The 144,179-nt window shown below is 45.4% G+C and overlaps 2 protein-coding genes across 2 annotated transcripts; one reads left to right on the top strand and one right to left on the bottom strand.

The window, feature by feature from the left end:
• Positions 1-42,510: 42,510 nt before the first annotated feature.
• On the bottom strand, positions 42,511-98,400 carry LOC148220104 (endogenous retrovirus group K member 8 Gag polyprotein-like). Its single transcript, XM_088155783.1, has 2 exons — positions 98,394-98,400; positions 42,511-43,697 (listed from the first exon to the last, which is right to left on the bottom strand). The coding sequence occupies exons 1-2, from the start codon at positions 98,398-98,400 to the stop codon at positions 42,511-42,513; spliced, it is 1,194 nt and encodes a 397-aa protein (XP_088011909.1).
• A 3,986-nt stretch (positions 98,401-102,386) lies between these two features.
• Positions 102,387-104,771, top strand: LOC148220103 (endogenous retrovirus group K member 10 Gag polyprotein-like). Its single transcript, XM_088155782.1, has 2 exons — positions 102,387-102,462; positions 103,585-104,771. Exons 1-2 carry the CDS (start codon positions 102,387-102,389, stop codon positions 104,769-104,771), a joined length of 1,263 nt encoding a protein of 420 aa, XP_088011908.1.
• Positions 104,772-144,179: the final 39,408 nt, after the last annotated feature.

Genomic DNA, 144,179 nt, shown 5'->3' with positions numbered 1-144,179 from the left:
CCAGGACTGACTCTGAGAGTGAAGCTTTGTTTTGTCTTGTTATCAGCCGGCTCACCTCCCCCATGGTCTATGTTTAGGAGAGGTTTTAGCTCGGCTTGCTTGCTTGCTTGCTTGCTTGTTGCCTGCTTGCTTGCATGCTTGCTTGCCTGCATGCTTGCCTGCTTGCTCGCTTCTGCCTCTTTTTCTTTCCTTCACTTTGCCCTTGCTTTTTGCTTATTAGTTAGTTCAGCTAGGCAGTCCAACTTTTTCCCTGGACTGTTTTCTCTTCCACCCCGTTCCCTCCCTCTCCTGGATACCATCTGAACCTGTTCTGGACGGGGACCTGGGAAACCCCAAGAAACACCGGGAGTCTACAGTTTGTCACCTGCAGCAGTCATCCCCAGCACCAGAGACTGATAACTGAGCGACCACTCGCCGGAGAGACTGAACTTGTCATCCCTTCAGAACGGTGAAAGAGTTTTTTTGTCAGCTGGTGTTGTCTTTTTCCCTGTGCTGGGGAGTGTCTTGCTTGTTAAATAAACAGGTTTTTTCTCCCACTCTTCTCTGAGGAAATTCTTCCCGAACCCGGTGGTGCGGGGGAGGAGTCGTGGGGTTTGCTGTCTGGGGGCTCCTTCTAGAGGTTTTCCCCCAAATTTGCCCAAAACCAGGACACTACCTAACTTACATCTTGGTCATGGAAACTACTTCTACTCTTAGCAAAAATCTTAACTTTTTAAAAACATGATTCAGAGCCCTGGGTGCTTCATATACAAACTAAACGGAAAAAACCTTTCTATTCCTTCTCAGCAAAAAGACTTCCTATATCTACTTCTTTTGGACAAAAGTGCCTTCACTTTCAAACTTATTCTCTTGCTCACTTACCTGCATAATGCTTAGTCCCTGTTCTGCATGCTCATTTTCTTCACTTTTATAAGGAATCCTCTCCTCATCTTCTTCTTCCTCTGCTTCTTCCATTTCCTGTGCCTAGATCACCTGTTTCTCTGTTAGATTTGTTTCTCCAGCTGATTTTTGACAACTGTCCCTATCCTGTGGCACCGCACGCTCGAGAGAGGTGATTGTCCTGCTCTGCTCTGGGCTGGGACTGCGCTCTCTTCAAGCCCTGGGGGAAATTTTGGATGCCACAACGTCAGAAAGACCTCAGGCAATTGGAGAAATGTCCAAAGGAGGGACATAGAGACCATGAAGGTGTTACCGTATGGACTAGAAATCCTGAATATTAGAATATAAAGTGTATAAACCATAATAGTAGTAGTAATGCTAAGGCTTGAAGACTGCAGTTCCCAGAGTAGGCCCTGGGAAACTAACTTAGGAATGTGCTGTGCTGAGAGCATGCAGAACCGTTATTGATAAGGTTAAAGTATAAACATAAATAAAGTACTGGTGGTGGGCAGTGGCGTAAGAGAGAGATTGAGGGGGAGAACACTATAGTCCTAAGGCAGTGGCGCCAGAGAGAGATTGAGGAGGAGAACACTATAGTCCTAAGATAAGCAACCATGTAAGATTTATGACGCAAAATGCTATCTTCAAGGTGAATGTACCTATAGAAGAATGTGTACTTCTGCACATAAACCATTTGTAAAAAGGGTATAAAAAACCCTCTAAAAAGGGAACCAGTGGGATCCTGACTTGGGACGCGAGTCCGCAGGTCCCCGGGCCCTGAATAAAGCACCGCATAAACTGACACTCTGTTAGTTTGTGTTTTACTTGGGGTTTCGGGCAGCAGTTTTGGCGACCGCGGCAGGACTCCGGAGGCGGCAGGGGCGGTTCGCGAGCTGATCTACTCCACGCCGGCACCAGGTGATTTCTGGGGAGACATCAACCCGTGCCCGACCCAGCGCCTGACGGACGACTGTGAGGTAAGCCCGCAAGGTGCTTTATTCTTTATTGAAAGGGAAAGCCCGCCGATTAAGACGGGACAGTGATCCCGCACCGGGGGCAAAGGACGTCTTAAAGGTTGTGGAAAAGGAAGCCTAGGCGCTGGTCGTCAGACACAACAGTGATTGCGCAGATCCAGCACTTGCCACTCGCGGCGACGAGAAAGGCAAGAATTGTGGTAAAGGGTGTGTGAGTGTGGAAATAATAGTAAAGTGTGTGAGTGTGAGTGTTATGATGCCTTTTAAAACCTTTAAAGTTCTGGCTAGTTCGGGGATGGAAATTCCGAATGATTCACCCTTGGGCTGTTTGTTGCAACATTGGAAGGTGGGGAAATTTGGTGAAGAACTGAGTAAAAAGAAATTGATTGATTTTTGTAATCATGTGTGGCCCCAATACGAACCTGAGGGTATGCAATGGCCCCGAAATGGTACTCTAAATCCTGATATTATAACTCCTCTTATGCATTTCTTACAAAATAATGAGAAATGGGAAGAAATCCCGTATCTTGATTTGTTTTATTATTTGAAAAATAAGCCAGAATGGCAGAAGGAGTGTGGCATTATGGTCTTAAAAACAGCAACAGATGGTTGTGCGGGCTGCAAAGGGTGGCAAAAAGGGAAGGAGTATTCTGTTAAGTTGTCAGACCCTGAGGAGGATGTTTCTCTGTTGGTAGCACCTAGTGCACCCCCCCCGGAAGAGAGTGAACCGAGTGAGTCGGACGAAGAGGTGAATGAGGAAGAAAAGGGGGGGGGGATTTAGAGAAAGGAAAAGTCGTTGATAAGCCGCGTACTCCTCTATGTGAAAGGACCCGTAGCGGGCGGGAGAAGAAGGGAAAAAGGGGTGCACAATTGATGGCTCCGTTGCGGGAAGCGGTTGGACACCACGAGGAACGAGTAATGGTGAAAGTTCCTTTTTCTCCTAATGATTTGTTAATTTGGAAGCAGTCTGTGGGGGCTTATCGGGAGGATCCTGAACGGGCGGCAAGGGTAGTGAAAATGGTGATTAAAACACAGAATCCAGACTGGAATGATTTACAGGTCTTACTGGATACAATAATGGACTCTACTGAGAAAGAGATGGTGTTTAAAGCTATGAGGGAAAAGGCACGAGAAATGATTAGGTTGCAAATAGCAGACGGTACATTAAATGATTTGGTGCCGCGGGAGGATCCAGAGTGGAATGTTAATTCAACAGGGGGTTACCATAGACTTAAGGCTTATCAAGAATTGTTGATAGAAGGAATACGGAGCGGGATACCTAAGACGTTAAACTGGTCCAAGCTGTATTCAGTAAGGCAGGAGAAAAATGACTCCCCGTCAGCTTTCTTAGAAAGGCTTAAGGAAACTGCTCGAAAATATACCAGTTTAGAAATTGAAGGGGAATCAGGGAAATTGCAGCTAGCTTTAATTTTTATGGGACAATCCCAAGAGGATATTCGGAAAAAGTTGCAGAAATTAGAAGGGGAAGATACACGGAATTTGGATAAACTTTTAGAAGTTGCGTGGAAGGTATATAATAATAGGGAAAAAGAGACTGCTAAGAAACAACAAGCTAGTATGTTGGCAGTACTACAGCAGATAACGGGGAATGGAATGTGGGGAGGTGGCCGGGGGCGCGGACGGGGGCGAGGACGGGGGCGAGGAATGGCTAGGGGAGGAATTTCGATGGGTGGAAGGGGATTCCCAAACCAATTACAAATGGGACAAGGAAAAATGAGATTGGGATTGGATCAGTGTGCCTTGTGCAAGAACAGAGGACACTGGAAAAACGAATGTCCACTTAATCAAGGTATGGGATTCGGGCTGAATAGCGGGGAGGGGTTGATAAATAATTCAAGTGCAGTTCAGGGAGGGCCACAAGGTGTCGCCCAAGCCTTTATGATGGGAAGCTACCAGACAAAGCTGACTAGATCGGGATCTGAAGGTAGTTTTAGAAGTAGACGGGGAACCATTGGAATTTAGAGTAGATACGGGGGCTACATATTCTGCAATTAACACCAAATTAGGACGTCTAAGTGATTCTACCATTCGGGTGGTAGGGGTTACAGGACAGGTGGAAGAAAGGGCATTTTTACGTCCGTTGGATATAAAGTTTGGGGGGAAAGAATTTGATCATCAATTTTTATACATGCCAAATAGCCCAGAATCATTAATGGGGAGGGATTTGTTATCAATGTTAGAGGCAAAAATAATCTTTGAAAAAGGAAGAGTAAAATTAGAAATTCCAGAAGATAATATAGCCAAATTATTTACAGTGAAAGAAGTAGAGGCAACAGAAATCCCCACAGAAATAGAACAGGCTGTGGTACCATGGGTATGGGAAACAGGGATTCCTGGAAAATCAAAAGCAGCACAACCGGTAGTTGTGGAATTGAAGGAAGGAGCACAACCCGTATGGATAAGGCAGTACCCTCTGAAACTAGAGGCTCGGAAAGGAGTAGCACCCTTAATAGATCAGTTTGTTAGTTTAGGGATATTACAGGAATGTGAATCAGAATTCAATACCCCCATATTTCCGGTAAAGAAGTCCAATGGTAAGTACAGGTTAGTTCAAGATCTGAGGGCAATTAATAATATAACAAAGGATATTCATCCAGTAGTAGCAAATCCATATACATTGCTAACAGCTGTCTCGGAGAAATTTAAATGGTTCACAGTAATTGACTTGAAAGATGCATTCTTCTGTATCCCTTTGGCATTTGAAAGTAGGAAAATTTTTGCTTTCGAATGGGAAAACCCTGCTACAGGACGGAAAAGACAGCTCACCTGGACACGTTTACCACAAGGATTCAAGAATTCTCCAACCATCTTCGGAAACCAACTAGCCCGGGAACTGGAAGAATGGAGACTAACCCAGGTAAAGGAGTCACCTTCCTCATTTATTCTTCTACAATACGTAGATGATATTTTTCTAGCCTCAACAGAAGAAGACATCTGTCGAAGACTCAGCATTGAACTCCTCAACATGCTCGGACAAGCTGGATACCGAGTGTCAAAAGAAAAGGCCCAGCTGGTAAGAACACAAGTCATTTATTTGGGATGCGAGATATCACAAGGAGTTCGGAAATTAGGGGTGAACCAGATCCAGGCAATATGTGCTATACCGACACCTCGAAATCCACAAGAGTTAAGGTCCTTTTTAGGAATGGCAGGGTGGTGCCGGTTGTGGATTCCAGAATTTGGACTAAAAGCAAAACCTCTGTATGAGGCAGTCAAGAATCCTGAATTTAAATGGAATAAAATACAAGAAAAGGCATTTCAGAACTTGAAGCAAGCTCTAAAAGAGGCACCTGCATTAGGGTTGCCAGATCTCACAAAACCCTTTCAACTATATGTAAATGAGAGGCAAAGACTGGGGATTGGGGTGCTGACACAAAAATTGGGAACATGGAAGCGCCCGGTGGGGTACTTCTCAAAACAACTGGATCCAGTAAGCGCTGGATGGCCTGGCTGCCTTAGAGCTGTTGCTGCAACAGTGCTTCTGATACAAGAAGCTAGAAAACTAACTATGGGGCAGAAAATGGAAGTGTTTGTCCCACATATGGTAATAGCAGTTTTGGAACAAAAAGGGGGGCATTGGCTCTCCTCTAGCCGTATGCTGCAATACCAGGCAATCCTTAGAGAACATGATGATGTTGAAATGAAGGTAACTAACCATCTCAATCCAGCCGAATTTCTTAGAGCCACCCAAGAAGAAGGCAACCTGGTACACGACTGTGTGGAGACCATCGAACAGGTATACGCTACCCACAAGGATCTAAAGGATGAGCCCTTAGACGAACCTGAATGGGAGCTGTATACCGATGGATCTAGTTTCGTGGAAAATGGAACCAGGTACGCCGGGTATGCAGTGGTAACTCTAAGACAGGTTATAGAAGCCAGAGCCTTGGCTCCCGGAACATCAGCACAAAAAGCTGAAATCCAAGCCCTCATCCGAGCCTTGGAATTGAGTCAAGGGAAAAGAGTAAATATTTGGACTGATTCTAAATATGCATTTGGGGTAATACATGTACATGGGGCATTATGGAAGGAGAGAGGACTATTAAATTCACAGGGTTCGTCAATTAAACACCGAGAACAAATTGTGCAACTACTGGAAGCAGTACATAAGCCCCAGGCGGTAGCAGTAATGCATGTAAAAGGACACCAGCAGGGAGAAGAAAGAGCATTCCAGGGAAATCGTCTGGCTGACAGAGCAGCCAGACAGGCTGCTCGCGAGGTATGGACCCAAATGGCGTTGCTACCAGCACGTACCAACCCTGCGGAAGCTTTTATGGACGAAGTACCAGTATACCTACCAGAAGACGAAAAATTAGCACGGCTAGTACAAGCTAAGAAGAATGCAGCCGGATGGTATGTAACTGCCGTAGGACAAGTGATATTGCCAACAAAAATAATGAAAATGATATTAGAAATTGAACATAACAAATGCCATTGGGGAGCAGAAACTTTAGTGCAATTTCTAAAACAAGAAATAATCTCCAATCAGATATTAACAATGGCCAAAAGGATCAATGCAATGTATCCAGTTTGTATTAAGAACAACCCAATGACACGTAGGCAAGTGCAAATGGGAAAATTGCAAATAGGCCCACAGCCAGGAGATTATTGGCAGATAGATTTTTCAGAATTACCAAAAGCACAGGGGTATAAGTATGTTTTAGTCTATGTATGTACCTTCTCAGGCTGGCCAGAGGCATTCCCATGTAGAACAAACCAAGCAAAAGAAGTGATTAAAACTTTACTTCGAGAGATCATCCCTAGGTTTGGAATCCCTCTAGGGATGTCCTCAGATAGGGGACCTCATTTTGTGGCAGGAATAGTGCAAGAAGTGGCTAAGGTACTTGGGATAACATGGAATCTCCATACACCTTGGAGACCTCAGTCTAGTGGACAAGTAGAAAAGATGAATCAGACACTAAAAGGCCAAATTAAGAAAATCTGCCAAGAAGCAAAGATACAATGGCCTCAAGCATTACCTTTAGTTCTGTTAAGGGTCAGGATCAAACCTAGAGACAAGGTAGGAGTAAGTCCGTATGAAATTTTATACGGCAAACCCTATCATGCTGCAACTTACAGAGGGGACCCGAATGTGGTGGGAGATCAGGTACTGGTAAATTACATTTTGTCTCTCAATAAGACTCTTACAGCACTACAGGGGGCGTTGCAGTGGAATCGACCTTTGCCTCTGGAGAATCCCGTCCACGATATACAGCCTGGAGACCAAGTCTACATAAAAAACTGGAATGTGGAACCACTAAAAGAAACATGGGACGGTCCCCGACAAGTGATTATGACTACATACACAGCCGTAAAGGTCCAAGGGATCGACAATTGGATACACTACACCCGAATCAAGAAAGTCCCGTCACGATGGGAAGTCCAACCTTTAACCGACACAAAACTGGTATTCAGGGCAAGGCCTTGATTGCGATGTTAATGTTGAGCATTGCTCGTATCGGAGATGCCTTTGTTAAAGTTACTGGTCCTAAACCAACAGTGATTGTACCACAAGGGGCAAATGTAAATCTAACCTGCTTGTTTTCTGATGACCAGGGAGCTGGATTCGATGAAGTAAAGACGAAATGGAAATTGATCACTACAAATAAGGTATTTTCAGAAGGGATTGTGACAATTTGGGATATGAAACAGCAGAAAGGTAATACTACCCTAATGATCTCACACTTGCAAAAAGCTCAGGTTGGTCAATTTTCATGCATGGTATGGATCAGGGAAAGCTTCGATTATGGGAACTTAGATGTAAAAATTTTGGCGGAGGGTTTTAAGACAGAAGGGCATTCTTATCCAATACAAGTAACACCCACAAGTATGAGAATTGACATGTGGGATGGTCCTTCATTGAGAATCAATTGCACTCTCAAATTAGGGAATCTTTGCAGGATGAGAGAAACTAGAACGGTCCAACAAGCAAAAGAAATGGAAAATGTGAAACAGGAATTGGGGCAAGAGAATTTGGTAGTGGGATTAATTAGGGATTTTGGGAAAATGCAAAATGTAACAGCGATAACAGCGTGTTTGCCCTTGCCAAAGGCAGCAAGTGACCCTATACCGTGGGGAATCATCCCATTAGGAGAAATGCCCCCAAAAATAGTAAATGGAACGAGGAAATGCCACAGAGAGCTACGAAATCGCACTAGAATAGTAGAAGAGGTTTATACCTATGGAAGACGATGGTCAACCCCAGGGCAAAGATCGGAATGTTTAAAATTACCAAATTCTGTATTCACTGAAATAGGTCAATACAAAAATGTTGGGTGGTGCACATTTGAAGTAAATCAGAAAAGGAGAAAACCTGTAGTAGATTATTATCATGAGATAGTGTGTCAAGAAGGGAAAGAAGAGTGGGAGCAATGGAAAGCAATTTGGGGTCCTAGCCTACTGGAACCCTATAGTTATATCGGATCAATACACTGGTGTATCGAGTGGTCAAGAAAACAGGAACATCCAGGGGCCCTCGAAGCTGAAACAGTGCACCACAACAGACTAGCCCAAATATCAGGTTGGAACTGTTGTAAAGTCATAACCTGTGATACCCCAGAATCCCAAATTGGATTAGTACCCGTCCGGGTGTTGTTGAAATGGGGATGTGAATGTCAGAGATACAACCATACAATAACGGGAGAATTAAAAGGAGCTCGGAAAGATTGTCAATCAACCACAGTACGAAGTCCCGGAAATTCAGTCTGGGTAATGGGACATGGCCAATGGACTACACATTTACCGATAGGTGGTCCGATTACTCAAATAACGTTAGGGATACCAACCTTATGTCCATTTTGGAAACAGTCCAAATTAACCAAGGAAGACCAAGAGAAAAGGACGAAAAGAGGATTAAGCCCTGAGACAGTCGAAGCAGTAAATCTAGAGAATAAATGGCACGAGCCAGGGGAAAGTGTAAAATTCGGTTGGATGCTTGAATCTTTATTTGCACCTGTATCTACATATAGAAACCGGGAAATGTTATATAAATTACTAGAGAAGACAGAAAGATTGGCAGCAGTAACAAAAAAGGGATTTATAGATCTTAATCTACAATTACAAGCCACAACCAGGATGACAATCCAGAATAGAATGGCATTAGATCTGCTCTTATTAAAGGAACACGGACTTTGTGGATATTTACAAGGAAGGGATGATCACTGTTGTGTACATATCCCAAATGTCACGAAGGAAGTAGAAAAGGATATAGGTCAATTGGAGCGAATTGAACTAAACATACATGAAGTACAAAAGGATGCAGAACATAATTGGGTTGGAGCTTTATTCAGTTCTTTGGGAATCCAGGTCTCTGGTTGGTTACCCTCAATTATTCAAAATAGAATAATGATTGTAATAATCATTGTAGTAATTGTGATTATGTATAGATGTCTTTTAGGAATAATTGCTAAAGAAGGAACACACACACGGCAAATCATGAAGGCCCTGACTCGAAAAGAAGTGATTCAACCAACTTCCTGAAACAACCCTCCACCATCATATCTAGAAACTATCACTTGGAAGAATTGAGCATCCTTGCAGAAGACTCTGAAGAATGCTCAAAAGGGGGGAGTTGTTACCGTATGGACTAGAAATCCTGAATATTAGAATATAAAGTGTATAAACCATAATAGTAGTAGTAATGTTAAGGCTTGAAGACTGCAGTTCCCAGAGTAGGCCCTGGGAAACTAACTTAGGAATGTGCTGTGCTGAGAGCATGCAGAACCGTTAGTGATAAGGTTAAAGTATAAACATAAATAAAGTACTGGTGGTGGGCAGTGGCGTAAGAGAGAGATTGAGGGGGAGAACTCTATAGTCCTAAGGCAGTGGCGCCAGAGAGAGATTGAGGAGGAGAACACTATAGACCTAAGATAAGCAACCATGTAAGATTTATGACGCAAAATGCTATCTTCAAGGTGAATGTACCTATAGAAGAATGAGTACTTCTGCACATAAACCATTTGTAAAAAGGGTATAAAAAACCCTCTAAAAAGGGAACCAGTGGGATCCTGACTTGGGACACGAGTCCACAGGTCCCCGGGCCCTGAATAAAGCACCGCATAAACTGACACTCTGTTAGTTTGTGTTTTACTTGGGGTTTCGGGCAGCAAAGGGGCTGGAGGGGAAGCCATACAAAGAGTGGCTGAGGGCATTTGGTTCAGCTGCAGAGAGGACACTGAGCTCACACCTCACTTGGGACCTCTCAGCTCCTCTCAAGGGCAGCACAGGGACAGCTTTGCTCCCTGATCTCTGCGACCAGGGACAGGAGCCAAGGGAATGCCAGGAGCTGTGTCAGGGGACGATTAGGCTGGCTATCAGGGAAAGGCTTTTTTCCTCAGAGGCTGGTCAGGCACTGAATAGGTTCTCCAGGCAATGGGCACAGCCCCAAGGCTGCCAGAGATCAAGGAGCGTTTGGCCAATGCTCTCAGGGATGCAGAGGGTGGGACTGTTGAAGTGTCTGTGCAGGGCCAGGAGTTGGACTTTGACGATCCCCAGGGGTCCCTTCCGACTCAGGAAACTCTTACCATTTTCCCCTCTTTCCTCTTCTTGCACAATGCTCTCAGCTTACCGTTCCACCGTATGTTCCACTTCCGAAACCTCTGCTACTTCTTTCCAGTTCAAGCACAGTTCTACTGGTTACAATCTAAAGATATACCGATTGAAAAACAACCAAAAAGAAACACCTGTTTGGAATGTCGTGGTCGTATTTGGATCTCGACCTATGAAGTCGATTGTGCCTTGCAAGTTCTAAAAGCAAAACAACACCAAAAAACACCCACCACACCATTTTAACATAGGGATTTGCTTTCTTCTAAGAAATCCATATCCCTTCTCAAAATGGATCTCTTTCAGTAAGAGGTCATCTTGAATAGATCACTTACTATCTAAAGAACCTGGAACACTCAAATCCGTAATGATAAGCCTGTTACCTTGTCGTTTTCTGTTCCAAAGGCAAATGAATTTGCTCAATTGCCGTTTGTAACAAGGACAGAGTTCAAAGTGGGGCTCTGAGAAATGTTTTGGTTTCCCTCTCAATCTGTATCAAAAGCACTTTCTTCAATGGCTGAAACAATACTTGATATAGTCTGAATTTTAAAGGTCATGAAAATTTTCTCAAAAGTGAAAAATTAATATAGCAGTCAGGTTTTAAAACAACGGGAATTTTTGTTTTACCTGTTTGAAGATTTCCTTCACACTAAAATGCTGGCTGATGGATACCTAGAAGAAATCAATTCCCACAAAATGCTTCCGGGTACGCCATTACGTCATCCATTACAATTTGCTTCAGTGTCCCGTTCCTGTCCAATTGAAGGTCCCTGTTTAAGAGACTCAAGTACGGAAAGAAATAAAATTAAATATGACTACAGTGCCTTTAAATCTAAATCGAACTTCCCGATCAAACTCGTAATACCTTTAGGCTAAATGTTGCCATTGATCTATTTCTACTGAACACAATCACGTCCTGGCTTGTTAGAGATTAGTTCATTACAAAGAAAGAAATGCACAGAAGTTAAAATATTTCCAAAGAAGCATTTGACATCCATCCTTTTGGATGGGGAACCATTCCAACACTGCTTACATAAGAGGTCAAATTACTGTCTTCCATGTTAGTTCTGCACTCGGCTCAGCGGAGCCTTTCTGTTTTCTTTGCCTTTGACTTGGACATAAAGCTGAGTCTTGATTCAAGAAAAATCAATATTCACACTTGTTTTCATTTACAGGGACATTGGCTTGGTCTCCTAAACAAAGAGAATGATGGGGAATTTATGTAGGTGTTCAGATAGGTAACATTACCTTTCCGCAATCTGGCATTGTATTTTCACTTGGTCTGTTACCTCCAGCTTTGTTTTAACAGCTCAAATTATTAGGAAGAATATCAAACCTCCAGCTCTAACCACAGTCCCACTGCGAAGTCTGTGAAGGTATGTGCATCTGCCCCTCAGGTCCATACTGCTCTTCTAATGTGCCTCTGATCGAGCAGGTAGGAAAGACTGTTGCATTTCCTAGATGAATTGTAAATGGTACATTCCGTGAACTCTGCTATGCCCTGTAGCTTGGTCCCTCTCCCCTCCTGGCCATACAGGGCTGGCTGGGATCCAGTTTCTCCCCGCCACCCTTTGCAGACCCTAGAAAAGTTCTGTGCCCCCTGACCTCTGTCTCTTTTTCCCTCTTTTTCTCTTGCTCCCTCTTTTCCTCGCTACTCACGAGAAATAAACCCTCTAACTTCATCAGGGAAAAGAGCCTCTTTTGTTATCTCATTTACGTCCATGAGGCAAGGGCCCCGCGAGCCATCACCCTAACACCTGAGCTAGACCGGAGGAAAGGCGAAGAACCCCATTTTAGGGCCGAGAAAATGCCTCAGTTGGCACCCAACGTGAATGGTCTCTACAGAGCACCCCACTTTCGGCTGTGACTCCTATTTTTGGGATTCAAGAAGCCTTGGAGCTGATCAACTAGCTTAAAATTTTTTTAGCTGCATTTTGTGCAGTTCGAAGACTTTTAAGCATGAATCGGGAGCCTGTCAGAAGCCCAGGCAGGTCGGTTCTGGACGTAGACCCACTACAGTTACTCAGATGCCTCTGCCTGCAAGAAAAAAAAAGGTGGGTGGAAGCCTCCTTTCGCGGCAGGTGAGTTCCTGGAGCTCCGCGTGGGGGTCTCACTGGTGGCATTTTGCTGGCGTGGCGCCGTTCTCAAGGTGAGACACGGCACGGGCGTGTGCGTGCCCTGCGCGACGGCTCGGTGTGCCCGCGACCACGTGGTGTGGCGTGCGGACTGGTGGGGGCTGGACGCAATCACCCAGGCGCGGCAGCAGGCAGGAAGCTTTGATCGATTTCAAAGCGGTGGCACGGAGGTTTTTTTGGGGTTTTTTGCGGTTTTTGTGGGTTTTTGCTGGGGGGTCGGTCCCTATAGCGGCGCAGGCTAAATTAACGAAATCAACATCGGGTCGGCATCCAGTAAAGCCTGAAAACCATAGTGTACCTGGCACGGTTTAACAACTAACTCTCTTCCTGTGTTTTCAACAGTAGTGGGGTAGATATAGTGGCAAATTGCTAAACATCATGGGCTTACAGCAATCTGCCTTACAAAAGAGTATAAGAAATCAACTCAGGGAGATATTAAGTTCAGGAAATGTTTTAATATCTAAGAAAAAGTTAGCCCGTTTTGCCAGCTGGCTGTCTGTTGAAAAATCTGACCTTGAATTGCAAAATATAAATTCGATTTCATTTTGGGATGGAATAGGGGATTTATTAACTTTAAAAGTGGAAAATGGAGATAAAACAGCTTCTGTATTCCTCCCGAATTTTTTACAAATTCGGAAACTTTTAATTCAGACAGACAACAACAGACAGCAGCAGCAAAACGGTTCAGACTCACCTTCCCTTTCCCCAAAACCCTATAACCCGTACCTGGAGGGGACCCACGGGCCTCCCTGGGGGGTGCAGGGCTCCCAGCACTGCTGTGGCTGCTCTGAGTCCCTGGGTCCTCCCCAGTGCCCCAGTTCTGATAATTTTTCGAAAATTGTCGGCACTCCTTCCTTGTTCCCTTCCCCTCTGGGCAACGGCCAGGTGGTTACAGAAGAAGGTGTCGGGGTCCCAGATAGCTCTGGCCATGCGATACAGCCCGTAGGGGGGGTCCCATATGGTGGCAGCCACGTGTCTCCTCCTTCATCCCACAACCCCCTTCACCCTCCGGTCCCTGCCCCTAAGCCTGTCCCCTCCCATAACCCATCCCCGCCCTCGGCTCCACTGTCCCCTCCCCCCTCCAAGACCCAGCCCTACACGGCACCCAGCGACCCCGCCCACAGGTGTTGCAACCCTGGATGCCACCACCCCTCCCCCGCTCCGGTTTCACATTCCTTCCCTCCAAGCTGCTGCGGGGTGGGGGAGGGCAGTGGAGCCCCTGCTGAGTTCAGTGCCGGTGGGGGTGGGGGTGGGGAGGGATCAGCTCACAGCCCCTGCGGGACGGATGTTGTCCCCGTGGTGGGGGGGGGGGGTGGGCAGCCCTGAAAGTCAACACCAGGGAAAAGAGTATATACCATCAGTTGCTCCTGTAGTTTATCTTGGTAAGAGGAATGGTAGAAGACGTTATCAACCTTTGTCCTATCAAGAAAAAAAAGGAAATTTATAAAGTACAGCGAGAATTTAGTAGAAATAGTGAAATCTTTAAAGGCATGATGAGAGCCACCTTTACCTCAAACGAAGTGGTTCCATATGATATCAAAGAGCTTTTCCGATGTCTGTTAACTCCTTCAGAATACGATCTATGGGAAAGCCTGTGGAAAAGATCTTTGAAAGTGCTTTTACTAGAGCTTTTAAAAAGCTCAGATGATACAAAAGACACTGATAATAAGTGAGAAATAATAAATATGTCTGCGCCAAAATCTGAAATATGAACTTTATTGCATTCTGTCTTTCATGGAATCATACAACAGTCTGTGATTAACGATCATCTAGTCCTACTTCCTTGCCAGGTAGATCTTACATTCGATCAAATTGTTCTAGACTAGCCAAACTGATAAGGAGCACTCTCAATGATGGGGCATCCACAACTTCTCTGGAACACCCGTTTGAGTGTCTCACCAGCTTCATTGTAGAAAAGTTTATCCTTTTAGCCAATCTAAACCTAGTCTCAGTTTGAAAGCATGGCCCCTTGTCCTGTCTCTGCAAACCTTCCTAAAAAGTCTTTCTCCATTTGTCTTATACCCTCTTTAAATTTTCAATGGCCACCATACTGTCTCTCCAGAAACCTCTCTTCTCCAGGCTAAAAGATCCTACTTTTCACAAGAACCAGGTCATAAACTGAGATGGAAGACATCTCAGGAGATCAGATCATCCAACAGCTCAGCGTAAGAATAGCTCTGAAGTCAGATCAACTAGCTTAGGGCTGTGTCTGTTTGAATTTTGAAAATTACCAGGAATTGAAATGCTTCAAGGAAGAGAACTCTGGGTGGCTCCAGAAACAGCCTGATAAACTCGAGCAAACTCGAAACCTCAGAAACTACCACTGCTTTCTCTCCCTCAGCCCAAGCAGTCACAAAGAAGAAGTGTTCCCAGCAGGCTGGGATAGCACACATATACACTACATATACATGACAGGCATCGCCAGCAGCCACATCCTGCTCCTTTCTGTGGCTGGCAAGAGTGAGACTGGATGTTTACATGTGAGCAAACTGGGTCCCTCCAGCAGCTCAGACACTCAGCCTGCCCAGTGACCCCACTGAATTCCAGTATTTGCACTGTCCCAAGGCCACAGCACTACTCCGCTTGCTGGCACAGACCATCACACGCCTCCTAAATCAGTCAGGACTCCCCTCGTCCCACAGCCAGCACCCCACTTGCTCTCCCCCAGGCCACTGCCATTGTTCACCAACTTCTCCACTTTGATCTTTGCTGGTGGTCTCAACACTGGCACACCCAGATGTTCTGCAGCTGTTGTCTCCGGGTGGAAAGGACTTGTAAAGCCATATTTCCTAACAGGACTTCCACAACCTTTCAAAGCAACCTTTTCTGGGGTATGAACAATCTTATTCAAACGTCAACATTTCTTTTCCCATATGTGAAATCAGAATGTCCTTCTTCCGGGCATGCCCAAAACAAGGCACAAACCAGATGGTGCCTTCTGTTTCACATGCTGACTTGTTTGTAAACAATGCTAGGAGAATACCTGTTTTGATCCAAGCTAATCTCTGGCCCTCATAGTGCTTTCGCTAGTTAGTTTTGCTTTGCTATTTACTTGATGTCCCATTGAATTCTTGAATCATAAACAGACTGTCTGTATAGCAGCATAGCAGTGATGAATAAATGCAAGAGAAGGAGCAAGGCGATTGTTTGCTGGACTCTTCCTAGAAACTGAGAAGTCTGTTACTTAATGCTGACCACAGCAGATGGAGGAAGCATCCTACATGATGTCAAAGCAATCAAACTGTAATCACTTTTATGATTACAGTCAAGGCACTGCTTTTGCCACCATAAGTGGAGTGCAGGTAATCTTAAAAGACGACACTGTTACTGTTGTCCATGCTCACTGAGAAAATAATGCTTTTACAGCACAGCACACACCGCCTTCAAAAAAGCCCACAAAAACACAAATGAAAGGATTTGGAACCCAAGGGAATCTCAGATGGTGGCATCAGCGCACTTTGGATTCTTTCCAAATTCTCAATTCCTTTTTCTTCCGAGCCAAATATCCCACCTAATCTGAGATGTAATTTATGGATTTCCAACACATGTAGATACCTTGGAATTAGATTGCCACTATGCAAAAACACAGAAAGAAGCAGTTAATTTCAGACTGAAACCAAGGGTGTTTGGAACAGCAATATTTGGACGTAACTATTCTTAATAAAACCAAATCTTTTAGGCCTTACCCATGTATTTTTGGAGGTGGAAAAAGTTTTACACCCAAAAGTCCCCAGGGAGCTCTCACTCAGTACAATATGCCTGGAGAGGCGCTCTCGCCCGTCATTCAAGGAACGCTTTGTCACAGCAGAGGCACCCAGAGCACAAGACGGTTGACGAAAAGGGGCAGTGTAGAACTCTCTGTCTGTCTCTGTCTCTACTCAGTGTAGAACGTCTCTGCCCTGGCACATTTTCGTGTGCAATATGTCCCTCTAGGACTTTGGTCCTTGCGAAGTTTTATGTACTGTGAGCGCTGCTATTTGCAGCTGAGAAGGACAGTGGAGCTAGCAGCGAATTCGGAGAGCGCTGAGCACGTAGTCAAGTAGAGAGAAGTGCCCCTGCAATGCCGTGCTAATAGCAGCTTCCTCGCGGCGGGGGCGAGTTCCTGCCACAAGACCTTCTCGTCCTGGCAACAGATCTCTGTGAAGGCGAAAAGCTTTCGTTTTCCATTCGAACTGCGAGAGAGGCAGACTGTTGCACGGAGCTCTGAGAACAAAGGTGCACGCAATAAGCAGACCTGGGCAGAAGCAGCGTTCTCGAGTGCTAGGCTGCCGGCACACTGCTGCCTGCGTGGAGCCGCTTCAGAGGCTTCTGGCCGCCGGGGAGTGAAAGCGGCGCCAGGCATGGATGAGGGCGGTGAACGAAGCAGCACAAGTACCGTGCTTGTGTGCAGCACGTTACAGGCTACTAGGAGAGGAAGGTGGCTGCCTCTCGCTTGCCTTCCCAAGTGCCCTTAGCAGTCGGAAGGAGCAAGCTGAAGCACTGCTGCTTGTGCTGCTCCTTGGCTCCACTTGCAGCAGGCTGTGGACACATTGGTGGTCACTTCTAGGCTCCGAGTCGCAGAGAGCACCACGGTAAATGTCGCCGAGAAGGGAAATACAGACTGCAAGGAGGAGCTGCACATGGCTTACATGCAATAAGTTGAAGGTGAACCTAGGCACTGCCTCTTCAATCTGGCCCCCTAAGTTCTGGCAGCCACTTTTGCAAGGTAGCAAAGGGAGCTGCGAGTATGTAGAATGGAGGGCAGCGAGACGACGTGAGTTATGCGCCCTTTCAGGGCTGCTGACAGGGGGCTACTTTAAGAACGCCTTCTTCTTCCTCGCGTCCTTCTCGCTTCGCTCTAGCTGCATGGAGTACACCACAGAGGAGTGAGGAACGGCACTGCGCCAGCTTTTCCCTTGGCTTGCAACGGCTGTGTACTACTTTTCGAAGCAGCAGGAGCACTGAGAAGTGAAAGCGATTATGAAGGAGCTCTTTGGCTGCTCATGTTCTCTTCGCTGCACTGTCCTCGCAAGCCCGGTGCCCTTTGTCTTCCTTCTTTGCCTTCATTAGCATTTAAAGCAGATTTGAAGCCCTTGAAGACTGGTGGGGTGAACTTCAAAAACTGTGTGATGGGTTGGGAGAAAATTTCACCTGCTGCCACTTCCTCACAGTAAGTACCATTATTGAAGTAGCCCCAGAAACACACACTTAGAGTGCGATAGCTCTGTATCCATGTGGCCATCTTCCAGAGAAAATGAAAAATCCATGAATTCCTCAACTGATCAACCCACAAAATGAACCGGATAATAGCCACAGTAACCTTGGTTATGAGACTCATGTTTAAAAAAGGCCTTGCAAATGGGAGAGATACAGCAGTGACCACATGGAAGCCAATCCAGGGTAAGCTGGACAGCATGGTGTCACCTACCACAACCTTGGGTAATTTAAGAACTGTTATCCCCTTTTCTAACCCTCTCTCAATGCCCTCAGGCAATGCCTCACGTTCCGGGCACCAAAATCTGTCTTGGTTTGAAAGTCAGGTATGGTCTAAGGAAAAGCAAGAGCCCCTTTCCTGCGATGCAGAGTGCAACGCCCCTCCCTTTTAATTATTTCAGGTCCAAATCAGGGGCCTTCAGGCAGGAGATGTGGGGATAAGAACAACAGTTCTTTACTGATATCTAACAAGGCAGAAAACAACAACAGCTATAAAAATTGACAACAGAACCAAACAGTATGACTCAGTTCCAGTCCCTTTTGGCCGCAGGCCGTCTCCCTGTGCTCAGTTACCAGTGCTGTGGGAGCAGGGCTGGTCCCGCGCAGTTGAAGAGGGCTGGAGTGACAGCGACAGCGGCCCACGGGTGAGAGGGATGGGGAAAGTGACTCCCCCCTCACGGTGTCGGTCGTGGTGGTCGGTAGAGTCTCCGGAGGTAGTAGGGTGAGGTGGGAGAGCAGCAGAGCGATGTCCAACGGCAGGGAGCATGGATCTCAGCGCTGGGGTGGCAGGGGAGATGCCAGATCGGAGCACGGGGCGTCCCCTCCCTCCACGAGCCAAACGAGAGAGAGTTTTCCAGCCCGCTCCCGACCCAGTCCCGACTTCCCTTTTTCCCGTTTCACCCCCCCCTCTCTCCACTCACCTCCCTGCGAGAGAACATTACCTCAGGATGCAGCCACTTAGCATAACAAGGGGAGAAATTCCACAGAAAGAAAAGGGAAGCATTCAACCCCCAACAATGGAGTACACCACAGCGAAGGTGTGAGGAAGGGCACTGGCGTGCAACGGCTGTGAGCTACTTTTCCAAGCAGCAAGAGCACTGAGAAGTGAAAGCGATTGTGAAGGGGCTCTTTGACTGCTCATGTGCTCTTTGCTGCACGGCACTGGGAAGCGGCTTCGTCCTTTGCCTTCTGCCGTCCGGACAGAGCTGAACTCCAGCGCTCAGTTTCAGCTCTGCCCAACAGCTTGTCCTCAGTTCTGCACGCATGCACGCCCTGTTGCCTTGGCTCCGAGTGCAAAGTCCCTAGCGAGCTCTCACTCAGTGCAATGCACCCAGAAAGACGCTCTCGCTCGTGTTTCAAGGAGCGATTCCTAACAGCAGAAGCAGCAGAAGCACAAACTGGATGACGAGAAGGGACAATGTAGAACACGTTGTTGTTTTTTATGATGTTTTTGATACTTGCTGTACTGAAGAGACAACCTGGTGTTTTGTAACTAAGGAGTGCCTCCCAAGTAGTTTGGTCTCTTCACCTGCACAGGGAAGTGAAGGGGGGCACACAGCGAAAACTGTTTCGCTGTGTATGGTAACTTAAGCAATAGACCTCCCTGTTGTGGTTTTTACTTATCCCTTCACAAAATGACTGAGAATTCCACCGTAGCAGTTAAAGCTGCATTTTATGCTCTATTAGCTAAGTATAGCGCCAGACCGTCCCAAGGTGGGGAGGAATGGGCGAACAGTAATTGGTTTAATCTAGAGAATGTGACTGATAGAATATATTCTTTACAACATGAATCAAAGTTCAAACTGGACAAAAATAAAACCATACTCTGGTCAGTTTTGGGAGCTTGTCTTACGGCAGCCATAGAAACTCGCTCTAAGTGAGTTAGTGAAGAAAGTACAATTATAGATTCTTTGCAAAATCTTGTTCAAATTCTGCAAAAACAATTAGATCAAGAAAGGAATGAGAACTGTTTGTTGCGAGATGAAAATCATTTGCTACAGGCTGCCCTAAGAGAAGAAAGTACCAAAAAAGTAAAGCAGAATGAAACACACGCAAAAACAGAAGAGAAGGAGATTGTTCACATTAATCAAATTTATCTCCAAAAGGAGTTAACTATAATGAAAAATCTTGGGGAACACTGCTGTCCGAAGTTGAGACCTATGATTAAAACACAATATACTTATCTTGATCCTGATGATTTTGAACTAAACATTTCTACAAAGAAATCCCATATTCTGCCACTGAATTAGCAAAAGTGACAAAGGAATATGGGCGACTCCCTCATGAAACAGAGACTGAATATGTATTTCGAGTGTCTCTTACTGGGGGAGATGAGATTAAATTATCAGAAAGTGAAGCTAGTGGGTATTGGGGACATGGGGTCTTCTTAACAACCGGAGATAAGAGCTACCCATGGTCCTTGACCCAATGTGCAGCTTTTTGGGCCGGGGGGCTTAACCCCCTGGAAAGGGGAGACCCTATAGCTTTAGTTGGTACTCCCGACCAACTTCTGGAAAACATTCACAAAGCTGCTTGCCTGCAAATGATACATGAGAGAAAACTGACTACCACCTATGAATCACCTATGCAATTGCCTGTAATGCCTGAAATCATGACCCCTTTAATTCGTGGTCTCCCAGAAACACTCAAATCTACCGCAATTCTCCTTCAAAAAACTATCGCATCCATGACACCTGTAGAAAGATTAGATGGATTTCTTGGAAACTCACGTGAGCGATCTGGTTCCGTGGACTCTTTCCCTCCCCATGAATCCCCCTCTAGACGGACTCCAGAATCTCCTGACAATAACCGTAAAGTTTGGACATGGAGCGAAGTTGCAGAGGAATTGTTGAATTACAGCAGGAAATATGGACCCATAAAAGTCCCAGAGGATAAAGTGGAGAAAACTAAAGGTGTTAGACACATTGTTTCTCCTAGTGATAAGCCAGAAAAGGGGAAATTGAATACTCCCCGTCAGTACTGGTGGTCGTTGGGGTTAAAGAAACAAATTCCTAAAGATGTTATGGATGGCTTACCACTTGACAAGTTGATAAAAATTGTTGTGAATTGGCATTGCCCTAAGATCCTTACATCAAACTCTCCTACTGTCCAGCCTAGTGCACCTCCTCCTCCACCGGTTGTGGTCAGTGAGTCAAACTTAACCCCTCCACAGATTCTGGGCAGTGAGCCAAATCAATCTCCTCCACAGGTTCTGAGAGCTGAGTCAGAGTTTCCTCCTTCTCAGTTTTTGGGAATGGAACTGAAACGGCTTCAGAAGCAGGGAAACTAGAAACCCCGTATCTTGTGGGTGGGCAGAGGCATGGCAGGGGGGAACTGGTTATTTATTAGAACGCTCACCAGAAATCCTAACACTGGGGACCTCCTGATAACAGCAATGGTTGGCCCTAAAAGGTCACCTGTTACCTTTGTGGTTGACACTGGAGCCCAAATTTCTGCACTAACAAGAAAAGCTGTTCTGAAATGTGGAGTTGTTCCAACAAGGAGACAATGCTTTGTTCTCAATGCCTTGGGGACCACAGAAGCTATGGATATAGCTCTGATAAAAATCTTACTACCTGGAGAGGAGAATTTGTTACTTATCAAAATTGTAATTGGAGATATTCCAAATGATTTATTGGGAATGGATGTCCTTGCTGGAAGATAGTGGGAAGATGAGGAGGGTTGTCTCTGGTCCTTTGGCACACCACGTTTTAATATTAATCTGCTTCAATCCACACCTTCCTTACCTTTCAGTAAAATTACTAATGTGAAACAATACCCACTTCCCACTGGTGCCAAAGAAGGAATCAAGCCAGTTATTCAGGACCTGAGAGATCAGGGAGTGATAATTGACACTCATTCTCCCTTTAACTCTCCAGTTTGGCCAGTCCGTAAACCTAACGGAAAGGGGAGGCTGACAGTAGATTTTCGCAGACTAAATGCAAACACAGATCCTCTCACAGCAGCTGTCCCAAATTTAGCTGAACTTATAACTTCAATTCAGGAGAAGACTCATACAATCATGGCAACTATAGATGTCAAAGACATGTTCTTTATGATACCTATACAGCCAGAGGACATGGACTGTTTTGCCTTCACGTGGGAAGGACAGCAATACACCTTCACTAGGCTTCCTCAAGGGTACAAACACTCCCCTACTCTAGCCCACCATGCTTTAGCACAGGAATTAGAAAAGATACCCAAACCTGACAATGTAGCTGTCTATCAATACATTGATGATATTCTGGTGGGGGGAGATGAAATAGAAGTAGTGGGGGATAGCCAACGGAAAATAATCTCTCATCTGGAAAGCCTTGACTTACAAATTGCCCCGAGAAAATTCAGAAACCTTCTCAGGAGGCGAAGTTTTTGGGGATTTGGTGGAAAGGAGGTATGACATGCATTCCACCTGATACCCTAACCTCCCTAGATCAAATTAAAATGCCTGGATCCAGGAAAGAGCTTCAACAAGCTCTGGGATTATTAGTGTTTTGGAGAAAACACATCCCTGATTTTTCAATTATTGCTAGACCTCTTTATGACTTGCTGAGGAAAAAGGTAAAATGGGATTGGACTCCTTCTCAGGAGGAAGCATTACAACTGCTGATTTTTGAAGCAACTGCACATCAAGCTCTAGGCCCTATTCATCCCACAGATCCTTTCCAGGTAGAATGGGGATTTGCCACCTTGGGGTTGTCAGTGCACATATGGCAACGAGGCCCAGAAGGCCCTACAAGGCCTGTTGGTTTTTTTTTCTCGTGGTTTTAAAGATGCTGAAAAAAGATACACTACCTGGGAAAAGGGGCTTTTTGTTGTCAGCATAGCTCTCATAGAAGTGGAGAAAATTACACGTCAGCAACCAATTGTATTAAGAGGCCCTTTTAAAGTTATTAAAACAGTCACCAGCGGGACCCCTCCCCCTGACGGGGTGGCCCAGAGATCCTCAGTTAGGAAGTGGTATGCCCAGATAGAACATTACTGTAACATCTTCTCTGTAACAGAAGGAGCTGTAAAAAATCTGGCTATACAAGAAACTGAGAACTTGGCTAGAAGCCACGATAAACCTGCCTCAGTAATTAAAGTGGCCCCTCCTTTCTCCCCTGAACAATCAGTGAATTCTTGGTTTACTGATGCTTCTGCTAGGCGAGAAGGAAAGGTGTGGAAATACAGGGCAGTAGCTCTCCATACTTCATCTGGTGAACGAATTATTACTGAGGGAGAAGGCAGTGCTCAGGTTGGTGAGCTGATTGCTGTATGGAGTGTTTTCAAGCATGAGGTACATAATACCTCTCTTGTTTGTATTTACACTGACTCCTATGCTGTGTTTAAAGGATGTACAGAGTGGCTTCCTTTCTGGCAGCAAAATGATTGGGAAGTTAACAGGATCCCAGTATGGCATAAGGAAAAATGGCAAGAAATTCTAGATATAGCCAATCAAGGAAACTCTGCTGTGGGGTGGGTGGCTTCTCATCAGACAGATGGAAATTTAGCTGGTGAGTGGAATAATGCTGCTGATGAGTTAGCAAGACTAAGTCCCCTGAAAAAGGAACAAATTACAGAGGATTGGGAGCACCTGCTAGAATGGCTGCATATAAAAAGACAACATACAGGTGCGAAAGATTTGTACAAAGAAGCACTTGCTCGTGGCTGGCCTGTCACCAGGGAAATATGTAAAACATGCATATCGGCTTGTGAACAATGCCGCAGACGACTAGAAAGGCATCCTTTGGAAGATGACCCTTTGCACTTAAGGAAAGGTAAAGGCTTATGGGACGCGTGGCAGGTAGATTATATCGGTCCCTTTAAGAAGTCTGGTGGTAAACATTTCGTGCTGGTAGGAGTGGAAATAATATCAGGGTTAGCTCAAGCTGAAGCCTTTAACAGAGCTACAGGAGAAAACACTGTTAAGGCATTACAAGAATGGTTTGGAACTTTTCCAAAGCCACAGGAGATTCAATCTGATAATGGGTCTTACTTTACTGCTAAAGTAGTACAGGAATGGGCAAGGGAGGAAGGAATAAAGTGGACTTTTCACACCCCCTATTACCCTCAAGCCAACGGGATTGTAGAAAGGACAAATGGTCTTCTGAAGCAATTCCTAAAACCACATGAGGGAAGTTGGGATCTTCGATTATGGCAAGCTGTAAAAGGTATAAATGATAGATGGGGGGTAAACGGGTGTCCCAAAATAACTGCTTTTTGTCCAAAAGCCCCAAGCATCATTCCTGCACTACAGGGACGTAATGATCCTAAAAATCCAGTCCATTACCCTGGGCAACCTGTTTTAGTAAACCTCCCTACTGTAGGAGAAGTACCACTGGTACTAAAAACTCCTCTGAATAAATATGCATGGGTAGCCACCAATGCTCTGGGAAAGGAGCATTGGATAAGTACCCGTTGGATTGTTCCATCATTTTGACCTCCTGCCTCTTGGTGGCAGACTCTGTTGTGTTTACTTTTCACAGAAGAACGCCCAGGGACATGGGAACTGGACAAACCATGATCACCTTTTTGATACTTCTCTGTATCCTACCACAACACCATGGCCAAAACTCGGCCGAGTGGCCGTGGTCTGAAGCTTCCATCAGATATACCAGTGCTTTAGGACCCTACCCCAGAGATCGTCACCCAAGCCTTGCGACCGTAGTACTGCACGATTCTGAGGTATACCGTTCAAGTGACTGGGGTTGGGACAAAAAGGACTGGGCTAGGGCACTTATAGGAACAATTGGTGAAGAAATCAAGGTAGGATGCAGAAAAGTGGAGAAATCCCTTCATGAGAAAGCCACTACCATTGCAATCGCCGGGAATTACTTAAAATCAGATATAACTAGTAGCTTGCACCCTAACATCACGGCGAGTCTCTGCCCCACGACAGTATGGACATGTAAAAAGCAAGTCCCCCTAATACTGTGCTGTGGCCAAAGGAAGGTTGGTAACTATACCTTGGACCCTGACGCCAACAACGTCAAAGTTACAAAGCTTTGTGCAGATGAACTTACTGACTGTTGGCATAACTTTAACCAGACCAGCCTATGTAACATGCTCCTGGCAGAATAACACAACAGATGAGTCCAGCTTGAAAGGTCTGACCTATAGGTTCAAAATAAATGCCATAGAAAAACCCACACTGACCGCAGTAGTTGCATACCATGGTGTAAGCACCCCCTTAGTGTTGGATGACAAAAACAAGGTTTTCCCTCTTTTCGTGGTGACGCAAGGTGATGACGTCGCAGTAACTTGTAAATTAGTGGCTGGATCCCTCACCGAACCTGCATACAGTTATGGCATAGGACCCCATGGCCGGACTTTATATTGTAGAACCCAAAATCAAGACTGTTGGCTAAATTTAACTGCTATACAATTTTCCTATAAAGTCATGTGTAGAAAAAACAATACAAAATACTGGGGGGAACTTGCTGTTAATGTTGTAACACCTACCACCTAACCACCGGTTGTGTTGAGCCCTACGATTTTTCAATTTAGGCCATACGTAATTAGAAAAACTGGCCAACAACAAATATTGTTTTATCCGGCATGGTCTCTCAAACAAATCAAATTGCTGATGCAAAATAATGTCTCAGAAGTTCAGCCAGCTTGTTCACCCTTTCTACAGACTTCTTTTGAGGGATGGACAACCTGGTTGCGGAAACGGAATCCTTCCAAAATACGAATGGCAAGAGACATAACCGGTGTTGTGGGAACAGGATTGGGAATTTTGAATAGCATCGATTCAGAAGTACTAATGAATAAATTGGCTACCACAGCTGGAGATGTAACCAAATTACAATGGCCCCTGCAAACAACCTTAACAGCTTTGGGGACTCAACAGTGGTTGTTATCAAACATATTACCAAGTTGGGAAAAGGTAAATGTAAATGACCACAAATTGATAATCGATGCACTTGGTGCTACACAAAATAACATCTCTTTGGCTCTCAGTTGTATCCAGGCCCAGTTGTGGATGCAGTCGGTTGCTGCTTTAATTATAAGAGAAGGTGAGGAAGGCACTTTTCCCACTGAAATTCGAAAGATAGTCTGGGACAGTGCCACTGATTTTGAAAAAGAATTCCAGTCCTGGTGGAACTTAGTAAATTTTACCTATGATCCCAGCACAAACACAGCCACAGCCTTTGTACTGACTATACGTAATGCTTCAGTGCATTCAATATTCCCCATCATTGCATTAGGGTTGAACCATGACGGAGCTATTCTCTATCCTTTCGAGCATAGGGAATGGGCCCGTCAAATTGGTGGGAGGTGGCAAACTGTCAATTTGGAAACATGCATTGTCCGGGAACAACAAGGGTTTATCTGTGAAAGTAATGCAACTAGAGCTCAAGATATCTGCTTGGACACAGAACAGAACGTTTGCAATTTTGAAATTCACCTAAACGAGATTCCTGAAACAGTACTGGTATATGTAGGCAATGGATGTGCATGCTTTAGAACTGCTTGTGATAGTGTTTTCATAGAAAATTTGGTAGTGAATACTAAGAATCATTCAAACTTTTGTGTCTGTAACTTTACTAGGATTTCAGGATGTGATTTTTCCTATGTAGCCCCAGTTACTTCTCACCATCTTTTGCAGTCAAATTACACACTGATCCACCATCTGTTGCCCACTCCAATTGGAATGAACCTGTCTCTGGTGAAGCAATTGTTGCTCCACCAAGATTTGATCGAAATTTTGGAGAAGATCAAGAAAAACGGACAGAAAACTCTAATAGCTGTTCATCACAATGTGGAAAAAATACATCGTGTTTTGGAAAGGGTAAAGACAGATGCTGAACACAGGTGGTGGGATACTCTATTTGGGTGGTCACCTACTGCTACAGGTGTCCTGAACAAATTGTGACATCCCACCATTGTTCTCTTGATTTTGGTTTTAATTGGTTTTGTTTTATCAGCAATCCTATACATTATGAGTTGGAGAATAATGAAACGGTTAGCACAATTAGCATCTGTGACTAATGTATCCAGATCGGTTACTGTTGGCATCCCTAGGGTTATTGACACAAGATTTTAAATAGGATAAAATATGATTTTTAACTAGAATTGATTATCTTCAAATTGCAATTAAAATTGTTTAATCAAAATTTTGCTTTAAAATTTTGATTTATTTCTAATCAAAAAATTGAAAAATTAAAGAATTGAACAAATTGTTTAAGATTGTTAGTAATCAAAAATTGAATATAATTGATCTGTTTTGTTTTCCTTTTTTCTCCTTTTCCTTATCCTGTCCCTTATCTTTTTCCTACTTTCCTGTCTCTGTTTTCCAGGATATGCTACCAACTTGGACGAGTCCTGAAGACACCACAACTGAAGACTCCACCACGACTGTACAAAGGGGTGCTCTTGACGACGATCGTGAGTCACGGGGTTGTGTAAGGGTCGGTCCGAAGTTCCCCTCGATTTTGCCTCCCGACCGTCGCAAGGAGACCTCGAGGACCCCCACCCAGGCTGACTCTGAACAATGGTTTCCTGGCCCGGCCAAGGTGGATGCCCGTGACTGTGTGCTGTTGTATTGTGTTCACTGGACTGTGCTGTCATGGCACCAACCAGAGTTTCTGTTGTACCACCAACTGAGGAGTGCTTGACCGCACCTGTCTCCTGCAGCACCACACAATGGTCCATAAATCTTCCCACCTCTTGGCCAGAGGCCACTCTCTTTGGAGAAGGACTATAAAAGAGCGACTCTCTGAGAAAGACCCTTTGAGATCTCCCCACGGATGAAGACTCGTCTATCAGATGACCCGTGAGGACGCCCGTCTCGTCTGTTGGAAGCTATTTTCCCATCCCTTTCTTTCCTTCCCCTCTCCCTATACTTTGTTTCCTATACCTCTCCCCCTTACCGTAACTGACTTGTCGGCATTTGATGAAATGCATTGCTGTTGTTGAATATACTGATTTTCTGCTGTTGAATAAACTGATTTTTTCCCCTGCACTTTACCTGTTTGCACCTTTAAGATCAAAAGAACCATCATGACCCCTGCTCTGTATTAAGAGTGGATCGTGAAAGCGGCGCCAGGCGTGGGGGAGGGCCGTGAACGAAGCCACACAAGTACCGTGCTTGTGTGCACCACGTTACAGGCTACTAGGAGAGGAAGGTGGCTGCCTCTCGCTTGCCTTCCCAAGTGCCCTTAGCAGTCGGAAGGAGCAAGCTGACGCGCTGCTGCTTGTGTTGCTCCTTGGTTCCACTTGCAGCCCGCTGTGGAAACATTGGCGGTCACTTCGAGGCACCAAGTTGCAGAGAGCACAACGGGAAATGCCGCGGAGAAGGGAAATACACAGTGCAGTGAGGAGCTGGACGTGGCTTACGCGCAATAAGTAGAAGGTGAACCTAGGCACTGCCTCTTCAATCTGGCCCCCTCTACTCTGGAAGCAACTTTTGCAAGGTTGCAAAGGGAGCTGCGAGTATGTAGAATGGAGGGAAGCGAGATGCCATGCGTTATGCGCCCTTTCAGGGCTGCTTGACAGAGGGCTACTTTAAGAACGCCTTCTTCTTCCTCGCATCCTTCTCACTTCGCTCTAGCTGCATGGAGTACACCACAGGAAAGGTGTGAGGAAGGGCACTTTCCCAGCTTTTGCCATGGCGTGCAAAGGCTGTGTGCTACTTTTCCAAGCAGCAAGAGCACTGGGAAATGAAAGCGGCTGTGAAGGAGCTCTTTGAGTGTTCGTGTCCCCTTCGCTGCAGGGCGCTCACAAGCCCGGTGCTCTGTGGCTTCGTTCTTCGCCTCTGCCTTCCAGAAAGGTCTGAACTCCAGCGGTCAGTTTCAGTTCTGCCCAAGAGCTTGTCCTCAGTTCTGCTGGAAAGCACGCCCTGTTGCCTTGGCTCCGAGTGCAAAGTCCCTAGCGAGCTCTCACTCAGTGCAATGCACCCAGAAAGATGCTCTTGCTCGTCTTTCAAGGAGCGATTTCTACAAGCAGAAGCAGCAGAAGCACAAACTGGATGACGATTAGGGATGATGTAGTACACGTCACTCTCCTAGCACATTTTGCTGTGCGATATGTCCCTCCAGGTCCTCAGTTCATGAGAAGCTCTATGTACTGTGAACGCTGCTACTTGCAGCTGAGAAGAACCGTGGAGCTAGCAGCGAATATGGGGAGCACTGAGCACGTATTAAAGGAGCGAGAAGCGCCCCTGCAATGCGGTGCTAATAGCAGCTTCCTCGCGGTGGGTGCAAGATCCGAACAAAAGACCTCGTCCTGGCAACAGATCTCTGTGAAGGGTGTAGGCAAATAGCTTTCGTTTTCCATTCGAACTGTGAGAAAGGCAGAATGTTGCACGGAGCTCTGAGAACAAAGCTGCACGCCCTAGGCGTTGGTATGACAGCGGCAGGAGTGGCCTCCGAGCTGCATCACCTGAGGGCCCCATGGGGGGCAGGGACAGAGCCGGGAGTGACCCCAAGCGACACCGGAAGCGATATCCGTAGGGCCCAGAAGACCAGCAGTGGCGTCGAGTTTCACGGGTAGGAGGCTGCTAAGCTGCTTTGAAAGCTGGTGCTCCTCTGCTCTAGGACAGACTGGGACAGCTGAGGGTGTCCAATGTGGAGAACAGAAGGCTCCAGGGAGACATTCGAGCCCCTTGCAGTGCCTGCTGGGGCTCCAAGATAGCTGGGGAGGGACTTTGCAAAAGGATCTGGACTCTCAGGACAAGGGGGAATAGCTCCAAACTGCCAGAGGGCTGGGGTAGATGGGATATTGCAAAAGAATTCTTCCTTGTGTGGGTGCTGAGGCCTGGCACATGTTGCTCAAAGAGGCTGTGTGGGAGCCCCATGGCAGGAAGTGTCCAGGGCCAGGCTGGAGTGGACATGTAGCAACGTGGACTAGTGGAAAAGTGTCCCTGCCCATGTCAGGATGTGGGAAGAAGAGAATCTATCATCTCTAAGGTTGCTTCCAGTCCAAACCATTCTGGGATTCTGGGATTCATGGAAGGCCCTTTTCCAAGTGAAGTGTTGTATCTCTTGGCTCCCAGCTTGTAGTTGCCAGTTCTTCTGGAAGCAGGCCTGGCGAAGCTGCTGTGATGAGCCATGGGTTCTCAATAGGACGATTGTGATATATTTGCAGAGAGGAAGGCTGCAGACAGATCTTCAAGGCCCTGGTAAAACAAGCAAAGGATTGAATAAAAGCCAAAGGTTGGTTGTGTTAGTCAGTTTGCTGGCTGTTGAAATGGCCCCAGGTAATTTTCAACATTTCTAATTTGGATTTGTTTGAGTAGAAATTGAATGTGTTACCTCCAGCATAGGCTCTCCAATGCATCTCCATGTGCTCCCATCTCTTTGTTGTATATCAGGTTCTATTAACTGAAGACAGAATCATAACACAGTAGTAAAACATTTAGAGGTGTAGTTAGCCAGCTTCAGGAGTTTTCAACTCTGCTGTTGACTTTTCTGGTAACTGTAAGCAAGGCAACACAATCCAGTTACTCCACTTTTCCTCTCTGAGGAAAAGATGATTTTTTTTTGTTTTCTCATTTTGAAAATAGCCTCGAATGAAGAGAGTTATGCATGTGGCATGTAGGATTCATTATTTTACCTTTCTCTTCTGCTGTCTTTCGCCTACTAGGTTTTTTTTAAAATTTTTTTTGTGGCTGTTCTCCATTCAGTAGGTTTGAAAGAATTCTAATTGTTGAGATGATGGTTCTTTGAAGGCTCACTTAGCCCACCTTTTGGGTGAAGGAAAGAAGAAGACAAGGTCCTCTAAGAAGAGCAAAAAGCATACTTTAAAGAGACATGCAGAGATGTCTGCTGATGCCATGCAATTACCGTGTAATCAGCAGAAATGTGTTGGAAAAACACCCATCAGTGACTTCAGAAGAAAGCCACACTCAAGACAGGTAAAGAACAGAAGCATAAAACCCCAAAGGTATGAAATGGACAGATTTTCATTGGGAATGAGCAACTCCTGAATTCTTGGTTCTAGAACTAGGGGCTTGTAATAAATAGACTGTCTCCTTGCCAAATGTAAATTTGGTGTAATGAACTGCTCACTGCCCGTTGAAGCGCAGGGCTACTAGACTAATATTTGTCATGGCAGGCATATTGTATGGCTTTCTGGTTAAAAACAAATTGGTTTTGCTCTTAGCAATCTAGATATGTACCCAGTCTGACACCTATTTTTTAGGCTATATTTCCAAGTAAATGGCTTCCGTGATGATGCAGTAAGTTTATGTCATGAACAGGAATGAAGTGATTGCATGCATCCTTTTTTACCCTAAGCCAGCTCCTGAATAATGAGACAGAGACTCTCAGTGATGCCAAGGAGTGCCCAAGCTTTTGGGAAAAGCCCTGGGCAGACAAAGCCTATTTCTGCATTTCTTGCTAGCGTCTCCTTCAAAGTTCATGGGTTTGTTCATCTTTTTGAGCTGTTCTAGATGTCTTTGTAGTTTACATGCACTAAATGCAGCAGGTATTGCTTTCATGCCGTCCTAATAGATTTGAAGTTGCCATCTACTGAGGCTTCAATGTCTCGGAAGAAGCAACGTCGATTCTTTGAATTCTATTCTTGAATGTGAGAATGATTCTTATGTAGTTAAGGAATTAATTAAATGGAATTCACTTGAATGGAAAAATTGTCTTGTTCATGTAGATTTTAACTTGGGAAATTGATATTTGAGTTCTACTTTTCATTGTTGTTGCTTTTCTGTATTCTTTGATTGCACAGATAGCAGATGTACTGACCAAGTATTCTGTGAAACTGGAGGAAATGTCCTTCTTCTTGGCAGCTGATGTTCACAAGCTCATTAACCCTGAGGCCAAGGTAAATGTTTTACCTGGGGCAAGATAGCAGTCTGAATATTCCTAGAATGTCTTTCTTTCCCCAAATGAAATTCATTTTTTCTGCCTATCAATCACTCAAATATAGAAGAAATTTCTACTTGGCAGGGTATTGGTTATCATTTGTGTTCTTTTCTCCCCTCATTTTCTGTAGAAGAGACAATGTTTTGTTTGTTTTTACATGTCGTATGCTGCTTCTACTTCTGCTTTTATTTTTTAATACACAGAATGTAAAGAGAGCACTGCTGGATAATGAGAGGGCAACTGCCAAACTACTCTTGAATCGAATGAAATCAGAGCTTGAGAAAGAAAAATGTCATCAAGTGAAATGGCAATCGGGAGTCAAGGACTGGAAGCACATGCAAAAGAAGCGAGTAGTTCAGAGTTTCAGGTCAAAAATTTGGCAGTCTTCTTTTGCACAATGAGCAACACAAAGTGGCTAGTGTTCACTTTTGGTTTCTATCAAAGTAATACTTGATCATTTTTTCTTTCTACGTGATATCACGTATGATATCACATATATCATGTGATTCCATTCTACATATCTACTTTCCATCCTGCAGAGAATTTATGGCAAGTGAAGAAATACAGAATCCCCCAACTGTGAATATGGAAATGGAAAAGCTGATAAAGGAGCAGATGATACTCAGTGAACAGAGACTGAAGGTTTGGCAATATATCGGGTATGGCAAAAGAGGGTATAGCATAAAGGAAAACAATTGTTGCTGGAGTTAATGAAGGACTTGGCTACAAAATGCACTTTGCTTCCTGTCATTGTGTGATTGCTAAATGCAGCAATAAGGCAGGGACTACATCTATTTCTGTACGGCTCTTTTGAATGGAGAAAATGCATTCTTGATTTTCAGTGCCCCAGCTACACTTAATATGTGGAGATCAGGCTCTAAAAATGGAGGACAGCAGAAGTAAGTCTTGAAACATAGTAGAAATGGGCAAAGATGGGTGGAGAGCTAGAAGTTGGTGCTTTTGTCAAGGCATTTTTTCTCCATGGCGTGGGATTTTATTTGCGTAATAAATTAAGAGAGGAGTCTGGATAGAAATATAACGTTGCTACGTTTGAATATCCATCCTGAACACAAGACACATTGGTGTGGGTGCAATGCATTCCGATCTTTACAGGGAGGTTTTTTACGGTGGATGTAGGAACAAGGTAGATGACAGTTAGTTCCTTATCGGGCAGTAAACAGTTGGCCTTAAACAACAACAATCTCAGGTTTATTATCATTGCCAAGATGGCTGTAAATAAAAGAAAGCCCAGTAGTATGGATATTCGGATTCATAATTTTATCTTTGAAGTACTGACTGGTTTGTATTTTAGGATACCTGACTCTTGTTTCCTACTTTGATAGCACCTTGTTGCCTCCAACACGTGCCAAATCTGATGGAAACGAATGGTGCAGAACTCTGGAGAATTGAAACAAAAGTCTAGGTAGGTCGGGAAATCCTAGGAACATTCTGGAATTCAAGCAATATTTTCTTTTCTCCCGGGCAACGATGAGGCAGACAGTTGCTTTGAGAGTGCATGTTTGCTCTATTCTTTGTTCCGTGTGTTCCCACATACCTTCTCAGTTGCTTGGAGGTGGCAGCAAGAGCCAAAGAAGCTGCCTGTGGCATGGCTTTCCTTTGGCCAGTACAAACACCTGTGCATGGTGAGATCTAGCAGGAACTGGCTTGGTTAGAATGAATCTGGGGGAAATCAAAAGTTAATTTTGACATGGATCCCTTCTCAATCATACAAAAATACTCCTTTTTAACTCTTGGAGAAGAAGAGGGGAAGTATGAGAAGAAGAGGGGAAGTATTGGAGATACTTCCTTTCTCTGTGTCCTTGCAGCATGCCTTCCCTCTCTGTGTCTGCCTTCTCTTGCTCCAGAGAACATCCTGTTGGTATGTTTTTAGCCTGTATGGTAGCAAAGAAGTTGGTAGCGATTGTAAGCAACTTGCTACTTTGAAGCATTATGATAAAGAGCTGTGTATGAAAATGTCTTGATTTCTTTGGCTGGTAGTGTCTGGTGTCTGTAGGCAAAGGTCTGTAGGCACTGCTGGGATCTGTTCCGTGTGCTGGGATTCAGCACATGGCCTCTGTCATGTTTCCATGTCACACTGCACTATGAAAGATGGGAATTTTGACTGTGGTCTGTTCCATAGCATTCAGACAGCCCTAATGTGGAGTGCGTGGAGAAAATGAGCATCCAGTATGAGCTGGTCGAGGGCAAAAGTCAGGAGGAAGGGCAGATGTTCAAGTTGAGTGCCACAGCTTTTGGCTGTGATAGCCGTGGTCCAATGTGTCATTCGAGTAAAATGCGTCTGAGGATGCAAGTGGAATTCCTTTTTAAACTCCACCTTACTCTGTTCAAAAAGTAAGCCATCCCTTTGGTTTCACAGTAGTAGTTGGTATTTGTACTTGAAATATGGAAAAGCCTTAACAAATGCCGGTAATGGAGTGCTGTCCTACGTGAATGTGGAAGATGCAAGGAGCCTCAGCGCTTGTGCTAAATCTGTCTTATCTTGGGAAAGAAATTCCACCTCTGCCTCACTTTCTCCCTTTGTGTCCAACCAGATGGTATTGTTTACTAATCTAATATGGCATGTAGGAGGCTGAATCTATATCTGTCCATGACAAGAAAAGAAACACTACGTTTAGCCAGGCTCTCTGAAAGCCACGCAGTATTTCTTCTGTGCATGTCAATAATTTATTCTTCTTTTCCTTCAGATGACCCTGTTGGATATGAACATTTGCACAGCAGAAGATGCTGAAGTTGTGCACTCCAACATGCTTCAGATGACTGAGAAACTAAAAAGTAGGTTTGAAGAAGAAATGGAGCACATGGATGTACATTTCTTTTATTTGATGACATATGTTTCCATCACTCCTTGGGATTAGTCGTTTCTTCCTGTGCTCCCACCTGCAATGCCTTCTGCGTGGTAGGCTATTGATGTCACCTTAAAACGAGGTCCATAGTGTCACAAAACACTCCAAAGAAACAGTTTGGTGTGGAGGAGTTTCATGTGGAAGTGTTCATAATTCTTGTGTTTATTATTTGTAATATAAATAGATTGTATTTTTATGAACATTTCTATATGAAATACATATGATAGCGATGAATGACGTATGGTCCAGTCTGCTTAAGATCAGACTTTAGGAATAGCTGGAAATGATCTCCCAAATGTCTTCCAATCTTTTCTATTCATAAAAAAAGTCGGGCAGTTGGTTCTAAAGGGATAAATTATAGAATGTGATTTGGTGCTTTATGGTGCCAGAATAAACAGAAGTTTTGGTAATCCGCATTCTTAGCAGTTTACTTGGAGAATGATTATTATTACTCTCCAGATCGAAGATGCCATGTTGGATACCAGTCATAAAATTCCAGGCAGCCTTTTACCATGTTACATATTCTCTTACTCATTCATTTCACCTTCCAGCAGTTTAGAAAGAACTTGTTCACTTGAATGTTTTTCTTTGGAGTTATTTTAAGGAGACATCTAAATGGCCATAATGCAGGTAGAAACATTAAAACAAGGGTGTGCTATAAAGACAGGACTTCTTAATGCAAAGAGCCCTCTGAAATTCAAAATACCTGCTATAAAATTAAAAATGTAATCTTTGACTTTTAGATGGGAATTTCTACTCTTCAGTTTCATTCTGTCAGGTGCATTTTTGCTAACTGCTTGATTCACGCTGAATGGACAGTCCTGTCTTATTCTTGGTATGGCAACAGTGATAGAGATCACTGCTGCTTTCTGTAGAAAGTGGCTGCAAGTTGCTATTAGGAGATCTTGTGCAGGTCTAGAGTCTGATTGGATGTGAGGTTCTCATTGTTTCAACAAGCAACTTGGGGTGGCAGTGTCAGAGGTGTTCATTATCTAGGAAGATTTTCATAGGCGATGAGTTTTGCTGAGGTAGCTTTCTCTTCTGGGTGTAGAATATATGTGCATAATTAACTTCCTTGAATCCTAAATAGTGGGGGAGATTTTTGTATCTACGAAACCATTTTTACTAGCTTTTTAATGTGGCCTTAGATGATGAAAGTGATCTGGATACAATTTTAGATAAAAGGAAAATGATGAGCTGTGAGGAAGAGCTGAAGGAGTATTTGGAGAACACCCTTTCTTCTTGAGATCAAATTAGAACAAGGTATGAATTTTGTATCGTCAACTTAAAAGGTAGAGCATCTTTGAACATTGCTTGTACTACTTAGGCCTTGTTTTAATGCTGTTGTGTGAAGGTATGGAAAAAGAGTGCTTTTCACTTCATGTAAGAATATAGAATAATGTCCCTAGTGAACAAGGTTAAGGCAAATAATGCCCACGGTTTAGGAATGGGACAAAGGAAGACTGCTATCATTCAAAACCCATAGCACATCAGTATTACTGTGCATACCATCACATCCATGCCTTATTCAGAAGGTAAAAGGAGTAGTGCAGATTCTTGGATCACCAGAATCAGAAGTTGGTCTGCACCATCATCTCTTCACTCATAGATTTGATCTCATTCAAAGTTCTAGGAACTCCGACGTTTAAGATAGCCAAGCACTTGCAACTTTAAAAATCATCTAAAAATTGGTACAATACCGCTCTCCTTCCTGAAGATCTTAGCAGCAGCTCTGAAGCCATAGCGGAAGCAGCACTGTTCACACACCCAGGAGGTCTTTCATGCCTGCTCGATCTGAGGCACATTAGAAGAGCAGTATGGACCTGAGGGGCAGATGCACATACCTTCACACACCTCGCAGTGGCACTGTGGTTAGAGCTGGAGGTTTGATACTCTTCCTAATAATTTGAGCCGTTAAAACAAAGCCAGAGGTAACAGGCCAAGTGAAAATACAATGCCAGGTTGCGGAAAGAGAATGTTACCTATCTGAACACCTACATAAATTCCCCATCATTCTCTTTGTTTCGGAGACCAAGCCAATGTCCGTGTAAATGAAAACAAGTGTGAGTATTGATTTTTCTTGAATCAAGACTCAGCTTTATGTCCAAGTCAAAGGCAATAAACCAGAAAGGCTCCGCTGAGCACAGTGCACAACTAACATGGAAGACAGTAATTCGACCTCTTATGTTAGCAGTGTTTGCTGGGGTCTTCATGCTGGAGAACAGGAATCAATAACACGCACTCAATATGAATGCAAAGAGCAGAGTCTTTATTTTTAACAAAGAGATGATTTTTATACGTTTTCAGTGGTTACTTAGAGTTTGTTACAAAGAGTACGATTGGTTACACAAAAGACGTATATATGTTAATAGTAATTCTATTGGTTCATCTAAGATCTATCTTTCTACAGTCTAGTTATTGCGTAAGATACTCTTTGAAGTGGACATGGTATGTCAACTAAACAGGATCTTGCTTCCCCAGATGTCTTTTCCTTTGTTCTTGCTTATCTCAACGTTAAAATTTATGATTTTGTTTTTCTCCTATAGTCACGCCAAGGACACGGTAACCTTGAACAGACCTTTAACATAACTAAGGTAGTTTTCTATAGACAGGCTGCAGAGCCAGAGCTCCTACTAGGCCGCCAACATCTCCCCCTTTCTTTTCAAAAATAGCATTGGCCATACGTCGAATTTGAAAGGAATAACACTGGATGATGCAAGGTCCCATCCATAACACAGTTACTACAATTAGTACAATAATAATTCCTATCTTAAGGATATCTTTTACCCATGCAGAAATCTCAAAAGACATTAACCCGTCATCAAGGGGGTTGTGATTGACAGTAATCTTCTTAGCGTGATCTTGAAGCCATTCTAGCTGCTGATGGATTGAATCACTATGATCGGACAAGTTAAAACAACACATTCCTTCAAAATCTTCACAGTCTTTACTTTGGGCCAACAAAAGGTAATCAATAGCTGCTCTGTTTTGAAGAATAGCTTGTCGGAGACTACTCATATCTTGAGCCATTTGGGACAGAACTTGTGTAGTGACATTGGCCTGTTTAGCTGTCCAGCACGCTAGGTATTCCTTGCCAGGCTCTATCTCCACAGATTAAATATAGACCTTGAGGTAGGGAAAGGGGCTTAGAAATGTCTAAGTGAATATGACCTGAACCCCACCCATAGGGGGATGATCCACAATGTTCACTACTATTGTAAAACTTACGAGGGGTTAGCCAGACTTGTTTTTTAGATTCGTTAATGTTCCAACTAGTCTGCCCAAAATACACACATCCGGAGTGATTTGCTTTTTGGCTGTCTAGTAAATTTAACTCTTGAGGATCCCATGGCAGGGTTGTATTTAGAGATTTGAATATTTTTGCCAGGCAGTGACTGTTGTTTTTACTTCTGAGCAATTGATAGGGGGGGCTATAGTGATTTCTTGTGGTTGTACCAGTGACCCAATGAGGCAAGTTTTAAATGGGTCAGTGGCTGCACTAAGATGTAAACAAAAATTTGTGTTACCAGTTTTGCTGGCCCAAGCGATCCAGAAGTTCTCTTGAGGGAGGTTGATTGATTGCGAAAAGCACTGGGTAAGAGTCAAACATAGTGTTAGTAGCTTAATTAGCATCATTATTGCTATGGATTTTGCAGGCAACAGTATATTGGCTAGATATAATAATAGTACACCAAGCAGTCTCAACTAGCTTTGTATAATTTAAAATATACCACGCATACAATGCTAAATTCCTTTCTTCTATTGATTCAAATAGGCTTATAGCTTCACTAACAGTTAAGTCAGGCAGTTTTAACCACTTTCTAAGTGATTCTAAAGGTCTTACTGATTGGCGTTCCTGACATTCATTACATCCCAAAAAGCAAGTATAAATATCACTGGAGTTATACTCCCTTTTACAATTTCCACATAAGAAAGTTCCTAATTTCCATACTACACAACCGCAACGAGGAAATAATACTTCTTGTATTCTAGACCTAAGATATTTCTGTACTAGTCTACGCAAATCAATCACATCTGGAAAGTCTGGGATATTAGGGTGTGTTCTTATTGGTTCCTTGAGAATAATGATTAGGATCGGGATGATCTTGCACTCTATTCGTCCACCGTTGAATTTGGCTCCGTGTCTTCTCCAGTTTCCTCAATCTTTGATATCCAAGGCTTGACCCACTTGGCTGGGATCCAATTAGGTTTAGCACCTGTTAATACACAAGCATAACCCCGTCCCCATGTCAATAATTGGTGGGGACCAGTCCATTGTTGTGATTGGGGTTCCCATACAGATACTTGTATCTTATGAACAGTCAAAGATTCATCCTTGCAAAAATGCAGTGTAATGGGCAACATTTGGGTTTTTAGCTCAGGGTGTTCCATCCACATTTTCCAATTGTGGACATACAATGTTTTTGCTACGATTTCTTGTGGAGAGAGGGTGATATTCCCCTCCCTTTGTAAAGCAGAGAAAAGGCGTTTAAGGTCTTGATGTTTGCGTTCTACAATAGCTTGCCCAGTACTATTGTGAGGTACTCCTGTGACATGGGTAATGTTCCATCTACGTAGGAACTCACGTGAAGTAGAACTAACATAATTAGGACCGTTATCTGTTTTTATTTGTTGTGGGACACCAAGCACTGCAAAAGCTTCTAACCAGTGTCTGCAGGTTGCCTTACTTTTGGCGTTTATCATAGGCGTTGCCCATACTAGTCTGCTACAGGTATCAACAGTGACATGTACATGTTTAAAGCGTCCAAATGATGGCACGATTGTGACATCTGATTGAAACAATGTTCTAGGGTGGAGACCACGAGGGTTCACTCCTTGTAACTGGATTGGGGGTAGTTTTGCACAATCAGGACAACATGCTATGATACCTCGTGCCTCTTGTTTTGTTAGATGGAATTCCTTCTGTAGGCTTAATGCTGACTGGTGAAAAAAGGCATGAGAGGCAACGGCAAGGTCAAAATTACTGAGTCCAATGGCTGGTGAGGATACGATTTGGTCAATTTTGGCGTTTCCTTCTGATAAAAACCCTGGTAGATTGAGATGGCTGTGGATATGTGTTGAGAAAAAGGCATGGTGCCTGATATTAATTACATTTACTAGAAGAACGAGTTCATGATAAATTAAGGAGTTTGAGATTCGACCTATTAATGCGTCCTCAATTCTTTCCAAGATAGAGGCAACATACAAGGAATCGCTAACGAGATTAATTTCTTGAAAGTCAAAGTGTTGAAAAGCTAACGTTACAGCCTTGAGTTCAAGTAATTGTACTGATCCTTCCGGATGTTGGTAAACTACGACATCCCAGTTGCCATTTTTCCATATTGCATATCCGAACCTTTTGGTCCTTCCACTGGCATCAGTAAAAACAGTGATCGCATTGGGAATTGGCTTAGAGTTTCGCAATGTTTGACCTTTTAGTGGGAGGTTAGTGGAAAACAAGGCATGTGACAGATAATGATTATCAAGTTCTAAGCCAATAGTGGCTGTAGCAAATGTATACAATAGTGATTGCCATTCAGTGCAAAGAGACAAATTATTTACGGGCACATAAAGAGAAGATGCATCAACTCCAAAAACAGTACGCACTCGTTGGCGTGCTTTCAGAATTAAGGATCCTAAATGATCAATATGTCTTGTAACAGAGGAAGTGGGGCTACATGCTAAAAACACCCATTCCAATAAGAAGAAAGTCTTGAATGATTCCTGCCCAATTATAGCAATTTGTTCAGCAGGGTAGTTAATGATATAAAGGTTTATTGGTATGGTAGGATCAAACCTAAAAGCAGTTGTACAATGCAACTTTTTAGCAATTATTTGTAGTGCTTGTTTCCCTTCTTGGGTTAATTCCCTTTTTGATGTGTTATGTTGTTTAATGTTAATTTTCCTTCTGTGTTGATGGTTCATCCAAGTTTCTTTCCCCTAAGTTAGGTGCATAATGGTTTTTCCCTTTCCCGCCCTTGTCCTAGTCAGTCATCCTAAACTCCTCCCCTTTATCTGGAACCTTCCCTGTCCTTCACCCTAAACCCTGCCCCACGGGATGTCAATCCTTTGTAGCCCCTCCCTTTGTTCTAGAAGTTTCTGTGTCAAGCATTCCCTCTTGTATTCATGATTGGTTATATTGTATGTATCCCCACCCTCGGTTTACCTTATTGGCTCAATGTACCCCTTTCCCCACCCTCTGTACCTCCCCCCGTTAACCGTTATTGGCCAGAGTTTTGTGCCTTCCCCTTGCTCCTCCCCCGTACTTAGGCCTGTGTAGAACCCATTCTAACTGCCTTTTGCGGTTCCCCCTCCTAACCTCCGGACTTGTTACCTTTTCCTTCAATAAATCCCTTCCCCCAGAACCGTAAAAGGTCTCTCCTGCGACTCTTTATCCCTCCCTGACGACTCGCCCAGGCGTAGCTGTTGCTACACCCCTTCTGCGGCTCCCAGAGTGGTGCCGGGGAGGGGCCACTCACCGACGTAGGCTTCCCGGAGCTAGCCGGTAGCCCAGGTGAGGTGGGCAGCGGGTGGAAGAAACGTCACCTTTTATCATTAATGTCCTTTGAACCTTGTAACAATTTTCTTAAAGGATCTAAGTCTTGATTTGAAATACCTGCCCATGCACGTATGCTTTGAATGTCTCCTAGAAGCTTTTGCACATCATTGACTGTTTCAATATTTGCATGTAAAGTTACCTTTTGAGGCACAAAGTGAGCTTGTGTTATTTTAAAGCCCAAGTAAGACCAAGGGTCGGAGAATTGCACCTTTTTTTCTGCCACTTTCAATCCCCACTTTTCTAATTCTAGCAATAATTCCTTTTGTTTTAAGTGGGGTAATGGAAATTCACTTGCGACTAAAATGTCATCCATATAATGATATGTTAGAAAATTTGGATTATTAAGTCTCCATTGATGTAAGGCTTGGTCTACAAACCATTGACAAATTGTAGGACTATTTTTCATACCTTGAGGGAGTACCACCCACTCATATCTTTTCATAGGTGCACTGTGATTAATGGAGGGCACACTAAATGCAAATCGTTTGGTATCTTCAGGGTGCAACAGAATGCTAAAAAAGCAATCTTTGATATCAATAATAAACAGGTGATAGTTTTTTGGTAAACCAGCTGGCCATGGCAAACCTGGTTGCAGAATTCCTAGAGTGCATTTGATTATTGACTGCCCTTAAGTCATGTAAAAATCTCCATTTTCCCGACTTTTTTTGTATAACAAAAACGGGGGTATTCCAGGGACTCATAGAAGGTTGTAAATGACCAAAGGCTAATTGTTCTTGTACTAATGAATGGAGATGCTCTAATTTATCTTTAGTGATGGGCCACTGAGCCACCCATACTGGTTGGTCAGATTTCCATGTTAGTTGTATAGTGGGTCGAGCACCTATCGGCTCAGTGGCCGCCCCTGAAAATGTTGGTTGGTTAAAATGACATTCCATTGACTAAGCGTGTCTCTACCAAGGATCCAAAGAGGAGTGTCTAGTACATAAGGTTTTACTACAGCCTTGTTTCCCTCTTTATCAGTAATTTCTACGAATTCCTAACTTTGTAAAGTACGGGTGGTTCCAGCAACTCCTAAGATTTGCTCATTTAAGAGTGTAGTGGGCCACTGCTGAGGCCAAGCAATTAGTGGTATTATGGTGACGTATGACCCAGTGTCTAGCATCATTGAATGTTCAAGCATTTCGGAATCATCGATATTATCAGAATACAATTTTACGGTTACTTGCCGGGTCGGTCTATCACTAGTCATGACTTGAGCAAAGGCAATTAAGGGTCCAGTACTACCAAAACCACCAGATCTTTGTGAATTAGTAGCTGTTGGAACCTGGGGAAGAAAAGGAACAAGTTGAGCAATTACACTACCTTGTGGAATGAACATTGGTGGGGAAAAGACTTTCACTACTATTCTGATAATACCACTATAATCAGCATCAATTACACCAGGTAAAACGAAAATGCTGTCTAAAGTGGCCGACAAGCTCCCTAGCAATAATGCGGCCATACCGTCACCTAGTGGACCTTTGGTAGTACTATCGATGACGGTAACAGAATCATCAAAAATAGTCACGGAGTCTCTAGTTACCAAATAGACTCTAGCGCTCCTTTTTGTGGCGGGGAGCATGTTGTAGAGACAGCCATGGCTACTGAGGGGTTCTTTTTGTTCTCCGCCCCCCCCTTGCAGCTCATCTCGTTTCCCGCCAACGGTGTCCCATCCTTTTTAAATTTGGATCGGCATTCATTTGCCTTGTGGCCAAACTTTTCACATCGTCGGCAAGTGCCGACAAATGATGTAGATGTGAGGTTCGTACTGTTATTTTGTTGTTGTTTTGCCAAACTTGAAGGACAATGCTTTCTAATATGTCCGGTATGACCGCAATTATAGCATGTATTGGGAGGGCCTTTGTCCCCGTTCCCTTGCTTGTGTGCTTGAGTAATGGCTGCAGCTAAAGCAGCAGCATGAATTCGAGCTTTGTCCTTTTCAATTTCTAAAGGGGCTCGTGAACATTGTTCAATCATTTGTATTATTGTCATACGAGCTGGTAATGCTGCTAATAATCGCTTGCAGGTGGCATTTGCATTTTGCATAGCTATTTCTTTTACTAAAGTATCTTTCATATCAGGAGGGACATCTGGTGCTACCTCTACTCCTTCTTTAATCCTGTCCACAAAAGACAAAAAGGATTCATCTTCCTTTTGCTGAATATGTAAATAAGGTTGTCGAGGCTTACCTACTTGGGGCAAGTTGTTAAAAGCTTCTAAAGCAGCAGATTTGCTTTGAGCTAAAATGCGAGCCCCTAACATTGCCTGTCTTTGTGGATCGATGAATTGACCATTTCCCATAAGCATATCTAGCGTGGCAAAGCGTAGAGGATCACCTTGCGGCAAATTGACATTATCTAATTGTTTAAGCTCCAATCTTTGTTGCCACTTTGCTAAAAATAACATATAACTAGTAGGTCCTAGTATAAGCTCAAACATAGCCTTAAGGTCGGCAGGGACGAGTTCTTGATATTTTAGCAATGCTTCTACTTGCCACCTTACCAAGCGATTATCAACACCGTAGTCCATTACAGATTTTTGAACCCTTGCTATCATTTGCCAGTCTAAGGGCTGCCAAGCATTATTACCACCAGTTCCTCGCACCACCGGAGCTGAGACAAACTGAAAATCTCCCGTCAACTCAGCATTTGTTACCACTCCTTTCCACCTCTTATTCATGTCAAAAGAAGGGTCTTTGGGGATGGAAGTTTTGTCAGGACCTTTCCCTGAGCCTCCCGAACTCCCTGAGCCTCCCGAGCCTCCCGAGCCTCCCGAGCCTCCCTCCCTTCCTTTGTTCCACCAACGCTGAAAAGAGTCATTAAAGGTAGTTAACAATCCCGTCCCTTCCTTTTCTGTAGAATGAGAAACATTTGTGTTTTCAATTTCGGAAAGCATTATTGGGGGTAAACCTTTAGATGTTAGAAATTGATTTGCAGTAGGCATATCCCACTCCCCCGCCTTAACCAAATTGATAATGTTCTGTCGGCGTTGAGATGTAGAAGTATTCGGTGCAGAAAAAGAATTTTCCTCTAAAGTTTTGAGGCTGGAGAGAATGGCGTTATGGGCCTTTTTATATGCTTCCCGAATCGTTTTACTTTTCGAACCCTTATCAAGCCGCTTCATTTCACCTAACAGTTCAAGCATGGTTTCGGTCTGCTTTTGCAGTGTGGACTGTAAATCGTCCGTGTCCATTCCTGTTTCTTCGGGAAGAGGCACAGTCGCTGGGTCGAAAGTGGGAGGTGAGGGCAGATGTAACACGGGGTCAGTATTAGTGGGATTAGCGGGCGCTACGCTCATTGTTACTGGGGGTGCCGTAGGTACCGAGGGCGCAGAGGGTGCCGTAGGTTCCGGGGGTGCAAAGGAAGGCACATTATGATCATCGGTAGGGTCCCAGGGTGGTATTAAATCATCATAGGGGCCATGGGCCGCAGGGGCTGACACGTACGCGGGTGGGACAGTAGCAGACTCTTGGGTGAGTTTACCAGCTACGGCAGTGACCATGGTCTGTGCTGTGAGTTCCAGCTCAATTTCAGCACCCATTTGTTCAATTAACATGCGCAGCTGCCAGTACGTAGGAGCTAAGGATTTTACCTCCTTATTCCCAGCTTGTATAGCTTCCCACAAATCTGCCCCGACTTCTTGCCAAGTAGTCTCTTTAAAAACATCGGTAGAGTCTTTTAAAAAAACACGATGTTTAGCCCAATACAGTAAATTCACGAGCAAAGACCGATCAACAGTCTCTCCTTACTTTTGGGCAAGTTTCATTAAGGCATCAACAGTAGCCTTCTCGATAGCTGATACCGTGTTTCCTATCCTGCAAATTTTTTACAGCCGTCTAAGGCTCCAACTCACTGGTCGACAGTGGCCACTCGTGCCTCTCTCGGAAGTCAGGTCACAACCGCTGCGGGAAGTCAACGTTCCCATAGGTGGCACGCACAGAGACCCTCCACATAAAAGTCCGACTGTTAAGCAGTCTGGCCCCTTCGGATCATCACGTCGGGGTCACCAAGATGCTGGGGTTTTCATGCTGGAGAACAGGAATCAATAACACGCACTCAATACGAATGCAAAGATCAGAGTCTTTATTTTTAACAAAGAGATGATTTTTATACGTTTTCAGTGGTTACTTAGAGTTTGTTACAAAGAGTACGATTGGTTACACAAAAGACGTATATATGTTAATAGTAATTCTATTGGTTCATCTAAGATCTATCTTTCTACAGTCTAGTTATTGCGTAAGATACTCTTTGAAGTGGACATGGTATGTCAACTAAACAGGATCTTGCTTCCCCAGATGTCTTTTCCTTTGTTCTTGCTTATCTCAACGTTAAAATTTATGATTTTGTTTTTCTCCTATAGTCACGCCAAGGACACGGTAACCTTGAACAGACCTTTAACATAACTAAGGTAGTTTTCTATAGACAGGCTGCAGAGCCAGAGCTCCTACTAGGCCGCCAACAGTGTTGGAATGGTTCCCCAACCAAAAGGAAGGATGTCAAATGCTTCTTTGGAAATATTTTAACTTCTGTGCATTTCTTTCTTTGTAATGAATTAACCTGTAACAAGCCAGGATGTGATTGTGTTCAGTAGAAACAGATCAATGGCAACATTTAGCCTAAAGGTTTTATGAGATTGATCAGGAAGTTCGATTTGGATTTAAAGGCACTGTAGTCATATTTAATTTTATTTCCCTCCCAACTTGAGTCTCTTAAACAGGGACCTTCAATTGGACAGGAACGGGACACTGAAGCAAATTGTAATGGATGACGTAATGGCTTACCCGGAAGCATTTTGTGGGAATTGATTTCTGCTAGGTATCCATCAGCCAGGATTTTAGTGTGAAGGAAATCTTCAAAAAGGTAAAACAAAAATTCCTGTTGGTTTAAAACCTGACTGCTATATTAATATTCCACTTTTGAGAAAATTTTCATGACCTTTAAAATTCAGACTATATCAAGTATTGTTTCAGCCATTGAAGAAAGTGCTTTTGATACAGATAGGAGAGGGAAACCAAAACATTTCTCAGAGCCATACTTTGAACTCTGTCCTTGTTACAAACGGCACTTGAGCAAATTCATTTGCCTTTGGGACAGAAAACGACAAGGTAACAGGCTTATCATTACGGATTTGAGTGTTCCAGGTTCTTTAGATAGTAAGTGATCTATTCAAGATGATCTCTTACTGAAATAGATCCATTTTGAGAAGGGCTATGGATTTCTTAGAAGAAAGCAAATCCCTATGTTAAAACGGTGTGGTGGTTGTTTTTTGTTGTTGTTTAGCTTTTAGAACTTGCAAGGCACAATGGACTTCATAGTTCGAGATCCAAATAAGACCACGACATTCCAAACAGGTGTTTATTTTTGGTTGTTTTTCAATCTGTATATCTTTGGATTGTAACCAGTAGAACTGTGCTTGAACTGGAAAGAAGTAGCGGAGGTTTCAGAAGCGGAACATACGGTGGAACAGTAAGCTAAGAGCATTGTGCAAGGAGAGGAAAGAGGGGAAAATGGTAAGAGTTTCCTGAGTCGGAAGGGACCCCTAGGGATCGTCAAAGTCCAACTCCTGGCCCTGCACAGACACTCCAACAGTCCCACCCTCTGCATCCCTGAGAGCATTGGCCAAACGCTCCTGGATCTCTGGCAGCCTTGGGGCTGTGCCCATTGCCTGGAGAACCTATTCAGTGCCTGACCAGCCTCTGAGGGAAAAAACCTTTCCCTGATAGCCAGCCTAATCGTCCCCTGACACAGCTCCTGGCATTCCCTTGGCTCCTGTCCCTTGTCGCAGAGAGCAGAGAGTAAAGCTGTCCCTGTGCTGCCCTTGAGAGGAGCTGAGAGGTGCCAAGTGAGGTGTGATCTCAGTGTCCTCTCTGCAGCTGAACCAAATGCCCTCAGCCACTCTTTGTATGGCTTCCCCTCCAGCCCCTCCATGGTCTCTATGTCCTTCCTTTGGACATTTCTCCAATAGCCTGAGGTCTTTCTGAAGTTGTGGCATCTAAAATTGCCCCCAGGGCTTGAAGAGAGCGCAGTCCCAGCCCACAGCAGAGCAGGACAATCACCTCTCTTGAGCGAGTGGTGCCACAAGATAGGGACAGTTGTCAAAAATCAGCTGGAGAAACAAATCTAACAGTGAAACAGGTGATCTAGGCACAGGAAATGGAAGAAGCAGGGGAAGAAGAAGATGAGGAGAGGATTCCTTGTAAAAGTGAAGAAAATGAGCATGCAGAACAGGGACTAAGCATTATGCAGGTAAGTGAGCAAGAGAATAAGTTTGAAAGTGAGGGCCTTTTTGTCAAAAAGAAGGAGGAATAGGAATTCTTTTTGCTGAGAATGAATAGAAAGGTTTTTTCTGTTTAGTTTGTATATGAAGCACCCAGGGCTCTAGATCCTTTTGTAGGAAAATGGAGTGTGTAAAGGTGCCGGTCGTTATGGAGGGAATTTAAAGGTTTTTAGGGTCCCAGGTGAATTTTGGGTAGAATTCTGGGGATTTGGGGGTTCCCAGGTGAATTGGGTGGGGGGGGGGGGGGGTTGGGGAGATCCAGGTGAGTTTTGAGGGGTCCCAAGTTGATTTTGGGGAAGAATTTGTGGAATTTTGGGGAAGAATTTGTGGAATTTTGGGGGATCCCAGGGAGCGAGGTTTGGGGTTGTGTTGGTTTGAAAGTAAAACCAGTGCGAGACTCCAAGTCAATAATACAATTTTATCGGAGAAAAGAGAAAAAATAAAATACATGCAGTAATATAAAAGAAAAACCACCAACAAAGTCAGAAATACAACCTGACACCCTGTCAATCAGGGTGTTGGTAGCAGTCCGTATAAATGGTGGCTGCAGTCCTCCTGGATGACAGATGTGGTTCAGTTGAAGCAGTGCTCCTGTAGAAGGTGCAGTTTTCCTCCGAAGATCCAGCGATGATGTGGAAAAAGGTCCGAGTTTCCTCGGGGATCCAGTGGAAAGGACTGTCTTGGTGTTCCAAATCTCAGTTTTTATCTAGGTAGGAAATGTTTGGCTCCTCCCCCTGGCTGGAGCATCTCCCAATGGGATGATGTAATCTTATCAGTCACACAATAGGACTTAATGGCCCATTAACAGAATATGTCTTCTGGAGGAAGGATGGGTTGTGAAAAGATAACGATGACCATCCCCCTGATCTTATCAGATGGCACATCAGTAGGGGATATCTCCCACAGAGATAAGGATCACCACCCCTCCCACATTTTAACAGATGGTGATAGAATACACATTTTTGCATTGTACCCCAGGACATAATCCACCCCTTATTCTATTACCTTCTACATCATACTCAAACCAATACCCTGTTACAGATATATGATACAAATTGAAACCTTACATATAGTTCTCACTAAAAATTAGGTCTCCTTGCTGTACACAAAGGGTTTCCCCATCTTTCTGCATTACCCACCAAGTGCAACCAGGTCCTTGAGCAAAAACAATCCCACAGATCGGTTTGCCTTTGCCTGTGGTGGGATTAATCCAAACAGTCTTTCCTAAAATACCTTTCATGTGTGCCACAGGGACCTTGTCCCCATCCACTGTGTGCAGGGGTTCAGAGTGGGCAGGACCGGCTCGACTGATGGACCCTCGGGTGTTAACCATCCAGGTGGCTTTGGCCAAGTTCATTTCCCAATTTCTGAAGGTTCCACCACCTGGTGCTTTCAAAGTAGTCTTAAGGAGTCCATTAGACCGTTCAACTTTCCCGGCCGCTGGCGCGTGGTAAGGGATATGATATATCCATTCAATACCATGTTCTTTGGCCCAGGTGTTGATAAGACAGTTCTTGAAATGGGTTCCGTTGTATGATTCAATTCTCTCAGGGGTACCATGCCTCCAAAGGACTTGTTTTTCTAGGCCCAAGATGGTGTTCCAGGCAGTGGCATGAGGCACAGGGTAGGTTTCCAACCATCCTGTAGTTGCTTCCACCATGGTCAGTACGTTGCGCTCGCCCTGGTGGGTTTGGGGAAGGGTGATGTAGTCAATTTGCCAGGCTTCCCCATACCTGTACTTTGACCATCATCCACCGTGCCACAGAGGCTTCACCCGCTTGGCCTGTTTGATTGCGGCACAGGTCTCGCAGTCGTGGATGATTTGTGAGATGCTGTCCATGGTAAGGTCCACCCCTCGGTCACGGGCCCATCGGTATGTTGCATCTCTCCCCTGATCACCAGAGGCATCATGGGCCCAACGAGCTAGGAATGCTTCTCCCTTGTGCTGCCAGTCTAGATACACCTGTGATACTTTCACTTTGGCAGCTCGGTCCACCTGCTCTTTGTTGTGATGTTCTTCATTAGCCCGGCTTTTGGGTGCATGTGCATCCACGTGTTGAACCTTTATGGTCAATTTCTCTACTCGGGCAGCAATGTCCTGCCAAATCTCAGCTGCCCAGATGGGTTTCCCTCTGCTTTGCCAGTTGGCCTTTTTCCAGCAATCCAGCCATCCCCACAGAGCATTAGCTACCATCCATGAGTCAGTGTAGAGATAAAGCCTTGGCCACTTCTCTCGTTCAGCAATATCCAAAGCCAACTGGACAGCTTTTAGCTCTGCGACCTGACTCGATCCACCTTGACCCTCGGTAGCTTGTGCAACTTGTCGTGTGGGGCTCCATACTGTAGCTTTCCATTTCCGGTTAGTGCCTACAATTCGGCAGGAACCATCAGTGAAGAGGGCATATCGTCTTTCAGTCTCCGGTAGCTCATTATATGGTGGGGCTTCCTCAGCACGTGCCACTTGCTCCTCTTCTTCTTCAGAAGATAATCCAAAACTCTCACCTTCAGGCCAGTTTGTAATTATTTCCAGAATCCCAGGGCGATATGGATTCCCAATACATCAGCATAGGATATCTCCCACAGAGATATGGATCACCACCCCTCCCACATTTTAAGAGATGATGATAGAATACACATTTTTGCATTGTACCCCAGGACTGGGGTGAATTTGTAGAATGTGGGGAGTCCCAGTTGAATTGTAGGGGGAATTTGTGGAATTTTAGTGATCTCAGTGGAATTTTGGGAGGAATTTGGTGAAATTTAGGGTATACATGAGAATTTTAGGGTTCTCAGGGAATTTTGGTGATTTTTGGGAGTCCCAGCTGGGTCTTGTAGTGAATTTGGTGTATGTGGGGGTATCTGGGTGGGTTTTGAGGGGGATTGGAGACATTTTGGGGTGAATTTGGGAGGTGTTGGGGGGACTGGGTCTTGGGGGTGATTTGAGGGATTTGGGGAGTTGCAGGTGGGATTTTGGGGAGAAGCCCTGGGATTTGGTGGTCCCCCGTGAATTTTGGGGTGAATTTGTGGAATTTTGGGAGTTGAAAGGTGAGTGCTCAGCATCCGAGGGGGGACTTCGGGGTGAATTTTGGGGACTTTGTGTTTCCCAGGTGAATTTCTGAGGTGAAAAGATTCAAAAAGGGTTTTTTGAAAACAAGTTAAAGCCAGAAGGTTATTGAAAATTAATAGATGTGATGCAAGAAGGTAATATGCAGACAATACACAGGGAGACAAATCATGGGAAAAATACCGTGGTGACACATGAGTGTGTGAGGACGGGATCAGTATAGCTAAGGCTCAGTTGAAGTTGAATTTGGAAAAGCATGCCAAAAATAAGAATAATAAAGGCACCTACGGGTATTTCAGTGGGAAAAGGGAGATGAAAAGAAACCTATCACACCTACCCTATTCCCCCCCACCCCCATAAGCCAGACAGGACTAGTGACATCAGACAAGGAGAAGGCTGAGGTACTCAACAAGTGTTGGTCTCAATTTTTACTGCCAGTAACCATTTCCACATGTCTCAGGTTATTGGACTGGTGGACTTGATTCTAAGCCATAGTAGCAGGTCAGCTTTCAGACCACTTGAGGAACCTGAGCATGCAAGACCATGGGACCCACCCAGAGGCATGTCAGGGCCCTGAGAGAACTGGCAGCTGTAGTTGCTAAGGTGCTTCCTCCATCATATTTGAGAAATCAAGGCAACCAGCTGAAGCCTCCAGACACTGTGTTGTATTGACTCCAATACTCTTGGTCTTTTTTATAAATCTTAGAGCTCTGAGTCAATTTCTGCAGAGGATTCCCAATGCAGTTTCAAAAATGGAATCTTTCTTATTGGTCCTCATGTTGATCTTGGATATTTCCATTTTCTGCACACCTATATTTTCGAAACATTTGTAATGACTGAAAAGAAAGCTGAGACGAGGCATTATGCTCTTTCCAGTGATATAAATGGACCAGTGTTCTTTTCAGACAAATATATTTTTGCTGTGTCTAAGCACATGTGCATACCTGTGTTTGATTTATGTGTCCAGGTTTTGGCAATGGGGCAGCCACAGGGCCGTCCTGTGACAATGGCCGAGGTGCTGCCCTGTCCCGCTTTCTTCCATCTGGCTCCACTTCAGGATGTCCTCCCTGCTGAGAGAAGAGGTTGGGACAGCACCTTTGGAAATGTGACTTTCTGGGTTTTTTTGTTTTGTTTTGTTTTGTTATTTTTAAAATTACTAAAAACCTTCACCCTGATTTTTTGATGTGTTGGTTTTGTGGTTTTTTTTCAGTTTTTGGTGGGGTTTTTTGTGGGCTTTTTTTGGGCTTTTTTTGTCCCTTTGGGGATAATTGTTTGGGGTTTTTTGTGTGTTGGTTTGGTCTGCTTTTTTTGTTTCTTTGTTTGTTTTTTTATTACGGTTTTGTAGAGTTTTTTAAGGAAAGCGACTGGAAAACTGAATAGTCCTCCACTATAGTCTCCTGGATTCACCAGAGACTCTTCCTAGGCATCTCCCTGATCCTTTTTGCAATGAGTGTCTACTTATGGTTTGAAAGACAGGTGTGGTCTAAGGAAAGGCAAGAGCCCCCTTCCTGAGATGCAGAATGCAACCCCCTCCCTTTTAATTATTTTAGGTTCAAATCAGAGGCCTTCAGGCAGGAGATGTGGGGATAAGGGTAACAGTTCTTCGCTTATGTATAACAAGGCAGGAAAACAACAACAGATATAAAAATTGACAACAGAACAGAACAGTATAGCTCATCTCCAGTCCCTTTTGGCCTCAGGCCGTCTCCCTGCGCTCAGTTACCAGTTCTGTAGGCAGGACAGGTCCCGCGCAGTCTGAGAGGGCTGGAGTGATGCTGGCGGCCCAGGAGTGAGCGGGATGGGAAAGTGACTCCCGGTCACGGTGTAGGTCGTGGTGCTCAGCAGAGTGTCCGGTGGTAGTAGGCTGAGGTGGGAGAGCACCAGAGCGATGTCCAACGGCAGGGAGTGTGGATCTCAGTGCTGGGATGGCAGGGGAGATGCCAGACCGGAGCCCGGGCTGTCCTCCCACTCCAGTAGCCAAGCGAGAGAGAGCGTCCCCTGTTCCAGATCCCCTGTCCCACCTTTCATTTTCCGGTTTCCCCCCCTCCTCCCTCCACCCACCATTACCTTAAGGTGTAGCCACTTAGCATAACAATGGGAGAAATTCCACAGAAAGAAAAAGGAAGCATTCAACCCCCAACATTATCCACCCCTGAATTTCTCCCATAGTAATATGCTATATCAAATTAAACCGTTGCATTATATATACATACATGCAGTTAGAGACATAGGCACAGTACTATAGGTATTTCACCCTAAAACAACGTCTCCTTGGGGATGCATCGGGTCTCCCCACTATTTCCATCACCCACCAGGTGCAACCTGGTCCCTGAGCAAATACAACTCCACGGATGGGATTGTCTTTGCTGGAGGCAGGATTCACCCAAACAGTTTTTCCTAGCATACCTCTCATGTGTACCACTGGAACCTTATCTCCATCTCATATTCCCAAGGGCTCAGATTGGGCAAGGCCTGCTCGATTAGTGGAACCTCGGGTGCTCACTAACCATGTGGCCTTTTGTAGATTAATCTCCCAGTTCTTCAAAGTTCCCCCACCCAGTGCTTTCAAGGTGGTTTTAAGCAGGCCATTGAACCTTTCAACTTTCCATGCAGCTGGTGCATGGTAGGGGATATGGTACAACCACTCAATGCCGTGTTCTCTAGCCCAGGTGTGTATAAGGCTGTTCTTGAAATGAGTCCCATTGTCTGACTCAATTCTCTCAGGGGTACCATGCCACACAAGAACTTGTTTTTTACAGGCCCAAGATGGTGTTCCGAGCAGTGGCATGAGGCACAGGGTAGGTCTCTAACCATCCAGTGGTGGCTTCCACCATGGTCAGTACATAGCGCTTGCCCTGGGGAGTTTGAGGCAGTTTGATGTAGTCAATCTGCCAGGCCTCTCCATACTTATATTTGGCCCATCGCCCCCCATACCAGAGGGGCTTCACCCGCTTGGCCTGCTTGATGGCAGCGCACGTCTCACACTCATGGATAACTTGAGAAATACTGTCCATGGTTAGATCCACCCCTCGGTCTCATGCCCACTTATAGGTGGCATCTCTGCCCTGATGACCTGAGGCATCATGGGCCCATCGAGCCAGGAACAACTCTCCCTTGTGCTGCCAATCTAAATCTATCTTCGACACCTCTATCTGTGCAGCCTGATCTACCTGCTCATTGTGTCGGTGTTCCTCATTAGCCCGACTCTTGGGGACATGGGCATCTACGTGACGGACTTTCACAGGCAGCTTCTCTACCCGGGTGGCAATGTCTTTCCATTCATCGGCAGCCCAGATTGGCTTTCCCATACGTTGCCAGTTAGCCTTTTTCCACCTTTCCAGCCAACCCCACAGAGCATTGGCTACCATCCATGAATCAGTGTAAAGGTAGAGTTTTGGCCACTTCTTTCTTTCAGCAATGTCCAGGGCCAGCTGAACAGCTTTGAGTTCAGCAAGTTGACTCGATCCACCTTCTCCTTCGGTAGCTTGTGCGACCTGTCGTGTGGGGCTCCATACGGCTGCTTTCCACTTCAGGTTCATCCCCACAATGCGTCAGGAACCATCAGTGAAAAGAGCATAGCATGTTTCCTCTGCTGGCAGTTGGTTATATGGTGGGGCTTCTTCAGCCCGGGTCACTTGTTCCTGTTCCTCTTTGTCGCCAAGACCAAAGTCTTCCCCTTCCGGCCAGTTGGCAATTATCTCCAAAATCCCAGGGCGATTCGGGTTTCCAATGTGGGCGCGTTGTGTGATGAGGGAAATCCATTTGCTCCATGTGGAGTCAGTGGCATGGTGGGTTGAGGGAACCTTTCCTTTAAACATCCACCCCAGCACGGGCAGTCGGGGTGCCAGGAGGAGTTGTGTTTCCGTGCCAACCACCTCTGAGGCGGCTTGAACCCCTTCATAGGCGGCCAAGATCTCCCTCTCCGTTTGAGTATAGTTGGCCTCGGACCCTCTGTAGCTTCGACTCCAGAATCCCAGTGGTCGGCCTCCCGTCTCACCAGGCACCTTCTGCCACAGGCTCCAGGACAGACCATGGTTCCCGGATGCAGAGTAGAGAACGTTCTTCACATCTGGTCCCGTCCTGACTGGGCCAAGGGCTACTGCATGAGTGATGTCCTGCTTGATCTGGGCAAAGGCTTGCTGCTGCTCAGGGCCCCAGTGGAAATCGTTCTTCTTGCGGGTGACCAGGTAAAGAGGGCCCACAATCTGGCTGTACTCAGCAATGTGCATTCTCCAAACGCCTATGGCACCTACGAAGGCTTGTGTTTCCTTCTTGCTGGTTGGTGGAGACATTGCAGTGATCTTATTGATGACCTCACTGTGAATCTGGCGCCGTCCATCTTGCCAGTTTACTCCCAGGAACTGGATCTATTGGGCAGGCTTTTTGACTTTGTTGTTTTGAATGGCGAAGCCGGCTCCCAGCAGAATCTCAATGATCTTTTCTCCTTTCTGAAATACCTCCATTTCCCTGTCCCCCCACAGAATGATGTCATCAATGTTTTGCAGATGTTCTGGAGATCCACCCCTCTCCAGTGTAGCCTGGATCAATCCATGACAGATGGTGGGGCTGTGTTTCCATCCCCGGGGCAGTCGGTTCCATGTGTATTGCACACCCCTCCAGGTGAAAGCAAACTGAGGCCTGCACTCTACTGCCAGAGGAATGGAGAAAAATGCACTGGAGATGTCAATGGTGTTGTACCACTTTGCTGCCTTGGACTCAAGCTCATACTGGAGTTCCAGCATGTCCGGCACAGCAGCGCTCAGTGGTGGAGTCATTTCATTCAATGCACGATAGTCCACGGTTAATCTCCATTCTCCTTCAGATTTACGCACAAGCCTGATGGGGCTGTTGAAGGGTGAGTGGGTTTTAATGACCACCCCTTGGCTCTCCAGCTCACTGATCATCTTGTGGATGGGGATCACGGCATCTCGATTCGTCCGGTACTGCCGGCGGTGCACTGTTGAGGTAGCAATTGGCACCTGTTGCTCTTTCACCCTGAGGAGTCCCACTGCAGATGGGTTTTCTGATAGCCCAGGCAGGGTGTTGAACTTCTTAATGTCCTCTGCTGCCACAGCAGCTATTCCAAAAGCCCACCTGAGTCCCTTTGTGTCTTTGTAATAGCCACTCCTGAGGAAGTCTATGCCTAGGATACATGGTGCCTCTGGGCCAGTCATAACTGGGTGTTTCTGCCACTCTTTCCCAGTCAGGCTCACCTCAGCCTCCAGCAAAGTCAATTCCTGAGATCCCCCCGTAACCCCGGCAATTGAAACAGGTTCCTTCCCGACATGTCCCGATGGTATTAATGCACACTGTGAACCAGTGTCAACCAATGCACTGTGTTCCTGTGGCTCTGATGTGCCAGGCCATGGGATCCACACCGTCCAAAAGATCCCGTTTTCCCGTGCCTCTCCCTGGCTAGAGGCAGGGCCCCTCTAGCCCTGGTTATTATTTCTCTCCTGGGCATACATACTGGAGGTTCCTTCAAGGGGATCTGACAGATCATCTTCCCTCCTGTAATACCCTGCACCTTGGTCATGGGAGGCTGAGGCTACCTTCACTTTAGTGGAGTTCCCTCTGTTAGTGTTCCCCTCCCTGAGTTGGCGCACCCGTGCTGCCAGGACAGAAGTGGGTTTCCCATCCCACCTTCTCATGTCTTCCCCGTGGTCACGTAGAAAAAACCACAGGTCAGCACGTGGGGTGTACCCTCTCTCCCTAGCTGGGGGGCGTTGGGCTCTACTTTTGGGGTCCATGACTCGCACTGGTGCTGCATTGATCTTCCTCACCTCTTCCCTTATCTCCTTCATCTCCTCCTTAAACTCCTCTCTGAGGTCCTTAACCACAGCAGAGACATGAGCCTGCATTGGGCCAGCCATCATACTCTGAAAATTCCTGAGCCTGTTGGCAAGAGAACCCACTGTCACTTGGTTGGTATCAGCATTAATCATTGCAATAAAGGGGGTATATTGAGATGGGCCCAGGTTTGCCAGATTCCACAACCTCTGCCCTGTGCACCTGACCTTGTCAGGGTCATTGTCATGCTGTCCATCCCTCCCAAAGAGCACCTCCAGTACTGCCACTTGTCTCAGCTGTTGGATCCCTTCCTCAAGGGTATTCCAAGGCGTTCTCTGGTGGTGCTCCTGCATTCTTTCCCTGTGGACAAATCTCTCTCTCACTCATTAAAAGTCACTCCCAGAGGGAAAGGAGACCTGTCTCCCTTCCAAATACTTGGTCCACACCTGAGTCCTGGGTCAAGGCTCCCAAATTCCTTGCCTCAGTACCATCCAGTTGCACACCTGTGCCCACAAGGTCCCAGACCCGCAGGAACCAGATTGTAAAAGGCTCACGGCCCCATCGTACAATGTCTTTTCGCAGGTTACGGAGACTCTTGTATGACAGGGACTCAGTGATGATCTCAACTTCTGGCTCCCCTGCTGGTTGTGAGGGGCCCCCTTCCTGACCCTTATTATCTGGGTGCCTTGTTTTCATCTTAGACTTCCTAGTTTCCACAGGGGCAACTGCTGCTGCTGAGTGCCCTTGCAGTTCAGCTGGAACCTGGACAGATGTAACAGCTGTGGGTCCCACTGCTGCACCATCAGAGTCTCCCTCTTTAAGGCAGGGGGAGGGTTTCTCACCAGCTGGAGAGAGGTACTCCTTCAGCATATGGCCCATCTCATGTATCTCCTTCACTAGCAACCCCACGCATTCTGGGTGGTTCCTTTCCGAGGTGGGCTGTGGGGCAGGGTCAAACGCTGGGGTAATATCCCTAGTCTCTGGGACAGGATCAGGCTCTGGTGTAACCTTCCTAGTCTCTGGGACAGGATCAGGCTCTGGGGTAACATCACTAATCCCTGGGGTAGGTATCAGGGTTGTTATCCAAGTCAATCTCCCCTTATCTCTGAATGTTAGATAGGTTTAACAGGGATATAAGCAACACTAGCCACAGTATAATGTCATTAGCATTTAAAGCGGATTGGAACCCCTTGAAGACTGGTGGGGTGAACTTTAAAAACCATGTGATGGGTTGGGGAAAAATTTCACCTGCTGCCACTTCCTGACAGTAAGTACCATTATTGAAGTAGCCCCAGAAACACACACTTAGAGTGTGATAGCTCTGAATCCATGTGGCCATCTTCCAGAGAAAATTAGAAATCCATGAATTCCTCAACTGATCAACCCACAAAATGAACCGGATAATACCCACTGTAACCTAGGTTATGACACTCATGTTTAAAAAAGGCCTTGCAAATGGGAGAGATATAGCAGTGACCACATGGAGGCCAATCCAGGGTATGCTGGACAGCAGGGTGTCACCTACCACAAGCTTGGGTAATTCAAGAACTGTTATCCCCTTTTCTACCCCTCTCGCAATGCCCTCAGGCAATGCCTCACGTTCCGGGCGCCAAAATCTGTCTTGGTTTGAAAGACAGGTATCTGCTAAGGAAAGGCAAGAGCCCCTTTCCTGCGATACAGAGTGCAACCCTGTCCCTGTTAATCATTTTAGGTCCAAGTCAGAAGCGTTTAGGCAGGAGGTGTGGGGATAAGGGTAACAGTTCTTTACTGATATACAACAAGGCAGAAAAAAAAAAAACAGGTGTAAAAATTGTAAACAGAACAGAACCGTGTAGCTCATCTCCAGTCCCTTTTGGCCTCAGGCCGTCTCCCTGTGCTCAGTTACCAATGCTGTGGGGGCAGGGCAGGTCCCGCGCAGTTGAAGAGGGCTGGGTGATGGCGGCAGTCCAGGTGTGAGAGGGATGGGAAACTGACTCCCCCCTCATGGTGTCGGTCGTGGTGCTCAGCAGAGTGTCCGGAGGTAGTAGGGAGAGGTGGGAGAGCAGCAGAGCGATGTCCAATGGCAGGGAGTGTGGATCTCAGTGCTGGGGATGGCAGGGGAGATGCCAGATCGGTGCCCAGGCTGTCCTCCCACTCCACTAGCCAAGCAAGAGAGAGCCCCCTGCTCCAGCCCCCCTTCCACCTTTCCTTTTCCGGTTCCCCCCGTCCCTCCCCCTCCAGCCACCCCCCTACGAGAGAACATTATGTCTTTTTAAGGTGTAGCCGCAATTACTTAGCATAACAATGGGAGAAGATTCCACAGAAAGAAAAAGGAAACAATTCAACCTCCAACATATGTCTGCGCCAAAATCTGAAATATGAACTTTATTGCATTCGGTCTTTCACGGAATCATACAACAGTCTGTGATTAAAGAACATCTAGTCCAACTTCCTTGCCAGGTAGATCTTACAGTCGATCAAATTGCTCTAGACTAGCCAAACTGATAAGGAGCACTCTCAATGATGGGGCATCCACAACTTCTCTGGAACACCCGTTTGAGTGTCTCACCAGCTTCATTGTAGAAAAGTTTTTCCTTTCAGCCAATCTAAACCTAGTCTCAGTTTGAAAGCATGGCCCCTTGTCCTGTCTCTGCAAACCTTCCTAAAAAGTCTTTCTCCATTTGTATTATACCCTCTTTACATATTCAAAGGCCACAATACTGTCTCTCCAGAAACCTCTCTTCTCCAGGCTAAAAGATCCTACTTTTCACAAGAACCAGTTCATAAACTGAGATGGAAGACATCTCAGGAGATCAGATCATCCAACAGCTCAGCGTAAGAATAGCTCTGAAGTCAGATCAACTAGCTTAGGGCTGTGTCTGTTTGAATTTTGAAAATTACCAGGAATTGAAATGCTTCAAGGAAGAGAACTCTGGGTGGCTCCAGAAACAGCCTGAGAAACTCGAGCAAACTCGAAACCTCAGAAACTACCACTGCTTTCTCTCCCTCAGCCCAAGCAGTCACAAAGAAGAAGTGTTCCCAGCAGGTTGGGATAGCACACATATACACTACATATACATGACAGGCATCGCCAGCAGGCACATCCTGCTCCTTTCTGTGCCTGGCAGGAGTGAGACTGGATGTTTACATGTGGGCAAACTGGGTCCCTCCAGCAGCTCAGACACTCAGCCTGCCCAGTGACCCCACTGAATTCCAGTATTCGCAGTGTCCCAAGGCCACAGCACTACTCCGCTTGCTGGCACAGACCATCACACGCCTCCTAAATCAGTCAGGACACCCCTCGTCCCACAGCCAGCACCCCACTTGCTCTCCCCCAGGCCACTGCCATTGTTCACCAACTTCTCCACTTTGATCTTTGCTGGTGCTCTCAACACTGGCACACCCAGATGTTCTGCAGCTGTTGTCTCCTGGTGGAAAGGACTTGTAAAGCCATGTTTCCTAACAGGACTTCCACAACCTTTCAAAGCAACCTTTTCTGGGGTATGAACAATCTCATACAAATGTCAGCATTTCTTTTCCCATATGTGAAATCAGAATTTCCTTCTTCCGGGCATGCCCAAAACAAGGCACAAACTACATTGTGCCTTCTGTTTCACATGCTGACTTGTTTGTAAACAATGCTAGGAGAATACCTGTTTTGATCCAAGCTAATCTCTGGCCCTTATAGTCCTTTCACTATTTAGTTTTGCTTTGCTATTTACTTGATGTCCCATTGAATTCTTGAATCATAAACAGACTGTCTGTATAGCAGCATAGCAGTGATGAATAAATGCAAGAGAAGGAGCAAGGTGATTGTTTGCTAGACTCTTCCTAGAAACTGAGAAGTCTGTTACTTAATGCTGACCACAGCAGATGGAGGAAGCATCCTACATGATGTCAAAGCAATGAAACTGTAATCACTTTTATGATTACAGTCAAGGCACTGCTTTTGCCACCATAAGTGGAGTGCAGGGAATCTTAAAAGACTACACTGTAACTGTTGTCCATGCTCACTGAGAAAATAATGCTTTTACAGCACAGCAGGTCTCACTGCAGCTAAATCATGGCTTCAACTGTACACCGCCTTCAAAAAAGCCCACAAAAACACAAATGAAAGGATTTGGAACCCAAGGGAATCTCAGATGGTGACATCAGCTCACTTTGGATTCTTTCCAAATTCTCAATTCCATTTTCTTCCGAGCCAATTATCCCACCTAACCTGAGATGTAATTTATGGATTTCCAACACATCTAGTTACCTTAGAATTAGATTGCCACTAGGCAAAAAGACAGAAACAAGCAGTTAATTTCAGACTGAAACCAAGGGTGTTTGGAACAGCAATATTTGGACTTAACTATTCTTAATAAAACCAAAACTTTTAGGACTTAGCCATGTATTTTTGGAGGTGGAAAAAGTTTTACATCCAAAAGTCCCTAGGGAGCTCTCACTCAGTGCAGTGTGCCTGGAGAGGCGCTCTCGCTCGTCTTTCAAGGAACGATTTGTCACAGCAGAGGAAGCAAGACCACAAGATGCCCGACGAGAAGGGGCAGTGTAGAACTCTGTCTCTACTCAGTGTAGAACGTCTCTGCCCTGGCACATTTTTGTTTGTGATATATCCCTCCAAGTCCTCGGTCCATGCCAAGCTCTATGTACTGTGAGCGCTGCTACTTGCAGCTGAGAAGGACCGTGGTGGTAGCAGCGAATTCGGAGAGTGCTGAGCACGTAGTCAAGGAGTAAGAAGTGCCCCTGCAATGCGGTGCTAATAGCAGCTTCCTCGCGGTGGGGGCGAGCTCCGGCCATAAGACCTTCTCATCCTGGCAACAGATCTCTGTGTACGGCGTAGGCGAAAAGCTTTCGTTTTCCATTCGAACTGCGAGAGAGGCAGACTGTTGCACGGAGCTCTGAGAACAAAGGTGCACGCCCTAGGCGGGCTTGGGCAGAAGCAGCGTTCTCTAGCGCTTGGCTGCCGGCACACTGCTGGCTGTGTGGCGCTGCTTCAGCGGCTTCTGGCTGCCGGGGTGTGAAAGCGGAGACAGGTGTGGGTAAGGGCGGTGATCGAAGCAGCACAAGTACAGTGCTTGTGTGCACCACGTTACAGGCTACTAGGAGAGGAAGGTGGCTGCCTCTCGCTTGCCTTCCCAAGCGCCCTGAGCAGTCGAAAGGAGCAAGCTGAAGCACTGTGTGGCATTTCCTAGGTGCATTGTAAATGGTACATTCCGTGACCCCTGCTATGCCCTGTAGCTTCGTCCCTCTCCCCTCCTGGCCATACAGGGCTGGCTGGGATCCAATTTCTCCCCGCCCCCCTTTTCAGACTCTAGAAAAGATCTGTACCCCCTGTGCTCTGTCTCTTTCTCCCTCTCTTTCTCCCGCTTTTCCTTGCTACCCACGAGAAATAAACCCTGTAACTTCATCAGGGAATAGAGCCTCTTTTGTTATTTTATTTAGGTCCATGAGGCAAGGGCCCAGGAGGCTTCGTCCTAACACCTGATCTAGACCGGAGGAAAAGCTGAAGACCCCATTTTTAGGGCCGAGAAAAAGCCTCACTTGGCGCCCCAACATGGATGGTCTCTACAGAGCACCCCACTTCCGGCTGTGACTCCTATTTTCGGGATTCGAGTAGCCTTGGGGCTGATCAATTAGCTTAAATTTCTTTTAGCTGCATTTTGTGCCGTTCAAAGACTTTTAAGCGTGAACCGGGAGCCTGTCAGAAGCCCAGGCAGGTCAGTTCTGGACGTTGACCCACTACAGTTACACAGACGCCTCTGCCTGCTAGTTAAAAAATCGAGTGGAAGCCTCCTTTCACAGCAGGTGGGTTCCCGGAGCTCGGCGGGGAGGTCTCACCGGTGGAATTTTGCAGGCCCGGCTGCGCTCTCGGGAGGGAAGGTAGCGCAGGCTACCTACCTGCCGTAGGGTTATTCTTCGCCTTCCCCTCGAGCCAGCACCTAGCTTAGCACAGATGATAGAAGCCTGTGCCAGAAAAGCAGAACTGTTCAGTGGACACGAAAGAAATCCAGGACTGGCACGCCCAAGAACCATGGCAGCTGTAACACCAGAAGCCAAGAAGCAACCAATGTCACCAGAGCAACTGCAGCACATCATCTGCTTCCAGTGCAAGCAGCCAGAGACTGTCCACACAACCAGAAACAGAAGAAGACCAACAAACAAAAAAACTCGCTTTACAGTGCCTACCTGCCATTAACACAATAGCGCGCTCGGCTATAATTGCGGCGGGCTCCACACTCGCAAAAGACTCTCTCTTAATAAACAAAAAGGGGGAGGATGGGATAGAGGGTGTGGGGATGTATGGCAATGAAAATATTAAATGTTCAATTAACAAGGTTTGGAAGCCACTAGGCCGTTTTAGGCTTGTGACTACCAAAGGTTTTCATTTCAGGTCACCTGATTGGACAGTCATTACAGTGGACTTACCTAACAGTACACAGGACGTGACGTTAAACCACATGAAACTGGACAGTGAGTACTTTGTTGTTGGGGACACAGCACACACTCCCCCAGAGACTGAGGTATCTCCCATGACCATCAAGGGAAGCAGAACTGGCCTCATTCTCCTGGCACGATGTCCTCTACCACCATATTACCTGGTTGAGGGACAAATCCTTGCCCAGGCCATTCCTGTTCCAGCGGAGGTCCCAGTAGATGGAAAATCACCTGAAGTCTACTGGGCAGAAGTGGTGGGTGAGGACAAACCTTCTCTGGCATGCAACCTAACCCGTGGATGAGATCACCTCCATGTGGAGGGGGTACTGGACACAGGTGCTGATGTGACTATCATACCTGAAAGGATGTGGCCGTCACATTGGGAACTTCAGCCTGTGGCAGGCAGAATCTAAGGTGTAGGAGGAGTAAAACTGGCAAAAATATCAAAAAGCATCGTGCAAATTGAGGGACCGGATGGAAAATTGGCTAGCATCTGTCCATTTGTTACAGACTATAAATGCCCTCTATGGGGGAGAGACACCATGTCCCAGTGGGGGGTAAAATTGATTATTCCTAAGATTCCTCGGGATTTTTAGAGGCGGCCACTGTACAGCGCCCTACCCAAAAATTGAAATGGCTAGATGATACCCCAAAGTGGGTAGCACAGTGGCCGATGAGCAAGGAAAAGCTCAGGGCGCTTGAAGAGCTTGTGGAGGAGCAATTGGCTAAAGGCCACATAGAGGAGACCACAAGTGCGTGGAATTTTCCGGTTTTTGTGATAAAGAAGCCGGGGAAGGACAAGTGGAGGCTGCTTCACGACCTCCGGGAAATAAACAAAGTAATTGAGGACATGTGGTCTCTCCAACCTGGAATGCCTTCTCCAACAATGCTTCCCAGAGATTGGCAATTGGCTGTTCTAGACATCAAGGACTGTTTCTTCCATATTCCCCTACACCCAGAGGATGCCCCACAGTTCGCCTTCTCGGTTCCTACCATCAATCGAGAAAGCCCCAATGAAGCCCTACCACTGGAAAGTTTTGCCCCAGGGATTAAAATGTAGTCCCTCCATCTGCCAGTGGCATGTGGCCTCATTGCTGTCCCAGGTGCGTGCCCAGAGAGGGGAGGCCATCATCCTTCATTACATGGATGATGTGCTTGTGTGTGCCCCCGATAACTCTCTACTCCAAGACACACTTCACCTAGTGGTTAAAGTTTTAACCTCTGCTATATTTGAATTGCAGGAGGACAAAGTCCAAAGGATGCCACCTTGGAAGCACCTGGGCTTGGAAATTACTGCACGGACCATTGTTCCGCAGAAATTGGAAATTAATTGTAATCCAAAAACCTTAGCAGATCTCCATTCCCTGTGTGGGTCATTGAATTGGGTTATGCCCTGGCTTGGCCTCACTAATGAGGACCTAGAACCTCTCTTCAATTTATTGAAGGGGGAGAGAGAGCTGCTTTCTCCCAGGGAACTGACCCCAGAGGCAAAGACAGCAATCGAAAATGTACAAAAGACCTTAGGAGAGAGGCAAGCTCACCGTTACCAGCCCGAGCTGCCCTTCAAATTCATTGTCCTAGGAAAACTGCCACACTTACACGGGTTAATATTCCAATGGATCCAGGGGCAGAGAGAGTCACTCTTAATCATAGAGTGGGTCTTCCTCTCCCACCAAAGATCCAAAACTATCACTAAGCCACAAGAGTTAATAGCACAACTGATTCGGAAAGCAAGGATCAGACTGTGTGAACTAGCTGTTTGTGACTTCACGTGTATTCACCTCCCAGTCAAACTGTCTGAGGAGGGGAGGAACTCTCCTGAAAGATTGACTAAAGAGATGTTTGAGCACTTGCTCCAGAGCAATGCCAGTCTCCAATTAGCCCTGGACACCTACAGAGGACAAATATCAGTCCATGCCCCGTCTCACAAGCTGTTCAATGAGGAATTCCACCTCATTCCTCATGAGAAGAGGAGTCGGAGACCACTCAAAGCTCTCACAGTGTTCACGGATGCATCCGGGACGTCCCACAAGTCGGTGATGACTTGGAAAAATCCCCAGACTCAGCATTGGGAAGTTGATGTTGAGTTTGTGGAAAGATCACCCCAGGTAGCTGAACTGGCAGCAGTCGTGAGAGCCTTTGAAAAGTTCTCAGAGCCAATAAACTTGGTGACAGACTCAGCCTATGTAGCGGGGGTAGTGTCCAGAGCGGAGAAGGTAGTGCTCAGAGACATCGAAAATGAGCAGCTTTTCAGGTTGCTTTCCAAACTAATTTATTTGATTTCTCATAGAGAACACCCGTTCTATGTGATGCATGTGAGATCACACACAGATTTGCCAGGTGAAATTGCAGAAGGGAACCATCAGACAGGCTCCTTTACCACCCCAGCAGAACAAGCACACCTTCCTGACATCTTCCAACAGGCAAAGCTGAGCCACCAGCAGTATCACCAAAATGCACCAGTTCTAATGCGTCATTTCCTGCTAACAGGGAGTCAGGCTCGAGCCATTGTGGCCACCTGTCACAATTGTCAGCTGCACACCATGCCCTCAATAGGCATGGGGGTTAACCCCCGAGGTCTTGGCAGTTTTGAGGTATGGCAGGCAGACATCACACACACTCCTATTTTCGGTCGCCTCAAATATGTGCATGTTAGCATTGACACATATTCAGGTGCAGTCTATGCCTCTGCCCACCCAGGAGAAAGGGCAGTGCATGCCAAAAAAAACCTAGTGCAAGCCTTTTCAGTATTGGGGATCCCTAGGGAAATGAAAACTGATCAGGGCGCAGCATATAAGTCCAAGGAGTTCCTGGAATTCGTCCAGCAGTGGGGAGTGGAACATAAAACTGGCACCTCCCACTCCCCCACAGGCCAAGGTGTAGTAGAGAGAGCCAATCAGATGCTCAAGCAGGTTTTGGCTAAAGAGAGCAGTTCAACTGCGTGGATGTCTCCACAGCAGAAGCTCTGCAAAGCCATGTTTACTATCAATTTTCTGAATTGTTCATTTGAGAACATGAGTCCACCTGTGGTACGTCACTTTAATAGTAGTAAACAGTTCAAGTTATCCCAACATCCTTCAGTCTTGATTAAGCACCCAGAAACCTGGGAAATCAAAGGTCCCTATGAGCTCGTTACCTGGGGGCGTGGCTATGGGTGCGTATCCACTCCCTCAGGCCCTCGGTGGATTCCCCAAAAGTGGGTGAAACCGTATGTCCCCAAACATCCTGCTCCAACTGAGGAGAACGAGGATCAGGTGGCTGTGGCTTCAAAAAGAAGACACCGCCGGAAAAAAGAAAAATAAATCCTCAGAGAGGATGACATTCCGGCAAATAGAAACTTTTAATAGGTTTTACAATGTTTGTCTTTCCTTTTAGAGAAAAGCTTCCCTTCTCTAGGTCCTGTGATGAGCCCCATTCAAGTCGTCTTCCTGTTAACACTGAACAGCTTAGCAGCTGCATCAATCGTCCTTCAGCCACGTCAAAACCTCTAGATGAACCTGGCACACACACTCCAGAATCGTGCGGGCATAGATTTTCTCCTACTACTGCACGTACCTGAGTGCCAGGAATTTGAAGGACTTTGCAGTATGGACCTGACCTCGAAAGCTGCTAACATCCACGCTACCCTAATTTGAAGATTAGTTCAATGGACTCTTCAAAGGCTGGGGATTCACAGGTTGGTGGGCAAAGCATAATTGAAATGAAGCTAATATCCTTCTTTCACCTTTGTAAAACTAAAAAAGGGGAGATATTGCATTTCCTAGGTGAACTGTAAACGGCACATTCCGTGACCCCTGCTATGCCCTGTAGCTTGGTCCCTCTCCCCTCCTGGGGATACAGGGCTGGCTGGGATCCAGTTTCTCCCTGCCCCCCTTTTCAGACCCTAGAAAAGATCTTTCCCCCCTGAGCTCTGTCTCTTTCTCCCTCTCTTTCTCCCTCTTTTCCTTGCTACCCACGAGAAATAAAACCTGCAACTTCATTGGGGAAAAGAGCCTCTTTTATTATCTTATTTAGATCCATGAGGCAAGGTCCCAGGAGGCTTCATCCTAGCACCTGAGCTAGACTGGAGGAAAAGCTGAAGACCTCATTTTTAGGGCCAAGAAAAAACCTCAGCACTGCTGCTTGTGCTGCTCCTTGGTTCCCTTGCAGCCCGCTGTTGAAACATTGGCGGTCACTTCTAGGCGCCGAATTGCACATAGCACCACGGTACATGCAGCGGAGAAGGGAAATACAGAGTACAGTGAGGAGCTGGACGTGGCTTACGTGCAATAAGTAAAAGGTGAGCCTAGGCACTGCCTCTTCAATCTGGCCCCCTCTGCTCTGGCAGCAACTTTTGCAAGTAGGCAAATGGAGCTGCGAGTATGTAGAATGGAGGGCAGCGAGACGCCATGTGTTATGCGCCCTTTCAGGGCTGCTGACAGAGGGCTACTTTAAGAACGCCTTCTTCTTCCTTACATCCTTCTCACTTCGCTCTAGCTGCATGGAGTACACCACAGCGAAGGTGTGAGGAAGGGCACAGCCCCAGCTTTAGCCCTGGCCTGACTTTGCTGCGCCTTTAGCTGCACACCAGACAACGGCATTTCTTACGCACAGGGTAAAAAAGGCGTTAGTGGAGCCTCAGGAATGGCAAGTGCCTAGGCATTAAGTGGAGAGACCACGTATGAGGGAGTCTTTGGAGGTTTCCTACTTCATGGCGCAGGTGTATTCTCATTCTCGTGCTGAACTGAAAAATCCGGGCATGGCAAGTCCGGCCTGCCTTGTGCAAAGACGAGCACAAATGTGGGGCTATGATCCTCTGTTCCGGAGCTCTGCTTCCGGGTGTGTGGGTCGCCACGAGCCCGCAGCAGCCGCCGAGGACGCTGTGGTATGTGGATGAGGCTGGGCTAGCCCCCCGCCCTCCGTTGGTTTGACAGCGGCAAGAGTGGAATCCGAGCGGCATTGCCTCAGGCCCCATGGGGGGCGGGGAGAGAGCCAGAAGTGACCCTGAGTGACACTGGAAGCGATATCCGTAGGGTCCGGATGGCCCGTGGTGGCGTCGAGTTTCACGGGTAGGAGGCTGCTAAGCTGCTTTGAGAGCTGGAGCTGCTCTGCACAAGGACAGACTGGAAGAGCTGAGGTTGTCCAATCTGGAGAACAGAAGGCTCCAGGGAGACCTTCGAGCCCCTTGCAGTGCCTGCTGGGGCTCCAAGATAGCTGGGGAGGGACTTTGGAAAAGGGTCTGGACTCGCAGGACAAGGGGGTATAGCTCCAAACTGCCAGAGGGCTGGGGTAGATGGGATATTGGAAAGGAATTCTTCCTTGTGTGGGTGCTGAGGCCTGGCACATGTTGCTCAAAGAGGCTGTGTGGGAGCCCCATGGCAGGAAGTGTCCAGGGCCAGGCTGGAGCGGACATGGACCAACCTGGACTAGTGGAAAAGTGTCCCTGCCCATGTCAGGATGTGGGAAGAAGAGAATCTATCATCTCTAAGGTTGCTTCCAGTCCAAACCATTCTGGGATTCTGGGATTCATGGAAGGCCCTTTTCCAAGTGAAGTGTTCTGTCTCTTGGCTCCCAGCTTGTAGTTGCCAGTTCTTCTGGAAGCAGGCCTGGCCAAGCAGCTGTGATGAGCCATGGCTTCTCAATAGGACGAGTGTGATATATATGCAGAGAGGAAGGCTGCAGACAGATCTTCAAGGCCCAGGTAAAACAAGCAAAGGATTGAATAAAAGCCAAAGGTTGGTTGTGTCAGTCAGTTTGCTGGCTGTTGAAATGGCCCCAGGTCATTTACAACATTGCTAATTTGGATCTGTTTGAGTAAAAAATGAATGTGTTACCTCCAGCGTGGACTCTCCAATGCATCTCCATGTGCTCCCATCTCTTTGTTGTATATCAGGTTCTATTAACTGAAGACAGAATCATAACACAGTAGTAAAACATTTAGAGGTGTAGTTAGCCAGCTTCAGGAGTTTTCAACTCTGCTGTTGACTTTTCTGGTAACTGTAAGCAAGGCAACACAATCCAGTTACTCCACTTTTCCTCTCTGAGGAAAAGATGATTTTTTTTTGTTTTCTCATTTTGAAAATAGCCTAGAATGAAGAGAGTTATGCATGTGGCATGTAGGATTCATTATTTTACCTTTCTCTTCTGCTGTCTTTCACGTACTAGGTTTTATTTTAAATTTTTTTTGTGGCTGTTCTCCATTCAGTAGGTTTGAAAGAATTCTAATTGTTGAGATGATGGTTCTTTGAAGGCTCACTTAGCCCACCTTTTGGGTGAAGGAAAGAAGAAGACAAGGTCCTCTAAGAAGAGCAAAAAGCATATTTTAAAGAGACATGCAGAGATGTCTGCTGATGCCATGCAATTACCATGTAATCAGCAGAAATGTGTTGGAAAAACACCTGTCAGTGACTTCAGAAGAAAGCCACACTCAAGACAGGTAAAGAACAGAAGCATAAAACCCCAAAGGTCTGAAATGGACAGATTTTCATTGGGAATGAGCAACTCCTGAATTCTTGGTTCTAGAACTAGGGGCTTGTAATAAATAGACTGTCTCCTTGCCAAACGTAAAATTTGGTGTAATGAACTGCTCACTGCCCGTTGAAGTGCAGGGCTAGTAGACTAATATTTGCCATGGCAGGCATATTGTATGGCTTTCCGGTTAAAAAGTAATTGGTTTTGCTCATAGCAATCTAGATATGTACCCAGTCTGACACCTATTTTTTAGGGTATATTTCCAAGCAAATGGCTTCCATGATGATGCAGTAAGTTTATGTCATGAACAGGAATGAAGTGATTGCATGCATCCTTTTTTACCCCAAGCCAGCTGCTGAATAATGAGACAGAGACTCCCACTGACGCCAAGGAGTGCCCAAGCTTTTGGGAAAAGCCCTGGGCAGATAAAGCCTATTTCCACATTTCTTGCTAGCGTCTCCTTCAAAGTTCATGGGTTTGTTCATCTTTTAGAGCTGTTCTAGATGTCTTTGTAGTTTACATGTACTAAATGTAGCAGGTATTGCTTTCATGCCGTCCTAATAGATTTGAAGTTGGGATCTACTCAGGCTTCAATGTCTCAGAAGAAGCAACGTTGATTCTTTGAATTCTATTCTTGAACGTGAGAATGATAATTATGTAGTTAATGAATTAATTAAATCGAATTCACTTGAATGGAAAAATTGTCTTGTTCATGGAGATTTTAACTTGGGAAATTGATAGTTGAGTTCTACTTTTCATTGTTGTTGCTTTTCTGTATTCTTTGTTTGCACAGATAGCAGATGTACTGACCAAGTATTCTGTGAAACTGGAGGAAATGTCCTTCCTCTTGGCAGCTGATGTTCAGAAGCTCATTAATGCTGAGGCCATGGTAAATGTTTTACCTGGGGCAAGATAGCAGTCTGAATATTCCTAGAATGTCTTTCTTTCCCCAAATGAAATTCATTTCTTCTGCCTATGAATCACTGAAATATAGAAGAAATTTCTACTTGGCAGGGTATTGGTTATCATTTGTGTTCTTTTCTCCCCTCATTTTCTGTAGAAGAGACAATTTTTTGTTTGTTTTTGCATGTTGTATGCTGCTTCTACTTCTGGTTTTATTTTTTAATACACAGAATGTAAAGAGAGCACTGCAGGATAATGAGAGGGCCACTGCTAAGCTACTCTTGAATCGAATGAAATCAGAGCTTGAGAAAGAAAAATGGCATCAACTGAAATGGCAAGGGAGAGTCAAGGACTGGAAGGTCATGCAAAAGAAGTGTGTAGTTCAGAGTTTCAGGTCAAAAATGTGGCAGTCTTCTTTTGGACAATGAGCAACACAAAGTGGCTAGTGTTCACTTTTGGTTTCTATCCAAGTAATACTTGATCATTTTTTCTTTCTACGTGATATCACATATGATATCACATATATCATGTGATTCCATTCTACATATCTGCTTTCCATCCTGCAGAGAATTTATGGCAAGTGAAGAAATACAGAATCCCCCAACTGTGAATATGGAAATGGAAAAGCTGATAAAGGAGCAGATGGTACTCAGTGAAAAGAGACTGAAGGTTTTGCAATATATCGCGTATGGCAAAAGAGGGTATAGCATAAAGGAAAACAATTGTTGCTGGAGTTAATGAAGGACTTGGCTACAAAATGCACTTTGCTTCCTGTCAATGTGTGATTGCTAAATGCAGCAATAAAGCAGGGTCTACATCTATTTCTGTACAGCTCTTTTGAATGGAAAAAATGCATTCTTGATTTTCAGTGCTCCAGCTACACTTAATATGTGGAGATCAGGCTCTAAAAATGGAGGAATGCTGAAGTAAATCTTGAAGCATAGTAGAATTGGGCAAAGATGGGTGGAGAGCTAGAAGTTGGTGCTTTTGTCAAGGCATTTTTTCTCCATGGCGTGGGATTTTATTTGCGTAATAAATTAAGAGAGGAGTCTGGATAGAAATATAACGTTGCTACGTTTGAATATCCATCCTGAACACTAGACACATTGGTGTGGGTGCAATGCATTACGATCTTTACAGGGAGGTTTTTTATGGTGGATGTAGGAACAAGGTAGATGACAGTTCCTTATCGGGCAGTAAACAGTTGGCCTTGAACAACAACAATCTCAGGTTTATTTTCGTTGCCAAGATGGCTGTAAATAAAAGAAAGCCCAGTAGCATGGATATTCGGATACATAATTTTATATTTGAAGTACTGAGTGGTTTGTATTTTAGGATACCTGACTCTTGTTGCCTACTTTGATAGCACCTTGTTGCCTCCATCACGTGCCAAATCTCGTGGAGACGAATGGTGCATAACTCTGGCTCTTACTGCCACCTCCAAGCAACTGAGAACGTATGTGGGAACACACGGAACAAAGAATAGTGTAAACATGCACTCTCAAAGCAACTGTCTGCGTCATCGTTGCCAGGAAGAAACGAAAATATTGCTTGAATTCCAAACTGTTCTTAGGATTTCCCGATCTACCTAGACTTTTGTTTCAATTCTCCAAAGAAGCAGCCTGTGGCATGGCTTTCCTTTGGCCAGTACAAACACCTGTGCATGGTGAGATGTAGCAGGAACTGGCTTGGTTAGAATGAATCTGGGGGAAATCAAAAGTTAATTCTGACATGGATCCCTTCTCAATCATACAAAAATACTCCTTTTTAACTCTTGCAGAAGAAGAGGGGAAGTATGAGAAGAAGAGGGGAAGTATTGGAGATACTTCCTTTCTCTGTGTCCTTGCCGCATGCCTTCCCTCTCTGTGTCTGCCTTCTCTTGCTCCAGAGCACATCCTGTTGGTATGTTTGTAGCCTGTATGGTAGCAAAGAAGTTGGTAGCGATTGTAAGTACCTTGCTACTTTGAAACATAATGATAAAGAGCTGTGTATGAAAATGTCTTGATTTCTTTGGCTGGTAGTGTCTGGTGTCTGTAGGCAAAGGTCTGTAGGCACTGCTGGGATCTGTTCCGTGTGCTGGGATTCAGCACATGGCCTCTGTCATGTTTCCATGTCACACTGCACTATGAAAGATGGGAATTTTGACTGTGGTCTGTTCCATATCATTCAGACAGCCCTAATGTGGAGTGCGTGGAGAAAATGAGCATCCAGTATGAGCTGGTCGAGGGCAAATGTCAGGAGAAAGGGCAGATGTTCAAGTTGAGTGCCACAGCTTTTGGCTGTGATAGCCGTGGTCCAATGTGTCATTCGAGTAAAATGCGTCTGAGGATGCCCCAAACATTGAGATAACAAGTGGAATTCCTTTTTAACCTCCGCCTTACTCTGTTCAAAAAGTGAGCCATCCGTTTGGTTTCACAGTAGTAGCTGGTATTTGTACTTGAAATGTGGAAAAGCCTTAACAAATGCCGGTAATGAAGGGAGTGTTGTCCTACATGAAATCACTATTTCTTCTGTGCATGTCAATAATTTGTTCTTCTTTTCCTTCAGATGACCCTGTAGGATATGAACATTTGCACAGCAGAAGATGCTCAATTTGTGCACTCCAATATGCTTCAGATGACTGAGAAACTAAAATGTAGGTTTGAAGAAGTGGAGCACGTGGATGTGCGTTTCTTTTATTTGATGACATATATTTTCATCACTCCATGGGATTAGTCTGTTCTTCCTGTGCTCTCACCTGCAAGGTCTTCTGTGTTGTAGGCTACTGATGTCACCTTAGAAAGAGGTCCATAGTGTGACAAAACACTCCAAAGAAACAGTTTGGTGTGGAAGAGTTTCATGTGGAAGTGTTCATAATTCTTGTGTTTATTATTTGTAATATAAATAGATTGTATTTTTATGATTATTTTTATCTGAAATACATATGATAGCGATGAATGACGTATGATCCAGTCTGTTTAAGATCAGACTTGAGGAATAGCTCGAAATGATCTCCCTAATGTCTTCCAATCTTTTTGATACAAAAAAAAAGTCAGGCAGTTGTTTCTAAAGGGATAAATTATACAATGAGATTTGGTGCTTTATGGTGCCAGAATAAACAGAAGTTTTGATTATCCGCATTCTTAGCAGTTTACTTGAAGACTGATTTTTTTTACTCTCCGGATAGAAGATGCCATGTTGAATACCAGTCGTAAAATTCCAGGCAGCCTTTTATCATGTTACATATCTTCTTACTCATTCATTTAACCTTCCAGCAGTTTAGAAAGAACTTGTTCACTTGAATGTTTTTCTTTGCAGTGATTTGAAGGAGACAGCTAAATGGCCATAATACAGGTAGAAACATAAAAACAAGGGTGTGCTATAAAGACAGGACTTCTTAATGCAAAGAGCCCTCTGAAATTCAAAATACCTGCTATAAAATTAAAAATGTAATCTTTGACTTTGAGATGGGAATTTCTACTCTTCAGTTTCATTCTATCAGGTGCATTTTTGCTAACTGCTTGATTCACGCTGAATGGACAGTCCTGTCTTATTCTTGGTATGGCAACAGCGATAGAGATCACTGCTGCTTTCTGTAGAAAGTGGCTGCAAGTTGCTCTTACGAGATCTTGTGCAGGTCTAGAGACTGATTGGATGTGAGGTTCTCATTGTTTCAACAAGCAACTTGGGGTGGCAGTGTCAGAGGTGTTCATTATCCAGGAAGATTTTCATAGGCGATGAGTTTTGCTGAGGTAGCTTTCTCTTCTGGGTGTAGAATATATGTGCATAATTAACTTCCTTGAATCCTAAATAGTTGGGGAGATTTTAGTATCTACGAAACCATTTTTATTAGCTTTTTAATGTGGCCTTAGATGATGAAATTGATCTGGATACAATTTTAGAAAAAAGGAAAATGGTGAGCTGTGAGGAAGAGCTGAAGGAGTATTTGGAGAACACCCTTTCTTCTTGAGATCAAATTAGAACAAGGTATGAATTTTGTATCGTCAACTTAAAAGTTAGAGCATCTTTGAACATTGGTTGTACTACTTAGGCCTTGTTTTAATGCTATTGTGTGAAGGTATAGAAAAAGAGTGCTTTCCACTTCATGTAAGAATATAGAATAATGTCCCTAGTGAACAAGGTTAAGGCAAATAATGCCCACGGTTTAGGAATGGGACAAAGGAAGACTGTTAACATTCAAAAACCATAGCACATCAGTATTACTGTGCATACCATCACATTCATGCCTTATTCAGAAGGTAAAAGTAGTAGCGCAGATACTTGCATCACCGGAATCAGAAGTTGGTCTGCACCATCATCTCTTCACTCATAGATTTGATCTCATTCAAAGTTCTAGGAACTCAGACGTTTAAGATAGCCAAGCACTTGCAACTTTAAAAACCATCTAAAAATTGGTACAATACCGCTCTCCTTCCTGAAGATCTTAGCAGCAGCTCTGAAGCCATAGAGGAAGCAGCACTGTTCACACACCCAGGAGGTCTTTCCTACCTGCTCGATCAGAGGCACATTAGAAGAGCAGTATGGACCTGAGGGGCAGATGCACATACCTTCACACACCTCGCAGTGGGACTGTGGTTAGAGCTGGAGGTTTGATACTCTTCCTAATAATTTGAGCCGTTAAAACAAAGCCAGAGGTAACAGACCAAGTGAAAATACAATGCCAGGTTGCAGGAAGAGAATGTTACCTATCTGAACACCTACATAAATTCCCCATCATTCTCTTTGTTTAGGAGACCAAGCCAATGTCCCTGTAAATGAAAACGAGTATGACTATTGATTTTTCTTGAATCAAGACTCAGCTTTATGTCCAAGTCAAAGGCAAATAAACCAGAAAGGCTCCGCTGAGCACAGTGCACAACTAATAAGTAAGACCGTAATTTGACCTCTTATGTAAGTAGTGTTGCAATGGTTCCCCATCCAAAAGGAAGGATGCCAAATGCTTCTTTGGAAATATTTTAACTTCTGTGCATTTCTTTCTTTGTAATGAACTAATCTCTAACAAGCCAGGATGTGATTGTGTTCAGTAGAAACAAATCAGTGGCAACATTTAGCCTAAAGGTATTATGAGATTGATCAGGAAGTTCGATTTAGATTTAAAGGCACTGTAATCATATTTAATTTTATTTCTCTCTGTACTTGAGTCACTTAAACAGGGACCTTCAATTGGACAGGAACGGGACACTGAAGCAAATTGTAATGGATGACGTAATGGCTTACCCAGAAGCATTTTGTGGGAATTAATTTCTTCTAGGTATCCATTAGCCAGCATTTTAGTGTGAAGGAAATCTTCAAAAAGGTAAAACAAAAATTCCTGTTGGTTTAAAACCTGACTGCTATATTAATATTCCACTTTTGAGAAAATTTTCATGACCTTTAAAATTCAGACTATATCAAGTATTGTTTCAGCCATTGAAGAAAGTGCTTTTTATACAGATAGGAGAGGGAAACCAAAGCATTTCTCAGAGCCACACTTTGAACTCTCCTTGTTACAAACGGCACTTGAGCAAATTCATTTGCCTTTGGAACAGAAAACGACAAGGTAACAGGCTTATCATTATGGATTTGAGTGTTCCAGGTTCTTTAGATAGTAAGTGATCTATTCAAGATGATCTCTTACTGAAATAGATCCATTTTGAGAAGGGCTATGGATTTCTTAGAAGAAAGCAAATCCCTATGTTAAAATGGTGTGGTGGGTGGTTTTTGTTGTTGTTTTGCTTTTAGAACTTGCAAGGCACAATCGACTTCAGAGTCCGAGATCCAAATAAGACCACGACATTCCAAACAGGTGTTTATTTTTGGTTGTTTTTCAATCTGTATATCTTTGGATTGTAACCAGTAGAACTGTGCTTGAACTGGAAAGAAGTAGCTGAGGTTTCAGAACTGGAACATACGTTGGAACAGTAAGCTGAGAGCATTGTGCAAGGAGAGGAAAGAGGGGAAAATGGTAAGAGTTTCCTGAGTCGGAAGGGACCCCTAGGGATCGTCAAAGTCCAACTCCTGGCCCTGCACAGACACTCCAACAGTCCCACCCTCTGCATCCCTGAGAGCATTGGCCAAACGCTCCTGGATCTCTGGCAGCATTGGGGCTGTGCCCATTGCCTGGAGAACCTATTCAGTGCCTGACCAGCCTCTGAGGAAAAATACCTTTCCCTGATAGCCAGCCTAATCGTCCCCTGACACAGCTCCTGGCATTCCCTTGGCTCCTGTCCCGGTTCGCAGAGGGCAGAGAGCAAAGCTGTCCCTGTGCTGCCCTTGAGAGAAGCTGAGATGTGCCAAGTGAGGTGTGAGCTTCGTGTCCTCTCTGCAGCTGAACCAAGTGCCCTCAGCCACTCTTTGTATGGCTTCCCCTCCAGCCCCTTCACTATCTCTGTGTCCCTCCTTTAGACATTTCTCCAATAGCCTGAGGTCCTTCTGACGTTGTGGCATCCAAAATTGCCCCCAGGGCTTGAAGAGAGCGCAGTCCCAGCCCACAGCAGAGCAGGACAATCACCTCTCTCATGTGAGCGGTGCCACAAGATAGGGACAGTTGTCAAAAATCAGCTGGAGAAACAAATCTAACAGAGAAATGTGATCTAGGCACAGGAAATGGAAGAAGCAGAGGAAGAAGAAGATGAGGAGAGGATTCCTTGTAAAAGTGAAGAAAATGAGCATGCAGAACAGAGACTAAGCATTATGCAGGTAAGTGAGCAAGAGAATAATTTTGAAAGTGAAGGCAGTTTTGTCCAAAAGAAGGAGGAATAGGAAGTCTTTTTGCTGAGAATGAATAGAAAGGTATTTTCCGTTTAGTTTGTATACGAAGCGCACAGGGCTCTAGATCCTTTTTTGGGAAAATGGAGTGTGTAAAGTTGCCAATCATTTTGGAGCGAATTTGAAGGTCTTTAGGGTCCCAGGTGAATTTTGGGTTGAATTCTGGGGATTTGGGGGTTCCCAGGTGAATTGGGGGGGGGGGGGGATTTAGGGGGATCCAGGTGAGTTTTGAGGGGTCCCAGGTTGGTTTTGGGGAAGAATTTTGTGGAATTTTGGGGGATCCCGGGTAGCGAGGTTTGGGGTTGTGTTGGTTTGAAAGTAAAACCAGTGCAACACTCCAAGTCAGTAATACAATTTTATCGGAGAAAAGAGAAAAAATAAAATACGTGCAATAATATAGAAGAAAAAACAGCAACAAAGTCAGAAATACAACCTGACACCCTGTCAGTCAGGGTGTTGGTAGCAGTCCGTATAAATGGTGGCTGCAGTCCTCCTGGATGACAGATGTGGTTCAGTTGAAGCTGTGCTCCTGTAGAAGGTGCAGTGTTCCTCCGAAGATCCAGCGATGATGTGGAAAAAGGTCCGAGTTTCCTCGGGGATCCAGTGGAAAGGACTGTCTTGGTGTTCCAAATCTCAGTTTTTATCTAGGTAGGAAATGTTTGGCTCCTCCCCCTGGCTGGAGCATCTCCCAATGGGATGATGTAATCTTATCAGTCACACAATAGGACTTAATGGCCCATTAACAGAATATGTCTTCTGGAGGAAGGATGGGTTGTGAAAAGATAACGATGACCATCCCCCTGATCTTATCAGATGGCAGATCAGCAGGGGATATCTCCCACAGAGATAAGGATCACCACCCCTCCCACATTTTAACAGATGGTGATAGAATACACATTTTTGCATTGTACCCGAGGACAGGGGTGAATTTGTAGAATGTGGGGAGTCCCAGTTGAATTTTAGGGGGAATTTGTGGAATTTTAGTGATCTCAGTGGAATTTTGGGAGGAATTTGGTGAAATTTAGGGTATACATGAGAATTTTAGGGTTCTCAGGGAATTTTGGTGATTTTTGGGAGTCCCAGATGGGTCTTGTAGTGAATTTGGTGTATTTGGGGGTATCTGGGTGGGTTTTGAGGGGGATTGGAGACATTTTGGGGTGAATTTTGGCGGTGTTGGGGGACTGGATTTTGGGGGTGATTTGATGGATTTTGCGGGTTGCAGGTGGGATTTTGGGGTGAAGTCCTGGGATTTGGTGGTCCCCCGTGAATTTTGGGGTGAACTTGTGGAATTTTGGGAGTTGAAAGGTGAGTGCTCAGCATCCCAGGGGGGACTTCGGGGTGAATTTTGGGGACTTTGGGTTCCCCAGGTGAATTTTTGAGGTGAAAAGGTTCAAAAAGGGTTTTTTGAAAACAAGTTAAAGCCAGAAGGTTATTGAAAACTAATAGATGTGATGCAAGAAGGTAATTTGCAGACAATACACAGGGAGACAAATCATGGGAAAAATACCGTGGTGACACATGAGTGTGTGAGGATGGGATCAGTATAGCTAAGGCTCAGTTGAAGTTGAATTTGGAAAAGCATGCCAAAAATAAGAATAATAAAGGCACCTACGGGTATTTCAGTGGGAAAAGGAAGATGAAAAGAAACCTATCACACCTCCCCTATTCCCCCCCACCCCCATAAGCCAGACAGGACTGGTGACAACAGACAAGGAGAAGGCTGAGGTACTCAACAAGTGTTGGTCTCAATTTTTACTGCCAGTCACCATTTCCACATGTCTCAGGTTATTGGACTGGTGGACTTGATTCTAAGCCATAGTAGCAGGTCAGCTTTCAGACCACTTGAGGAACCTGAACATGCAAGACCATGGGACCCACCCAGAGGCATGTCAGGGCCCTGAAAGAACTGGCAGCTGTAGTTGCTAAGGTGCTTCCTCCATCATATTTGAGAAATCAAGGCAACCAGCTGAAGCCTCCAGACACTGTGTTGTATTGACTCCAATACTCTTGGTCTTTTTTATAAATCTTAGAGCTCTGAGTCAATTTCTGCAGAGGATTCCCAATGCAGTTTCAAAAATGGAATCTTTCTTATTGGTCCTCATGTTGATCTTGGATATTTCCATTTTCTGCACACCTATATTTTCGAAACATTTGTAATGACTGAAAAGAAAGCTGAGACGAGGCATTATGCTCTTTCCAGTGATATAAATGGACCTGTGTTCTTTTCAGACAAATATGTTTTTGCTGTGTCTAAGCACATGTGCATACCTGTGTTTGATTTATGTGTCCAGGTTTTGGCAATGGGGCAGCCACAGGGCCGTCCTGTGACAATGGCCCAGGTGCTGCCCTGTCCCGCTTTCTTCCAACTGGCTCCACTTCAGGATGTCCTCCCTGCTGAGAGAAGAGGCTGGGACAGCACCTTTAGAAATGTGACTTTCTGGGTTTTTTTGTTTTGTTTTGTTTTGTTATTTCTAAAGTTACTAGAAACCTTCATCCTGATTTTTGATGTGTTGGGTTTGGGGTTTTTTTTCAGTTTTGGGTGGATTTTTTTGGGTGCATTTTTCAGGTTTTTTTTTTGTCTCTTTGGTGATTGTTGTTTGGGGGTTTTTGTGTGTTTGTTTGGTCTACCTTTTTGTTTGTTTGTTTGTTTGTTTTTTTATTACGGTTTTGTAGATTTTTTTTAAGCAAATTGATTGGAAAACTGAATAGTCCTCCACTATAGTCTCCTGGGTTCACCTAAGACTGTTCCTAGGCATCTCCCTGATCCTTTTTGCGATGAGTCTCACATCATTCTCCCGAGGAAACTGTCTGCTTATGGTTTGGATGGGTGGGCTGTTTGCTGGGTGACAAACTGGGTGATGGCCAGGCCCAAAGAGTGGTGGGAAATAGAGTTCATCCAGCTGGTCCCCAAGGCTCAGTCTTGGGCCCAGTCCTGTTTAATATCTTTATCAGTGATCTGGACAAGGGGATAGAGTACACGCCCAGGAAGTTCACAGATGATGCAAAGTTGGCTGGTAGTGTTTTTTTCTTCTGGAAGACAGCAGGCTCTGCTTCTTCTTCCTCCTGTTCTGAGGTCGCTGCTCCCTCTTCATCCCCCATTAAGTGTGCTGATTTTGTCACTTGGATGAGAAAACAAACAATTTTAGCAACAATACTAGTGGCAGGGTACAAGAAAGGAAGAGTTCACATGAATCCTCCCCCCCCCAAAAAAATAAACAATACCTGATGGCTCCTCTGCCCCGCTTACTGAGTACACCGGAACCCACTGTCCCCCAAAGATACTCCCTTCTCCCTGCCCCCAGACATGATGTGAGATGGAATAGAATAACTAAGATTAAGATTCTCCCTATGTAACTCCATCATACTTCGATTCTGGGAAAGAAAATTTCTTGAAGTTCTATCATTTCAGATCATTTGAATTTGAATTTGCATACTAAAAAGTCTAGCCAGAAACTCATGACAATATTAATAGCCCATTCTAGAATGTCTGAGATGATATACACTTCTTTCAAGAGAATGTGATACCTCATGTGACTTGTCCAGAATTTCAACGAACAGCGGGAGTAGTCTACAAGATTCTTGCTGCCATCTGGATTTCCTGGTATTTGGCTGGTCTATGTAAGCCAACCATCTATTCAGCAGAGGGAATATTAGTGTGATACTTGATAGTATGTGAGATGGAACACAGTAATTTATGCCTTTTTGCATATTGATGAAGCTGTAAAGAAAGCTCCATAATGCTCAGACAAGGAGGCTGCTGGACTTCAAGCAGCAAAGGCCCAAAACGAACCAGTGAAAAGGTGTCATTGAAAAAAAAAGCCAGGTGGGGAGCAAAGTGATGCTATAGGGCAGTTTACTAAAAGAGGAAATCAAGTGGAAAAAAAAGTCCAAGAGTAAAGGAATAACAGGGAAAATGAAACTAAGGAAGGAAATCAATCTCAGCTCATCATTTCAGAAGCTAACAAGTTGTCATTGCAATGATGCATAAAGTGAGAAATAATAAATATGTCTGCGCCAAAATCTGAAATATGAACTTTATTGCATTCTGTCTTTCATGGAATCATACAACAGTCTGTGATTAAAGATAATCTAGTCCAACTTCCTTGCCAGGTAGATCTTACAGTCGATCAAATTGCTCAAGATTAGCCAAACTGATAAGGAGCACTCTCAATGATGGGGCATCCACAGCTTCTCTGGAACACCCGTTTGAGTGTCTCGCCAGCTTCATTGTAGAAAAGCTTTTCCTTTTAGCCAATCTAAACCTAGTCTCAGTTTGAAAGCATGGCCCCTTGTCCTGTTTCTGCAAACCTTCCTAAAAAGTCTTTCTCCATTTGTCTTATACCCTCTTTACATATTCAAAGGCCACCATACTGTCTCTTGTGATAGGTTGACTTAGGAAGAAGAAACTCAGAAGAGATTCTTCCTAAGGGAATTTCCTCTGTGGGGGTTGGGATACCTGCAACAGCCAATTAGAGAAAGTTAGTTCGCTCCGTGAACACACATTTTGAGGAAGGTAATCCGGAACTGACCCTCTTTGTCTTCCGGCGGCTGAGCAGGTAACACCAACCCGAGCTTCCCTCTCCCCCATGGGGGGGGGGGGGGGGGGGAGGCTCGGGAGGCCGCTTGGGCCCCGTTTGCCAACGAGGGGGACCCGATGGCCGGGGGGAGAAAAAGTTGTGTGATAAGACCTTCACGGCTTCCTCCTCCACGGGCCTGCGCCTCTGGCGTGGGGGGAGGCCGACTCTTGCTGCTGCCGGCCGGGCCGGGCCTGCCCGGGTGGCCATGAGCAGTGTGGGGCTGCAGCCCAGCCCCAGAAAGGCTGATTAACACCTCGGCTGCCCCCCCCCAACACAGCCTGAGCCTGGCCCAACTCCTGTAGTTGTGTTAAACTTTAACTCTTTAGTGCTCAGATATGATTTGCAAAGCCTCCAGCCTTTCCTTTGAATATGAAAGGGAATAAGAAGATTTCTGAAGTCAGTGATGTAAGAGCTAAGTTTTTAAGATGGAAAGAGAATGAGAAGATGCTGAAATGGCTGAAAATCTTTTTGTGAAATTGTAGGAATGAACTGATGTACTGAATATTCCTATAAACCATGGAAAGAGACATGGGGGGATGGAAATGTTCCACTTAATAGATAATTGGACTAAAAAGCACCTGTGTTGAGAATTTCTGTCCTGAGAAAAGAAGGAGATTTTGGTTTTCTGAAGATGAAGCCTGAGCAGAGAAAAAGGAGACAGAGAGAATCTTTGCGGTTGAACATTTCATTCTTAAAAGTAATACCCCATGAGACAGACATGGCCCACATCTACAACTTTGGGATGGTTGTAGAGTTGGGAGGAGCGTCACGGTTGCAGGTTCCCGGGCGGATGCAAATCGTGAAAGATAAAACCACAAGAGAACTGTTTTTTTCCTTCTTGTGGGAAAAATCCCTACAACTTCAACAGGAAGAAGCTTCTCTCTCCAGAAGTGAACTGAGAAAGACTAAATTGGGCACTGACCGAAGTATTTGTTATATGTTTGTTTTGTTGTTATGAAGTTTGGGAGAGGGAGGGAAGGAGTGATCTAAAAAATCTTATTCTGAAATTTTTTTTTTCCTCTCTTTTTGTTTGTGTAGTTAATAAATTTTCTTTTATACTCTCTCAAGTTTTAGGCCTGCCTTGCTCTTTTGCTCCTGGTTCTATCTCACAACAAGAAAAATAAGTTTATTCAAATTGGCAACTCAAACTCAAGACATTAATTTGGTGCGTTGGCCGGGAAAGTCAAAATTAAACCAAGACACTCTCCAGAAACCTCTCTTATCTAGGCTAAAAGATCCTATTTTCACAAGAACCAGGTCATAAACTGAGATGGAAGACATCTCAGGAGATCAGATCATCCAACAGCTCAGCGTAAGAATAGCTCTGAAGTCAGATCAACTAGCTTAGGGCTGTGTCTGTTTGAATTTTGAAAATTACCAGGAATTGAAATGCTTCAAGGAAGAGAACTCTGGGTGGCTCCAGAAACAGCCTGAGAAACTCAAGCAAACTCGAAACCTCAGAAACTACCACTGCTTTCTCTCCCTCAACCCAAGCAGTCACAAAGAAGAAGTGTTCCCAGCAGGCTGGGATAGCACACATATACACTACATATACATGACAGGCATCGCCAGCAGCCACATCCTGCTCCTTTCTGTGGCTGGCAAGAGTGAGACTGGATGTTTACATGTGAGCAAACTGGGTCCCTCCAGCAGCTCAGACACTCAGCCTGCCCAGTGACCCCACTGAATTCCAGTATTTGCACTGTCCCAAGGCCACAGCACTACTCCGCTTGCTGGCACAGACCATCACACGCCTCCTAAATCAGTCAGGACTCCCCTCGTCCCACAGCCAGCACCCCACTTGCTCTCCCCCAGGCCACTGCCATTGTTCACCAACTTCTCCACTTTGATCTTTGCTGGTGCTCTCAACACTGGCACACCCAGATGTTCTGCAGCTGTTGTCTCCTGGTGGAAAGGACTTGTAAAGCCATGTTTCCTATCAGGACTTCCACAACCTTTCAAAGCAACCTTTTCTGAGGTATGAACAATCTCATTCAAATGTCAACATTTCTTTTCCCATATGTGAAATCAGAATTTCCTTCTTCCAGGCATGCTCAAAACAAGGCACAAACCAGATGGTGCCTTCTGTTTCACATGCTGACTTGTTTGTAAACAATGCTAGGAGAATACCTGTTTTGATCCAAGCTAATCTCTGGCCCGTATAGTGCATTCGGTAGTTAGTTTTGCTTTGCTATTTACTTGATGTCGCATTGAATTGTTGAATCATAAACAGACTATCTGACAGCATAGCAGCAGAGCAGCGATGAATAAATGCAAGTACCATCTGCTCCTTTACCAACTTTTCCATTTCCATATTCACAGTTGGGGGATTCTGTATTTCTTCACTTGCCATAAATTCTCTGCAGGATGGAAAGTAGATATGTAGAATGGAATCACCTGATATATGTGATATCATATGTGATATTACATAGAAAGAAAAAATGATCAAGTATTACTTTGATAGAAACCAAAAGTGAACACTAGCCACTTTATGTTGCTCATTGTGCAAAAGAAGACTGCCACATTTTTGACCTGAAACTCTCAACTACACACTTCTTTTGCATGAGCTTCCAGTCCTTGACTCTCCCTTGCCATTTCAGTTGATGCCATTTTTCTTTCTCAAGCTCTGATTTCATTTGATTCAAGAGGAGCTTGGCAGTTGCCCTCTCATTATCCAGCAGTGCTCTCTTTATATTCAGTGCATTAAAAAATAAAACCAGAAGTAGAAGTAGCATACGACATGCAAAAAGAAACAAAAAATTGTCTATTCTACAGAAAATGTGGGGAGAAAAGAACACAAATGACAACCAAAACCCTGCCAAGTAGAAATTTCTTCTATATTTCAATGATTGATAGGCAGAAAAAATGAATTTCATTTGGGGAAAGGAAGACATTCTAGGAATATTCAGACTGCTATCTTGCCCCAGGTAAAACATTTACCATGGCCTCAGCGTTAATGAGCTTGTGAACATCAGCTGCCAAGAGGAAGGACACTTCCTCCAGTTTCACAGAATACTTGGTCAGTACATCTGCTATCTGTGCAATCAAAGAATACAGAAAAGCAACAACAATGAAAAGTAGAACTCAAATATCAATTTCCCAAGTTAAAATCTACATGAACTGACGGCTTTTTCTCGCCCCCAAAATAGGGTTTTTTACCCTTCCTCCAGACTAGCTCGGGTGTTATGGTGAAATTCCCCTGGGCCCTAGCCTCAGGGACGTAGTTAAGATATCAAAAGAGGCTCTTTCCCCTAATAAAGTTACAGGTTTATTTCTCGTGGGTAGTGAGTGAAAAAAGGGAAAGGAAAAAGGGAGAAAAGAGCGGGGGAAGAGGGAAAAGTGCGGGGTAAAAGAGAAGGGGAAGACCGCGGGTAAGAGCGTGGGGGGAAAAAGAGCAGGGTAAGAGAGAGAAAAGAGGGGGAAGAGAACGGGGGAAGACAACGGGAGAAGAGCGCTGGGGAAGAGAGCGAGGCCAGGGGGTACTGATCTTTTCTAGGGTCTGGAAAGGGGGGGCAGGGAGAAATTGGATCCCAGCCAGCTCTGTGTGGCCAGGAGGGGAAAGGGACCAAGATACAGGGCACAGCAGGGGTCACGGGATGTACCATTTACAATGTATCTAGGAAATGCAACATGAACAAGACAATTTTTCCATTCAAGTGAATTCAATTTAATTACTTCATTAACTACATCGGTATCATTCTCATGTTCAAGAATAGAATTCAAAGAATCAACGTTGCTTCTTCTGAGACATTGAAGCCTGAGTAGATCCCAACTTCAAATCTATTAGGAGGGCATGAAAGCAATACCTGCTACATTTAGTACATGTAAACTACAAAGACATCTAGAACAGCTCTAAAAGAGGAACAAACCCATGAACTTTGAAGGAGACGCTAGCAAGAAATGTGGAAATAGGCTTTATCTGCCCAGGGCTTTTCCCAAAAGCTTGGGCACTCCTTGGCGTCAGTGGGAGTCTCTGTCTCATTATTCAGCAGCTGGCTTGGGGTAAAAAAGGATGCATGCAATCACTTCATTCCTGTTCATGACATAAACTTACTGCATCATCATGGAAGCCATTTACGTGGAAATATAGCCTAAAAAATCGGTGTCAGACTGGGTACATATCTAGATTGCTATGAGCAAAACCAATTACTTTTTAACCGGAAAGCCATACAATATGCCGGCCATGGCAAATATTAGTCTACTAGCCCTGCGCTTCAACGGGCAGTGAGCAGTTCATTACACCAAATTTACGTTTGGCAAGGAGACAGTCTATTTATTACAAGCCCCTAGTTCTAGAACCAAGAATTCAGGAGTTGCTCATTCCCAATGAAAATCTGTCCATTTCAGACCTTTGGGGTTTTATGCTTCTGTTCTTTACCTGTCTTGAGTGTGGCTTTCTTCTGAAGTCACTGACAGGTGTTTTTCCAACACATTTCTGCTGATTACATGGTAATTGCATGGCATCAGCAGACATCTCTGCATGTCTCTTTAAAGTATGCTTTTTGCTCTTCTTAGAGGACCTTGTCTTCTTCTTTCCTTCACCCAAAAGGTGGGCTAAGTGAGCCTTCAAAGAACCATCATCTCAACAATTAGAATTCTTTCAAACCTACTGAATGGAGAACAGCCACAAAAAAAATTTAAAATAAAACCTAGTACGTGAAAGACAGCAGAAGAGAAAGGTAAAATAATGAATCCTACATGCCACATGCATAACTCTCTTCATTCTAGGCTATTTTCAAAATGAGAAAACAAAAAAAAATCATCTTTTCCTCAGAGAGGAAAAGTGGAGTAACTGGATTGTGTTGCCTTGCTTACAGTTACCAGAAAAGTCAACAGCAGAGTTGAAAACTCCTGAAGCTGGCTAACTACACCTCTAAATGTTTTACTACTGTGTTATGATTCTGTCTTCAGTTAATAGAACCTGATATACAACAAAGAGATGGGAGCACATGGAGATGCATTGGAGAGTCCACGCTGGAGGTAACACATTCATTTTTTACTCAAACAGATCCAAATTAGCAATGTTGTAAATGACCTGGGGCCATTTCAACAGCCAGCAAACTGACTGACACAACCAACCTTTGGCTTTTATTCAATCCTTTGCTTGTTTTACCTGGGCCTTGAAGATCTCTCTGCAGCCTTCCTCTCTGCATATATATCACAGTCGTCCTATTGAGAACCCATGGCTCATCACAGCTGCTTGGCCAGGCCTGTTTCCAAAAGAACTGGCAACTACAAGCTGGGAGCCAAGAGATACAACAGTTCACTTGGAAAAGGGCCTTCCATGAATCCTAGAATCCCAGAATGGTTTGGACTGGAAGCGACCTTAGAGATGATAGATTATCTTCTTCCCACATCCTGACATGGGCAGGGACACTTTTCCACTAGTCCAGGTTGCTCCATGTCCACTCCAGCCTGGCCCTGGACACTTCCTGCCATGGGGCTCCCACACAGCCTCTTTGAGCAACATGTGCCAGGCCTCAGCACCCACACAAGGAAGAATTCCTTTCCAATATCCCATCTACCCCCGCCCTCTGGCACTTTAAATCTATGCCCCCGTGTCCTGAGAGTCCAGACCCATTTCCAAGGTCTCTCCCCCGCTATCTTGGAGTCCCAGCAGGCACTGCAAGGGGCTTGAAGGCCGCCCTGGAGCCTTCTGTTCGCCAGATTGGACGCCCACAGCTCTCCCAGTCTGTCCTAGAGCAGAGGAGCACCAGCTTTCAAAGCTGCTTAGCAGCCTCCTACCCGTGAAACTCGACGCCACCGCTGGCCTTTTGGGCCCTACGGATATTGCTTCCGCTGTCGCTCAGGGTCACTCCCGGCTCTCTCCCTGCCCCCCATGGGGCTCTCAGGCGATGCCATTCGGCGGCCACCCCTGCAGTTGTCAGACCAACGGGGGTCTGGCAGCCGGACCAGCCACATCCACAATCCACAGTGTCCTCGGCGGCTGGTGCAGGCTCATGGCAGCCCACACACCCGGAAGCAGAGCTCTGGAACAGAGGATCATAGCCCCACATTTGTGCTCGTCTTTGCACAAGGCAGGCCGGACTTGCCATGCCCGGCCTTTTCAGTTCAGCACGAGAATGAGAATACACCAGCACCATGGGGAGGAATCCTCTAAAGACTCCCTCATGCGTGTTCTCTCTATGTTATGCCTAGGCACTTGCCATTCCTGAGGCTACAGTAACGCCTTTTTTACCTTGAGGGTAAGAAATGCCATTGTTTTGGTGTGCAGCTAAAGGTGCAGCACAGGCAGGCCTAGGCAAAAGCTGGGGCAGTGCCCTTCCTCACACCTTTCCTGTGGTGTACTCCATGCAGCTAGAGCGAAGCGAGAAGGACGCAAGGAAGAAGAAGGCATTCTTAAAGTAGCCCTCTGTCAAGCAGCCCTGAAATGGCACATAACACATGGCGTCTTGCTGCCCTGCATTCTACACACTCGCAGCCCCTTTTGCTGACTTGCAAAAGTTGCTACCAGAGCAGTGGGGGCCAGATTGAAGAGGCAGTGCCTAGGTTCACCTTCTACTTATTGCACGTAAGCCCCCTCCAGCTCCTCGCTGCACTCTGTATTTCCCTTCTCTGCGGCATTTACCCTGGTGCTCTCTGCAACTTGGCGCCTCGAAGTGACCGCCAATGTTTCCACAGCGGGCTGCAAGGGAACCAAGGAGCAGCACAAGCAGCAGTGCTTCAGCTTGCACCTTTCGATTGCTAAGGGCGCTTGGGAAGGCAAGCGAGAGGCAGCCACCTTCCTCTCCTAGTAGCCTGTAAGGTGGTGCACACAAGCACGGTACTTGTGCGGCTTCGTTCACCGCCCTTCCCCACGCCTGGCGCCGCTTTCAGTCCCCGGCGGCCAGAAGCCCCTGAGGCAGCGACACATAGCCAGCAGTGTGCCGGCAGCCTAGCGCTCGAGAACGCTGCTTCTGCCCAAGTCTGCTTATTGCGTGCACCTTTGTTCTCAGAGCTCCTTGCAACAGTCTGCCTCTCTCGCAGTTGGAATGGAAAACGAAAGCTTTTTGCCTAGGCCCTTCACAGAGATCTGTTGCCAGGACGAGAAGGTCCTGTGGACGGAGCTCGCCCCCGATGCGAGGAAGCTGCTATTAGCACCGCATTGCAGGGGCACTTCTTGCTCCTTGAATACGTGCTCAGCACTCTCCGAATTCGCTGCTACCACCACGGTCCTTCTCAGCTGCAAGTAGCAGCGCTCACAGTACATAGAGCTTCGCATGGACCTAGGACCTGGAGGGACATATCTCACACGAAAATGTGCCAGGACAGAGACGTGTTCTACATTGTCCCTTGTCGTCATCCAGTTTGTGCTTCTGCTGCTTCTGCTGTTAAGAATGGCTCCTTGAAAGACGAGCGAGAGCATCTTTCTGGGTGCATTGCCCTGAGTGAGAGCTCGCTAGGGGCTTTGCACTAGGAGCCAAGGCAACAGGGCTTGCTTGCCCCCAGAACTGAGGACAGGCTGTTGGACAGAGCTGAAACTGGCCCCAGGCGTTGAGCTCTCTCCGGACAACAGATGGTGAAGAACGAAGCCGCTTGCGAGGGCAGTGCAGCGAAGAGCACAGGAGCAGTCAAAGAGCTCCTTCACAATCGCTTTCAGTTCTCAGTGCCCTTGATGCTTGGAAAAGTAGCTCACAGCCGTTGCACACCAGGGCAAAAGCTGGGGCAGTGCAGTTCCCCACACCTTCGCTGTGGTGTACTCCATTGTTGGGGGTTGAATGCTTCCCTTTTCTTTCTGTGGAATTTATCCCATTTTTATGCTAATTGGCTACATCTTTAGGTAATGTTCTCTCCCAGGGAGGTGTGTGGAGGGAGGGGGGATGAAACGGGAAAAAGGAAATGCGGGCTGGAAAACTCTCTTGTTTGGCCCGTGGGGGGAGACGACGCCCCGTGCTCCTATCTGGCATCTCCCCTGCCACCCCAGCGCTGAGATCCACTCTCCCTGCCTTTGGACATCGCTCTGCTGCTCTCCCACCTCACCCTACTACCTCCGGACACTCTGCCTAGCATCATGACCGACACCATGAGGAGGGAGTCACTTTCCTCATTACTCTCACCCTTGGGCCGCTGTCGCTGTCACTCCAGCCCTCTTCAACTGTGCGGGACCAGACCTACCCCCACAGCACAGGTAACTGAGCACAAGGAGAAGGCCTGCGGCCAAAAGGGACTGTCATACTGTTCGGTTCTGTTGTCAAATTTATAGCTGTTGTTGTTTTCTGCCTTCTTAGATATCTGTAAAGAACTGTTATTCTTATCCCCACATCTCCTGCCTGAAGGCGTCTGATTTGGACCTAAAATAATTAAAAGGGAGGGGGGTTGCACTCTGCATCGCAGGAAAGGGGCTCTTGCCTTTCCTTAGACCATACCTGTCTTTCAAACCCAGACAGATTTTGGTGCCCGGAATGTGAGGCATTCCCTGAGGGCATTGAGAGAGGGGTAGAAAAGGGCATAACAGTTCTTGAATTACCCAAGCTTGTGGTAGGTGACACCATGCTGTCCAGCTTACCCTGGATTGGCTTCCATGTGGTCACTGCTATATCTCTCCCATTTGCAAGGCCTTTTTTAAACATGAGTGTCATAACCTAGGTTACTGTGGGTATTATCCGGTTCATTTTGTGGGTTGATCAGTTGAGGAATTCATGGATTTTTAATTCTCTCTGGAAGATGGCCACATGGATTCAGACATCGCACTCTAAGTGTGTGTTTCTGGGGCTACTTCAATAATGGTACTTACTGTGAGGAAGTGGCAGCAGGTGAAATCTTCTCCAAACTCATCACACGGTTTTTGAAGTTCACCCCACCAGTCTTCAAGGGGTTCCAATCCGCTTTAAATGCTAATGACATTATACTGTGGCTAGTGTTGCTTATATCCCTGTTAAACCTGTTCTATCTAACATTCAGAGATAAGGGGAGATTGACTTGGATAACGACCCTGATACCTACCACAGGGACTAGGGATGTTACACCAGAGCCTGATCCTATCCAAGAGACTAGGGAGGTTACCCCAGAGCCTGACCCTGTTCCAGAGACTAGGGATATTAACCCAGAGTTTGACCCTGCCCCACAGCCCACGTTGGAACGGATCCACCTATATTGGGTGGGAGTGCTAGCGAAGGAGATACATGAGATGGGCCATATGCTGAAGGAGTACCTCTCCCCAGCTGGTGAGAAACCCTGCCCCTGCCTTAAAGAGGGAGACTCTGATGGTGCAGCAGTGGGACCCACAGACGTTACATCTGTCCAGGTTCCAGCTGAACTGCAAGGGCACTCAGCAGCAGCAGTTGCCCCTGTGGAAACTAGGAAGTCTAAGATGAAAACAAGGCACCCAGATAATAAGGGTCAGGAAGGGGGCCCCTCACAACCAGCAGGGGAGCCAGAAGTTGAGATCATCACTGAGTCCCTGTCATACGAGAGTCTCCATAACCTGCGAAAAGACATTGTACGATGGGGCCGTGAGCCTTTTACAACCTGGTTACTGTGGGTCTGGGACCTTATGGGCACAGGTGTGCAACTGGATGGTACTGAGGCAAGGAATTTGGGAGCCTTGACCCAGGACTCAGGTGTGGACCAAGTATTTGTAAGGGAGACAGGTCTCCTTTCCCTCTGGGAGCGACTTTTAATGAGTGTGAGAGAGAGATTTGTCCACAGGGAAAGAATGCAGGAGCACCACCAGAGAACGTGTTGGAATACCCTTGAGGAAGGGATCCAACAGCTGAGAGAAGTGGCAGTACTGGAGGTGCTCTTTGGGAGGGATGGACAGCATGACAATGACCCTGACAAGGTCAGGTGCACAGGGCAGAGGTTGTGGAATCTGGCAAACCTGGGCCCATCTCAATATACCCCCTTTATTGCAATGATTAATGCTGATACCAACCAAGTGACAGTGGGTTCTCTTGCCAACAGGCTCAGGAATTTTCAGAGTATGATGGCTGGCCCAATGCAGGCTCATGTCTCTGCTGTGGTTAAGGACCTCAGAGAGGAGTTTAAGGAGGAGATGAAGGAGATAAGGGAAGAGGTGAGGAAGATCAATGCAGCACCAGTGCGAGTCATGGACCCCAAAAGCAGAGCCCAACGCCCCCCAGCTAGGGAGAGAGGGTACACCCCACGTGCTGACCTGTGGTTTTTTTCTACGTGACCACGGGGAAGACATGAGAAGGTGGGATGGGAAACCCACTTCTGTCCTGGCAGCACGGGTGCGCCAACTCAGGGAGGGGAACACTAACAGAGGGAACTCCACTAAAGTGAAGGTAGCCTCAGCCTCCCATGACCAAGGTGCAGGGTATTACAGAAGGGAAGATGATCTGTCAGATCCCCTTGAAGGAACCTCCACTATGTATGCCCAGGAGAGAAATAATAACCAGGGCTAGAGGGGCCCTGCCTCTAGCCAGGGAGAGGCACGGGAAAACGGGATCTTTTGGACGGTGTGGATCCCATGGCCTGGCACATCAGAGCCACAGGAACACAGTGCATTGGTTGACACTGGTTCACAGTGTGCATTAATACCATCGGGACATGTCGGGAAGGAACCTGTTTCAATTGCCGGGGTTACGGGGGGATCTCAGGAATTGACTTTGCTGGAGGCTGAGGTGAGCCTGACTGGGAAAGAGTGGCAGAAACACCCAGTTATGACTGGCCCAGAGGCACCATGTATCCTAGGCATAGACTTCCTCAGGAGTGGCTATTACAAAGACACAAAGGGACTCAGGTGGGCTTTTGGAATAGCTGCTGTGGCAGCAGAGGACATTAAGAAGTTCAACACCCTGCCTGGGCTATCAGAAAACCCATCTGCAGTGGGACTCCTCAGGGTGAAAGAGCAACAGGTGCCAATTGCTACCTCAACAGTGCACCGCCGGCAGTACCGGACGAATCGAGATGCCGTGATCCCCATCCACAAGATGATCAGTGAGCTGGAGAGCCAAGGGGTGGTCATTAAAACCCACTCACCCTTCAACAGCCCCATCAGGCTTGTGCGTAAATCTGAAGGAGAATGGAGATTAACCGTGGACTATCGTGCATTGAATGAAATGACTCCACCACTGAGCGCTGCTGTGCCGGACATGCTGGAACTCCAGTATGAGCTTGAGTCCAAGGCAGCAAAGTGGTACAACACCATTGACATCTCCAGTGCATTTTTCTCCATTCCTCTGGCAGTAGAGTGCAGGCCTCAGTTTGCTTTCACCTGGAGGGGTGTGCAATACACATGGAACCGACTGCCCCGGGGATGGAAACACAGCCCCACCATCTGTCATGGATTGATCCAGGCTACACTGGAGAGGGGTGGATCTCCAGAACATCTGCAAAACATTGATGACATCATTCTGTGGGGGGACAGGGAAATGGAGGTATTTCAGAAAGGAGAAAAGATCATTGAGATTCTGCTGGGAGCCGGCTTCGCCATTCAAAACAACAAAGTCAAAAAGCCTGCCCAATAGATCCAGTTCCTGGGAGTAAACTGGCAAGATGGACGGCGCCAGATTCACAGTGAGGTCATCAATAAGATCACTGCAATGTCTCCACCAACCAGCAAGAAGGAAACACAAGCCTTCGTAGGTGCCATAGGCGTTTGGAGAATGCACATTGCTGAGTACAGCCAGATTGTGGGCCCTCTTTACCTGGTCACCCGCAAGAAGAACGATTTCCACTGGGGCCCTGAGCAGCAGCAAGCCTTTGCCCAGATCAAGCAGGACATCACTCATGCAGTAGCCCTTGGCCCAGTCAGGACGGGACCAGATGTGAAGAACGTTCTCTACTCTGCATCCGGGAACCATGGTCTGTCCTGGAGCCTGTGGCAGAAGGTGCCTGGTGAGACGGGAGGCCGACCACTGGGATTCTGGAGTCGAAGCTACAGAGGGTCCGAGGCCAACTATACTCAAACGGAGAGGGAGATCTTGGCCGCCTATGAAGGGGTTCAAGCCGCCTCAGAGGTGGTTGGCACGGAAACACAACTCCTCCTGGCACCCCGACTGCCCGTGCTGGGGTGGATGTTTAAAGGAAAGGTTCCCTCAACCCACCATGCCACTGACTCCACATGGAGCAAATGGATTTCCCTCATCACACAACGCGCCCACATTGGAAACCCGAATCGCCCTGGGATTTTGGAGATAATTGCCAACTGGCCGGAAGGGGAAGACTTTGGTCTTGGCGACAAAGAGGAACAGGAACAAGTGACCCGGGCTGAAGAAGCCCCACCATATAACCAACTGCCAGCAGAGGAAACATGCTATGCTCTTTTCACTGATGGTTCCTGACGCATTGTGGGGATGAACCTGAAGTGGAAAGCAGCCGTATGGAGCCCCACACGACAGGTCGCACAAGCTACCGAAGGAGAAGGTGGATCGAGTCAACTTGCTGAACTCAAAGCTGTTCAGCTGGCCCTGGACATTGCTGAAAGAAAGAAGTGGCCAAAACTCTACCTTTACACTGATTCATGGATGGTAGCCAATGCTCTGTGGGGTTGGCTGGAAAGGTGGAAAAAGGCTAACTGGCAACGTATGGGAAAGCCAATCTGGGCTGCCGATGAATGGAAAGACATTGCCACCCGGGTAGAGAAGCTGCCTGTGAAAGTCCGTCACGTAGATGCCCATGTCCCCAAGAGTCGGGCTAATGAGGAACACCGACACAATGAGCAGGTAGATCAGGCTGCACAGATAGAGGTGTCGAAGATAGATTTAGATTGGCAGCACAAGGGAGAGTTGTTCCTGGCTCGATGGGCCCATGATGCCTCAGGTCATCAGGGCAGAGATGCCACCTATAAGTGGGCATGAGACCGAGGGGTGGATCTAACCATGGACAGTATTTCTCAAGTTATCCATGAGTGTGAGACGTGCGCTGCCATCAAGCAGGCCAAGCGGGTGAAGCCCCTCTGGTATGGGGGGCGATGGGCCAAATATAAGTATGGAGAGGCCTGGCAGATTGACTACATCAAACTGCCTCAAACTCCCCAGGGCAAGCGCTATGTACTGACCATGGTGGAAGCCACCACTGGATGGTTAGAGACCTACCCTGTGCCTCATGCCACTGCTCGGAACACCATCTTGGGCCTGTAAAAAACAAGTTCTTGTGTGGCATGGTACCCCTGAGAGAATTGAGTCAGACAATGGGACTCATTTCAAGAACAGCCTTATACACACCTGGGCTAGAGAACACGGCATTGAGTGGTTGTACCATATCCCCTACCATGCACCAGCTGCATGGAAAGTTGAAAGGTTCAATGGCCTGCTTAAAACCACCTTGAAAGCACTGGGTGGGGGAACTTTGAAGAACTGGGAGATTAATCTACAAAAGGCCACATGGTTAGTGAGCACCCGAGGTTCCACTAATCGAGCAGGCCTTGCCCAATCTGAGCCCTTGGGAATATGAGATGGAGATAAGGTTCCAGTGGTACACATGAGAGGTATGCTAGGAAAAACTGTTTGGGTGAATCCTGCCTCCAGCAAAGACAATCCCATCCGTGGAGTTGTATTTGCTCAGGGACCAGGTTGCACCTGGTGGGTGATGGAAATAGTGGGGAGACCCGATGCATCCCCAAGGAGACGTTGTTTTAGGGTGAAATACCTATAGTACTGTGCCTATGTCTCTAACTGCATGTATGTATATATAATGCAACGGTTTAATTTGATATAGCATATTACTATGGGAGAAATTCAGGGGTGGATAATGTTGGGGGTTGAATGCTTCCTTTTTCTTTCTGTGGAATTTCTCCCATTGTTATGCTAAGTGGCTACACCTTAAGGTAATGGTGGGTGGAGGGAGGAGGGGGGGAAACCGGAAAATGAAAGGTGGGACAGGGGATCTGGAACAGGGGACGCTCTCTCTCGCTTGGCTACTGGAGTGGGAGGACAGCCCGGGCTCCGGTCTGGCATCTCCCCTGCCATCCCAGCACTGAGATCCACACTCCCTGCCGTTGGACATCGCTCTGGTGCTCTCCCACCTCAGCCTACTACCACCGGACACTCTGCTGAGCACCACGACCTACACCGTGACCGGGAGTCACTTTCCCATCCCGCTCACTCCTGGGCCGCCAGCATCACTCCAGCCCTCTCAGACTGCGCGGGACCTGTCCTGCCTACAGAACTGGTAACTGAGCGCAGGGAGACGGCCTGAGGCCAAAAGGGACTGGAGATGAGCTATACTGTTCTGTTCTGTTGTCAATTTTTATATCTGTTGTTGTTTTCCTGCCTTGTTATACATAAGCGAAGAACTGTTACCCTTATCCCCACATCTCCTGCCTGAAGGCCTCTGATTTGAACCTAAAATAATTAAAAGGGAGGGGGTTGCATTCTGCATCTCAGGAAGGGGGCTCTTGCCTTTCCTTAGACCACACCTGTCTTTCAAACCATAAGTAGACACTCATTGCAAAAAGGATCAGGGAGATGCCTAGGAAGAGTCTCTGGTGAATCCAGGAGACTATAGTGGAGGACTATTCAGTTTTCCAATCGCTTTCCTTAAAAAACTCTACAAAACCGTAATAAAAAAACAAACAAAGAAACAAAAAAAGCAGACCAAACCAACACACAAAAAACCCCAAACAATTATCCCCAAAGGGACAAAAAAAGCCCAAAAAAAGCCCACAAAAAACCCCACCAAAAACTGAAAAAAAACCACAAAACCAACACATCAAAAAATCAGGGTGAAGGTTTTTAGTAATTTTAAAAATAACAAAACAAAACAAAACAAAAAAACCCAGAAAGTCACATTTCCAAAGGTGCTGTCCCAACCTCTTCTCTCAGCAGGGAGGACATCCTGAAGTGGAGCCAGATGGAAGAAAGCGGGACAGGGCAGCACCTCGGCCATTGTCACAGGACGGCCCTGTGGCTGCCCCATTGCCAAAACCTGGACACATAAATCAAACACAGGTATGCACATGTGCTTAGACACAGCAAAAATATATTTGTCTGAAAAGAACACTGGTCCATTTATATCACTGGAAAGAGCATAATGCCTCGTCTCAGCTTTCTTTTCAGTCATTACAAATGTTTCGAAAATATAGGTGTGCAGAAAATGGAAATATCCAAGATCAACATGAGGACCAATAAGAAAGATTCCATTTTTGAAACTGCATTGGGAATCCTCTGCAGAAATTGACTCAGAGCTCTAAGATTTATAAAAAAGACCAAGAGTATTGGAGTCAATACAACACAGTGTCTGGAGGCTTCAGCTGGTTGCCTTGATTTCTCAAATATGATGGAGGAAGCGCCTTAGCAACTACAGCTGCCAGTTCTCTCAGGGCCCTGACATGCCTCTGGGTGGGTCCCATGGTCTTGCATGCTCAGGTTCCTCAAGTGGTCTGAAAGCTGACCTGCTACTATGGCTTAGAATCAAGTCCACCAGTCCAATAACCTGAGACATGTGGAAATGGTTACTGGCAGTAAAAATTGAGACCAACACTTGTTGAGTACCTCAGCCTTCTCCTTGTCTGTTGTCACTAGTCCTGTCTGGCTTATGGGGGTGGGGGGGAATAGGGTAGGTGTGATAGGTTTCTTTTCATCTCCCTTTTCCCACTGAAATACCCGTAGGTGCCTTTATTATTCTTATTTTTGGCATGCTTTTCCAAATTCAACTTCAACTGAGCCTTAGCTATACTGATCCCGTCCTCACACACTCATGTGTCACCACGGTATTTTTCCCATGATTTGTCTCCCTGTGTATTGTCTGCATATTACCTTCTTGCATCACATCTATTAATTTTCAATAACCTTCTGGCTTTAACTTGTTTTCAAAAAACCCTTTTTGAACCTTTTCACCTCAGAAATTCACCTGGGAAACACAAAGTCCCCAAAATTCACCCCGAAGTCCCCCCCCGGATGCTGAGCACTCACCTTTCAACTCCCAAAATTCCACAAATTCACCCCAAAATTCACGGGGGACCACCAAATCCCAGGGCTTCACCCCAAAATCCCACCTGCAACTCCCCAAATCCCTCAAATCACCCCCAAGACCCAGTCCCCCCAACACCTCCCAAATTCACCCCAAAATGTCTCCAATCCCCCTCAAAACCCACCCAGATACCCCCACATACACCAAATTCACTACAAGACCCAGCTGGGACTCCCAAAAATCACCAAAATTCCCTGAGAACCCTAAAATTCTCATGTATACCCTAAATTTCACCAAATTCCTCCCAAAATTCCACTGAGATCACTAAAATTCCACAAATTCCCCCTACAATTCAACTGGGACTCCCCACATTCTACAAATTCACCCCAGTCCTGGGGTACAATGCAAAAATGTGTATTCTATCATCATCTCTTAAAATGTGGGAGGGGTGGTGATCCATATCTCTGTGGGAGATATCCTATGCTGATGTATTGGGAATCCATATCGCCCTGGGATTCTGGAAATAATTACAAACTGGCCTGAAGGTGAGAGTTTTGGATTATCTTCTGACGAAGAAGAGGAGCAAGTGGCACGTGCTGAGGAAGCCCCACCATATAATGAGCTACCGGAGACTGAAAGACGATATGCCCTCTTCACTGATGGTTCCTGCCGAATTGTAGGCACTAACCGGAAATGGAAAGCTACAGTATGGAGCCCCACACGACAAGTTGCACAAGCTACCGAGGGACAAGGTGGATCGAGTCAGGTCGCAGAGCTAAAAGCTGTCCAGTTGGCTTTGGATATTGCTGAACGAGAGAAGTGGCCGAGGCTTTATCTCTACATTGACTCATGGATGGTAGCTAATGCTCTGTGGGGATGGCTGGATTGCTGGAAAAAGGCCAACTGGCAAAGCAGAGGGAAACCCATCTGGGCAGCTGAGATTTGGCAGGACATTGCTGCCCGAGTAGAGAAATTGACCATAAAGGTTCAACACGTGGATGCACATGCACCCAAAAGCTGGGCTAATGAAGAACATCACAACAAAGAGCAGGTGGACCGAGCTGCCAAAGTGAAAGTATCACAGGTGTATCTAGACTGGCAGCACAAGGGAGAAGCATTCCTAGCTCATTGGGCCCATGATGCCTCTGGTCATCAGGGGAGAGATGCAACATACCGATGGGCCCGTGACCGAGGGGTGGACCTTACCATGGACAGCATCTCACAAATCATCCACGACTGCGAGACCTGTGCCGCAATCAAACAGGCCAAGCGGGTGAAGCCTCTGTGGCACGGTGGATGATGGTCAAAGTACAGGTATGGGGAAGCCTGGCAAATTGACTACATCACCCTTCCCCAAACCCACCAGGGCGAGCGCAACGTACTGACCATGGTGGAAGCAACTACAGGATGGTTGGAAACCTACCCTGTGCCTCATGCCACTGCCTGGAACACCATCTTGGGCCTAGAAAAACAAGTCCTTTGGAGGCATGGTACCCCTGAGAGAATTGAATCATACAACGGAACCCATTTCAAGAACTGTCTTATCAACACCTGGGCCAAAGAACATGGTATTGAATGGATATATCATATCCCTTACCACGCGCCAGCGGCCGGGAAAGTTGAACGGTCTAATGGACTCCTTAAGACTACTTTGAAAGCACCAGGTGGTGGAACCTTCAGAAATTGGGAAATGAACTTGGCCAAAGCCACCTGGATGGTTAACACCCGAGGGTCCATCAGTCGAGCCGGTCCTGCCCACTCTGAACCCCTGCACACAGTGGATGGGGACAAGGTCCCTGTGGCACACATGAAAGGTATTTTAGGAAAGACTGTTTGGATTAATCCCACCACAGGCAAAGGCAAACCGATCTGTGGGATTGTTTTTGCTCAAGGACCTGGTTGCACTTGGTGGGTAATGCAGAAAGATGGGGAAACCCTTTGTGTACAGCAAGGAGACCTAATTTTTAGTGAGAACTATATGTAAGGTCTCAATTTGTATCATATATCTGTAACAGGGTATTGGTTTGAGTATGATGTAGAAGGTAATAGAATAAGGGGTGGATTATGTCCTGGGGTACAATGCAAAAATGTGTATTCTATCACCATCTGTTAAAATGTGGGAGGGGTGGTGATCCTTATCTCTGTGGGAGATATCCCCTGCTGATGTGCCATCTGATAAGATCAGGGGGATGGTCATCGTTATCTTTTCACAACCCATCCTTCCTCCAGAAGACATATTCTGTTAATGGGCCATTAAGTCCTATTGTGTGACTGATAAGATTACATCATCCCATTGGGAGATGCTCCAGCCAGGGGGAGGAGCCAAACATTTCCTACCTAGATAAAAACTGAGATTTGGAACACCAAGACAGTCCTTTCCACTGGATCCCCGAGGAAACTCGGACCTTTTTCCACATCATCGCTGGATCTTCGGAGGAAAACTGCACCTTCTACAGGAGCACTGCTTCAACTGAACCACATCTGTCATCCAGGAGGACTGCAGCCACCATTTATAGGGACTGCTACCAACACCCTGACTGACAGGGTGTCAGGTTGTATTTCTGACTTGTTGGTGGTTTTTCTTTTATATTACTGCATGTATTTTATTTTTTCTCTTTTCTCCGATAAAATTGTATTATTGACTTGGAGTCTCGCACTGGTTTTACTTTCAAACCAACACAACCCCAAACCTCGCTCCCTGGGATCCCCCAAAATTCCACAAATTCTTCCCCAAAATCAACTTGGGACCCCTCAAAACTCACCTGGATCTCCCCAAACCCCCCCCCCCCCACCCAATTCACCTGGGAACCCCCAAATCCCCAGAATTCAACCCAAAATTCACCTGGGACCCTAAAAACCTTTAAATTCCCTCCATAATGACCGGCACCTTTACACACTCCATTTTCCTACAAAAGGATCTAGAGCCCTGGGTGCTTCATATACAAACTAAACAGAAAAAACCTTTCTATTCATTCTCAGCAAAAAGAATTCCTATTCCTCCTTCTTTTTGACAAAAAGGCCCTCACTTTCAAACTTATTCTCTTGCTCACTTACCTGCATAATGCTTAGTCCCTGTTCTGCATGCTCATTTTCTTCACTTTTACAAGGAATCCTCTCCTCATCTTCTTCTTCCCCTGCTTCTTCCATTTCCTGTGCCTAGATCACCTGTTTCACTGTTAGATTTGTTTCTCCAGCTGATTTTTGACAACTGTCCCTATCTTGTGGCACCACTCGCTCAAGAGAGGTGATTGTCCTGCTCTGCTGTGGGCTGGGACTGCGCTCTCTTCAAGCCCTGGGGGCAATTTTAGATGCCACAACTTCAGAAAGACCTCAGGCTATTGGAGAAATGTCCAAAGGAAGGACATAGAGACCATGGAGGGGCTGGAGGGGAAGCCATACAAAGAGTGGCTGAGGGCATTTGGTTCAGCTGCAGAGAGGACACTGAGATCACACCTCACTTGGCACCTCTCAGCTCCTCTCAAGGGCAGCACAGGGACAGCTTTACTCTCTGCTCTCTGCGACAAGGGACAGGAGCCAAGGGAATGCCAGGAGCTGTGTCAGGGGACGATTAGGCTGGCTATCAGGGAAAGGTTTTTTCCCTCAGAGGCTGGTCAGGCACTGAATAGGTTCTCCAGGCAATGGGCACAGCCCCAAGGCTGCCAGAGATCCAGGAGCGTTTGGCCAATGCTCTCAGGGATGCAGAGGGTGGGACTGTTGGAGTGTCTGTGCAGGGCCAGGAGTTGGACTTTGACGATCCCTAGGGGTCCCTTCCGACTCAGGAAACTCTTACCATTTTCCCCTCTTTCCTCTCCTTGCACAATGCTCTCAGCTTACTGTTCCAACGTATGTTCCAGTTCTGAAACCTCAGCTACTTCTTTCCAGTTCAAGCACAGTTCTACTGGTTACAATCCAAAGATATACAGATTAAAAAACAACCAAAAATAAACACCTGTTTGGAATGTCGTGGTCTTATTTGGATCTCGAACTATGAAGTCGATTGTGCCTTGCAAGTTCTAAAAGCTAAACAACAACAAAAAACAACCACCACACCGTTTTAACATAGGGATTTGCTTTCTTCTAAGAAATCCATATCCCTTCTCAAAATGGATCTATTTCAGTAAGAGATCATCTTGAATAGATCACTTACTATCTAAAGAACCTGGAACACTCAAATCCGTAATGATAAGCCTGTTACCTTGTCGTTTTCTGTCCCAAAGGCAAATGAATTTGCTCAAGTGCCGTTTGTAACAAGGACAGAGTTCAAAGTATGGCTCTGAGAAATGTTTTGGTTTCCCTCTCCTATCTGTATCAAAAGCACTTTCTTCAATGGCTGAAACAATACTTGATATAGTCTGAATTTTAAAGGTCATGAAAATTTTCTCAAAAGTGGAATATTAATATAGCAGTCAGGTTTTAAACCAACAGGAATTTTTGTTTTACCTTTTTGAAGATTTCCTTCACACTAAAATCCTGGCTGATGGATACCTAGCAGAAATCAATTCCCACAAAATGCTTCCGGGTAAGCCATTACGTCATCCATTACAATTTGCTTCAGTGTCCCGTTCCTGTCCAATTGAAGGTCCCTGTTTAAGAGACTCAAGTTGGGAGGGAAATAAAATTAAATATGACTACAGTGCCTTTAAATCCAAATCGAACTTCCTGATCAATCTCATAAAACCTTTAGGCTAAATGTTGCCATTGATCTGTTTCTACTGAACACAATCACATCCTGGCTTGTTACAGGTTAATTCATTACAAAGAAAGAAATGCACAGAAGTTAAAATATTTCCAAAGAAGCATTTGACATCCTTCCTTTTGGTTGGGGAACCATTCCAACACTGTTGGCGGCCTAGTAGGAGCTCTGGCTCTGCAGCCTGTCTATAGAAAACTACCTTAGTTATGTTAAAGGTCTGTTCAAGGTTACCGTGTCCTTGGCGTGACTATAGGAGAAAAACAAAATCATAAATTTTAACGTTGAGATAAGCAAGAACAAAGGAAAAGACATCTGGGGAAGCAAGATCCTGTTTAGTTGACATACCATGTCCACTTCAAAGAGTATCTTACGCAATAACTAGACTGTAGAAAGATAGATCTTAGATGAACCAATAGAATTACTATTAACATATATACGTCTTTTGTGTAACCAATCGTACTCTTTGTAACAAACTCTAAGTAACCACTGAAAACGTATAAAAATCATCTCTTTGTTAAAAATAAAGACTCTGATCTTTGCATTCGTATTGAGTGCGTGTTATTGATTCCTGTTCTCCAGCATGAAAACCCCAGCATCTTGGTGACCCCGACGTGATGATCCGAAGGGGCCAGACTGCTTAACAGTCGGACTTTTATGTGGAGGGTCTCTGTGCGTGCCACCTATGGGAACGTTGACTTCCCGCAGCGGTTGTGACCTGACTTCCGAGAGAGGCACGAGTGGCCACTGTCGACCAGTGAGTTGGAGCCTTAGACGGCTGTAAAAAATTTGCAGGATAGGAAACACGGTATCAGCTATCGAGAAGGCTACTGTTGATGCCTTAATGAAACTTGCCCAAAAGTAAGGAGAGACTGTTGATCGGTCTTTGCTCGTGAATTTACTGTATTGGGCTAAACATCGTGTTTTTTTAAAAGACTCTACCGATGTTTTTAAAGAGACTACTTGGCAAGAAGTCGGGGCAGATTTGTGGGAAGCTATACAAGCTGGGAATAAGGAGGTAAAATCCTTAGCTCCTACGTACTGGCAGCTGCGCATGTTAATTGAACAAATGGGTGCTGAAATTGAGCTGGAACTCACAGCACAGACCATGGTCACTGCCGTAGCTGGTAAACTCACCCAAGAGTCTGCTACTGTCCCACCCGCGTACGTGTCAGCCCCTGCGGCCCATGGCCCCTATGATGATTTAATACCACCCTGGGACCCTACCGATGATCATAATGTGCCTTCCTTTGCACCCCCGGAACCTACGGCACCCTCTGCGCCCTCGGTACCTACGGCACCCCCAGTAACAATGAGCGTAGCGCCCGCTAATCCCACTAATACTGACCCCGTGTTACATCTGCCCTCACCTCCCACTTTCGACCCAGCGACTGTGCCTCTTCCCGAAGAAACAGGAATGGACACGGACGATTTACAGTCCACACTGCAAAAGCAGACCGAAACCATGCTTGAACTGTTAGGTGAAATGAAGCGGCTTGATAAGGGTTCGAAAAGTAAAACGATTCGGGAAGCATATAAAAAGGCCCATAACGCCATTCTCTCCAGCCTCAAAACTTTAGAGGAAAATTCTTTTTCTGCACCGAATACTTCTACATCTCAACGCCGACAGAACATTATCAATTTGGTTAAGGCGGGGGAGTGGGATATGCCTACTGCAAATCAATTTCTAACATCTAAAGGTTTACCCCCAATAATGCTTTCCGAAATTGAAAACACAAATGTTTCTCATTCTACAGAAAAGGAAGGGACGGGATTGTTAACTACCTTTAATGACTCTTTTCAGCGTTGGTGGAACAAAGGAAGGGAGGGAGGCTCGGGAGGCTCGGGAGGCTCGGGAGGCTCAGGGAGTTCGGGAGGCTCAGGGAAAGGTCCTGACAAAACTTCCATCCCCAAAGACCCTTCTTTTGACATGAATAAGAGGTGGAAAGGAGTGGTAACAAATGCTGAGTTGACGGGAGATTTTCAGTTTGTCTCAGCTCCGGTGGTGCGAGGAACTGGTGGTAATAATGCTTGGCAGCCCTTAGACTGGCAAATGATAGCAAGGGTTCAAAAATCTGTAATGGACTACGGTGTTGATAATCGCTTGGTAAGGTGGCAAGTAGAAGCATTGCTAAAATATCAAGAACTCGTCCCTGCCGACCTTAAGGCTATGTTTGAGCTTATACTAGGACCTACTAGTTATATGTTATTTTTAGCAAAGTGGCAACAAAGATTGGAGCTTAAACAATTAGATAATGTCAATTTGCCGCAAGGTGATCCTCTACGCTTTGCCACGCTAGATATGCTTATGGGAAATGGTCAATTCATCGATCCACAAAGACAGGCAATGTTAGGGGCTCGCATTTTAGCTCAAAGCAAATCTGCTGCTTTAGAAGCTTTTAACAACTTGCCCCAAGTAGGTAAGCCTCGACAACCTTATTTACATATTCAGCAAAAGGAAGATGAATCCTTTTTGTCTTTTGTGGACAGGATTAAAGAAGGAGTAGAGGTAGCACCAGATGTCCCTCCTGATATGAAAGATACTTTAGTAAAAGAAATAGCTATGCAAAATGCAAATGCCACCTGCAAGCGATTATTAGCAGCATTACCAGCTCGTATGACAATAATACAAATGATTGAACAATGTTCACGAGCCCCTTTAGAAATTGAAAAGGACAAAGCTCGAATTCATGCTGCTGCTTTAGCTGCAGCCATTACTCAAGCACACAAGCAAGGGAACGGGGACAAAGGCCCTCCCAATACATGCTATAATTGCGGTCATACCGGACATATTAGAAAGCATTGTCCTTCAAGTTTGGCAAAACAACAACAAAATAACAGTACGAACCTCACATCTACATCATTTGTCGGCACTTGCCGACGATGTGAAAAGTTTGGCCACAAGGCAAATGAATGCCGATCCAAATTTAAAAAGGATGGGACACCGTTGGCGGGAAACGAGATGAGCTGCAAGGGGGGGGCGGAGAACAAAAAGAACCCCTCAGTAGCCATGGCTGTCTCTACAACATGCTCCCCGCCACAAAAAGGAGCGCTAGAGTCTATTTGGTAACTAGAGACTCCGTGACTATTTTTGATGATTCTGTTACCGTCATCGATAGTACTACCAAAGGTCCACTAGGTGACGGTATGGCCGCATTATTGCTAGGGAGCTTGTCGGCCACTTTAGACAGCATTTTCGTTTTACCTGGTGTAATTGATGCTGATTATAGTGGTATTATCAGAATAGTAGTGAAAGTCTTTTCCCCACCAATGTTCATTCCACAAGGTAGTGTAATTGCTCAACTTGTTCCTTTTCTTCCCCAGGTTCCAACAGCTACTAATTCACAAAGATCTGGTGGTTTTGGTAGTACTGGACCCTTAATTGCCTTTGCTCAAGTCATGACTAGTGATAGACCGACCCGGCAAGTAACCGTAAAATTGTATTCTGATAATATCGATGATTCCAAAATGCTTGAACATTCAATGATGCTAGACACTGGGTCATACGTCACCATAATACCACTAATTGCTTGGCCTCAGCAGTGGCCCACTACACTCTTAAATGAGCAAATCTTAGGAGTTGCTGGAACCACCCGTACTTTACAAAGTTAGGAATTCGTAGAAATTACTGATAAAGAGGGAAACAAGGCTGTAGTAAAACCTTATGTACTAGACACTCCTCTTTGGATCCTTGGTAGAGACACGCTTAGTCAATGGAATGTCATTTTAACCAACCAACATTTTCAGGGGCGGCCACTGAGCCGATAGGTGCTCGACCCACTATACAACTAACATGGAAATCTGACCAACCAGTATGGGTGGCTCAGTGGCCCATCACTAAAGATAAATTAGAGCATCTCCATTCATTAGTACAAGAACAATTAGCCTTTGGTCATTTACAACCTTCTATGAGTCCCTGGAATACCCCCGTTTTTGTTATACAAAAAAAGTCGGGAAAATGGAGATTTTTACATGACTTAAGGGCAGTCAATAATCAAATGCACTCTAGGAATTCTGCAACCAGGTTTGCCATGGCCAGCTGGTTTACCAAAAAACTATCACCTGTTTATTATTGATATCAAAGATTGCTTTTTTAGCATTCTGTTGCACCCTGAAGATACCAAACGATTTGCATTTAGTGTGCCCTCCATTAATCACAGTGCACCTATGAAAAGATATGAGTGGGTGGTACTCCCTCAAGGTATGAAAAATAGTCCTACAATTTGTCAATGGTTTGTAGACCAAGCCTTACATCAATGGAGACTTAATAATCCAAATTTTCTAACATATCATTATATGGATGACATTTTAGTCGCAAGTGAATTTCCATTACCCCACTTAAAACAAAAGGAATTATTGCTAGAATTAGAAAAGTGGGGATTGAAAGTGGCAGAAAAAAAGGTGCAATTCTCCGACCCTTGGTCTTACTTGGGCTTTAAAATAACACAAGCTCACTTTGTGCCTCAAAAGGTAACTTTACATGCAAATATTGAAACAGTCAATGATGTGCAAAAGCTTCTAGGAGACATTCAAAGCATACGTGCATGGGCAGGTATTTCAAATCAAGACTTAGATCCTTTAAGAAAATTGTTACAAGGTTCAAAGGACATTAATGATAAAAGGTGACGTTTCTTCCACCCGCTGCCCACCTCACCTGGGCTACCGGCTAGCTCCGGGAAGCCTACGTCGGTGAGTGGCCCCTCCCCGGCACCACTCTGGGAGCCGCAGAAGGGGTGTAGCAACAGCTACGCCTGGGCGAGTCGTCAGGGAGGGATAAAGAGTCGCAGGAGAGACCTTTTACGGTTCTGGGGGAAGGGATTTATTGAAGGAAAAGGTAACAAGTCCGGAGGTTAGGAGGGGGAACCGCAAAAGGCAGTTAGAATGGGTTCTACACAGGCCTAAGTACGGGGGAGGAGCAAGGGGAAGGCACAAAACTCTGGCCAATAACGGTTAACGGGGGGAGGTACAGAGGGTGGGGAAAGGGGTACATTGAGCCAATAAGGTAAACCGAGGGTGGGGATACATACAATATAACCAATCATGAATACAAGAGGGAATGCTTGACACAGAAACTTCTAGAACAAAGGGAGGGGCTACAAAGGATTGACATCCCGTGGGGCAGGGTTTAGGGTGAAGGACAGGGAAGGTTCCAGATAAAGGGGAGGAGTTTAGGATGACTGACTAGGACAAGGGCGGGAAAGGGAAAAACCATTATGCACCTAACTTAGGGGAAAGAAACTTGGATGAACCATCAACACAGAAGGAAAATTAACATTAAACAACATAACACATCAAAAAGGGAATTAACCCAAGAAGGGAAACAAGCACTACAAATAATTGCTAAAAAGTTGCATTGTACAACTGCTTTTAGGTTTGATCCTACCATACCAATAAACCTTTATATCATTAACTACCCTGCTGAACAAATTGCTATAATTGGGCAGGAATCATTCAAGACTTTCTTCTTATTGGAATGGGTGTTTTTAGCATGTAGCCCCACTTCCTCTGTTACAAGACATATTGATCATTTAGGATCCTTAATTCTGAAAGCACGCCAACGAGTGCGTACTGTTTTTGGAGTTGATGCATCTTCTCTTTATGTGCCCGTAAATAATTTGTCTCTTTGCACTGAATGGCAATCACTATTGTATACATTTGCTACAGCCACTATTGGCTTAGAACTTGATAATCATTATCCGTCACATGCCTTGTTTTCCACTAACCTCCCACTAAAAGGTCAAACATTGCGAAACTCTAAGCCAATTCCCAATGCGATCACTGTTTTTACTGATGCCAGTGGAAGGACCAAAAGGTTCGGATATGCAATATGGAAAAATGGCAACTGGGATGTCGTAGTTTACCAACATCCGGAAGGATCAGTACAATTACTTGAACTCAAGGCTGTAACGTTAGCTTTTCAACACTTTGACTTTCAAGAAATTAATCTCGTTAGCGATTCCTTGTATGTTGCCTCTATCTTGGAAAGAATTGAGGACGCATTAATAGGTCGAATCTCAAACTCCTTAATTTATCATGAACTCGTTCTTCTAGTAAATGTAATTAATATCAGGCACCATGCCTTTTTCTCAACACATATCCACAGCCATCTCAATCTACCAGGGTTTTTATCAGAAGGAAACGCCAAAATTGACCAAATCGTATCCTCACCAGCCATTGGACTCAGTAATTTTGACCTTGCCGTTGCCTCTCATGCCTTTTTTCACCAGTCAGCATTAAGCCTACAGAAGGAATTCCATCTAACAAAACAAGAGGCACGAGGTATCATAGCATGTTGTCCTGATTGTGCAAAACTACCCCCAATCCAGTTACAAGGAGTGAACCCTCGTGGTCTCCACCCTAGAACATTGTTTCAATCAGATGTCACAATCGTGCCATCATTTGGATGCTTTAAACATGTACATGTCACTGTTGATACCTGTAGCAGACTAGTATGGGCAACGCCTATGATAAACGCCAAAAGTAAGGCAACCTGCAGACACTGGTTAGAAGCTTTTGCAGTGCTTGGTGTCCCACAACAAATAAAAACAGATAACGGTCCTAATTATGTTAGTTCTACTTCACGTGAGTTCCTACGTAGATGGAACATTACCCATGTCACAGGAGTACCTCACAATAGTACTGGGCAAGCTATTGTAGAACGCAAACATCAAGACCTTAAACGCCTTTTCTCTGCTTTACAAAGGGAGGGGAATATCACTCTCTCTCCACAAGAAATCGTAGCAAAAACATTGTATGTCCACAATTGGAAAATGTGGATGGAACACCCTGAGCTAAAAACCCAAATGTTGCCCATTACACTGCATTTTTGCAAGGATGAATCTTTGACTGTTCATAAGATACAAGTATCTGTATGGGAACCCCAATCACAACAATGGACTGGTCCCCACCAATTATTGACATGGGGACGGGGTTATGCTTGTGTATTAACAGGTGCTAAACCTAATTGGATCCCAGCCAAGTGGGTCAAGCCTTGGATATCAAAGATTGAGGAAACTGGAGAAGACACGGAGCCAAATTCAACGGTGGACGAATAGAGTGCAAGATCTCATCCCGATCCCAATCATTATTCTCAAGGAACCAATAAGAACACACCCTAATATCCCAGACTTTCCAGATGTGATTGATTTGCGTAGACTAGTACAGAAATATCTTAGGTCTAGAATACAAGAAGTATTATTTCCTCGTTGCGGTTGTGTAGTATGGAAATTAGGAACTTTCTTATGTGGAAATTGTAAAAGGGAGTATAACTCCAGTGATATTTATACTTGCTTTTTGGGATGTAATGAATGTCAGGAACGCCAATCAGTAAGACCTTTAGAATCACTTAGAAAGTGGTTAAAACTGCCTGACTTAACTGTTAGTGAAGCTATAAGCCTATTTGAATCAATAGAAGAAAGGAATTTAGCATTGTATGCGTGGTATATTTTAAATTATACAAAGCTAGTTGAGACTGCTTGGTGTACTATTATTATATCTAGCCAATATACTGTTGCCTGCAAAATCCATAGCAATAATGATGCTAATTAAGCTACTAACACTATGTTTGACTCTTACCCAGTGCTTTTCGCAATCAATCAACCTCCCTCAAGAGAACTTCTGGATCGCTTGGGCCAGCAAAACTGGTAACACAAATTTTTGTTTACATCTTAGTGCAGCCACTGACCCATTTAAAACTTGCCTCATTGGGTCACTGGTACAACCACAAGAAATCACTATAGCCCCCCCTATCAATTGCTCAGAAGTAAAAACAACAGTCACTGCCTGGCAAAAATATTCAAATCTCTAAATACAACCCTGCCATGGGATCCTCAAGAGTTAAATTTACTAGACAGCCAAAAAGCAAATCACTCCGGATGTGTGTATTTTGGGCAGACTAGTTGGAACATTAACGAATCTAAAAAACAAGTCTGGCTAACCCCTCGTAAGTTTTACAATAGTAGTGAACATTGTGGATCATCCCCCTATGGGTGGGGTTCAGGTCATATTCACTTAGACATTTCTAAGCCCCTTTCCCTACCTCAAGGTCTATATTTAATCTGTGGAGATAGAGCCTGGCAAGGAATACCTAGCGTGCTGGACAGCTAAACAGGCCAATGTCACTACACAAGTTCTGTCCCAAATGGCTCAAGATATGAGTAGTCTCCGACAAGCTATTCTTCAAAACAGAGCAGCTATTGATTACCTTTTGTTGGCCCAAAGTAAAGACTGTGAAGATTTTGAAGGAATGTGTTGTTTTAACTTGTCCGATCATAGTGATTCAATCCATCAGCAGCTAGAATGGCTTCAAGATCACGCTAAGAAGATTACTGTCAATCACAACCCCCTTGATGACGGGTTAATGTCTTTTGAGATTTCTGCATGGGTAAAAGATATCCTTAAGATAGGAATTATTATTGTACTAATTGTAGTAACTGTGTTATGGATGGGACCTTGCATCATCCAGTGTTATTCCTTTCAAATTCGACGTATGGCCAATGCTATTTTTGAAAAGAAAGGGGGAGATGTTGGCGGCCTAGTAGGAGCTCTGGCTCTGCAGCCTGTCTATAGAAAACTACCTTAGTTATGTTAAAGGTCTGTTCAAGGTTACCGTGTCCTTGGCGTGACTATAGGAGAAAAACAAAATCATAAATTTTAACGTTGAGATAAGCAAGAACAAAGGAAAAGACATCTGGGGAAGCAAGATCCTGTTTAGTTGACATACCATGTCCACTTCAAAGAGTATCTTACGCAATAACTAGACTGTAGAAAGATAGATCTTAGATGAACCAATAGAATTACTATTAACATATATACGTCTTTTGTGTAACCAATCGTACTCTTTGTAACAAACTCTAAGTAACCACTGAAAACGTATAAAAATCATCTCTTTGTTAAAAATAAAGACTCTGCTCTTTGCATTCATATTGAGTGCGTGTTATTGATTCCTGTTCTCCAGCATGAAGACCCCAGCAAACACTGCTAACATAAGAGGTCGAATTACTGTCTTCCATGTTAGTTGTGCACTGTGCTCAGCGGAGCCTTTCTGGTTTATTGCCTTTGACTTGGACATAAAGCTGAGTCTTGATTCAAGAAAAATCAATACTCACACTTGTTTTCATTTACACGGACATTGGCTTGGTCTCCGAAACAAAGAGAATGATGGGGAATTTATGTAGGTGTTCAGATAGGTAACATTCTCTTTCCGCAACCTGGCATTGTATTTTCACTTGGCCTGTTACCTCTGGCTTTGTTTTAACGGCTCAAATTATTAGGAAGAGTATCAAACCTCCAGCTCTAACCACAGTGCCACTGCGAGGTGTGTGAAGGTATGTGCATCTGCCCCTCAGGTCCATACTGCTCTTCTAATGTGCCTCAGATCGAGCAGGCATGAAAGACCTCCTGGGTGTGTGAACAGTGCTGCTTCCGCTATGGCTTCAGAGCTGCTGCTAAGATCTTCAGGAAGGAGAGCGGTATTGTACCAATTTTTAGATGATTTTTAAAGTTGCAAGTGCTTGGCTATCTTAAACGTCGGAGTTCCTAGAACTTTGAATGAGATCAAATCTATGAGTGAAGAGATGATGGTGCAGACCAACTTCTGATTCTGGTGATCCAAGAATCTGCACTACTCCTTTTACCTTCTGAATAAGGCATGGATGTGATGGTATGCACAGTAATACTGATGTGCTATGGGTTTTGAATGATAGCAGTCTTCCTTTGTCCCATTCCTAAACCGTGGGCATTATTTGCCTTAACCTTGTTCACTAGGGACATTATTCTATATTCTTACATGAAGTGAAAAGCACTCTTTTTCCATACCTTCACACAACAGCATTAAAACAAGGCCTAAGTAGTACAAGCAATGTTCAAAGATGCTCTACCTTTTAAGTTGACGATACAAAATTCATACCTTGTTCTAATTTGATCTCAAGAAGAAAGGGTGTTCTCCAAATACTCCTTCAGCTCTTCCTCACAGCTCATCATTTTCCTTTTATCTAAAATTGTATCCAGATCACTTTCATCATCTAAGGCCACATTAAAAAGCTAGTAAAAATGGTTTCGTAGATACAAAAATCTCCCCCACTATTTAGGATTCAAGGAAGTTAATTATGCACATATATTCTACACCCAGAAGAGAAAGCTACCTCAGCAAAACTCATCGCCTATGAAAATCTTCCTAGATAATGAACACCTCTGACACTGCCACCTCAAGGTGGTTGTTGAAACGAGAACCTCACATCCAGTCTCTAGACCTGCACAAGATCTCATAATAGCAACTTGCAGCCACTTTCTACAGAAAGCAGCAGTGATCTCTATCACTGTTGCCGTACCAAGAATAAGAGAGGACTGTCCATTCGGCGTGAATCAAGCAGTTAGCAAAAATGCACCTGACAGAATGAAACTGAAGAGTAGAAATTCCCATCTAAAAGTCAAAGATTACGTTTTTAATTTTATAGCAGGTATTTTGAATTTCAGAGGGCTCTTTACATTAAGAAGTCCTGTCTTTATAGCACACCCTTGTTTCTATGTTTCTACCTGTATTATGGCCACAGCATCTTCAGCTGTGCAAATGTTCATATCCAGCAGAGTCATCTGAAGGAAAAGAAGAACAAATGATTGACATGCACAGAAGAAATACTGATTTCATGTAGGACAGCACTCCCTTCATTACCGGCATTTGTTAAGGCTTTTCCACATTTCAAGTACAAATAACAACTACTACTGTGAAACCAAACAGATGACTTACCTTTTGAACAGAGTAAGGAGGAGATTAAAAAGGAATTCCACTTGTTATCTCAATGTTTGGTGCATCCTCAGACGCATTTTACTATAATGACACATTGGACCACGGCTATCACAGCCAAAAGCTGTGGCATCAACTTGCCCATCTGCCCTTTCTCCTGACATTTGCCCTCGACCAGCTCATACTGGATGCTCATTTTCTCCACGCACTCCACATTAGGGCTGTCTGTATGCTGTGGAACTGACCACAGTTAAAGTTCCCATCTTTCATAATGCAGTGTGACATGGAAACATGACAGAGGCCATGTGCTGAATCCCAGCACACGGAACAGATCCCAGCAGTGCCTACAGACCTTTGCCTACAGACACCAGACACTACCAGCCAAAGAAATCAAGACATTTTCATACACAGCTCTTTATCATTATGCTTCAAAGTAGCAAGGTACTTACAATCGCTACCAACTTCTTTGCTGCTATACAGGCTACAAACATCCCAACAGGATGTGCTCTGGAGCAAGAGAAGGCAGACACAGAGAGGGAAGGCATGCTTCAAGGACACAGATAAAGGAAGTATCTCCATTACTTCCCCTCTTCTACTCATACTTCCCCTCTTCTTCTCCAAGAGTTAAAAAGGAGTATTTTTGTATGATTGAGAAGGGATCCATGTAAAAATTAACTTTAGATTTCCCCCAGATTCATTCTAACCTAGCCAGTTCCTGCTAGATCTCACCATGCACAGGTGTTTGTACTGGCCAATGGAAAGCCATGCCACAGGCAGCTTCTTTGGCTCTTACTGCCACCTCCAAGCAACTGAGAAGGTATGTGGGAAAACACGGAACAAAGAATAGAGCAAACATGCACTCTCAAAGCAACTGTCTGCCTCATCGTTGCCTGGGAGAAAAGAAAATATTGCTTGAATTCCAGACTGTTCCTAGGATTTCCTGACCTACCTAGACATTTGCTTCAATTCTCCAGAGTTCTGCGCCATTTGTTTCCATCAGATTTGGCACGTGTTGGAGGCAACAAGGTGCTATCAAAGTAGGAAACAAGAGTCAGGTATCCTAAAATACAAACCACTCAGTACTTCAAAGATAAAATTATGAATCCGAATATCCATACTACTGGGCTTTCTTTTATTTACAGCCATCTTGGCAATGAAAATTAACCTGAGATTGTTGTTGTTCAAGGCCAACTGTTTACTGCCCGATAATGAACTAACTGTCATCTACCTTTTTCCTACATCCACTGTAAAAAACCTCCCTGTAAAGATCGGAATGCATTGCACCCACACCAATGCGTCTTGTGTTCAGGATGGATATTCAAACGTAGCAACGTTAGATTTCTATCCAGACTCCTCTCTTAATTTATTACGCAAATAAAATCCCACGCCATGGAGAAAAAATGCCTTGACAAAAGCACCAACTTCTAGCTCTCCACCCATCTTTGCCCATTTCTACTATGTTTCAAGATTTACTTCTGCATTCCTCCATTTTTAGAGACTGATCGCAACCTATTAAATGTAGCTGGGGCACTGAAAATCAAGAATGCATTTTCTCCATTCAAAAGAGCTGTACAGAAATAGATGTAGACCGTACCTTGCTCATTGTCCAAAAGAAGACTGCCACATTTCTGACCTGAAACTCTGAACTACACACTTCTTTTGCATGAGCTTCCAGTCCTTGACTCTCCCTTGCCATTTCAGTTGTTACCATTTTTCTTTCTCAAGCTCTGATTTCATTCGATTCAAGAGTAGCTTGGCAGTTGCCTTCTCATTATTCAGCAGTGCTCTCTTTACATTCTGTGTAAAAAAACAAACAAAAAATTGTCTCTTCTACAGAAAATGAGGGGAGAAAAGAACACAAATGATAACCAATACCCTGCCAAGTAGAAATTTCTTCTATAATTCAGTGATTAATAGGCAGAAAAAATGAATTTCATTTGGGGAAAGAAAAACATTCTAGGAATATTCAGACTGCTATCTTGCCCCAGGTAAAACATTTACCATGGCCTTAGCGTTAATGAGCTTGTGAACATCAGCTGCCAAGAAGAAGGACATTTCCTCCAGTTTCACAGAATACTTGGTCAGTACATCTGCTATCTGTGCAATCAAAGAATACAGAAAAGCAACAACAATGAAAAGTAGAACTCAAATATCAATTTCCCAAGTTAAAATCTACATGAACAAGACAATTTTTCCATTCAAGTGAATTCGATTTAATTAATTCATTAACTACATCGGTATCATTCTCACATTCAAGAACAGAATTCAAAGAATCGACGTTGCTTCTTCTGAGACATTGAAGCCTGAGTCGATGCCAACTTCAAATTTATTAGGATGGCATGAAAGCAATACCTGCTACATTTAGTACATGTAAACTACAAAGACATCTAGAACAGCTCTAAAAGATGAACAAACCCATAAAATTTGAAGTAGATGCGAGCAAGAAATGTGGAAATAGGCTTTATCTGCCCAGTGCTTTTCCCAAAAGCTTGGGCACTCCTTGGCATCAGTGAGAGTCTCTGTCTCATTATTCAGCAGCTGGCTTAGGGTAAAAAAGGATGCATGCAATCCCTTCTTTTCTGTTCATGACATAAACTTAGTGCATCATCATGGAAGCCATTTACTTGGAAATATAGCCTAAAAAATAGGTGTCAGACTGGGTACATATCTAGGTTGCTATGAGCAAAACCAATTTCTTTTTAACCGGAAAGCCATACAATATGCCTGCCATGGCAAATATTAGTCTACTAGCCCTGCACTTCAACGGGAAGTGAGCAATTCATTACACCAAATCTAGGTTTGGCAAGGAGACAGTCTATTTATTACAAGCCCCTAGTTCTAGAACCAAGAATTCAGGAGTTGCTCATTCCCAATGAAAATCTGTCCATTTCATACCTTTGGGGTTTTATGCTTCTGTTCTTTACCTGTCTTGAGTGTGGCTTTCTTGTGAAGTCACTGATGGGTGTCTTTACAACACATTTCTGCTGATTACACGGTAATTGCATGGCATCAGCAGACATCTCTGAATGTCTCTTTAAAGTATGCTTTTTACTCTTCTTAGAGGACCTTGTCTTCTTCTTTCCTTCACCCAAAAGGTGGGCTAAGTGAGCCTTCAAATAACCATTATCTCAACAATTAGAATTCTTTCAAACCTACTGAATGGAGAACAGCAACAAAAAAATTTTAAAAAACTAGTAGGCGAAAGACAGCAGAAGAGAAAGGTGAAATAATGAATCCTACATGCCACATGCATAACTCTCTTCATTCGAGGCTATTTTCAAAATGAGAAAAAATAAAAGATCATCTTTTCCTCAGAGAGGAAAAGTGGAGTAACTGGATTGTGTTGCCTTGCTTACAGTTACCAGGAAAGTCAACAGCAGAGTTGAAAACTCCTGAAGCTGGCTAGCTACAGCTCTAAATGTTTTACTACTGTGTTATGATTCTGTCTTCAGTTAAGAGAACCTGATATACAACAAAGAGATGGGAGCACATGGAGATGCATTGGAGAGCCCACGCTGGAGGTAACACATTCATTTTTTACTCAAACAGATCCTAATTAGAAATGTTGAACATGACCTGGGGCCATTTCAACAGCCAGAAAACTGACTAACACAACCAACCTTTGGCTTTTATTCAATCCTTGGCTTGTTTTACCTGGGCCTTGAAGATCTGTCTGCAGCCTTCCTCTCTGCAAATATATCACACTCGTCCTATTGAGAAGCCATGGCTCATCACAGCTGCTTGGCCAGGCCTGCTTCCAGAAGAACTGGCAACTACAAGCTGGGAGCCAAGAGATACAACAGTTCACTTGGAAAAGGGCCTTCCATGAATCCTAGAATCCCAGAATGGTTTCGACTCGAAGTGACCTTAGATATGATAGATTATCTTCTTCCCACATCCTGACATGGGCAGGGACACTTTTCCACTAGTCCAGGTTGCTCCATGTCCGCTCCAGCCTGGCCCTGGACATTTCCTGCCATGGGGCTCCCACACAGCCTCTTTGAGCAACATGTGCCAGGCCTCAGCACCCACACAAGGAAGAAGTCCTTTCCAATATCCCATCTACCCCAGCCCTCTGGCAGTTTGGAGCTATTCCCCCGTGTCCTCCGAGTCCAGACCCTTTCCAAAATCCCTCCCCAGCTATCTTGGAGCCCCAGCAGGCACTGCAAGGGGTTCGAAGGTGTCCCTGGAGCCTTCTGTTCTCCAGATTGGACACCCACTGCTCTCCCAGTCTGTCCTAGAGCAGAGGAGCTCCAGCTTTTAAAGCAGCTTAGCAGCCTCCTACCCGTGAAACTCGACGCCGCCGCTGCCCTTTTGGGCACTACGGATATTACTTCCAGTGTCGCCCAGGGTCACTCCCGGCTCTCCCCCGCCCCCCCCCCCCCCCCACCCCCCCCACCCCCCCCACCCCGCATCGGGCCCTCAGGAAATGCCGCTCGGAGGCCACTTCTGCCGCTGTCAGACCAACGAGGCGCGGGGGGCCAGCCCAGCCTCATCCACAATCCACAGTGTCCTCGGCGGCTGCTGCGGGCTCATGGTGGCCCACACACCCGGAAGCAGATGTGACAATTGATAAAAGATTCATGTTAACCACAAAAGCATTGGGGTTTGCATAAACCGGAATACTAAGCTCTGAAGTGAAGCATGGACACTTGATAAAGGAAATTATATGATTGAATAATTCTGTTTAAAATCACCTTGTTATGTTATATTATGTTGTATTATGTTACATTACATTATGTTATATGATGTGATGTTTATCAAATAAGTTGTATCGTCTACCAGCTTGCAAAATCGGACCACCCAAAAAGCCCTTCCTGTCTTTGTCTGATCAATACTGCTTATCTCAAGGACCAGACTTCCAGAACTTCTCTGGTGGTTATCTACAAGGACCAGATAGCTATCTGTTTCTGATTATCGCCCGATGGCTTTGTGAATTTGTGTAAGGATGTTTATTCGTCCACCACTGCTTACCTGGCAAAATTATGACAGCAAAAAAACCCCAAAAATTATTGATTACAACGAGGAACCACAGTATAAGAAGAGGCTGCAAACCAAGGTTCGGTGGAGCGTGGAGTGTTCCCCAGCACGCTGCTTGCTCTTTCTATATCAAATAAAGCAATCCAAACTTTTGCTGAATATCGAGACTTTTGTCTCTCATTTATAACAGTTCGGTGCCGAAACCCGGGACGTCCTTGGAGCCCTGAGAGGCACTGCGATTTCGGGGAGGCGCCCCACTGCTCTGGCCCTGGTTCGTCAGTGATTCTCGGTACCAATCGAGGTACCACACCATATAGACTGAGCAAGGAAAATCTCCCCGGAAGACCGCAGCAAAATCACCTGTAATGCTTGTGCACGAAGACCCAGACAGGAGCATCAGACTGTGAGTATCTGTCTGGTTTGGTGGGGATGACTGTGTGTTTGTCTGAATGAGACGTGGCCTTTGCTGCGAAGCGAGAGTGGAGTCCTTCTATCTGCGTTTCCAGCATCCCGCGAGGGACCTGGCCGGTGACCGGACGAAGTGAGTGAGCACAAAGGGAGAGACAGATTTTCTTGTCCTAGCCCAGGTAGAGGCTAAGTCCTTCCCATCCTCGTCCAGGTAGAGGCTAGGTCCTTCCCATCCTAGTCCAGGCTAAGGCAGTACCTGGGAAGGGGGGGGGGCGGGGGGAAGGGGGAGGAAAAGAAAAGCAGATTGCAACACACCAGTCACGGAGGGAGAAGGGAAAAGCTGCTTTTCCCATCCCAGCCCACGTAGAGGCGGGTTCCAGTCAATCCTGGCCCAAGGAGAGGCAGGGGTTCGGACGGAACACATCGGGGACTACAAACACCTCAAGACAGTCTCTTGAGGTAAAAATGGGAAAAAGAGGGAGTAAGATTATGAGTCCCAGGGACCCACGAAGAGGTTCAAGTTCATTTGGTCCACAAGGAGACTGGGAAAATAAAGACAAGACAAGTAGGTTGCCAGAAATACCACCAGGCAGCCCTTTGGGAGTAATATTAAAATGTTGGGACACAGGGGTGGTATACAGAGGAAAAAGTAAAGAAAAATGGATTCAATATTGCATGGTGGAGTGGACCAGAGAAATGATCCGTAAAGATAACCTATACTGGCCCGTGTTCGGATCATTTGAGGGTTGGATTTGTAGTGCATTAAACACATATGTGGCTCATAAAGAACCATTTAACAGAGAGGAATGTGAGTATGCTGCCCTGTGGGCAAAACAGTCCAAGCCATCCTTGATATATACTTTAAAAGAAAAAGAGAATGAAGATAAAAAAAAAGGTTACCTGGGAACCCCTCGATAATCTCCCACCTCCGTATAATACAGAAAATACATGAGACCCGCCCACTCACCCACTTCTCCTCCTGGTACTCCCATAGCTCTAAGAACTCGCTCCAGTCAAAGGAATACCAGGAGAGATAGTATCACCAGAGAGGAGGGATATAACAATACAAAGGCTAGCCTTTACCCCCTGTGGGAAGTTCCATTAGCAGGACAACAGGCTGGCTTAATTGGATTTGTAAATGTTCCCTTGAACACAGGGGAAGTGAGAAACTTTAAAAAAGAAATGGGAAAACAATTAAAAGAACCTATAGGGTTATCAGAGAGACTAGATCAATTCCTCGGACCAAGTATGTATACTTGGATGGAATTACAATCTATATTAAGTATCCTATTCACCACGGAAGAACGGGAAATGATCAGACAGGCTGGAATGAGGGTATGGGACCGGGAGCATCAGATTGGACCTAGGGGAGACCAGAAAGGGCCATTAAATAATCCTAACTGGGATAATCAGAATGATGTCCATTGCCAGAATATGATGGACTTAAGATGGATACTCGTTAAAGGTATCTGAGAATCAGTTCCTAAAGGACAAAATATTAATAAAGCCTTCAGTGAACAACAAAAAAAGGATGAATCCCCGACTGACTGGTTGGAGCGGCTGAGGAAAGATCTCCAAATGTACTCCGGGATAGACCCTGATACACAAGTGGGTCAGGCACTCCTCAAAACCCAATTTGTTGCTCCATCATGGGGAGATATTAGAAAGAAATTAGACAAGTTAGATGATTGGCAAGATCGGGAGTTACAAGAATTGCTAAGAGAAGCACAAAAAGTTTATGTAAGGAGGGATGAAGAGAAGCAGAAAGCAAAAGCAAAAATCTTTATAGCTGCAGTTCGTGAAACACAGAAAGAAACCCAGCAGAAAGGGGGAGGGAAACCACGAAAACCCCCACCAAAACAAGGAAATGAAGCAGGAAATAATTCACCAAGGCGAACCTGCTTTTACTGTAACAAGAAAGGTCATATAAAGAAAAATTGTAAAGAACGGATACGGAATGAAAAAATGTTCCAGGAAGATGAATAGGGGTGTCAGGGGCTGTATGTATTAGGGACCATACCATCCAAAGAGCCCTTGACAAATTTAAAGATTGGTCCCCAGGGGGAGGAGGTGGAATTTTTAGTAGATACAGGAGCTGAAAAATCCACAATTAAACACCTACCAAAAGGGTGTAAACCTAGTAGAGAAACAGCACTCGTGGTTGGAGCAAAAGGTGAACCATTTCGGGTCCCTATTATTAAAAATGTGCAAATTGAGACCCAAACCAAAAGTGAATTAAAAGATCTGCTGTTACTGCCAGAGGCAGAAAACAATTTATTGGGGAGGGATTTAATAATAGCATTGGATTTGAAAATTGAAGTATCCCAAGGTCAGCTTAAAATTTTTGCTTTAACTCAAAAGGACGAGGAGCAAATATGTCCTGAGGTGTGGTACACCCCTGGAGAAATAGGGAAGTTAAAAATGAAACCTATCAAAGTGAAAATCACTGATCCCGATTTGCCTATCCGAGTTCGTCAATATCCAATATCTCTGGAAGGGAGACGGGGCCTTATGCCTCTCATAGAAAACCTTTTGCAACAGGGGGCTTTGGAGCCATGTATGTCCCCACATAATACTCCTATTCTGCCTGTCAAAAAGACAGACGGGAATTACAGATTGGTACAGGATTTGAGAGCTATAAATCAGCAAACTGTTACCAAATTTCCCATAGTAGCAAACCCTTACACACTCTTAAGCCAGTTGTCCCCTGACTACACTTGGTATAGTGTAATAGATCTAAAAGATGCCTTCTGGGCATGCCCATTAGAAAAAAGTAGTAGAGATTACTTTGCCTTTGAATAAGAAGATCCTGATAAGGGCAGGAAACAACAACTGCTTTGGACAGTATTGCCTCAGGGCTTTACAGAATCCCCTAATCTCTTTGGACAAACCCTAGAAGAATTCATGCAGTCTTTTGAGTCACCAGATGGGGTGAAATTGTTACAATATGTAGATGATCTATTAATAGCAGGAAAGGACGAGAAATCTACTAGAAATGGGACTATAAAACTTTTAAACTTATTGGGACAACAGGGATTGAAGGTATCCAAAGCCAAATTACAGTTCACAGAACCAGAAGTAAAATATTTGGGACATTGGCTAAGTAAAGGGAAAAAGAAATTGGATCCTAATAGATTCTCTGGAATATTAAGTCTGGGACCTCCAAAAACCAAAAAAGAAGTGAGGAAAATTTTGGGATTGCTGGGATATTGTCGCCAATGGATAGAGGGATTTAGTGAGAAAGTAAAATTTCTATATGAAAAACTTACCACTAATCGCCTAAAATGGACAGAAGAGGATGATAGAAGTTTTGAAAAGGTCAAACATGCTTTAATTCAAGCCCCTGTACTCAGTCTCCCAGACTTGGAGAGGCCATTTCAGTTATTTGTAAATACCTCTGATCAAACAGCATATGGGGTACTCATCCAGGAATGGGCAGGCAGTCGAAAGCCAGTGGGATATTATTCTAAACTGCTCGACCCTGTCAGTCGGGGTTGGCCCACATGCCTCCCGGCCCTAGTGGTCACAGCACTTTTAATTGAAGAAGCCCGAAAAATTACCTTTGGGGCACCCCTAGTGGTCCACACCCCTCATAACGTAAGGGGAATTCTGAATCAAAAAGCTGAGAAATGCTTAACCGATGCCCCAATATTAAAATATGAAGCTATTCTAATCACTTCCCCAGATTTGGAGCTAAAAACAACAACTGCTCAAAGTCCTGCACAATTCCTATATGGGGAACCAGGAGAAAATTTAGAACATGATTGTGTGGATGTTATAGAATTACAAACAAAAATTAGACCTGACTTGGGAGAAGTTGAATTTAAGGATGGAGTAAAATTGTTTATAGATGGATCTTCTCGAGTGGTGGAAGGAAAACGAAAATCGGGATATGCCATAGTAGGAGGAGAAGAATTGAAATTAGTAGAATCTGGACCCTTAAACGCAGCATGGTCCGCTCAGGCTTGTGAACTATTTGATCTTTATAGGGCATTATCTTATTTAGAAGGTAAAAAAGGGATGATATATATGGATTCTAAGTATGCCTATGGCATAGTCCACACATTTGGTAAAATTTGGGAAGAAAGGGGGTTAATTAACACTCAAGGATGGGGGTTGATATATCAAGAATTAATTGTTAGAATACTAGAGGCTCTTAGGGGCCCCACTGAAATTGCTGTGGTCCATATAAGAGGGCACCAAAAAGGAACAAGCTACCATACAAGGGGGAATAATCTGGCTGACAAAGAAGCAAAAAAAGCAGCATTGGAGCAAAAACCGGTTTCTGTATTAAGTACTACAGTTAAAGATCTCAGCCCCAACCAGGAATTACAGAAGCTATTTACTCCTCAGGAAAAAGAAGCGATAAAAAAATTACAGGCAGAACAGCATGAGAACAAATGGGTTTTACCAGATGGCAGGGAAATTTTACCTAAGACCCAGGCCAGACAAATTATTGAACAATTACACCAACAAACACATTGGGGAACCAGAGCGCTAGCAGACCAATTTTTAAAATTTTTTGGATGCATCAGCATTTTTGATATTGCAAAGCAGAGCGTACAGGGTTGTTTAACTTGTCAGAAAATTAATAAAAAAGGTATGCGACAAGGTCGTCAGGAGGACGGAAAACTGCTTACAGACCCTTTGAAAGAATACAAGTAGATTTTACAGAATTACCAAAAATAGGAAGGTGGAAATACTTACTAGTGAGAGTAGACCAATTAACCCACTGGGTAGAGGCATACCCTGCAGCTAGGGCCACATCACAAGTGGTAGCCAAAATATTGTTGGAACACATAATCCCAAGGTATGGCCTGGTTCGAGCAATAGACTCAGCCCAGGGGACGCACTTTACATCAAAGGTGTTTAAGTTACTGACCTTGGCGCTGGGCATCAGCTGGGAGTATCATACACCTTGGCACCCTCAGAGTTCTGGGAGGGTTGAAAGGATGAATCAAACATTAAAACAACAGCTGTCAAAATTAATGATTGAGACTAAAATGCCATGGACAAAGTGCCTCCCACTAGCCCTGTCTAATATACGAACAATGCCAAATTCAAAAACAGGGATTTCACCATATGAAATGCTGTATGGTATGCCTTACCCTAAAGGAGTACACCTTGATCCGACCTTAGTTCAGGACCCTTCTCTTCAGAATTACATAATAACAATCAGCAAAATCTTGGAAGAATTAAGAGAGAAGGGGATTTTAGCTCAAACTGTCCCTCTAGGATTTGCCATACATAAAATTAAGCCAGGACAACATGTGTTAATGAAAGTATGGAAAGAAGAAAATCTAGCTCCAAAATGGGAAGGACCGTATTTAGTTCTGTTAACGACTGAAACAGCTGTGAGGACAGCTGAAAAGGGATGGACACATGTGAGTAGAGGCCATGGTCCTGTAACCCCTCCTACTGCAGGTTGGACAGTGACATCTGAGCCTGGAGACCTCAAAGTGCGAATTCGGAAGACTTGATGTCAATACCGGATCAATTCGTCTCAAAGGTCTCCTAATCAGGACTGAAAGTCACCTGCCCCAAACCCGGGTGTAGCCTGTTCATCAAGAAAAGGTGTCCATATTGTACTGAGTTGTTGTGGTGTTATTCCTATGGTGGGTATCCCCCATTCGCATTATGTGTCCAGTGTAGAAGAAATGAATGTAAGGAAACTATTAAAGTATTAATACCCTATCAGCACAAGGAGAAATCGAAATTGATGATCATAACTGGTGGGAGGAATAAGGAAAAAAAAGAGAGCCAGAGCAGAAGTATTGACAAGAAAGTGTCAGAAGGGTTGTGTATACTGTGCTGTAACTGCTGTACCTTGTACTGGAATGTTAAAGCTAAAAGCTGGGACAAAATTAAGAAACACTACCAAAAGAGAAAGACAATGTGGGAGACCCCAGGACATATTCCCTGCTGCCGAGAAGATTAAACAAACCTCAGCTACTGGCAGCAACCCCGTAGGCCTTGAGGGAGGCAGAGGGATGAAAATGGTCATGGGAGTCATCCTATTGCTAATGATGATAAAAGGAAATAGTGCTGATGCTTGTTCCAAGTGTTACCAGACAATTAAGTATGGCAGACGCACGGTATGCACCCTTGCCTTCCATACACATATCAATTCGGCCTGCTATAATAAACACAACTTAGAAACTTGCACTATTATGGGAAGAAGTTACTGGGTAACCACCAATTTGGGAAAAGGAGGGTGGGCTCCATCAGCATACCAAAGTTGTCCAGTAGGAGAGACACACCTCTGCTTCACAAAAGAAGGTATGTGGGGATATTCAGATCAGGGAGGAGTGCAAGATCACTACAAGGAAGAATTGATAAAAAATATAACTAAGGTGTTCAAAGGAACAAAGACAAACCATGGGGGAAATTTTAACTTGTATGAGAAAACAAAACAACAACTCAGCAAACGGGACTTGCCCACCTTGGGAAAAAATTTATTTGTAGAATTAATGAAAGAAATCACTACTGAACTGAACTGAACTCACTGTTGGATCTGTGGAGGAATGCAAATGACTGAACAATGGCCACGGAGGGGGGAGGGATTGGGCCCAGAGCAGTTGTTACAGTGGAATCAAACGGAAATATCGAGGGGAGTCAATAGACCTGAAGGGTGGGTTCTAAGTCATGAGGTAATAGGAGAGGTATGTATAACATGTCAGGGAACTAACTTTACCCAATATGTGGGGCACACCCTCTGTAAGACTATCCTGATTACAAATGCAAGCAAACAGTCTTGGTGGCCCAAAGCTCCAGAAGGATATTGGGGAAAGTTAAGTAAAGGTAATTGTATAAAGAACAATTTTACAGGACTATGCTGGTATAATAAAAATAGAGCCAACCCATATGAAGAAGTAAAAAGTGTAAGGACCTATTGGCAACAACCTGAATCAGTTAAACTAAGCTGGAAAGCCCCAGATGGAATATTTTGGATCTGTGGGAAAAAAGCTTATAATACCCTACCAAAAAGATGGAGAGGGACATGTACTCTAGGGATTATCCAGCCTGCGTTTTTTACATTACCAAAGGAAAAGGGTAATAGAGTGTTAAGAGTTCCCTTGTATGAAACTTTGTATCGAAATAAAAGGAGCACAGACATAGGGGGAACACAAATATGGAAGGATGATGAATGGCCCCCAGAACGAATTATTGAATATTATGGACCAGCTACCTGGGCTCAAGATGGGAGCTGGGGCTATCGCACTCCAATTTATATGCTAAATAGAATTATCAGGCTACAAGCCGTGGTAGAAATTACTTCAAACTGGACAGCCCGAGCAATGGAATTGATAGCTAAACAACTTACCCAAACTAGAGCAGCAGTATATCAAAACCGACTGGCTCTAGACTATCTGTTAGCTGAAGAAGGGGGAGTGTGTGGAAAGTTTAATAATTCTGAATGCTGCTTAGAAATTGATTATAATGGTGAAGTAATTACTAAAATTGCAGAAGAAATAAAACGAATAGCCCATGTACCTGTACAAACCGGGAACTCTATGCTTAATGATAATTGACGGAATAACCTGTTGGGGGAAACTTGGTGGAAGAAATTAGGATTTATGTTAACATGTGCATTATTAGGACTACTGTTCATCCCTTGTCTTGTTCCATGCTTCATTCGACTAATCCAGTCGGTGGTTCAAGGAATGCAAGTTGCTACAATACCAGTAGACCCTGAGAAGGCAACAAAATTAATGTCAGTACAAGAGGTACTGACAAAATTTGAAACCAGAACACGAATCAATGGGATAAAAAAAGAGAAGTGGGGAAATTGTGACAATTGATAAAAGATTCGTGTTAATCACAAAAGCATTGGGGTTTGCATAAAACAGAATACTAAGCTCTGAAGTGAAGCATGGACACTAGATAAAGGAAATTATATGATTAAATAATTCTGTTTAAAATCACCTTGTTATGTTATATTATGTTGTATTATTGTCTTGGTTTGAAAGACAGGTATATGCTAAGGAAAGGCAAGAGCCCCTTTCCTGAGATGCGGAATGCAACCCCCTCCCTTTTAATTATTTTAGGTCCAAATCAGAAGCCTTCAGGCAGGAGATGTGGGCATAAGGGTAGCAGTTCTTTACTGATATCTAACAAGGCAGAAAAAACAACAACAGCTATAAAAACTGAAAACAGAACAGAACAGTATAGCTCAGCTCCAGTCCCTTTTGGCGGCAGGCTGTCTCCCTGCACTCAGTTACCGTTGCTGTTGTGGCAGGGCAGGTCCCGTACAGTTGAAGAGGGCTGGAGTGATGGCGACAGCGGCCCAGGGGGGAGAGGGATGGGGAAAGTGACTCCCCCTCACGGTGTCAGTCGTGGTGCTCGGCAGAGTGTCCGGAGGTAGTAGGGTGAGATGGGAGAGCAGCAGAGGGATGTCCAAAGGCAAGGAGCGTGGATCTCAGTGCAGGGATGGCAGGGGAGATGCCAGACCGGAGCCCCGGGCTGTACTCCCACTCCACGAGCCAAGTGAGAGAGAGCCGCCTGCTCCAGCCCCCCTTCCACCTTTCCTTTTCCGGTTTCCCCCCTCCCTCCCCACATTCCACCCACCCCCCTACGAGAGAACATTACCTGTCTTTTTAAGGTGTAGCCGCAATTACTTAGCATAACAATGGGAGAAAATTGCACAGAAAGAAAACGGAAGCATTCAACCCCCAACACCATCCTTCCTCCAGAAGATATATTCTGTTAATGGGCCATTAAGTCCTATTGTGTGACTGATAAGATTACATCATCCCATTGGGAGATGCTCCTGCCAGGGGGAGGAGCCAAACATTTCCTACCAAGATAAAAAGTGAGATTTGGAACACCAAGGCAGTCCTTTCCACTCGATCCCAGAGGAAGGTCGAACCTTTTTCCACATCATCGCTGGATCTTCGGAGGAAAACTGCACCTTCTACAGGAGCACTGCTTCAACTGAACCACATCTGTCATCCAGGAGGACTGCAGCCACCATTTATACGGACTGCTACCAACACCCTGACTGAGAGGGTGTCAGGTTGTATTTCTGACTTTGTTGGTGTTTTTTTCTTTTGTATTATTGCATGTATTTTATTTTTTCTCTTTTCTCCTATTAAATTGTATTACTGACTTGGAATCTCGCACTGGTTTTACTTTCCAACCAACACATTTATTGGCGCCCAACGTGGGGCACGAAGGGTACTGAGAAACGTCAGTATTACAATTTTGTATTCACCATGATTCTCAACATGCTTACATGGGTTTTATATCTTGTTCTCTATATTTTTCTGCACATGGGGAACTATCTGCCAGCTGTAATGCTCCTGTGTAGACCAGGATATGGTATAAAAATTGCTTTATTGGCCTATTATGTCTACTGCATGATAACCTCTGAAGCAATGAACATAATTCGGAATATATACTCGACTTTGTTTGCTTGTCCTAGTCTAGGTTGCTACATCTGGGGTTTTAACAATCACACCCAGCCCTTGGGGGGAGGGGTAAAGGATGATTTTTTCCAATCTTTCCGGCCTGATTCAGTAGTTTTTGGAAATGTTGAGTTCCCGCTGGATGCTAAGGACAGCATAATATTATTGTTAGTTCTGCTTTGTCTCCTCTGCACAGCCTACAACATGCTTAGAAATAAAATACTACATGGTGTATTGCTGCGTATTCTTGAGGAAGAGGAAAAAGAAAAAAATCAACTTCGTCCACGTCTGCACGCAATATCACAAAGAGGAGAAGAACCAAACACAAAGCAACAGTGTCCGTGTCTATGCAGACTGCCACAGAGGAGGAAAAAGCCAAAAGCAAAGCAACAGTATCCGTGTCTATGCAGACTGCCACAGAGGAGAAAAAAAGCCAGAAGCGCCATCAGCATCTCCACACAAACCATCACTGCACCAGAACAGCCTAGACCAGTAGCAGTTGCCCCCGTTCAGAAGAAGAAATCAAAGAGCAAATCAGTCCGCATAGTGACTGACGAGGACGTGTCAGGACCTTCGGACCCAGCGGAAGAGACAGAGACAGAAATCATCACTCGCTCTCTATCCCTAGGTGAGCTGCGTGACCTGCGGAGGGAATTCACCCACCAGACAAATGAGTCCATCTTGATCTGGCTGCACCGCACCGGGGCGCTGCAGCCAATGACACCATTCTGGATGGAAGTGAGGCCAGGCAACTGGGATCTCTGTCCAGGGATGTGGTCATTGACCAGGGGATTGGGAGAACCCAAGAAACTCTCAGCCTCTGGAGGCGACTGCTGACAAGTGTGAAAGACAGATAGCTTTGTAAAGAAGATCTCCAGGTGCACCAAGGAAAATGGAGCACAATAGAACAAGGTATCCGATGCCTGAGGGAATTGGCCGTGCTGGAGATCATTTTCTCAGAAGATGAGAGATTTCCTAAGAGCCTAGACTGTGTCCGGTGCATGTCACAGATGTGGTTGAGATTTGCATGGCTTAGATCAGAGATGTATTCCCATTACCTGGCAACGCTGCAGTGGAGGGAAGGTGAGGACATGGTAGGCGTCTTGGCCAATAAACTAAGAATTTATGAGGACACTGTCACAGCCCCATTTCGTATCCATGTCTCATCAGTGGAAACAAGGCTGGTGGAGCAAGTCCGAAGCTTGATTGAAGAGGGCCATCAGAAACCAAAAAAAGAACTTAAGGAAAACAACTACCAGATCTCTCCAGAACCAACAAGAGTTTCTTCCATTAGGAGCCGGCGTTCCTCAGGCAGGGAGAGAAGACACACTCCACGAGGTAACCTCTGGTTTTTCCTTCAGGAGCATGGAGAAGACATGAGGAAGTGGGATGGAAAACCCACCTCCTCCTTAGCAGCCCGGGTACGTGAGCTGAAAAGAGGGACACCTACCACAAGAAGCTCATCTAGAGTCAATGCTGCTCCAGTCTCTCGTGTACAGAACTCCAGACAGTATCAGAATGATGATATGACTGATCCTCTTGAAGGGACCTCAAGAACCTATTTACAGGAAGAGAGCGACGTGTACCAAGATCAGGAATAGAGGAGCCCTGCCTCTAGCCAGGTAGAGGAGAGGGATAATCGGATCTATTGGACTGTGTGGACCCAATGGCCTGGCACATCCGATCCACAAAAACATAAGGCTTTGGTTGTCACCGGTGCCCAATGTACTCTGATGCCATCAAAGTATGTAGGAGAAGAATCCACCTCTATTTCTGGGGTAACAGGAGGATCCCAGCAGCTGACTGTAGTGGAGGCCAAAGTGAGTTTAACTGGGAACAGGTGGCAGAATCACCCCATCGTGACTGGCCCAGAGGCCCCATGCATCCTTGGCATAGACTATCTTAGAAATGGATACTTCAAAGACCCAAAAGGATATCGCTGGGCTTTCGGGATAGCTGCGGTAGAGACAGACAACATTAGAAAACGGAACACCTTGCCTGGTCTTGCAGATGACCCCTCTGCTGTGGGACTACTGAGAGTTGAAGAGCAACAGGTACCAATCGCCAGAACAACAGTACACCGTCGTCAATACCATACTGACAGAGACTCGGTGATTCCCATCCATAAAATGATCCGTAAACTGGAGAGTCAAGGGGTGGTCAGCAAAACCCACTCACCTTTCAACAGCCCCATCTGGCCTGTGCGTAAATCTGAAGGAGAATGGAGATTGACCGTAGACTATCGTGCATTGAATGAGGTGACTCCACCGCTGAGCGCTGCTGTGCTGGACATGCTGGAACTCCAGTACGAGCTGGAGTCCAAGGCAGCAAAGTGGTACGCCACCATTGACATCGCCAATGCATTTTTTCTCCATTCCTCTGGCAGCAGAATGCAGGCCTCAGTTTGCTTTCACCTGGAGGGGCGTGCAGTACACCTGGAATCGTCTGCTCCAGGGGTGGAAGCACAGTTCCACCATCTGTCATGGACTGATCCAGGTTGCACTGGAAAAGCGTGAAGCCCCTGAACAACTACAGTATATCGATGACATCATTGTATGGGGCAGCACAGCAGGGGAAGTCTTCGAGAAAGGAGAGAAGATTATCCAGATTCTGCTGAAAGGTGGTTTTGCCATTAAGCGAAGTAAAGTTAAAGGACCAGCTCAGGAAATTCAGTTTCTAGGAGTCAAGTGGCAAGATGGACGTCGTCAGATCCCAACAGAGGTAATTAATAATATCACCGCTATGTCTCCACCTACCAACAAGAAGGAAAGACAAGCTTTCCTAGGTGCCATAGGCTTTTGGAGAATGTACATTCCTGAGTACAGTCAGATTGTGAGCCCTCTCTACCTGGCTACCCGGAAGAGGAACGATTTCCACTGGGGCCCTGAGCAGCAGCAAGCCTTCGCCCAGATCAAGCAGGAGATTGCTCATGCAGTAGCCCTTGGCCCAGTCAGGACGGGACCAGATGTGAAGAACATGCTCTACTCTGCAGCCGGGAACCATGGTCTGTCCTGGAGCCTTTGGCAGAAGGTGCCTGGTGAAAGTCGGGTTCAACCACTGGGATTCTGGAGCAGAAGCTACAAAGGATCTGAAGCCAACTACACTCCCACAGAGAAGGAGATCTTAGCCGCCTATGAAGGAGTTCAAGCTGCCTCAGAGGTGATTGGCACAGAAACACAACTCCTCCTGGCACCCCGACTACCAGTGCTGGGTTGGATGTTCAAGGGAAAGGTGCCTTCCACACATCACGCCACTGACACCACATGGAGCAAGTGGATTGCCCTCATCACTCAGCGCCCCCGTATTGGGAATCCAAATCGCCCTGGGATTCTGGAAATAATTACAAACTCGCCTGAAGGTGAGACTTTTGGATTGTCTTCCGAAGAAGAAGAGGAGCAAGTGGCACGTGCTGAGGAAGCCCCACCATATAATGAGCTACCGGAGACCGAAAGACAATATGCCCTCTTCACTGATGATTCCTGCCGAATTGTAGGCACTAACCGGAAATGGAAAGCTGCAGTATGGAGCCCCACACGACAAGTTGCACAAGCTACCGAGGGACAAGGTGGATCGAGTCAGGTCGCAGAGCTAAAAGCTGTCCAGTTGGCTTTGGATATTGCTGAACGAGAGAAGTGGCCAAGGCTTTATCTCTACACTGACTCATGGATGGTAGCTAATGCTCTGTGGGGATGGCTGGATGGCTGGAAAAAGGCCAACTGGCAGGGCAGAGGGAAACCCATCTGGGCAGCTGAGATTTGGCAGGACGTTGCGGCCTGAGTAGAGAAATTGACCCTAAAGGTTTGACACATGGATGCACATGTACCCAAAAGCCGGGCTAATGAAGAACATCACAACAACGAGCAGGTGGACCGAGCTGCCAAAGTGAAAGTATCACAGGTGGATCTAGACTGGCAGCACAAGGGAGAAGCATTCCTAGCTCGTTGGGCCCATGATGCCTCTGGTCATCAGGGGAGAGATGCAATATACTGATGGGCCCGTGACCGAGGGGTGGACCTTACCATGGACAGCATCTCACAAATCATCCGCGACTGCGAGACCTGTGCCGCAATCAAACAGGCCAAGCGGGTGAAGCCTCTGTGGTACGGTGGACGATGGTCAAAGTACAGGTATGGGGAAGCCTGGCAAATTGACTACATCACCCTTCCCCAAACCCACCAGGGCAAGCGCTACGTACTGACCATGGTGGAAGCAACTACGGGATGGTTAGAAACCTACCCTGTGCCTCATGCCACTGCTCGGAACACCATCTTGGGCCTAGAAAAACAAGTCCTTTGGAGGCATGGTACCCCTGAGAGAATTGAATCAGACAAGGGAACCCATATCAAGAACGGCCTTATCAACACCTGGGCCAAAGAACATAGTATTGAATGGATATATCATATCCCTTACCACGCGCCAGCTGCCGGGAAAATTGAACGGTCTAATGGACTCCTTAAGACTACTTTGAAAGCACCAGGTGGTGGAACATTCAGAAATTGGGAAATGAATTTGGCCAAAGTTACGTGGATGGTTATCACCCGAGGGTCCATAAATGGAGCTGGTCCTGCCCACTCTGAACCCCTGCACACAGTGGACGGGAACAAGGTCCCTGTGGCACACATGAAAGGTATTTTAAGAAAGACTGTTTGGATTAATCCCACCACAAGCAAAGCCATACCAATCCGTGGGATTTGTTTTTACTCAAGGACCTGGTTGCACTTGGTGGGTAATGCAGAAAGATGGGGAAACCCGTTGTGTACAGCAAGGAGACCTAATTTTTAGTGAGAACTGTATGTAAGGTTTCATTTTGTATTATATATCTGTAACAGGGTATTGGTTTGGGTATGATGTAGATGTTAATAGAATAAGGGGTGGATTATGTCCTGGGGTACAATGCAAAAATGTGTATTCTATCACCATCTGTTAAAATGTGGGAGGGGTGGTGATCCTTATCTCTGTGGGAGATATCCCCTGCTGATGTGCCATCTGATAAGATCAGGGGGATGGTCATCGTTATCTTTTCACAACCCATCCTTCCTCCAGAAGATATATTCTGTTAATGGGCCATTAAGTCCTATCGTGTGACTCATAAGATTACATCATCCCATTGGGAGATGCTCCAGCCAGGGGGAGGAGCCAAACATTTCCTACCAAGATAAAAAGTGAGATTTGGAACACCAAGGCAGTCCTTTCCACTCGATCCCAGAGGAAAATAGGACTTTTTTCCACATCATCGCTGGGTCTTCAGAGGAAAACTGTACCTTCTACAGGAGCACTGCTTCAACTCAACCACATCTGTCATCCAGGAGGACTGCAGCCACCATTTATACGGACTGCTACCAACACCCTGACTGACAGGGTGTCAGGTTGTATTTCTGACTTTGTTGGTGGTTTTTCTTTTATATTACTGCATGTATTTTATTTTTTCTCTTTTCCCCTATGAAATTGTATTACTGACTTGGAGTCTGGCACTGGTTTTTCATTCAGACCAACACAACCCCAAACCTCGCTACCCGAGATCTCCCAAAATTCCACAAATTCTCCCCCAAAATCAACGTGGGACCCCTCAAACTCACCAGGATCTCCCCGAATCACCCCTCCCCCCCCGCCCCGCAATTCACCTGGGAACCACCAAGTCCCCAGAATTCAACCCAAAATTCACCTGGGACCCCAAAAACCTCCAAATTCGCTCCAAAATGATTACCAACTTGTCCTGGTTTAGGGCAAATTTGGGAGGAAACCTCTGAATGAGGTCCCTCGGGAAAAAGGAAAAAAAAATTGGAGAGAAGTGGAAAAAAAAGAACTGTTTACTCAACAGGCAACACACCTCCCAGCACAACAATGAACAATATCAAACAGCAAAACCTCTCGCTGTTCCGAAGAGACGGCAGATTTAGAAGAGTTCTTTCCGTGGCTGCCCGGCTCACTCAGTCTGCTCTCAGTCCCTCCTGTGCTGGGGATGCCGCGGCCCAGGCCAGGCCCGGTGGGCCACAGGTGTGAGCTCCCGGTGGTCTTCTGGGTTTTCAGTCCAAAGCAGGTTCAAACAGTTCCAGGAAAATTGAAGGAAAAAAAAATGAAAAAAAACCCAAAACAAACAAACAAAAAAAATAATCCAGGGGGCTTCTCTGCCTCAGCTAGCCAAAAAACTAACCAAGAGCAAAGGAGAGCTCTCTCTCTCACTGTCCACCGCAGACAACACAGTCTGAGAGCAGGAATGCGGGGGAGCCAGTGCAGTATCTGATAACAAACTCTGCAGTTCTTCTTCTTCCCCCCTCTGCCCTTTCACTCCTGGAACCATTCTTAAAGTAGCAGAATTTAATATTCATCATCAACAGAACAGACGATTTGGGGATACAGGCATCATACAGTCACCCCAAGACACAACTTTACACACTCCACCTTTCCGCAAAAGGATCTAGAGCCCTGTGCGCTTCGTATACAAACTAAACGGAAAAAAACTTTCTATTCATTCTCAGCAAAAAGACTTCCTATTCCTCCTTCTTTTGGACAAAACTGCCTTCACTTTCAAACTTATTCTCTTGCTCACTTACCTGCATAATGCTTAGTCCCTGTTCTGCATGCTCATTTTCTTCACTTTTACAAGGAATCGTCTCCTCATCTTCTTCTTCCCCTGGTTCTTCCATTTCCTGTGCGTTTCCAGGAGCGTTTGGCCAATGCTCTCAGGGATGCAGAGGGTGGGACTGTTGGAGTGTCTGTGCAGGGCCAGGAGTTGGACTTTGACGATCCCTAGGGGTCCCTTCCGACTCAGGAAACTCTTACCATTTTCCCCTCTTTCCTCTCCTTGCACAATGCTCTTAGCTTACTGTTCCACCATATGTTCCACTTCTGAAACCTCAGCTACTTCTTTCCAGTTCAAGCACAGTTCTACTGGTTGCAATCCAAAGATATACAGATTGAAAAACAACCAAAAAGAAACACCTGTTTGGAATGTCGTGGTCTTACTTGGATCTTGAACAATCAAGTCGATTGTGCCTTGCCAGTTCTAAAAGCTAAACAACAACAAAAAACACCCACCACACCGTTTTAACATAGGGATTTGCTTTCTTCTAAGAAATCCATAGCCCTTCTCAAAATGGATCTATTTCAGTAAGAGATCATCTTCAATAGATCACTTACTATCTAAAGAACCTGGAACACTCAAATCCATAATGATAAGCCTGTTACGTTGTCGTTTTCTGTTCCAAAGGCAAATGAATTTGCTCAAGTGCCGTTTGTAACAAGGACAGAGTTGAAAGTGCGGCTCTGAGAAATATTTTGGTTTTCCTCTCCTATCTCTATCAAAAGCCCTTTCTTCAATGGCTGAAACAATACTTGATATAGTCTGAATTTTAAAGGTCATGAAAATTTTCTCAAAAGTGAAAAATTAATGTAGCAGTCAGCTTTTAAAGCAACGGGAATTTTTGTTTTACCTGTTTGAAGATTTCCTTCACACCAAAATGCTTGCTGATGGATACCTAGAACAAGTCCCCACAAAATGCTTCCGGGTAAGCTATTACGTCATTCATTACAATTTGCTTCAGTGCCCCGTTCCTGTCCAATTGAAGGTCCCTGTTTAAGAGACTCAAGTACGGAGAGAAATAAAATTAAATATGACTACAGTGCCTTTAAATCTAAATCGAACTTCCTGATCAATCTCATAAAACCTTTAGGCTAAATGTTGCCATTGATCTGTTTCTTCTGAACACAATCACATCGTGGCTTGTTACAGATTAGTTCATTACAAAGAAAGAAATGCACAGAAGTTAAAATATTTCCAAAGAAGCATTTGACATCCTTCCTTTTGGATGGGGAACCATTCCAACACTGTTGGCGGCCTAGTAGGAGCTCTGGCTCTGCAGTCTGTCTATAGAAAACTACCTTAGTTATGTTAAAGGCCTGTTCAAGGTTACCGTGTCCTTGGTGTGACTATAGGAGAAAAACAAAATCATAAATTTTAACGTTGAGATAAGCAAGAACAAAGGAAAAGACATCTGGGGAAGCAAGATCCTGTTTAGTTGACATACCATGTCCACTTCAAAGAGTATCTTACGCAATAACTAGACTGTAGAAAGATAGATCTTAGATGAACCAATAGAATTACTATTAACATACATACGTCTTTTGTGTAACCAATCGTACTCTTTGTAACAAACTCTAAGTAACCACTGAAAACGTATAAAAATAATCTCTTTGTTAAAAATAAAGACTCTGCTCTTTGCATTCATATTGAGTGCGTGTCATTGATTCCTGTTCTCCAGCATGAAGACTCCAGCCAAACACTGCTTACATAAGAGGTCAAATTACTGTCTTCGATGTTAGTTCTGCACTGTGCTCAGCGGAGCCTTTCTGGTTTATTGGCCTTTGACTTGGACATAAAGCTGAGTCTTGATTCAATAAAAATCAATATTCACACTTGTTTTCATTTACACCGACATTGGCTTGGTCTCTGTCCTGGTTTTGGGCAAATTTGGGGGAAAACCTCCAGAAGGAGCCCCCAGACAGCAAACCCCACGACTCCTCCCCCCCCCACCCCACCGGGTTCGGGAAGAATTTCCTCGGAGAAGAGTGGGAGAAAAAACCTGTTTATTTAACAAGCAAGACACTCCCCAGCACAGGGAAAAAAGCCAACACCAGCTGACAAAAAAACTCTTTCACCGTTCTGAAGGGATGACAAACTCAGTCTCTCTGGCGAGTGGTCGCTCAGTTATCAGTCTCTGGTGCTGGGGATGACTGCTGCAGGTGACAAAGTGTAGCCTCCCGGTGTTTCTTGGGGTTCCCAGGTCCCCGTCCGTTCAGATGATATCCAGGAGAGGGAGGGGACGGGGTGGAAGAGAAAACAGTCCAGGGAAAAAGTTGGACTGCCTAGCTGAACTAACTAATAAGCAGAAAGCAAGGGCAAAGCGAAGGAAAGAAAAAGGCAGAAGCGAGCAAGCAGGCAAGCAAGCAGGCAAGCAAGCAAGCAAGCAAGCAAGCAGGCAAGCAAGCAAGCCGAGCTAAAACCTCTCCTAAACATAGACCATGGGGGAGGTGAGCCGGCTGATAACAAGACAAAACAAAGCTTCACTCTCAGACTCAGTCCTGGAAGCACAGGACATAATACCAAACATAATCAGGACACACGATTGGAGATAGAAACACCATAACATCACCCTAGGACATTCCACCCCTTATCTCCATATCGTGAACATACTAAACAGCATGTAAAAACTTCAGCAAGTAGAAATTTCCATCTTTCACTTATTCGGACACATTTTCTTCCATCTCACTTGCTCAGACCTTTGACACTTACATATTTCCTTCTGTCTCATGCTGCCTCACCCCACAATCAGATCTCCCTGAGGCACACATCGTGTTGTTCCATCTCTCTGCATTACCCACCATGTACAACCTGGTCCTTGAGCAAAGACAATCCCACGAATGGGTTTGTCTGTACTCGGGGCAGAATTGATCCAAACTGCCTTCCCTAACAAACCTCTGATATGTGCCACTGGGACTTTGTCTCCATCTACTATATTCAGGGACTCAGACTGGGCAGGGCCCGCTCGGTTGGTGGAACCCCGGGTGTTAACTAACCAAGTGGCCTTTGCTAAATGCTGCTCCCAGTTTTTGAATGATCCCCCACCCAATGCTCTCAAGGTGGTTTTTAACAGTCCATTGTACCTTTCCACCTTCCCTGCAGCTGGTGCATGGTAGGGGATATGGTACACCCACTCAGTGCCATGTTCCCTAGCCCAAGTGTTGATAAGGCTATTCTTGAAATGAGTCCCATTGTCTGACTCAATCCTCTCAGGGGTGCCATGCCTCCAAAGGACCTGCTTTTCCAGGCCCAGGATGGTGTTACGGGCTGTAGCGTGAGACACAGGGTAGGTCTCCAACCATCCAGTGGTGGCTTCCACCATGGTCAGTACATAGCGCTTGCCCTGGCGGGTTTGAGGCAGTGTGATGTAGTCAATCTGCCAGGCCTCTCCATACTTGTACTTGGACCACCGCCCCCCATACCAGAGGGGCTTCACCCGCTTGGCTTGCTTGATGGCAGCACATGTCTCACAGTCATGGATAACTTGAGAAATACTGTCCATGGTTAGATCCACCCCTCGGTCTCGTGCCCACTTATATGTGGCATCTCTGCCCTGATGACCTGAGGCATCATGGGCCCATCGAGCCAGGAACAACTCTCCCTTGTGTTCCCAATCAAGGTCTATCTTCGACACCCCTATCTTTGCAGCCTGATCTACCTGCTGATTGTTTTTCTGCTCTTCATTAGCCCTACTTCTGGGAACATGGGCATCTACATGGCGAACCTTCACAGGTAATTTCTCTAACCGGGTAGCGATATCTTTCCACTCTTCAGCAGCCCAAATTGGTTTTCCTCTACGCTGCCAGTTAGCCTCTTTCCATCTCTCCAACCATCCCCACAGAGCATTGGCTACCATCCATGAATCGGTATAAAGGTAAAGCTTTGGCCACTTCTCTCTTTCAGCAATGTCTAAGGCCAGTTGAACCGCTTTGAGTTCAGCAAGTTGACTGGATCCACCCTCTCCTTCAGTGGCCTCTGCTACCCGTCGCGTGGGGCTCCATACGGCTGCTTTCCACCTCCGATTCATCCCCACAATGCGACAGGAACCGTCGGTGAATAGAGCATAGCGTGTTTCCTCTGCTGGCAGTTGGTTATATGGTGGAGCTTCTTCAGCCCGTGTCACTGGTTCTTGTTCCTCATCTGTGACACCAAAACTTTCACCTTCAGGCCAATTTGTAATTACTTCCAAAATCCCAGGGCGATTCAGTTTTCCAATCCGGGTGCGCTGTGTAATGAGGGCAATCCACTTGCTCCATGTAGCACTGGTGGCATGGTGGGTTGAGGGAACCTTTCCTCTGAACATCCACCCCAGCACTGGTAGTCGGGGTGCCAGAAGGAGTTGTGCTTCTGTGCCAACCACCTCTGAGGCTGCTTGGACCCCTTCGTAGGCAGCCAAGATCTCCTTCTCTGTTGGGGTGTAGTTAGCTTCAGACCCTCTGTAGCTCCGACTCCAAAATCCTAATGGTCGGCCTCGAGTCTCACCAGGCACCTTCTGTCACAGGCTCCAGGACAGACCATGGTTCCCGGCTGCAGAGTAGAGCACGTTCTTCACATCTGGTCCCGTCCTGACTGGGCCAAGGGCTACTGCATGAGCAATTTCCTGCTTTATCTGGGCAAAAGCTTGTTGCTGCTCAGGGCCCCAATGGAAATCGTTCTTCTTGCGGGTGACCAGGTAAAGAGGGCTCACAATCTGACTGTACTCAGGAATGTGCATCCTCCAAAAACCTATGGCGCCTAAGAAAGCTTGTGTCTCCTTCTTGTTAGTTGGTGGGGAAATAGCTGTGATTTTGTTGATGACATCAGTAGGAATCTGACGCCGTCCATCTTGCCACTTCACTCCCAGGAACTGGATCTCTCGAGCAGGTCCCTTAACTTTACTCTTCTTGATGGCGAAGCCGGCTTCCAGGAGGATTTGGATGATTCTCTCTCCTTTCTTGAACACTTCTGCTGCTGTGTTCCCCCACACAATGATATCATCAATATATTGTAAATGTTCTGGAGCCTCACCTTTTTCTAGTGTAGTCTGGATCAGTCCATGGCAGATAGTAGGACTGTGCTTCCACCCCTGGGGCAGTCGATTCCAGGTGTACTGCACTCCCCTCCATGTGAAAGCGAACTGAGGCCTGCACTCTGCTGCCAGAGGAATGGAGAAAAATGCATTGGCGATATCGATAGTGGCGTACCACTTTGCTGCCTTGGACTCCAGCTCGTACTGCAGTTCCAGCATGTCCGGCACGGCAGCGCTCAGTGGTGGAGTCACCTCATTCAATGCACGATAGTCTACGGTCAGTCTCCATTCTCCTTCAGATTTACGTACAGGCCAGATGGGGCTGTTGAAGGGTGAGTGGGTTTTGCTGACCACCCCTTGGCTCTCCAGCTCACAGATCATTTTATGGATGGGAACCACAGCATCTCGAGTCGTTCTGTATTGTCGGCGATGCACTATGGAAGTGGCAATTGGTACCTTTTGGTCTTCTCCTTTCAGAAGTCCTACAGTACTTGGATTCTCAGACAGTCCAGACAAGGTGTTCAATTGCTGGATGCCCTCTGTCACCACAGCTGCTATCCCAAATGCCCACCTGAATCCTTTTGGATCTTTAAAATACCCCCTTCGGAGGTAATCTATGCCCAAAATGCATGGGGCCTCTGGGCCAGTCACAATAGGATGTTTTTTCCATTCATGTCCAGTCAAGCTCACATCAGCTTCCACCAAGGTAAAGTCCTGTGATCCACCTGTCACACCAGCAATAGAAACAGATTCTGCCCCCACATATCTTGATGGGACTAATGTGCATTGGGCACCAGTATCAACCAAAGCTTTATACTTTTGTGGTTCCGATATGCCAGGCCAACGAATCCACACAGTCCAGAAGACACGATTTTCCCTCGCCTCTCCCTGGCTAGAGGCAGGGCCCCTCTAAGCCTGTTTATCCTTCTTTCCTTGGGCATATGTCTTAGAGGTTCCTTCAAGGGGATCAGATATATCATCATCATCATACTTGGCAGCTTGGCTACGGGCAACTGGAGCTGCTCTCCTTTCGGTGGAACTTCCTCTTTGGGTCTTGCCTTCCTTCAATTCACGCACCCGTTGTGCCAGAGCAGCAGTAGATTTTCCATCCCATCTCCTCATGTTTTCTCCGCAATCACGTAGGAAGAACCACAGCTCAGCTCGTGGGGTGTACCTCCTCTCCCCATCAGGGGAACGTCTGCGTTGGATACCAGGGCCTCTAATTTGTACTGCTGAGATTTGGAGAAGGTCTTCTTTAATCTCCTCCCTGAGTCTTTTATGATTCTCCTCTATCTTGTCTTCTAATTTCTGCAGACGTGTTTCCACAGCTGCAATTCTGCCATGTGTTGGGCCATGCACAGCATCTGCATATGCTCGGAGCTTCTTTGCCATATCAAGCACGGTCTCATCCCTCTCGTCCCGCTTCATTATTGCTAAAGCAGAAGCATATTCATGGGGCCCAAGTCGTACAAGTTTTCGCCACATCACGGATGTACACGGTACCAAGTCCGGATTCCTAGTTGTTATGTCATCTGAGAAGATAATCTCTGCCACTGCCATTTCTCTCAGGCGTTGGATCCCTTGTTCTATCGTCTTCCAGTGGGTCTGCTGCATATAAAGATCATCTGCACACAGGTATCTTTGTGCTACACTGTCCAGGACCCGTGCCCAGAGGCTGTGAGGGTTAGGCCCTCTCATCATTCCTTGGTCGATGACAGGATCATGTGACAGGGATCCCAAATGCCTGGCTTCAGTGCCATCCAGAATTGTAGCCTCGCCTGCAGCATCCCAAAGACGGACCAACCAACTAATTATAGACTCATCAGGTCGTCGGGTGTAATCCTTTCTTAGGCCACGGAGGTCCTTTAGGGAAAAAGACTCAATATTGGCCTCTGATCTTTTACCAGTTGCTTTGACTCCTGGTTTTATGTCAGGAGGCGTCGAGGGTCCTTCTCCTGCATCATCATCATCATCATCATCCACTGGTCGATCAGTCTTGTCTGTGCACTTTCCACTTCTCGTGCTGGTAGCAACAGCCATTGGTTGAGGCTTACTGACAGGTTTAGCTGCTGGCTTAGGCTCACTGTCTGGTGTAGTTGTTGGCCTCGAGCCTGGGGTGTTGGCTGCAGCCTGAGTGACTGGGATAGTGGCTGATTTATCTGCCTGTCCCCCTTCCTCTGTCTGCTGCCCTACAGTATCTAGCAGGGTACGGTAAGCATATGCCAGGGCCCAGCTCACTGCAATGATCTTCTTCTCCTTAGAATTACCATGGCACTTCTCTTTCAGGTACTTTGCCACCTCAGCTGGGTTCTGAATTTGTTCACATGGAAAATCCCAGGATGTAGGGTCAGAAAATTCCTTTAAGATTTGGCCCATATCCTCCCATTTCCCACACCATTCAGGATTCCTCACGCCTGTCTCTACTCTGGGGTCAGGGGTCTCAGCCCCTCTAGAAATCTCAGCTCTCATTCTAGAGAAACTGCAGACTGTATAGAGAAAGCTTACTATATTAAACACCAGAAAGATGGTCTCTTTAACACTCAGGGGGAACTGAACATTCTCTAATAGGGATGTAACAAATTCAGAGGAGAAGAAGGAGAACAAAGGCTGAAAAGCCTCATCCCCTGCTTCTCCTCTAACAAACTGAGTACACAACCACAACCAAGAACCATACATTCCTGGAACAGACTCCAGCACCTTTATAAATCTCCTGCAGGCCATTAAAACCAAGCCCAGCCCGATGGATATTTTGGTCAATGCCCCTCTGCTACAGAAACTACGCATTAGGGACAATACTGGAGCTATTTCTGGATAAGCAAATAAACCCAGGGACCACAAAGGTATTAAGACTTCAAAAAACCCTAGGGACCAAAATCCCATGCAGGCCTCCACCCCAAAAGACATGAATTCCAACAACATAGCCAATAACTGCTCTATACCAACACAAAAGAATTTGAACCAAATTATTATTATTAGAACAGGGTTTTTTCCCACTTTCTCGAGCCTCGAGTTGGGCGCCAATTTATTTGTCCTGGTTTTGGGCAAATTTGGGGGAAAACCTCCAGAAGGAGCCCCCAGACAGCAAACCCCACGACTCCTCCCCCCCCCACCCCACCGGGTTCGGGAAGAATTTCCTCGGAGAAGAGTGGGAGAAAAAACCTGTTTATTTAACAAGCAAGACACTCCCCAGCACAGGGAAAAAAGCCAACACCAGCTGACAAAAAAACTCTTTCACCGTTCTGAAGGGATGACAAACTCAGTCTCTCTGGCGAGTGGTCGCTCAGTTATCAGTCTCTGGCGCTGGGGATGACTGCTGCAGGTGACAAAGTGTAGCCTCCCGGTGTTTCTTGGGGTTCCCAGGTCCCCGTCCGTTCAGATGATATCCAGGAGAGGGAGGGGACGGGGTGGAAGAGAAAACAGTCCAGGGAAAAAGTTGGACTGCCTAGCTGAACTAACTAATAAGCAGAAAGCAAGGGCAAAGCGAAGGAAAGAAAAAGGCAGAAGCGAGCAAGCAGGCAAGCAAGCAGGCAAGCAAGCAAGCAAGCAAGCAGGCAAGCAAGCAAGCCGAGCTAAAACCTCTCCTAAACATAGACCATGGGGGAGGTGAGCCGGCTGATAACAAGACAAAACAAAGCTTCACTCTCAGACTCAGTCCTGGAAGCACAGGACATAATACCAAACATAATCAGGACACACGATTGGAGATAGAAACACCATAACATCACCCTAGGACAGTCTCCTAAACAAAGAGAATGATGGGGAATTTATGTAGGTGTTCAGATAGGTAACATTCTCTTTCCTCAACCTGGCATTGTATTTTCACTTGGTCTGTTACCTCTGGCTTTGTTTTAACGGCTCAAATTATTAGGAAGAGTATCAAACCTCCAGCTCTAACCACAGTCCCACTGCGAGGTGTGTGAAGGTATGTGCATCTGCCCCTCAGGTCCATACTGCTCTTCTAATGTGCCTCTGATCGAGCAGGTAGGAAAGACTGTTGCATTTCCTAGATGCATTGTAAATGGTACTCTCCGTGACCCCTGCTATGCCCTCTAGCTTGGTCCCTCTCCCCTCCTGGCCATACAGGGCTGGCTGGGATCCAATTTCTCCCAGCCCCCCTTTTCAGACCCTAGAAAAGATCTGTGCCCCCTGACCTCTGTCTCATTCTCTCTTGCTCCCTCTTTTCCTCGCTACCCACGAGAAATAAACCCTGTAACTTCATCAGGGAAAAGAGGCTCTTTTGTTATCTAATTTACATCCATGAGCCAAGGGCCCCGGGAGCCATCACCCTAACACCTGAGCTAGACCAGAGGAAGGGCGAAGAACCCCATTTTAGGGCTGAGAAAAAGCCTCAGTTGGCGCCCAAATTGAATGGTCTCTACAAAGCACACCACGTCCGGCTGTGACTCCTATTTTCGGGATTCAAGATGCCTTGGAGCTGATAAACTAGCTTAAATTTATTTAAGCTGCATTTTGTGCAGTTCGATGACCTTTAAGCACGAACTGGGAGCCTGTCAGAAGCCCGGGCAGGTCGGTTCTGGACGTAGACCCACTACAGTTACTCAGATGCCTCTGCCTGCAAGAAAAAAAAAGGTGAGTGGAAGCCTCCTTTCACGGCGGGTGGGTTCCTGGAGTTCCACCGGGGGTTCTCACCAGTGGCATTTGGCCAGCGCGACACAGATCTCGAGGAGAGAGACAGCACGGGCGTGTGCGCGGCATGCGCGCGGCTCAGTGTGCCTGCGGCCACGTGGTGTGGCGCACGGACTGGGGGGGGGCTGGACGCAGTCACCCAGGCGCAGCAGCAGGCAGGCAGTTTTGATCGGTTTCAAAGCGGTGGCACGGAGGGTTTTTTTGCGTTTTTTTTGCGGTTTTTGCGGGTTTTTGCGGCGGGGTCGGTCCCTACAGCGCTGCAGGCGCCACGTGGGTTTTACCGACAGAAACGGCAAAATTAACATCGTCTCCGCAACCAGTAAAGCCTGAAAACCGTAGTGTACCTGGCACGTTTTAACAACTACCTCTCTTCCTGTGTTTTTAACTGTAGTAGGGTAGATATAGTGGAAAATTGTTAAACATCATGGGTTTACAGCAATCTGCCTTACAAAAGAGCATAAGAAACCAACTCAGGGAAATATTAAGTTCAGGAAATGTTTTAATATCTAAGAAAAAATTAGCCCGTTTTGCCAGCTGGCTGTCTGTTGAAAAATCTGACCTTGAATTGCAAAATATGAATTCGATTTCATTTTGGGATGAAATAGGGGATTTATTAACTTTAAAAGTGGAAAATGGAGATAAAACAGCTTCTGTATTCCTCCTGATTTTCTTACAAATTCGGAAACTTAATTCAGACAGAAAACAACAGA

This window comes from Sturnus vulgaris, chromosome W, assembly GCF_052056855.1.
Source record: "Sturnus vulgaris isolate bStuVul1 chromosome W, bStuVul1.hap1, whole genome shotgun sequence".
NCBI classification, from domain to species: Eukaryota; Metazoa; Chordata; class Aves; order Passeriformes; family Sturnidae; genus Sturnus; species Sturnus vulgaris.
This window is presented reverse-complemented; position numbering and strand designations above follow the sequence as displayed.

Coding starts and splice junctions, on each gene's coding strand:
- LOC148220103 (XM_088155782.1), top strand. CDS start 102,387: ATGGGAACGTTGACTTCCCGCAGCGGTTGTGACCTGACTTCCGAGAGA. Junction 102,463..103,584: donor TGGCCACTGTCGACCAGTGA/GTTGGAGCCTTA, acceptor CGGGAGGCTCAG/GGAAAGGTCCTGACAAAACT.